A 129,110-nucleotide genomic window follows, 5' to 3' on the forward strand; every position below is an offset into this window, starting at 1 on the left:
TACAAGTCTCAGTTCTGGGGCATATGCAGCCCACCGTTGGAGGTTCAAGGCAACCCCAAAGTCACCACACCAGCATCTCAGGGCCGGTCAGGTGCAGAGGTCAAAGAGGTGCCCAAAACACATAGGCGCCTATGGAGAACAGGGTGCTCCGGTCCCAGTCTGCCAGCAGGAACGTACCTGCGTCCTCGGGGGCAGACCAGGGGGTTTTTGTAGAGCACTGGGGGGTGGGGGGGTGGGGCACGACACAAATAGGCACACAAAACACACCCTCAGCGGCACAGGGGCGGCCGGGTGCAGTGTGAAAAGCAGGTGTCGGGTTTTAGGTAGAAATCAATGGAGGGACCGGGGGTCACTCTAGCGGTGCAGGCAGGCACATGGGGGGCTTCTCGGGACAGCCACCACCTGGGCTAGGTAGAGGGTCGCCTGGGGGTCACTCCTGCGCTGAAGTTCGGTGCCCTCAGGTCCTGGGGGCTGCGGGTGCAGTTTTGGTTCTAGGCGTCGGGTCCCTTGTTACAGGCAGTCGCGGTCAGGGATAGCCACTGGATTCTCTCTGCAGGCATCGCTGTGCGGGCTCAGGGGGGTCGTCTCTGGTTACTCACAGGCTCGCAGTCACCGGGGAGTCCTCCCTGACGTGTTGGTTCTCTGAATCTCAAGCTGGGGGCGTCGGGTGCAGAGTAAGGAGTCTCACGCTTCCAGCGGGAAACGCGCCGTCTTTGGAAGTTGCTTCTTTGTTGCAAAGAAGTAGCTGGTGTTGAGCAGGGCCGCTGCTCATGGGAGTTTCTTGGTCCTTTAGTCCAGGGCAGTCCTCTGAGGCTTCAGAGGTCGCTGGTCCCTGTCGGATGCGTCACTGGTTGCAGTTGGAGACAGGCCGGTAGGGCTGGGGCCAAAGCAGTTGTCGTCTTCCTCCTTCTTTGCAGGCTTGTAGGTCAGCACTCCTTCTTGTTTCTTCAGGTTGCAGGAATCTAGTTTCCTAGGTTCTGGGGTGCCCCTAAATACTGAATTTAGGGGTGTGTTTAGGTCTGGGAGGGCAGTAGCCAATGGCTACTGTCCTTGAGGGTAGCTACACCCTCTGTGTGCCTTCTCCCTGTGGGGAGGGGGGCACATCCCTAATCCTATTGGGGGAATCCTCCAAACTCAAGATGGAGGATTTCTCAAGGCAGGGGTCACCTCAGGACACCTTAGGGGCTGTCCTGACTGGTGGGTGACTCCTCCTTGTTTTTCTCATTATCTCCTCCAGCCTTGCCGCCAAAAGTGGGGGCAGTGGCCGGAGGGGCGGGCATCTCCACTAGCTGGGATGCCCTTGGGCACTGTAACAAAAGGGGTGAGTCTTTGAGGCTCACCATCAGGTGTTACAGTTCCTGCAGGGGGAGGTGAGAAGCACCTTCACCCAGTACAGGCTTTATTCCTGGCCACAGAGTGACAAAGGCACTCTCCCCATGTGGACAGCAACATGTCTGGTGTGTGGCAGGCTGGCAGAAACTGGTCAGCATACACTAGAAGTCGGATTGGTATTCAGGGGGCATCTCTAAGATGCCCTCTGGGTGTATGTTACAATAAATTCCACACTGGCATCAGTGTGCATTTATTGTGCTGAGATGTTTGATACCAAACTTCCTAGATGTCAATGTAGCCATTATGGAACTGTGGAGTTTGTGGTTGACAAACTCCCATACCACATATTCTTATGGCTACTCTGCACTTACAATGTCCAAGGTTTTGCTTAGACACTGTAGGGGCATAGTGCTCATGCACATATGCCCTCACCTGTGGTATAGTGCACCCTGCCTTAGGGCTATAAGACCTGCTAGAGGGGTGACTTACCTATGCCACAGGCAGTGTGAGGTTGGCATGGCACTCTGAGGGGAGTGCCCTGTCGACTTAGTCTTTTTCTCCCCACCAGCACACACAAGCTATGAGGTAGTGTGCATGTGCTGTGTGAGGGGTCCCCAGGGTGGCATAAGACATGCTGCAGCCCTTAGAGACCTTCCCTGGCACCAGGGGTACCAGTTACAAGGAAGTTATCTAAGTGCCAGGGCTATGCCAATTGTGGAAGCAAAGGTACAGTTTAGGGAAAGAACACTGGTGCTGGGGCCTGGTTAGCAGGGTCCCAGCACACTTTCAATCAAATCTGATCATCAGCAAAGGCAAAAAGTTAGGGGGTAACCATGCCAAGGAGGCATTTCCTTACACCATGTGTTTTATGGTAACCAGCATGCCACATAGGTAAGTTACCAGACTCTTTTGGGCCAGTTGCACAAAGCTATTTTTCCGTTAGTAAACCGCCAATTCATAGAATCTGGTGGTTTTCGAATTAAAAAAGGCATTTTTCATTGTACAAAGGCCCACTTTGCGATTTGGTAACCTATTACTCAATCGCACATTGGGTTTGCGAATCAGTATTAGGAAGAGGCGTCCCTTCTTAATACCGAATCGCAGTGGTATGTGTGATCGTTTTGCGACCGAAATGTGGCTGCAAAACATTTGCATTTGACAAACAACTTGCTGGTAACTCATTCGCAAATGGGAAGAGATCTCCAAGGAACCACTTAACCTTTGAGAATGGTTGTAAAAATATTTTTAAAAGCAGGTAGTGCTCCCAAGGACCATCGCCTAATCTTTTAAAAAAAAACATTGCTTTATTTTAAAGCAGTCTCAGACATGGTGGTCTGCCGACCCCAGCTGCCCACCATCCCTGTGATTTCTTGTGAGGTAGGTCTGTTTGCTACCCACTGGGAATCCCAGAATGTGTAAAGCACACTTTCCTACATGTGTGTTTGCGATTACCAAATAGTGAATTGCAAAATTTGCTATTTGGTCATTGTAAACATGAACCTCCTTACATCTGACCCTTTGTTTTTTTACATGGGGCGCAGTGAGTAAAGTAGCATTAGTACATTTGTTTGGTACACTGAAAAGTCACTAGTGCTGGTAATTTCATACCTGATCATTGATTAACGCATTATAAGACCTGCTCACTTCCTAAGTGGACAGGGGCATAAGTGCTCAGGAGGTTAGAAGAAGGGGCGATGGAGGTGATGGCGAGCATAGCTATCACTTCTGTAGTATTTGAGAATTAAAAAAGTAGGAGCCCTGAGACGAGGGGGGTGAGAGGGTCGGGGGTTGTGCAATCAGCCATCCCTGGGCACTCACTTGGCTTTCAGAAAAGGTCATTGACACGTCGCTGGTGGCACTGTGGGGAAATAACTGACGCTTTAATTATAAAAAAGCTGCCATTATTGTAAACGATTCCCCCAAAGGCCCTGGCACACAGGATTTAAGAGCCTTACAGCGGCTCTCGAGGTTGCCACTTACTTCTCACGCCCACTGCCGCCAGCAGGAGAGAGACAACTAGGAGGGTACAAGAACCTGCGGCTGCGAGGCAACTAACAAATGACCAGTCGACCCAAACTTACCCCTGTCAACCACCATGAACGGTTCAGTGATGAAAAGAGCATTGCCCCCGGCAGCCAGGAGCATCTCATTAAAAAGGTGTGTCCAGCATCGGTGGCATGCGGGCTGGTACCTGCAAGCTTCCGGCCTGATGCTAGTGTGTGCAGGACAGTGGATGGCACCCAAATGCCGGCTTCACAGCCCAGAGACAACCGGATTTACAAGAGATGGGGATGTTTTGATTGGAGGAGTTGTTCAGCTCTATGTTGACACGGTCAGTTCTCAAACCTCTTTCCAAGAGATACCAGCACCAATAAACTGTCGAACGTAAGAAAAACTTCCGAACATTTTTGGTGGTATCTTTTCAACATGGTAGATAAACCAGTGGGTGTTTTTGTTCTTGTTAAAACTACGATTTACTCAAATATGTATACTCTAAAATGAAGCAAGTTGAAATTCCTTCATTTGTAGGCTTGCTGAAAGATATAAATATATAAACATATTTCCATTATAGTGTACTTGTGCATTTAGAAAACAGAGAAAAAAAACAAGGGGGTTCCACCACAAGAAAGCAACAGAAATACAGATACTGTAATCTGCAAATAAGGTTCATCGAGAACAGAGGACAAAAATCTATCTTTACAGGTCTAACACATATATACATATATATGAAAAATGCGCATACAATGCTTTGTACTGTGCCTGCCTAAGAATGCAGAAAGTCATTATTCTAGTGTAAATTTACTTAAAACCTATTAGGAAAGTTGTGCAGATAGTAATATTGTGAGTATAAGGCAGAGTGTTATGCAGAAATACTGCACCATGGCCCAAATTATTATTTGCATAGTACTAGGATTCATTGATCGTAGAACACGTTTGCATGCTAAACCCCCTGCTCCGAGCAGGTGGTAAATGTATGTAAGGACTACTGGATAGGGTGGAGAGAGGGAGGGGCGAGTAAGAGAGTGAAGGGGAAGGAGGTATCTGATAGGGGGAAGCACTGTATGCTCTCCGCGTCAGGGGAAAAAAAATGGGGAGTGAGCATTGGCTACAAAGCCTCATGTAGTTTCACGGTACGGAATTACAGCACAGCAACATTGGGTCTGCTTCTCCATTACAGGGAAAAGCCGGGTGTGGGAAAAGCGTCCCCTTGGAATCAGGCAGAGCATTAGGTAATGCTGTTCCAGCTGCCTGGCAATGACAGCCTAAGAGACACGGCTTCTGCGCCAGACCCTTAAGGAACATTAGCAGTTTATAGGGGAACCACTTCAGCCCCTATATCTACCTCATTGGAAGCATCGACCCCTCTATATAATATTAGGACATTTTACCTCCCTTTTATTCTACAGTTGGGGAGAGTTGTTTTTCATATTACAAAGCGCCACATTCACAAGAGACATAGGGGCATATTTACAAGCCCCTAGCGCCTTCCTGTGTCACATTAGCATCATTTCTCTTAGACTAAAGTGGCGTTAGAAAGGCTTTTTTGCTATGCGGTATTTACAAAGTGGCACAACGCTCATATTGCGCCACTTTGTGCCACTTTGCACCCCTTTGCCCCACATTATGCCTGCGCCAGGTATTATGTATGCAAGGGGCGTTCCGGCGCTAGGAGGCCTGCTTAAATGGAGCAGTGATATCTACAAGATTTCACTGCGCCATTTTTGGCATCATTTTTAACGTCTGCTCAAAGCAGGCATTAAAATGACACACTCGTAGAAACCTATAGGCCTCCTTGCACTTCGCTGCACTAGTGTCAATATTTTTTATGCTAGTGCAGCAAAGCGTCACAAAAGCATCAACAATTTTGACACTATTGGCCTAACAACCGCCATGGTGCGCCGTATTGTAAATCCGACGCACCCATGGTGTCATTAGGTGGGGCAGGGTGATGCAAGAAAACGGGCACATCAGCACTAATGCACCAGTTTTTTGGTGAATATGCCTCATGCTGTTGAGGGAGGGAGCTGGAGCTCTTGGATCCCTGGGGGATTCAAGCTATTAAAAAGTGAGAGAGCTTAAACATAAACTGGGAAATAATCCTTCCTTGCCTGGTGAGAATGCTACTAGTGAACTAAGAGGCAAGTGAGTTGTTATGCCCACACTAAATGTAACACCGATTCTTATATAATGATTGAAGAAGGTAAAGTATTTGTCTAGAAACACACAGTTTGACGAACAAGCAAGAAAGGTGGGATTGAGCCCATATTCTCTAGTCTGACACTGCAATTCAGCCACTACAGTGGTATTTCTGTGTCATATGAAACGATAATGCGTTGTCCTTAATGCTTAGATTGTGGCTGAATCCAAATGTTTTGGCTTCGTTATATAGCATGAACATTGCCTAGAGTCAAGAGTGCTCACAACAGACAGAGACTACATTACACATTTTTTTTTGGCAAATTAAATCAAACCAACAGACTTTGCCACTGTGCACATCCTAAAGTTATGCGTTTGAAAGTGCGCTCATATGTGATAATGAACACAAATGAGGTGCAGGCAAATAAAGTGTTTGTCTAGAATCCCACAATTTGGTCAAGCAGGGAAGCTAGGACTGATGCTATATTTTCCAGTTTCATTCTGTGCAATCGAGCCACTAAATTGGTATCGCTTTCACAAATGAAAGGTTAATGCTTTATCATTCAGTCTTGGGGGATGAGATTAGGGAGTGGGTTTCAGTTAGGATCCATTTTTGTCAGTTTTTACATGGTGCTTACACTGCCCAAGGACATAAAAGCCCCTCAAAACAGACACACCGTACATTTCATTTTTCCCCCTCATCCTAGTGCAGATTAATTTGTATTTGCGGTAGGCATAACTCCAGTATTATATGTAATTTAAAACTTTCACACTCAAACAGTATTGTTTTTAATATGTAGGTTCATCCACCAATTAAAACACACACATATACAACATATCTTTATTTAAATAATGAATAACAAATATGCTTTTCAAATTGTTAGGCAATGACGGATTACCCGAGAAATGCAAAAGTTCTTAAGTGTTGGTTAATACAGACCCCAAACCCGAGACGCCTGGTTAGGAATGCTTTAAATAGGGCAAAATATTATCACATGAATGTTCCATTCCAGAAACAAAGGAGGCAAAAAGAGTACACATTAGCTTGTCTTCTGACCTCAGTTCCAAAGTTGAAAAAGTATTTATTTCAACTGGCACATACTGCACACCAATGAATAAGATGTTTTTTTTAATAAACCAATGTTTGCATGCGGGAGTTATGTCTACCTCAAATAAAAGTTAATCTGCACTAGGATGAGACTCACCAATCAGAAAACTCAAAGATCACTGAGTTGTGAACTTCTAATTAAAGGGACTCGCCAATGTGGTACTTGCTGTGCATGTGACAAAGCTATCACCACCAAGAATTACCAATACAATGAGTACAATATAATCAAAATGGAGGCTGTACTCTCGGAGCACATACTCATCGCTAAGAGATGTATAGGACTTGTGATGGCCATTGAAGGTATTTATTACGAGATAAAAGATACATGTACCTAAATGTGAATGTTTAAATAACTACTGTTGGAGAAATCAGAGCATCATGGATGGCAATGTGCTAATCCTGTGCTTAAAAACTTTGCTAGAAAAACAGACATTTGAGGTGAGAACATTTAGAGTGTTAATGGTGTTGTAGGGTGGTCTATACTGGTGCTGCTCTCCACCTAAACCTAGAAACTACCCCAAGTTCTCTCTTCATTTCTGCATCTACATATTCTCCAAACCTGGTGAAACAAGAAGTTCCTTTCAGGGTGTCTCAAGTGCTGTGCATGGATGAGAAGTATTAGTGGCAGGTCTGCTTGAGTCATGGATGCAGGTTTGTAAACATGAATTGTTTTTAACATCTTTATTGGCTTACTTGTGAACATTGCAATACATATATATAGTTTCTACTATACATTAAAAAAATATTGGTTATATAATAGTTAAATAAGGAAATGGATGTTTAATAGGTGTGAGTTAATTTGGGTCATTTGTAGATGAACTTCCAGCTAGAAACACTACATATTGAACAGAAAAGTTTTGCTTTTAAATAGTTATTTTACCTTTTTCCTCGGACCTAAAAGTAGCTTATTGGGTTACATTCTGTGGCCATCTAGATTTGCTGAGATTTACAGGATGTTTAGCCTGGGATTTTAGCCTGTTTCCCAATGCTACATGATCAGCAGCTGTAGGCACACAGCCTCCTGTGCAAGCATGAGTCATTTGCAACTCACTTCAAAATCAGAGGGGCTTTCTCTGTCAAAGGCAGATGTAGATAACACCCGGGCATGCCCCATCCTTTCACCTCCAGGCAGCTCAGTCACCAGGCCAAGTAGGATAGACGCTACCCTCAGAACCTATTTTGAGTGACTACAGAGGAGGGATTGTCCATTTCCCTGGCCACACCTCTAAGGTGGACGAGCTCTGTGCAGGAGAAGAAAGGTTCTACCATGGTGGTTTTGGGCAGAGAGAGGAACTGGGTGATCATTTGCAGATAGGGTCACTGTGGAACTGTTTGCAATAAAACACACTATAAGTGCTGCAAACTTGGGTAGTCACCTCAGTAACCTTACCCCATTAGTTAGTGAGGGACAGGAGTTCCCACATCCACATGCTAGCACTGAGCAGGAAGGTGGCACCCACAGCACCCTCCTCAGATAATTTCCTGGAAAAACAAAGAGTACTGGACCTGCTGTCCTTGACCTGATAAGAGCCCCAAAGGCTGGACCTGCTCTCTGTCTTTCACCTAGAACAAAGAAATAGACTTCATGGATCACAAGGCTGTCCACAGAGTTCACAACTTGGATAAAGCAGACATAACGAGATTCATGAGGTCTTTTTCTGCATTGCCAGCTGACCAGTTTCAACTGGACCCGACCTGGACCCTGCTGCTTGCCTCTTCTGGTATGAGTCTTGACCTCCAAGTGTACTAGGCCCTTGGGTGGTGTTAATGTGTACTCTTGAAATCCTGAATCCTAGGACTTATAAATGTTTTGCCAATTCTTTGCTCTGAGAACCCACAGGAGATTGAGACAAATCTCCCACACTGATCTGATGAAGGTGCATGGCCTCTGGGCCAAAGATTCAGGTTGCTTCTTCTCCGTTCTTCTCCTCATGAAATAATCTGTTTCAGCTGAACCTCATGGAAAAGGTCTCCTGTCTCATGGAGCCCTCTATGGCGGGAAAATCTGGGTGGAAATCTTAAACTAGTGAAGGCAGAAAATGTATCCGGCTTCTATGATTGCAAAATTCAAATGGCTTCATTGAGACTTTGTCTAGTGGCTATCTGCCGATGTGGAGCCCTCTTCGGTAATAGCCTGTTGCCTTTTCCAGGTAACTGTTTTTGACTTCTGTTCCTGAGACTAGGTCCGAGGGTAAAACCTTTCACTAGAGCAATCTGGTAGCTGTATCTGACCTGCGCTCCATTGCAACCATCCTTACACCTTATCATAGTGCCGGTCGGGTACAACTAAATGTCTACTGTTGATGTGTTCCACTTTTTGGTGCTTTTTTGAACCTTGAACTTTAGAAATTCATCAATTTGGTTTAACTTAATGAGTATTGTTCTTTTGGTGTATTTTTATGTATGAAAATTCACTCTTTTTTCTAAATTGGTTTGGGATTTTTCTTGATTTGGGCATTGAATTTATTTCAATTAAAAAAAATAAATTTTTATTTTCATAGCAATGAAGTAATTTAGTAATACACCATTTGTGAAAGTGGTATTAAGTTACAATAAGTAAAAAGGTGTACCAGGAGTCTACCGAATGAGAAAACCTATAGGACCCTTATTAAAGATTTTCAAATCCTTTTAACTTGTCTCGAAACACACACAACAGAACTGCAACATACAAAACTGCTACTCCCTCCAATCCCAGGCATTAGTTCAACATAGTTCTCAGTGTTTCACTTCACCTCAAACAGGCAAGTGACCTCATTTTAACTTGCAAGTTATGTGTGTTATAATAGTGGGTAGTATCAAGTGGGCCTCAGTCGTGACACAAAGCCCACCATTTTATGCGACCAATATAGTAACACAAGTGTGTAGAACTCAAGTTTAAAATAAGCAAAAGTCGTATGACAGGTTAATTCAAGGCAGATGGACATTGTCTTTGGTGTATAATTTTAGTGCCTCTAACAACACATCCCAGCTGTAAGCGATAAAATACTTCCTATGATCAGCCCATTTTTCACTATGCAAGTGCTAGCTTTCAATTTCTAGCCACTGGATAATAGCGGAGTGTCATGTAGAAGTGGATGGAGGATGATCTTTCTTCCCGTTCACAGAAAGATTCTGACAAGCCAGCAATAAAGTCAATGCAAAGAACTTTCCTTTAGCTTTGTCTGGTTTGGCGGCCAAGAATACAAGCCTCCAATGTATTACGACCCACTCTGCCTGAGGCCTGAGTAATTCCCGTAGTTATGCCTTCACCATAAGAATGCAAGGTAGGACAGGACGTGTGGAATGTCAGCCTCACATGTGTTGCATCATGGGATGGATACTAAGGACCAGGGAAAGATCATATTAATTCTATTGGATTGCAGTAGGTTCTATTAATTATGCTAAGCTGAATTAATTCAAACCTCACCTTTAGTGACACCTTAAATGTGGTTGTCAAAACCCTTGTGTATCCTGAGTCGTTCAGGGGTCAGGCCAAATCAGATTCTCACTGTGTGCTAAGTTTTTTGTGTAACTCACCTAGGTGTTGAAAAAAAAGCTCTGTACGGCTATTTTATGGGACATTGAGGGCAGCAAGGTTGACAACAGGCTAACAGATTGTCTCTTGGAATGCATCAATCTCAACATGGTGCAGTACATTAATATTTACACTCTGCAAGACCATCTCCCTTAGGTAATGTCCAGCTAACCATCCACAATCATTTTCAGGTGGGCTGCCAGACAGGATTTTTCCAAATTGGGAAAGCCTGGGCTGCCTGCCTTGACTAGACATTGCAATGTCAATAGGGCTGTTCTTTTTTGGGTTCAGGGTTGGCTGGAGTTTAGAAGTGGTGAAGGTTATAAGTGTTCAGGGATAGGTGGGGTTTAGACACTGAAAGAAGTTTCTAGGGTTAAACAATTGCTGGAGGTTAGGGGTAGTGAGCGTTTTTTAGAGTTCAGAGATAGATGGAGTTTAGGAGTCAGGGATGGTTGTAGTTTAGGTATGGTAATGTTTTTTTAAAGGACAGGAATGGATTGTATTTAAGGGTTTAGAAGAGTCAATGAATTAAAAATATCCAATATAATTGTTTGACAATGTAAAAGATATAAACACACAGTAATATCACCTGAAATAAAGCACTAGAATAAATACCTCAGACAAAAACGTTTTTGAAAGTAAGACGTGCAACTATTGCATTTACACCTTCACAAATAAGCATGCAAAGCCAACGTCAAAAAATAAATTCTTTGAAATGATACATGTCATTCATCATGTAAATTGCTATTAAACAATTTAGGTGAAACGGTTTCTCAGTAATGGTATTCCATGAAATTGTTTCTCTATGAAATCACATACAACCATTTTTCAACACATCTTGAAACAGTGAAATGCTTATATTCTGTTGATAAATGTAAGATGACACCATGTGATAAAGGCAAATGGCCTGACGATCTCTATGTTCATATAAGGTAGGAGGTATTCAGTTCTTAATTTAAATTATTTGTAATTGCCAAACTTTTACCCAGGGCAAGAAAGAGAAGTACTGAAAAGAAAGATGAAAAAACAATGACAAAAGGGGAAGGTAGGGTTGAAAAAGAACCTGGATAGTGAGACAAATAGGCAGAAAGTTTATTATGATTGTGGAAAGTGGTAAGAGTTGGAATTAAGGTCAGACAACCTTGGCATTTGGCGACTCTGACATTCTGCAATGCCATCAGGGGACTTCTGAGAAAACGTTGGGTCCCAGCACTTATTCTTTTCGAAATGAAACACTGCTGCTGATAGTGCAGTGGTAGGGATTAGGGTCCGCAGAGAGGCAGTTATATGTGTCTCTGACCTACGAAGTCCGGTCTGCACTGAGTTCGCAGTTTGACGTCTGTTAGTTTTGATTCAGCGCACACCGCTCTAGTTTGCAGGGCCTTTTAAATGGTATTACTGTTGGTTTTTTTTTACCTTCTATATTATATGCATTTATAATTTTCTGAACAGTACTTAGTGTTGAGTGTAATAAAGTAATTTTGGTTTTACAGAATAAACACCGTCTGAATATTGATTTATTTAGTTTTATTTTTGGTGTTTTGAGTTTTAATTTTCTACACCATGGCACCTCCCTGAGCAAACCATGAATGAATGAATGCATGAATGAATGAATTATAATTTACAGGGTGCCCTTCTTCTCTATCAGGGCATCCTAGTAAAGAGACATTCAAGACAGGAAGGTAGGGCCACAGAATAATTTTTCAAATTAGTCAGGTCTTAATTGTTTCCCCAGAAAGAAAGATCTTATCTTACTGGTAAGGTAGCATATTACAACATTTGTCAGCCAAACAGGAGAGGGGGGAAACACCCCTGGGAATTCTTAAGATTGCTGTCATCTCCACGAGATTGGTTGAAAGGAAAGAAGGGGTACAGAAGGAGAGTAGGAGACCAGACCGTGCAGGATGAAGAATGTTCCAGCACTTAAAGACAAAACCAGAAAGCTTTACAGATAATTACCTACAGGTGGCCAGAGAAGATTTAGTGGAATGAGATCAAGGAACATGCCAGGAGACCCAGTGATATCCCTGCAGCCTAGTTTTGACTCTACTTATTGACTGCCTAGTAGTTGGTTATTCTCAATTTGCATGGTAATCTGTTGAAGTTTTTCTCAATGATTTTGGACGGAAAAGAGGGTATTGACATTGATCTGTAATTATTTAGAGTCGGGATCTCAGCTGGAAGTTTTTTAGGGTGGGGGGGGGGGGGGGGGCAATATGGCATGAATTACAAGCAGGTAGTACTTGGCCAGTAAAGATCCTCACTTGATGGGCCAGGCCAAAGCTAGCGTACCTGTAATAGTAAGAGGTGAAAAAAGAATCAAGGCAACCAGCGGTTTCATAGGTTAGATTGTGGGTAGAAGTGCTGCTAAATATTTTAAAATTTATTATGAAAAAAGAAACTGGCTAGGAAATTCACAACGCTTCAGAAGGTGGAATGGCCGAAATTGTGGTATGTGGCTTGAAGTGGGTTTTAACGATTTTAAGATCCTCCTAAGGAGAATTACTCACAGTGAGGATACATGTTGAATAAAAGGATGCTTTGGCCTCCTTAACTTGTATTTATAGGTTTTAATTGCCTCAGAGTAGTCAACATGAGCATGAGAGTTGTAGTGCTTGCGCTATTTGGGGTGCAATGCGCATGTGCGCCCAATCTGTGTGCTCCGGGACAATTTGTTATTACAAAAAGGGCTGCAGACGATTGTGTGGCCCTTTCTGTAATACAGATAGTGCTTGCCCACATACAGCGCTAGCACTATCACCCGAGAGTGTTCCCTCATTAGCATGGGGGCATGACCCATTGCAAATGAAGAATCCCCTTGCCTCTTCGCCCACACCATCTTTAAAATGCCGGCACAGAGGCAAAGAAACTGTCAGGAGGCACTCTAGGAGTGCGCTCCCTGGTGGAAGCCCTCTGGAGGGGGGAGTTGGGGTTCCACTGACCCCCCCCAGACATCCTTTGCAGGCTGGTGCAGTCACTCACTGCATCTGTCTGCAAGAGGATTTCTAAACCCCCCAAAAAGTGCAGGCGGGTTGCCACCTGCATAGTGAAACATGGAGCGGCTGCTTCAAAGTTGTTCTGTTATTCACTTGAATGCACTGCCCCTAGGGCAGTGTGAGTTTGCTGCTGCCGTGAGGGCAGTGCATTTAATGAATATGGTGCACTTTCTCTGGTTGCGCCCAGCGCACCCAGTTAATGATGCACAGTGGCACAAACAGAGAAAGTGCTCCTTATTACATTGCACTACATGTGTGAAGGAGTTAGTTTCCAGCTTGTAAAGTGTAACGTCTTTGACGACTATGGTGGGACAGTTCCAGGGTTATTGAGACAATCTCTGAGAAGTATTTTGTGTCTGTAGTATGACAATGGGCCAGTCAGGGCAGGATGAATCCTGTAACAATGTTTCTTATACAAACAGGACGTCAAGCTTGGTGGATCTGATAAGTAGTAATATCGCTGTTTAGTGCCAGATGAGGGAGCACGTATAGAGGAGAAGACAGTTTAATGAACTAGATGTGCAAAATTGAGTGTGGCGAAAGTTAATGAAAATTTGTTGTATAGTAGAAATACATTGTGAGGAGGTGATATAAAGGGCATGATAGGTGTGTTTACATTGGGTGCATATCATGGAAACAGAGGCTGGTCGCATACATTGTAGGGAGGTGGCTTTCTTCTAGCATGGTTACCCCCATTTTTGCTCTGTTTGTCAGTGTGTTTTTACTGTCTCACTGGGATCCTACTAGCCAGGACCCCAGTGCTCATAGTTTGTGGCCTACATGACAGTATGTTTTACTGTTCTGTCAGTATGCTTTACTGTGTTCACTGGAGTCCTGCTAACCAGAACTCGTTCCCTGGCACTGATAGGGGTCTCCCCCGACCCCCGACCCCCCTACCGCCCCCAAAAGGTGGTAGAACCCCCCTCCCTACACCCCCCAAACACTGACACACGCACAACCCCTACACGCACACTCACACAACTACTACACATACACACAGACATGCACACAGACATTTACAATACACACAACACCCCCGCATGCATACACTCACTCACCCACCCCCTCTACAAACTCATACACACACACACCCATGCACGCACACAATACACAACACCCCCCACCCCCTCACCTAACGGACGATCACCTTACCTGGTCCGGTGATCCTCCGGGAGGGAACAGGATCCATGGGGGCTGCTCCGCCGCCAGCTCCCCATCACCAGAACACCACCACTTCACCGCCGTCCCCCAGTATGGCTGCTGGCGGCTCTCCGTCCGGAAAAAGGCCAAGGGCTGCAAGCAGTCATAATACGGTGTGCTGAAAACCACCTGCACTGGCGGTCTTCAGCACGGCGGTACCTCGGGAGTCTTGTGAAAAGACTGCTGAGGTCCAATGAGGGCCACAGTAATGTGTTTTATATGCCCTGACAGTGAAATATTCCTAAGTTTGTTTTTCACTGTTGCAAGGCCTGTCCCTCTCATAGGTTAACATGGGGGCTACCTTTAAATCTGATTAAAGTGTAGATTCCCTTTTGGAGTGCATGGACATGTAGAGTTTGGGGTCTCTGAGCTCACAATTTAAAAATACTTCTTTTAGTAAAGTTAATTTTGAGATTGTGTGTTTGAAAATGCCACTTTTAGAAAGTGGGCATTTTCTTGCTTATTCCATTTCTGTGACTCTGCCGGTTTGTGGATTCCCTGTCTGGGTCAGTTTGACAGTTGGGCTGGTTGCACCTCACACTAGACAGTGACACAAAGGGAGCTGGGGTGTAGTCTGCATTTCCTGATGAGCCACCTGTGCTAGGAGGGAGGGGAGGAGTGGTCACTTACACCTGAAAGGGCTGTGCCTGTCCTCACACAATGCAGTGTCCCTCTGGTGAGTGTCTGGGGCCTGGCCTGGGCAAGGCAGGATTTCACATTCAAAAGAGACTTTACTTTGAAGTAGGCCTACTTCAAAGGAGAAATTTGGTATAAGAAGGGCACCCAAAACCACAGACTTTAGAAACACTTCTGGAAACAAGAAAAACCTCTGCCTGGAGAAGAGCTGAAGAGCTGAGGAAGAAGAGCTGCCCTGCCTGTGACTGTGCTTTGTGGAGCTATCCTGCAGTTGCAGCTTCTGCCAGAGTAAGAGGGCAAAGACTGGACTTTGTGTGCCTTCCATCTTGAGAAGAAATCTCCAAGGGCTTGATTTAGAGCTTGCCTCCTGTTGTTTGAAGTATCAGGGACAGCAAAGAATTCTCTCTGCCAGCACCTGGAGTCTCCGGAGAGACTCCTACTCTGCCCTGTGGTGCCCATACAGTTCCTGGGACCCTAAAAGGAGAAGTTGGCAGCCTAAAGACAAGGAAATCCACTCACAGAGTGCTGTGCGGGGAAAAGATTGACGCGACTCCGATCTGCAGCTGAAGAAACAACGCGCCGCCGGCTTTGATGCTGAGAAACGACGCTCGCAGGAAATGCGTCCGAAGAATCGACGCACGGAGCAGGAGAAACGACGCGCAGCATGGCTGACGGAGGCTGGGAGATCACAATCCGCGCTGCGGGGTTTTCACATCATCGTGCAGCTGGATTTCTGACTCAAGTACCGCTGTGCGTGGAAAAACAACGCAAGGCCTGCCCGGACCTGAGAGTGCTGACCGGATCGACGCATTGCTCTCCTGCGGAAAGAAGAAACAACGCGCCCGACCCGACAAAAGGAAAAACGACGCACGGTCCAGCTCGTGAGTGGAATAAACGCATCGCAAGCCCTTTTTGACGCACACTCGCCCGTGCAGGGTTATTTTTGACGCACACCAGGTACATTTTCACGCTACCAGTGCTAGCGGGTGTGCTTTAAACTACTTAAAGACTCTTTTTTGCATTTTTATTAATAACTTGACTTGTATATTGTGGATTTTTGTCGTTTCGGTCTTGCTTTGTTTAGATAAATATTTCCTATTTTTCTAAACTGGTGTTGTGTCATTTTGAGGGTGATTCTCCTTTACCCTGACTAGAGTGAGGGTCCTTGCTTGAACAGGGGGTAACCTGACTGTCAACCAAAGACCCCATTTCTAACAACTGTGTTTTCTCTCACTTAGTATCCGCATTCGTCTCCCTTAACAATGTACCCCTAGCCACTCCCATCAGCCTTGCTTGTCTTATAAAGTATTTAAACATTCCATGACTGTGTGATTGTTAGAAAATCTGAAGACCCCCACCATCGCCAACAATCTTACTGACTATGCTACGCCCCTGGGAAGACCATACTCTACACAATTTACCATGAAACAGACACATCACCACGTGTACTCCTCAGACTGTGAAAGCTGGTCCTCCAGTAAACACTCAAAGTGCTCACATGACTCTAAAAGCACCCAGCCATAATGAGACAGTGTAGGAAAGTACCATCTTTCTTGGCATGTTACTGCCATTTTTACCTGTATGTCAGAATGTTTTTGCCTGTCTCACTGGGATCCTGCTGGTCAGGGCCCCAGTGCTCATAGTTTATGGCCTAATGTGTGTGTTGTGTATAGTGCTTGACTGTGTCACTGAGGGTCTGCTAACCAGAACATCAGTGCTTATGCTCTCTCTGCTTTTAAAGTTGTCACTATAGGCTATTGACTTCATTTACCAATATCAATTGGCACACTGGACCCCCCTTATAAGTCCCTAGTATACGGTACCTAGGTACCCAGGGCATTGGGGTTCCATGAGATCCTTATTGGCTGCAGCATTTATTTTGCCACCCATAAGGAGCTCAGACAAATCCTTCCACAGGCCTGCCATTGCAGCCTGTGTGAAAAAGTGCACACACTATTTCACAACCATTTTCACTGCACTTAAGTAACTTATAAGTCACCTATATGTCCATCCTTCACTTGCTGAAGGTTAGGAGCAAAGTTACTAAGTGTGAGGGCACCCTTGCACTAGCAAAGGTGCCCCCACATAGTTCAGGGCCAATTCCCAGGACTTTGTGAGTGCGGGGACACTATTACACATGTGCACTACATATAGGTCAATACATATATGTAGCTTCACAATGGAAACTCTGAATATGGCCACGTAAGGTGTCTAAGATTATGAAATTGTCCCCCCATTCCAAATCTGGTATTGGGGAGCCAATTCCATGCATCCTGGGGGCTCCAATATGCACCCCCAGTACTGCCAAACCAGCTCTCTGAGGTCTGCAATGCAGCTACATCTGCTGCCACCTCACAGACTGGATTCTGCCCTCCTGGGGTCTGAGCAGCTCAGTCCCAGGAAGGCAGAACAAAGCATTTCCTTTGGGAGCAGGGTGATACACCCTCTCCCTTTGGAAATAGGTGTTACAGGCTGGGAGGGTTAGCCCCCCCCAGCCTCTGGAAATGCTTTGAAGGGCACATATGGTGCCCTTCTTGCATAAGCCAGTCTACACTGGTTCAGGGACCCCCCACTACCTGCTCTGGCGCGAAACTGGACAAAGGAAAGGGGAGTGACCAATCCCCCGTCCATCACCACCCTAGGGGTGGTGCAGAGAGCTCCTCTAGTGTGTCCCAGACTTCAGCCATCTTGCTTTGCAAGGTCTGGGGACACTCTGGAGGCCTCTGAGTGGTCAGTGCCAGCAGGTGACGTCAGAGACCCCTACCTGATATGCTAGCCAATCCCCCTCTCAGGGCTATATAGGGTCTCTCCTGTGGGTTTCTCTTCAGATTCTCCTTGCAAGTTTCCAGCAGGAATCCTCTGCAACTACTACTCCATCCTCTGACCTTGGATCGACCGCAGACTGCTCCAGAAACTGCTGTAACAGCAATGAAGTATCCAGAAGGGCTTGTTTTCCTCTGCAACTTCAGCTCCAGCCAGCAACTGCACCAGTTTCCACGGTGTGCACGCTCTGGGGACTCCTTGTCTTCACCCTGCACCAGAAAGACAGAAGAAATCTCCTGTGGAGTGACAGGGTAACTTCCCTGCTAAAGCAGGCACCTTCTAAGTCGATGACTGGTTCTCTTGGACTCCTCTCCTGGCGACAAGCGTGATCCTTGGAACACAGAGGGTGGACCCCATTGGCACAGACTGTCCTGAGGTCCTGCTGTCCCACTTTGGAGGCGGTAAGACCTTGCCTTCCCGAGAACAACAGTACCCCTGTGCACTGTGTCTTCTTCACCTCCTGAGGCCTTTGTGCCCTATTTGCAAAATTCATTCGTGCACAGCCTGGCCCAGGTCCCCAGCACTCTATCCTGCGATGCTCAACTCGCTGAGTTGACCTCCGGCGGCGTGGGACCCTCTTTTGTAGTGCTGCACCAACTGCATTTTGCACCTCCTTTGTCCCCGTGTCCTGGGACTCTCATGGGTGCTATCTGGTGTCCTGAGGGCTCTCTAAAGTGCTGAGAGCCCCCTCTTCCCCCTCACACAGAGTTGAGGCCTCCAAGTCCCTCCTGGGTCCAGATAGCGTCTCTTTGACGCAAAACACGACTCTGACGGAACCAAGGCTTATTGGAGAAATCCAGCGCCAAAACTCGCCTTCATCCAACTTCTCTTCATGGGACATCTAGTGCATCAAGCAGGATCCCGCTGACATCTTCCTTGGGTGCATTTCTGCAGTCTTCGTCCAACCGGGGACTCCTCTTATGCACCCTCTTCTGAGTTGGCAAGGGCTCCTGTCCTTCCTGGAACTTCTTTTGACTTCTGGACTTGGTCTCCTTCCTTTGCAGGGCTTTAGGTCCAGGAATCCACCATTTGTTGTTTGCAGTCTTGCTTGGTTCTTGCAATAACTCTAATCACGACTTGTAGTGTGTGCTAAGGAAACGTGCAGTACTTTACACCTGCTTTTTTGGGCTCTGGGGTGGGGTAATTTACGGACCTTTACTGTATTCTTACTCTCCCAGCGATTCTCTACACACTACGCTTATCTAGGGGGGAATCCGTGGTTCGCATTTCACTTTTCTAGTATATGGTTTGTGTTGCCCCTAGACCTATTTTATCTCATTGCATTCTATAGCATTTCCTATTGTTTGCACTATCCTATGTCTATTTACTTACCTTATTTTAGTGTCTAGTGTATATATTGTGTATAATACTTAACTCCAGAAGGAGTATTGCCTCTAAGATATTTTTGACCTTGTGTCACCCAAATAAATACCTTTATTTTTGGTAACACTGAGTATTGCCTTTACATGTGTATAAGTACTGTGTAACTATAAGTGGTATTGCAGGAGCTTTGCATGTCTCCTAGTTCAGCCTAAGCTGTTCTGCTATAGCTACCTCTATCAGCCTAAGCTGATAGAACACTACTACATTTCACTCATAAGGGATAACTGGACCTGGTGTAAGTACCCAAGGTACCCACTAGAAACCAGGCTAGCCGCCTACAGACAGTGATTGAGAAACAGAGACCCAGATGCAAGTTGAATATACCGAGCAGTACCACCAAATAAACTTCAAGCAACCTCATTACGAGTAGGGTTATTTCACCCCATTACGAGTCCGAGTCTGAAATTATCTGTTAGAAAACTTCAGACCAGATAATTCTAGACCCAGGAGGCACTGGTGTGGCCTGTAAAACCTGCTGCAGGGCAGGTGCTATGGCAGGCAGCATTGCTTGGACCCCGTCTGCCCCGTGCAGCAGGTCGAGGGAGCAGGTATTTCTCCACTTGGACAGACACAAGTATGCCTTTAACCGCTGCCCCTACGCCCTCCACCAGTAGTCCCTCCAAGTTTCCTAGGTCCATGTGTGATGTGATGCTCCCCTCCAGGGTTTTTCCTTAAATTTAAATTCTGGGACTTAGGGTCCTGTTTATTCCATTATAATAGAAGACCACAAGTCCCAGAATGCAAAGGAAAATACCTGGACTTGAGCTGCACATCACGCATGAACCTGGGAAACTTGGCAGCTATGCCGTAGAAACTTTACTTCTGCTTAACTGGTGGAAAATGCTTGGGTTTTTGCTGAAATGGTGAAAACCTGCCCAGTAAATCTGGGTCAGAGGACTTACTATACATCACGGGGAAAACAATTATAGCAGTAAGACTTTGCTGCGGATAGAGCACCATAGTCTGCTGCGAAGTGTGGCATTAACAAGGTTTCTTCCAAAGGAAAACTACTGTTTGAATAAAATATCTAGTATATTCCTTCTGTTTAAGGGGCGGTAACGTAGATATACATGTCTGGACTTGGCGGCCGAGACTCACTAAAGTTTTGTGCAAGTGATTGTAAAGCTGTGCTTGCTGTGTTGTGTGAAAAACTAGTAAATCTGGGACTACATTCCCTCTATTTTTCGTCTGGATGAAATGCAACTGGTGAATTCTTCTCCAGGAAGTAAACGTTTTGTCATTTTGCAGCCAATTCATAACTGGGTCCATGTGTCTCATATACGTGGTTAGCACAGTCTCATGTCTGTGTGTAGCACAGTGTGTAAGAGAGCAGTGGTGCATGTGTTTGAGTGCACTGTAAATGCACTGGTGCTCGTAACTTCATACATGATCATTAGTTACAGAATTTTAAGACCTGCCCACTTCCCATGAGGACAAGGTCAGGTATAGAAGTATTTGGGTGGTAGAAAGCAGGGAAGAGGGAGGGGATGGTGAGTCAGAGCAATGACTTCTGTGTACCTGAAAATGACAAGAGTAGCACATCTGAGATGCAGGGGGTATGCAATTGCCTATCCCTGGACACCTCGCTTTCAGAAAAGGTCACAGACACGTCGCTGGCAGCACTTCAAGCACATAACCTATGTTTTAAATTATGTAAAATGCTGCCATTATTGTGAATTGATATCCCCAAAGGCCCCGACAAACATGATTTAAGAGTCTTACAAGGGTACTGCAGCTTCTCAGTTCCTTCTCACACTCACTGCCTCCAACAGTGGTAACAGGAAACAGTGAGAGTTATGATGCCACCAGAATCTGCTGGTGAGGTACAACTAGACTGAATATCCCAGCACATGACCAGTCGATCCAAACCTACCCCTGTAAACCACAATGAACGGTTCAGTGATGAAAAGAGCATTACTGCTGGCAGCCAGGAGCATCTCATTAAGAAGATGTGTCCACCATCGGTGGCATGCGGGCTGGTACCTGCAGGCATTCAGCCTGGTGCTAGTGTGTGCAGGACAGTGGATGGAGCCTAGGTGCCAGCTTCAGAGCCCAGAGGTAGCCGGATTTACAAGAGATGGGGATGTTTTAATTGGAGGATTCTTTATTCTCTATGTCGATACATTCAGTTCTCAAACCTCCTTCGGGGAGAAACCCGCACCAACAACCTGTCAAACGTAAGGAAAACTTCCAAAAGCTTTTGTTTATGTCTTTTCTTTTTTCAACATGGTTGATCATTGTTTTAGAACGTAAAACCTGTGAATATCGTTTATGCTTGTTGGGACTATGGTCGACTAAAAATTGCGCAGGGCAAAATGAAACACTTTAAAATTCCTCCATGTTTCGGCTTACTAAATGAGATCTGTGCACTTGGAAAACGATCAATCGCATTTCACTACCAGAAAGCAAAGGAAATACAGACAGTCCCGTCTGGAAACTTGACTCATCGAGAACAGAGACATCATTTCAACTAGTTCTTCAGTTCTTTTTGTAAAAATAGTGTGCCATACACCTGTGCAAATTTTATTTCAGCATAGGCGATAGATATAATGGTGCAAGGAGGGGGAATCTGCACCTCCTGCTATAAAACACGGGCTGGAGTTTAGAAGATGAGAACGCAATGCAGATATCTTTACATTTAATTTGAATCTTGTCACATTTGCTGTGCTTACAAGATAGAGGTGAAATGTCATGCTTTGTCTTCTGACAAATTGCTGCTTATTACTGCAAAAGGAGGCTGGTGTTTACTTTTTTTCCCTCCGACTACACAGTGAAAGCATTTGTAAAGTGAAGGAGGTGAAGATCCCCGGGCTACAGGGAGTGTGAAAGGAAAGGCTGTATGATACCATTTTTCTTTCAACACCCAACAAAATATAAATAGCTACAAAGAAATTACACAAATATTTTAACAATATGTCAGCTGTCAGGAAAGCAGAAATACAATTTTTGGTATCTCGGAAGTGTGATGCAAACAAATATTTAAATAGCGAGTATTTTTCATTTGCCCATCATTAAGTAATCACCGAAACTCAATTTCCATACATTATTATTTGTGTGATTTAAGATTTGTATCAATATAATTGCATGTATGTGCAAACTTAGTGGGCATTTGAAAGGAAAATGTACTATTTATAAATGACAGTGTGCTACCACGAAATATTTTAGTAATGTATTTGCAACAGTGTGCTACAAAGTGGACCACCAGGCAGACACTACACTTTCACCACCTTTCTGTTTGGGTCAGCGGAACCACCACGTCTATGACTGACTTTGACTAAAGAAGTACAATTTTTAATGCAGCCCGTTTTCCCAAAAAGGAAAATGGTATGTATTTAAATAACAAAATGAAAACTTTTAAAAACATGTTTTTAGGAGCATGCAGAGGTCCAATGGATCTAAAATGTTTTTGTCACACTTACCAAACAGGAGGGAGCACCATCTCATTTGAGGTGGTTGTCGAAATAATAATGTTTTGAAACCCGATTTCAGTCGCAAAAAAAGATTACCTACTACCGTAAGGAAAAGCTATTTGGAATTTTGGAAGCCTTTAACGTGCCCCTTCCCAACACCGATTCCTTATGTTTTTCTGAACTCATTTAATGATTCAGAAAAGCTGCTGAAAGGGTTTGTGAACTCAAAATCTTGCCTAAAAAATAAGCGCACCCCACAACAGACACAGACTATGTTACATGTTTTTTTCAGCACAAAGAGATTTGCTGGGATTTACAGGATGCTGAGCAGAGGATTCAAACTTGGCTTTCCATTTTACATGATCATCAGCTGTGGCCACAAGGCCACGTTGCCCACCTTGAGCTGAGCCACAGACAGTCATCTGGCTCGAGCCTGACTGGAGCTTTCAGTGGCTCATCCACCTCTTTCTTTATCTCTCAGTTTAACAGTGTACTATCTTTTGTGTCAGTCTCCTGCATGTGCCCTCTTCTACCTGCACTAGGCCCATAGTGGTCTGGTCACAGAGGAGGACGGAGAAGAATAGCTGGCAGACGAAGAGAAAGACTGGCACCCCCAGAAAGCCTGCAGCAGCAGTGAGAGAACGCTGCTCCTGCAAGCTGCATGCAAGTGAGGGAAAGATCTGAGATTTGACTAGTCATCGTTTTGCCTCCTGATATATTTGCATGGAGGGTAAATGTTCCTCCTGCAAAGCAAACGTGTTATATGCAGATTTATGTTGATAGCTCAGTGGGTTATTGCTTATGTCACAGGGATCCCTGTGTTACTTGGCATTGACAAGTTACAATTGTTCTATTAAAGCACATTGAGCTATGGACTGAGATCAAAGTGCTGCACACATTTTGATGCAAACCTGGTAGAAAGGGTTGTTTTGAGGCTTACTTTCCAGCACCAATCCTCAATTGTTTTGTATAGTAGATGTAAATTAACAGAAAATAGCACTATGGCAAGGAGGCATATACCATGGGTTATACACACATGTTCCCATCCACTTACCCATTGATTTTTATGCTAACCCCTATCTAATAACTTTGGTAGAAAGGGAACGGCATAGAAGAATTATGCTGCCTCAAGCAGGTGCAAAGTAGCAGAAAAGATTTAGTTTCTCTGAAACATTCCAACTTTGCATGTGTTTTGCACCATACATCACCCATACCAAGTGTTAAACATTGTCAAAGCATATAATTTTGTGCTAGAAAGGTACCTTTCTATTATAAAACCTAAGCTTGACCTCATACACTCCCCCTTGCACTATTGTACAAGTTGGTGATCACTGGCACAGTCTAAGGTACGCCAGCACTAGAGGAGGGAACAACAGCAACATATCGTAAAAGATATGGTGCTCCTTCTTTTTCATGCAACGCTGCACAGCAAGTCTGGTTACTGCGCATAGTAAAAACTGTTATTCTGCCACTTAGTTTCTCCAGACCAAGCATTCTTAACATATAATAATGCCTACCAGAATGAAGGACATGTGACTCCTACACCTTGTCATCCTAATTATCTTAAGTAGCATTCCCTATACATTGACTTACACACTGTATGACTCATTGTCTCTGTATAATATGTTTTGTGAGGTAAAGTGCTTTGACAACCTACATTGGGATAAGTAGCGCTATCAAATAAATACATTTGAAAGAGGTACTAAGGAGAAAACAGAGGAACCACTGGAGGGTGATAGTGCGGGAATCTGTGAAGAAGGAGGTCATTTTTACCATCAAAGATTGTCACACCAGACGCCCCCAAAGCTAAGCCATCATGGCTGAGCTGTGAACTAGCTGAATATTGTTGGCCTAAATGTCGGCACCTGACTCTCTGTAACTGGCCTATGTACTTGCTGGTGACACAGAGAGAAGCAGCGAAGTTTAACTTTAGAGGCCCTTGAATATGCAAATCACATCTTGATTTCCCACGGTAGGTGGGTCTACCAATTTTATTAGTGGCACTGAGTGTGACTCACTTAAAATCAGTTTCATAGACGCTGCTGTCCGGAGTTTAGGAACAAACATCCATTGGACGGCTCCATTACACAGGTATTAATCACAGTGTCTAAAATACGAAAAATAGTAACAACAACCGATGTATGCATGTTGTTTAATATAGTGCAAACCTCACCGGAAGGCAGCATGGCACTGTGCAGGGTCAAAGACACAGTGAAAATATGACTGGAGTAGGCTCACTTCCAAGAGCAGAGGTGAGCTGTTACTGCAGCATGAGTTCTTTAAAGAGGTGCAGCATGAACTTTTTCTTGAAGTTGAGTCAGGGTAGGAGCACTATTGATCGACACAATTATGTGCTTTTAGATCCTGGGTGCATAGATGGAGAAGGCCTCTTTCCTGGATTTTTCTTATTTGTGCATCTTCATTTCCATTATGATGATGTCCTGGCCGCTGCTGTGCAGAGGGACACAAGACTGGTGAGCTTGTCAGAGAAGAAGACAAGCATGCCACTTATGGTGGTTTTGTAGATGATGCTGCTGGTTCTAATGATGATATGGGAAACCCGTCAAGTTTCATCAAGGGGATGGTTTGAACCTACAAATTTACAGATCACTCTAAGGTACGAAAAAGTGAAAATACATCTAAACACCAAAGAAGAGAAAACCTAGGGAAACTGCCCTCTGATATACACAAGCTCCCTTTTAGATTACTGTGCTAAATCCATTGGCTTTTCCTCGATTTGGCAGTAAACACCTCAACACGTGGAGATGCGCTGTATCCCTAGTTTACGACTTCTCCCTTTAAAACTCTTATCGTCAGTGCTGCGCCAAATGAAGTCAGTTATTTCCCAGGATAATATTGATACTGCACGGTTCAACTGTTTCATAGGGCAATATTTACCTTATCACGTATTTGTGGAATATCATGTCAAAAGCATTTTTTTTGCAAGATGCAGAGAATGTGTCTGTTTATCCCCAGAAAAACAATCACATGTTTTTCCTAGTAAAATTCATATGAGCAGGGGCATAGCTTCAGAGGGTGATGTCATATTCGTTTTTTATTCAGTTTGTATCTGTGTGTGGTTAGCACTGTCACTATCTGGTCCACCCTAGTCAGGTGTTGATTTAAGTTATGATCTGTAATGAGAATAAAATCAATATAGGATAGCACCTCGAGATCTTGCTGTAAGAGCTACATGATAATGCTATAAATAAGCCAGAACTATCCTTGTAACCAATAGGCAAGTGTTAAAAACAACACTGAAATCCATCGGATGAGAAAGAGTTTGAGTACTCACTATATTTTGATGGACAAAATGATTGGAAATGTCCAGGGTCATTTTGTATTTTTTCCGCACCAAGTAAGTCAGGAGCCCTGCACTACAAGCATTTTGTACAGCATAATAACAGGTGGGTAAGTTCAGATTTCAAAGTTCAAATTTCTATGGCCTGAAATTATCCAGTATAATGCATTAGGTTTTAAAACCAAGAAAGAGAGGTGTTCATTGATGAAGAGCAAGGCACTATAACACCTTGACATTGCAGGTGATCTAAGATAGCTTTACCACCATGTTTTACTTCTCGTTTTACAGGATACTGAGTCCGTATTTGGGGCTCACTACATAAAGGAATGACATTTGGAACAGAATTTTCATTCCACATTTCTTGCTTCCGGAGCAAGTTTCAAAGCCCACACATGAATATCTTTGCCCAAGGTATTCAGATACAAAGGAGGAAAGCATTATTACCTCCTCACCTCACCTTACCTCAAGGTGCATCTATTATAAACAGTAGAGGTCAGTCGTCCTCTGCATGGATATTTTCAAAGTTATCTGAGTAATACGGCCAGAAAATTGCTTTAATACTACGTTTTATATTCACCTCAGTCTGTATTTTTACATTATAGACCCTGTATCAAGTCTCAATCTGTATAAATTCATCGACTGGATTCACCACCAGAAGCTCCTAGCGAGTCTGGTGCACTAACATAATTTCTGCTGTGCTGTCCAAAAGTCCCACTGCCTAAAAACTGTTCCGCAAAAGTATCTGTAGTATTCAGAACATCCTTTTTGGTTGCAAAGTTTACTGATAGCTCAAAAATGAAGTTTCATAATAAAAAATTTACAAAACAGAAGAATAAATATATCATAAAACAAGAATAAATGTATTAATTAATAATAAAAGAGAATAAAACCTATTACATAAATAATTAGAAACTGATTTACACCACAAAATCAGTCTCTACAGCTCAATTTACTACAGTTGTGCTAATCATTTTTGCCTAATAGACGATGCCACATAATAACATTTAGAAACTGCCTCCACAACCACAGATGAGGGATCAGTTAGGCAAATTCTAAGGATGTTAACACAATTTGATAAACGTAAACACCTGCAGAGATGGGCAATCCAACTGTGCCTGGATGTTGCAGACTTGGGACAGAAGAGCATCAGGTGTTTCTCAGTTTCACCAAAGGAGGTACAAAAACTGCAATTTGACAACTTGACTTAGGGGAATTCTATTGCTTAGTATAAGCAGCAATTGGCAAGGTCCCATATCTAAATTTCAAGAACAATACACAGACACGCACTGGACAGATTTAATCAAGGAATTTGTTAGCTTTAGGTACAGATTTGTGCGTTAACAAACACTTTGTGAGTCTCTTCCAATGGCTAGACTGTTTATTTTGTGCAGCTATCTTCTCCCAATGCCTAGTTTTAACCATTTAGGCTGAGTTAACTGGGATGGAGGAGGAGTCTTTTAAAAAATTAGATAAATCGAACTCCTTCCAGGCTTTTTACATAGCTCAGCCACTTGATATTATTGGAGGATTGAAGTGTCATAATATCATTAACACCCACTCTATGGATCTCTAGTGGCCTAAATACGCACCCAATAGAGCAATGTTGTCACAGCCTTCAATTCAGTAACAAAATCAATGCCAAGATCAAGTGACAATGGCACAAAAGGAGTTACTATTCTTAGCTCTAAGAAAGTTATTGTTATTAGTGTCCAAAACACTCAGGTTGCAATAACACCAAAGTTCCACTTCATACAATGTCACTCCTTGTGCCTGCATCTTATACATTTTTGCTGTGGAGAGAATTGGAGACCACTCAGCCTTTTTGGTCAGCCTAAGAATAGCCTCCACCCTGTGGGTTTCAGAATGAGAGCTTTTAGCGATCTCTGGTGCCCAAGATCTGAAGTCTGCCAATCTGACCCCCGCTCCCCAGTAATCAACTACTGTAACCCTTTCCAATACTTAATTTCTAAATTTTACTCTGCTGTTCACCCTCTTCTTCCTGGTGTAGATCATAAATTTAGTTTTTGGCAACATTTACTTCTATACCATAGTCTGCACACAATGTGCATAAATTATTGCAAGGTTTTGAAGTTCTGCCCTAATTTTTGCTAGCAAGAGAATATCATCAGCGTAGAAGAGGCCTGGGATTTTCTGCCCTGCATGGGCAAGGGAATCATTGGTACAATTAATTGGGTATTTCACACAGTTGGTAATCTAAACCAGGAAAAGAGTGAGAGCCAGAGGATGCATTTAAATCCTCAACAGGACTATGGACACCAATCCTGATTTGGGTTTTTATTGCTGTAGGCCAATGGATCATTCCCCGTACCTGGACTGGCTTCTTTATTATCTCCTTATTCAAAAAAGGCGATGGGGGATCGTAAGAGTCACTGCCTAATATCCCCCCTCGGACGTCTCTGCAAAGTAATGGGGAGAGCTATTTTAGATTAGACACACATGTTCAATAGATTTGCTGCATATATGGAACAAAAGGATCTCAAATTAAAAATTTGGAAGACCTTTGCAATGGTGTGCGGGAGGTGCGTGCAAAGAAAAAAGCCCAATTTGTGATGGATTACAAACTGGAAGAAGTACAGCACTATTCCTATTTGGGTGCATTATTTTCACAATGTGGTTCCCGGGTACCCCATCTAGGTCTGGCAAAGTTAAAATTTACCAGGTCAATTGAGGCCCTGTTTGCATTTGCAAGTAAAATTGGTAATAAACCTATGCGAGAAATGTTACAGCTTTGAGGAGTAAATGTATCCCAACGGTAATATAGGGGGCATCACTCTGGGGTTCGACTGGGTCAAAAATTCCGCAATCTCTGGAAAATTATTTCCTGTGTAGGCTCCTTGCTGCTCCCTGCACTGTACCTACTTTTATCACCCATAGAGAAATTAACATAACTTACCTTGAGGACATAGTAGGAAAGGGTGCCATAATAGACAGGTTTCACATTTGGAGTGAAACGGGAATGAAATTCTCAAGAGATGTGATTCTCGACTGTCTTGCCCTTGAGCATTATGATAGAATTCCTTGGCTAGCACATGTGAGCAAGCCAATCAAGGAGTTTGATAGTAACATTTCCATAGAAAGTCCGGTCAGTATTCTACAGTATAGTAGAAAAGAACTTAAAGTAGCTCTTGCCAGCAAGAGGGCCATCGAGAGAGTGAAGCAGGAAAGAGAAAAAAAAACAACAGTGACTAGATATTTGGAAGGGCCTGTGCAGCAAGGGTTGCAGGGCTTTCTTGTGATGTTAGTAGATGCACCGAGAATATTCTACTTCACAAAAAATGCGCCTAGGCGCTGTAATTCATCTGTGGTGATTCCGAAAAGGGAAGTGCGATCTAAAAATCTCCCAAAATGTCAGTGCGAAGGAAAAACTACACAATCTACTATGCACTGTATTTTTTTTGTAAATTTTATAGTGCTGTTAGAAAGCATTTCCTACCCCCCCTTGTTTTTAACAAAGAGACTTTTTACATTCCAAGAAGCTTTTAATTTGTTATGCAAGCTTGAGACTGGTTTTATCTGCCACACTATTTCCGCATTCATTACAGTGTCCCATCATCCACATGAAAACACTAACATCATTCGACAGTCTGGTATATGAAAGAGATTAACAAGGCTGTAATAATATCTTTGCTTGTAATGAAATTGTCCTTAACTATCTTGTATGTACCTCGCTATATCTATTTATTATCAACTAGTTATTAAAAGCAAAGCTATATTAGAGCTTTTCTTATAAGATGTAATGATGGTACTAACTTCTACAGAGTTGAAATTATACGGAACTGAAGTTACTTCCCTTCTGTAACGCCTTATCTGGTAGAGACACAGACTAGCCGCAGATTCATTATCTTAGAATTCTCCGCTAGCCATCAGACCGGATACGGAAATTTTTCCTCAGCAGTACATCTGGACGTCATTAGAGGGCGTCGAGCGACTACACAGCGGCGTCGTCTCTAGACGAGACGGCAGCGGAGTCCATATACTCCCTCATCCGACAGGCTGACGTCAGTTTCTTCTGTGACTTGAAGCAGCAGAACAATGCGGGCAACAAAGAAACTGGCAGTGAAATAGTAAAACAGTGTAATAGTGTATATGCCAAACAGTAAAAAAAAACACGTTGTAAGACGTACAAGAACAAACGAACACCCAAATTCACCCTAAGCAAGACTGAAGAGTACAGAGTTTGCAAGCGGAGAGGATGGGTGAGTCGATAAGGATTCTGCGGCTAGCACGAATGAAAAGAGAACCATAAGACTGGTATGGTTGCATTAGAAGGAGCTGAGAAACCAGCCCTAGGCCGAAATGTAAAATTAAAGTGGAAAAGACAAGCAAGGACCTGCGTAAAGTGCAAAGTGTACAGCTATACATAGGGCAGGATATGGTAGAAAAGGAATAAGAAGGAAAACTGTAAAGCAAGCCGGGAACGACAAGGGAAAAGAAAATAACTTTCCCGTGTGAACCCAAGCAGAAAAATAACGTATGAAAAGGAATAAGGAAAACAAAAGAGTCCCTGACAATGAACGACAGGTGTGAAAAACAAGAAAACAGCCTGCCCTGGGAACCGCAGGCAGAAAAGTAGCCACACACAAGGAACCCACTGAACTGTGCATTAGAAAAGCAAATAACATATAGAAGGGAACATGACCGAAAAGCCTCCAAACACAGAATGACAAAGGAAGACAAGATCAGGAAAAAATAACCTGAAATTGGAGACATGTCAAAAGACAAGAGTCTAAAAAGACCCACTCCACGAAAAAGCAAAGGACCATGCCCCTGTTCTGAGGGACGTGGCTTAAGCATGGAGAGACAACTGTTGGCTGTGGCCAAGGACGAAAAAATGAGAAATATGAAAGGAAAAACACAGAACCATCCCTGCCAAAGGGATAGAACATAGGAAAATAAAGTGAAAGAATCAATGCTTATGAGCAAAGACAGTTAGACAAAAGACACTTGTGAAGGAACAAGTCCCGCAGGCATGCGCAGAGAGGGGCCAACAATCTGTCGTCAGCAAGCAACTAAGAAAATTGGAAGGAATACAGACAACTGGGAGAAAAAGATAGCACTCATCTCAATCCCATATAATGAACAAAGAAGGTGAGGAAAATGCCACTAAGCAAGCCGTAAAAAGCCTGCACAAGCCAGGGTTTCAAAGAGCGCCATACCCCTCATTTTGAAGTGGTGGGAAAAAAGAGAATATGGCGCTAAGCTGAAACGCAAAGAACCTGGGATATCCCTGTATGGCAGCAGGAGGAACGACATTGCTGCAAGAAGAGGGAGTACGAAAAACAAACCACATTATTAAGTGGGAAAGAAAACTCCACGTGAACACGGTCCGGGGAGAGCGCAAGCTCAAGAATGACTCTCAGCCAGCGGGCAAAAGATAAAAGAAATAGAGGCAGGAACCCTTCAGTGAGGAGTCCAACATCATTGAAGAGTCCAGCATCAGTATTGTACCTAGTATTGTTCCTTTTTTTTTTAAACGTAAATATTGTTGCATTGGCTAACCGGGAACCTATGGTATGGGGAAACCGGTGCCACTAGAAGGAGAAACCCAATCAATGAGCCAAAGCATCATGGTTGGGGTAGAATGTGAATGTCGCAGTAACGATAAATGCGACCCAGAATACTCTGAAAAACAAGGAAGGAAACAACAACAAGCACCAAAATGAGCCTGTAGCAGAGGAAAAAGGACAAAATAGTACCCATTGAAAAATGGGAAAAACTGTCCCAGAAGAAATAATAAGAGGAAGAGACACCAGAATAGGAGATACCCTACAAATATATAAATACCCTACAAAAAGTAGCAAGGAATGGCTCCCTCAAGAGTACAACACCACCTTCTCACGTGGAGGAAAAGTAAGGTCAATGCGTAAAGTAGTTTACTACCACAAGCTCATAAAGAGTGAATGTCAAACCCAGTCTCTGTACTAACAGAGACTAGAAGCAAAATGCCTAGGGTGAACTAAGGAGAGGCAATGTGTTCAGAACGCACAACAAAACGAGAACCACAATCCGTGGGATGAACAGACCAAAGTGAGTCGGAGGAATCCGCCAGTACAAAAGGACAAATAAAAAGAGGGCACCCACCGGCCTTTGAAGTAAAGCCACTACTTGACATGGCGTGAGTCCGACAAATGCAAACAAAACTGAGAGTTAGAACTCTCACAGAAAACATACCATGGAACCACCGCTCCCCTGAAGGAGCAGCAATCTTGAAATAAAGAAGAGCACCACCAAAGGAAGTGCAACAATATCCAACATGGGTCAACAAATCTCTGTGAATACAGTGAGAAGAGTCTGATGCGCACCCAGAAGATAAACAACCGCATAAAGATGCAAGAATATGTAACAGAAAAAAGGGTGAGTGCATAACAGGACCCATAATGGACAGGAACTTGTAGTTCAAATATAGTTGCAGCGGCGTAATGCAAGTGCATTTTGAAGAGGAAGGACATCAGTCCACACCATGGGAATCACGAAACCGGCGCAGAGCGGAATCTGCATGCAACCCACAAAGAGATTTGCCATCAAATGCCATGTCAAGAGTGTCCCGCACTGAAGATGAAAAAGTTGAAGCTGACAACTAAGCCCTGCGACGTATGGCAACAGAGGAGGCCATGATCTGACCCACTGAATCCATGCCTGAGCGGACCATAAGTCGAGCAGTCTGTTGACCATCTCTAATCAAAGGTGTTAGGGCTGTGCGAACATCCTCAGAGAGTGATGGTAATAAACATTCCACAGAGTCCCAAAGCGTAGGAAAAATAGTCTAACACACAGAAGGTGTTAATGGAACGAAGAGCGGCACTAGAAGAGGCAAAAATACACCTGCCAGCAGCATCCAGCTGACTATAATCTCTGTGAGGCGAAGTAGAAGGAATCTGCTCCAAAGCAGGAATGCCCAAAGCAGTCTGGACAACAAACCCTCTAGGAGTAGGGTGGTGGCAAAGTCACAAGGGATGTTCCTGTGCCAGCCAATGTCTGTGTGAAATAGAACTGTCCACTGAAGGACCAGAGACCGGTTGATTCCAGATACCCAGGAAGATTTCGTACAGAGCCTCGCAAAAAGGAAGAACCTGTTCAGTATCGGCTTGATGCGGATGAAAATTTAACAAGAGATCAGTAGATAATTGCACCATAGGTAGATTTAAGTTCAAAATATCTGCCACCCGCCTCAAGAGATCTGCGAAAGCAGTGGTGGCCTCCATTGCCAATCCAGGTGAAGAGAGTAGGCTAGACGCCAGCGAGAAATCAAGGCCACTAGCCATGGCCAAATCAAGCACCCAATCAGAGGATGAACCAGGAGGGGGCCCGTGAAGGGATCTTGAGAATGTGCAGAAGGCTCAGAAAATGGATCTAACACAGAGACAACCTCTAAATCAACCGGCGCAGCTTCCGGCGTCAGTTTCAATGTCAGCAGACGTCGAGTGGGGGATGCTGCTTTGGAAGCGGCGTTATTCGACTCTGGGGAAATGAGTGTGTGTTAAACGGAGTCGACTGATCTAACGGCGCCATGAGGGGTGTCGTAACAACAGGATCAGGCGGAGGAGACGGAGGTCACACAAGCCCGTGCACCAACGCCGATCCGACTAGTCAAGAGTCAAGAGTGTGAATGGTCACCGAGGTGGAAACCACCGGTGAAGATCCCATCACTGCACTCACCACCTGTAAGGCAATGCCTCCTTGGCATGGTCATCCCCTGACTTTTTGCTTTGCTGATGCTAAGTTTTGATTGAAAGTGTGCTGGGACCCTACTAACCAGGCCCCAGCACCAGTGTTCTTTCCTTAAGTTGCACCTTTGTCTCCACAGTTGGTACAGCCCTGGCACTTAGATAAGTCCCTTGTAACTGGTATCCCTCGTACCAAGGGCCCTGATGCAAGGGAAGGTCTCTAAGGGTTGCAGCTTGTCTTATGCCACCCTGGGGACCCCTCACTCAGCACATGCACACTGCCTCACAGCTTGTGTGTGCTGGTGGGGAGAAAAAGACTAAGTCGACATGGCATTCCCCTCAGAGTGCCATGCCAACCTCACACCTCACACTGCAAGTGGCATAGGTAAGTCACCCCTCTAGCAGTCCTTACAGCCCTAAGGCAGGGTGCACTATACCATAGGTGAGGGCATATGTACATGAGCACTATGCCCCTACAGTGTCGAAGCAAAACCTTAGACATTGTAAGTGCAGGGTAGCCATAAGAGTATATGGTCTGGGAGTTTGTCAAACACGAACTCCACAGTTCCATAATGGCTACACTGAAATCTGGGAAGTTTGGTATCAAACTTCTCAGCACAATAAATTCACACTGATGCCAGTGTGCAATTTATTGTAACATGCACCCACCCCTGAATACCAATCCGACTTCTAGTGTAGGCTGACCAGTTCCTGCGAGCCTGCCACAAACCAGACAAGTTGCTGGCCACATGGGGAGAGTGCCTTTGTCACCCTGTGGCCAGGAACAAAGCCTGTAATGGGTGGAGGTGCTTCACACCTAACACTGCAGGAACTGTAACACCTGGCGGTGAGCCTCAAAGGCTCACCCCTTTTGTTACAGCACCCCAGGGCATCCCAGCTAGTGGAGATGCCCGCCCCTCCGGCCACTGCCCCCACTTTTGGCGGCAAGGCTAGAGGAGATAATGAGAAAAACAAGGAGGAGTCACTCACCAGTCAGGACAGCCCCTAAGGTGTCCTGAGCTGAAGTGGCCCCTGCCTTTAGAAATCCTCCATCTTAGTTTTGGAGGATTCCCCCAATAGGATTAGGGATGTGCCCCCTCCCCACAAGGAGGAGGCAGAAATAGGGTGTAGCCACCCTCCAGAACAGTAGCCATTGGCTACTGCCCTCCCAGACCTAAACACACCCCTAAAACTAGTATTTAGGGGCACTCCAGAACCCAGGAAATCAGATTCCTGCAACCTGAACTACAAAGAAGGACTGCTGACCTACAAGCCTGCAGAGATGACAGATGACAACTGCTTTGGCCCCAGCCCTCCCGGCCTGTCTCCTGAGTCTAGGACCTGCAACCAGCGACGCATCCAACAGCGACCAGCGACCTCTGAAGCCTCAGAGGGCTGCCCTGACCCCCAGGACCAAGAAACTACTGTGAGCAGCAGCTCTGCGCAACAACAGCTACATCTTTGCAACAAAGAAGCAACTTTTAAAGAACTCACTCTTCCCGCCGGAAGCGTGAGGCTTCACACTCTGCACCCGACGCCCCCGGCTCGAGATCCAGAGAACAAACACCACAGGGTGGACTCCCCGGCGACTGCGACCCCGTGAGTAGCCCAAGACGACCCCCCCTGGACCCCCAAAGCGATGCATGCAGAGAGAATCCAGAGGCTCCCCCTGACCGTGACTGCCTGTAACAAGGGACCCGATGCCTGGAACCAGCACTGCACCTGCAGCCCCCAGGACCTGAAGGAACCAAACCTCAGTGCAGGAGTGACCCCCAGGTGACCCTCTGCCTAGCCCAGGTGGTGGCTGTGCCGAGAAGCCCCCCTGTGCCTGCCTGCACCGCTAGAGTGACCCTGAGTCCCTCCATTGAATCCTATCTAAAACCCGATGCCTGCTTTGCACACTGCACCCAGCCGCCCCTGTGCCACTGAGGGTGTGTTTTGTGTGCCTACTTGTGTCCCCCCCAGTGCTCTACAAAACCCCCCTGGTCTGCCCCCAGAGTACGCGGGTACTTACCTGCTGGCAGACTGGAACCGGAGCACCCCTGTTCTCCATAGGCGCCTATGTGTTTTGGGCACCTCTTTGACCTCTGCACCTGACCGGCCCTGAGCTGCTGGTGTGGTAACTTTGGGGTTGCCTTGAACCCCCAACGGTGGGCTGTCTATGCCCAGGAACTGAGACTTGTAAGTGTTTTACGTACCTGACAAACTAACCATTACTTACCTCCCCAGGAACTGTTGATTTTTGCACTGTGTCCACCTTTAAAATAGCGCATTGCCATTAAAACAGACTGTATATGATATTGCTTTTATTCAAAGTTTCTAACTTACTTGTGTGAAGTACCTTGCATTTTATGTGTTTACTTCAAATCTTGAACCTGTGGTTCTTAAAATAAACTAAGAAAGTTATTTTTCTATATAAAAACCTATTGGCCTGGAGTAAGGCTTTGAGTGTGTGTTCCTCATTTATTGCCTGTATGTGTACAACAAATGCTTAACACTACCCTCTGATAAGCCTACTGCTCGACCACACTACCACAAAATAGAGCATCAGAATTATCTAATTTTGCCACTAACCCTTGGACTCTGTGCACACTATTTCTTACTTTGAAATAGTATATACAGAGCCAACTTCGTACACCACCTCCCTAGGTCCCGAAGGCGCTCCAGAGGGAGGGGTAGGATCAAAGATGGAATGAAAGACACATAGTAATGTCGCATTTGGTCCATAGTCGCCACGGCGGCAGGATACAGTGGAAGGGAAGGGGTCAACTCGGTTGCGGACTCCAAAGGAGGAGAACGCGGGGTGGTGATGCCAAAGGACATGACGACGTCCGGGGGAACTTACTTGGAGATGCCGAAGGACCCCCTAAGGTCGACAGAGCGATCTGAGAATGACATCTGGAGTGCTCCCAGGACCGTGAGGTTGAAGAAGGACTCCGAAGTGAGCGAGAAGAGGACTTATCCGCTCATCCCACAAGGAGCTTCATCCAATGCTCCCTCAACGACTTCGGCTTCAGGTGATGGCAGGTGTCGGAGTCGTCGGCGTCATGATGAGATCCCAGACACCGCAAACATGCAGAATGGGGATCCGTGACCCACATCTGCCGGGAACAGGATCCGCAGGGTTTAAACCCAGAAGGCATATACACTATGTTTTAAAAGGTGGCAAAATTATAGCCGAAGTAGGGCAGAAAAGGCCAAAAGGGACGGACGTACTCGCTACACCGGTTCCATGTTGCTGCGCGGAAAAGAGGAAACTGACATCAGTGCGTCGGAGGAGGGAATATATGGACTCCGCTGACGTCATGTCCGGAGACGACGTCGCTGCAGAGTCCCTCAAAGCCCTCTACCGGTGCGCAGAGGTACTGCTGAGGAAAAAGTTCTGGATCCAGTCTGATGCCTGGGGGAGAATTGTAAGATAAGGAATATGCGGCTAGTTGTCTCTATCAGATATTTGCTATTTTGCACATTTGACTTTACAATGAAATATGTGCCTTCTTTTATGGATTTTAAAAACAATCAGAACAGAGATCTTTCATTTGATTTGCTCTGAGTGGGAGCTAGGACGCACTCCTAAAAGACTCCCTTATTAATACTAATTGGATCAGTCAATTCCCCCTTAGTGCCACATCGAATCCTGGCGTAGTATGATTGTTAACAAGTCACATTGGATTCCTATCTCCCGCAAGGTCTTCCATAGCTTTTTCCTTGGGACCAGGTCAAAGGTCAAAAAAAAGGTCAGCTCCACTTATATCAACTGTTTGCCACCTAACCTGAAGAAAGAGGAAAACCTGGACAATAGAGCTGGTCTCTGGTCTGAATACTGCTTGCAAGATGGAGAGAACATGACTGTCATTTATCCATTCCAATAACCAATTAAGAATTTGTTTTGAAAAACCTTAGGGTGGTTATCCAGGACTAATTTGGCCGTAAAACTGGACAGAACATCAGGACTCCCCTTCTTGAAAAGGACAATCTCAGCCACCCTCCATGTGGACAGTAATGGTACCCCTGCTGCAATTGCATTAGTAATTCTATTAATATATGAACACAGATGTCACTGTCTAATTTGTAGAGGTCACTTGGGAGTTTATCTAATCCAGGTGATCGCCCTTGCTTCAGTGATTTGATATCTAGAAAAGTCTCTTCTAAAAAGAACTCCACTGGAGCAGAAGGCAAATTGATGTCTGGGATACATGAATAAAGCCTGCTAAAGTGGGCAAACCACTCACATAGCAGTATAGATGACTCTGGATGAATCTGGGAATTCCCTGCACCAGCACCTACTAAAAGACAGAACTTTTTCTAGTTATGGATGTCGAGGTTTTGAGAGGTCTACCATTTCTTTGGACTACCAGGCAGCTTTCACTTTTATGCCTGTACTGGGCTCTACATACCCTGACTATTTCCACTTTTGATTGCTTTTAGTAGGCTGTTTTCAACCTCTCCACAGGTTTTGGTAAACCACCCATCTGGGGTACTCTCTCTCCCAACACTGCTTATCCGAGAGAGGAAAAAATACCTGAGGCTATCAAAAAAGTTTGTTATGTTCAGCAAAGACCATTTAGTTATTCCACCAATTATCGTGCATGACTTCCATCTGCACAGCAAGACTGAGATATGAGCCCGACATGGCATCTTAAGAGAAATTCATTATTTACCATTTCACATTCCTACAGTTGATTTTGACCTTCAACTGTTGGTCGAATATTGCAGTAGGGCTTCAAAAGACTGGTGGATATATAATACTAGGGGATCATGATTGCTATCATCTTGTGCTATAACTGCCATATCCTCAATTTGCCTCCATAGCCTAATATTTAAAAGAACACAGTTGATAAAGCTTACATAAGCCACATATCTAAATGTTGGAGCAGGTGTAGCATTCGAAAGTGAAGGGCCATTGCACGCTGGTAGCCCATGGGCTAAAGTGATGTCCAACAACTGAAGAGCAGCCCTAGATACATTCTTCATTTATGGAGTTGTTAGCTCCAGAATACCCCATAGTTGGTCCTCCTTGTGGAATAAGTCCAGTACTATGGTGTTTGGCTAATATGTAGGGTTACAATCACCCACTACAATTAAGTAGTGAGAGCCTGAGAGGCCCTCCAAAATCCTGTATATCACATGAAAAGTTTGACATTCACAGCACTTACCAAGAATTCAGTTATATATGTTGATCAACACAAGTAGCATACTCTTTGTAAAGGAAAAAAATAACTTGAATATCCTGGGAACCGGTGTGGAATTTGGCTACTGTGCAGCAAAGAGAAGAGCTTACCCAGGTGATTAGCCCAGCTGATGGACACCCCACTGTGGATCCACCAGCTTAAATCCAAAAGCTCTTGAAACCACTCCTGAAAATTTGATCTATAGGCCAGGTGTCCCGAAAAAGGAATATTTGATTATTATCAATAAACTGCCCCTATACTGGATTATCAAGCTTGGGCCTGATCCCTGCAATATTCAAACTAAGAATATCTGCTGAGTTAGCTAGTGGAATAATAGGGGAAGTACTAGTGGCCATAACAAACGATGGGCATTGTACGCTAGAGGGCTGTGCTGATGAGAGTGCTACAATGTGTGTTGGAGTAGAAATGTCTGGTGCACAATTGGTGGCTACTGTAAGCTAGCTGCGCCATTAGTAGGTGGCACTAGTGATAAGGGAAAGAGATATTTATCGGTAAGAGGGGCTTGATAGAAGCTATAGTTGTTGGACTTTGACTTTGGGTAATCAGACACAGAAACAGAAGGATCAGAGGGTTCAGGGAACCTACTACCAGTATAATGTCTATCAACCTCAGTCAGTGGGGGAATAAACCTCACTGTGGTCTGGCAGGACCTGGTGATGATTTACTTTGTTTCCGTTTCTAGAAGAGTCCTACGACCTAGACTGTTTTAGCATGGGCGCAGTTTGGGAGTGTGAATGATGGTAAAAGAATCTTAGGGGCCAGATGGACATACCTGAAAATGTGCTACTGCCTATGTGGCAATTGAACAGGAGTTTGTAAACAATAAAAGGAAACCTAAAGTTAACAATCACACAGTCAGCAGAGGAATGTTTGGGCAGCGAAACGACCAGTCCTACTCTTTGAACCATCAGTATGCCAGAGGCCATTGAGTAAGGTAAATTAGTGTGTAAGTGTGACCATCTCAGCAGGAGATGTGGAGGGTGGTGAGGAAAGGGACAAATGATGCTCCACGAGTTCAGTTTCTTTGCTGAACACCCCAATACCCTTCTGCAAAAAACCCATCTAAGGACGTTCTAGAGCGGGCCTGATTGTACTAGCACGTAGTTTGCATTTCCCCACTGCAAAAAAGCATAACTGTACAGTGTCTTCTGGCCTTGCAGAGGTGAGGAGGATGGCCCAGCCTAACCTCCTTTGTGTGATGATGGGGGCAAGACGGGCCTGCCCACGGCTTTGCCAGAGCACGGCCCACACGCATCCTGCGCCACAGGCGATGGCACAGCGCTATACAGCACAGCAGCAAAGGAAGTGCAGCTGGGAGCCGTTCCTCATCCAAGGGCACAGGATTCTGGGAATGTGAGTTACCCTGGCAGCAACAGCAATGACCACAGACTCCTGTGCCTCAGGAGATGGTGAAGTGCTATATAGCGCGGCATGGGAAATGCAGCTAGGAGCTCCTCCTCCTCCTGGGGCACAGTATTCTTGGGCTACAAGTCTCCCCAGCAGCAACAACAATGATGACAGACTCTTTTTTAGGTAGTTCAGCCACTTTTCTCTTTTAAATAGTTAAAGTTTTATAGTTAAGACGTTTCTCTTCTTTCTTTACTCTAACCTCAGGGTCTCATCTAGATTCACTTTTCTACTTGTTTTACTCGTCTTTTCTGCCCTTTTACAGTCAAAATCCTAAAAAGAAAGGGAAGAACAGATATCAATGACTGATTCTGATCCAGGTTTTTGATATTATCATGGTCCCTCAAAATAAATCCTCCCTAGCTGAACTCCTGAGTTGCCTAAGGAGTCCTTATTTCTGTTTTACTCACTGCATCTTGTTAGTTTCTGGCACAGCTTCTTCCTTGACAGAACCCTCAATGTCGCCTTCTATTTTGAGTTGTGGTTTGACAGCTCATCAAAGTATCAAGGCCCACAGATGCATTTGTGTCAGAAATTGTCTGATTCTGAAAACTGTTTCAAAATTCTCAATTAATTTCATCCCTAGGTCTAAAGCCAGTGCAACTCTGTGCTCATTTTGTACGTTTTAATATATTTGGTAGAGCCACTAATGAGACTGTGCCATGGGTAGTAGTATAGATACATGCAAATATGCTTCCTAAAGTGTTGCACTCTTCTAAGGGTGGAACCATTGCAAGGGGAAGACACATAGGGGGTCATTTTGACTTTGGCGGGCGGCGGAGGCCGCCCGCCAAAGTACCGCCGTCAGAATACCGCTGCGCGGTCAAAAGACCGCCGTGGTAATTCTGAGTCTCCCGCTGGGCGGGCGACCGCCAGAAGGCCTCACGCCCGCCCAGCGGGAAACCCCCTTCCACGAGGATGCCGGCTCCGAATGGAGCCGGCGGAGTGGAAAGGGTGCGACGGGTGCAGTTGCACCCGTCGCGATTTTCAGTGTCTGCTATGCAGACACTGAAAATCTTGGTGGGGCCCTGTTAGGGGCCCCCTGCAATGCCCATGCCATTGGCATGGGCACTGCAGGGGCCCCCAGGGGCCCCATGACACCCGTTACCGCCAGCCAGGTTCTGGCGGTCAAAACCGACAGAACCAGGCTGGTGGTAAGGGGGTCGGAATCCCCATGGCGGCGCTGCCTGCAGCGCCGCCATGGAGGATTCCTCAGGCTAGGGGAAAACCGTCGGGAAACCGCTGGTTTCCCTTTTCTGACCGCGGCTTTACCGCCGCGGTCAGAATTGGCCTGGATGCACCGCCAGCCTGTTGGCGGTGCATCCGCGGTATGACCCCCATAGTCAGAATTCTAACAGAATTCTATGCCTATCATCTGGCATTGTGTGAGGATAAACCACTTCCAACTGGCTGGCCTTGCTAGCAATCCAGAAGGAAATTATGACCACTTTATAGGCATTTTGCTAATAATAGCATTTATTTTGAAGTTCTGGGAGACACCATCCTGTGCAATAACTGAACTTTACTGGCCACCAACCTATCATAGTCTTTCCCGCAACTTCATTTCAATACTTACAAACTACTACTGGTCTTTCTTTACTTTGGCATGGACTACTTCATATGATACATATTGGCTACACGACAGCACAGTAATATCGATCCTTTAATTTAGAAACTGGTACGAATCTTATCACAAAAACACAGCACTTTCATTATTTACAGATTGATTGAACAGAATTACTGATCCATCATTTCGGAAACCAGTCCAGATTCTCCTTAATAAACACACCAGTTTGAACCTTAGGTTATCCACTACCTCCGCCTGATACTTTCCTGTAATTTTCAACTATTTTTCTGTGTGGTGCAACTTGCAGTGCTAAGAAACCCTTGATAAAGTTCATTGGATGCAGCGCGGCTGGCTTCTTTCTATATGGCTGTTCCACTGTAGTAAGGATATCTTTATCTATGGCTTTTCTACTGTACCAAAAACAAGTGCTGCATTAAACCACAAGGAAACACTGATCTCCATGAACTTGTCTGCTGAAAATATTTATATACTGCTTATATTCTTTTTTTTACGTGCTCCGTTATTAATAGAAATCCAATTGGACTGCAAGCTGGTTGGCAAATCTGTCTACAAAATGTTTCTGGTAACGATCAGCGCCAAAGATTAGTTTAGAGACACAGCGGGGCACCAAACCCTCTTTCCTTATTGAATAATATACTCAAAATGGCGCCACAGAAGAAGTACTATAATATGTTCATTTTTAAAAACCTAGTCTAGTGCATAAAATAAAAACAATAACCACAAATAATGCAAAACAAATGCATCAATGCACATCATGATCAGCGAAAACAGCATGAACATTTCTCACATTGTGAATTCTTAACATCATAACGTTCTAAAGCTATTTATAGGCAATTTGCTAAATTTTTTAGCAAAAGTAGTAAATAGAAATCCCTGTGTTTCAAGTGTCTTAAGATTGATTGCACAGCACACCTGTTTTCACTAGAAATATAGGAGCTCGGGCATTCGCTATTGCAGCATGGTCTGGGAAATGACAAACACTGCTAGGCTGAAGGCCAGTTGTCTGCACTTGCCCCTGCATGGCCCACGACTGGGGCTGACTGGCACTGCAAACTGGCATGACCTCTGGCTTGATATGTAGTCAGATACTTTGGGTTTTATACCATATCATTGCTGATCTCATCTTTATATTTATAAAGCAAATCTGCACTTGCAGACACAAAAATATCAAGACTAAACAACATGGCGACGTGTCATCTGAGTTCACATATTGATTATGGTCTCCTATTAGTAAAACCAATAGAAACATGTCAGCGACTAAAGTGGGCGTCCATGGTACTATGGCAGCGTGAATAACTAAAAGCAATAAAATATGTCACCCTAGATATCAAGCGGACATTGTCAACATTTCTACGTAGGTCTTATTACTTCACACTTTCTAAAAAGAGATAAAAGACTCTGAAAGTAGACATGGGTCAAAAAGAGAAGAGGCATAATCGAGAATTGTTACAATGTTCATGACAAGAATCAATTGACTACTAAAAAGGAATCTTGGGATGCACCCATAGTAGGACAACTCTAGCACATGCAGAGAAGGAGGTGTAAAACAATCGGCACTTTCACCAGCAAATCACTTGTGACCCCTGACATTGCCTTTGTGACCCCTGGCCTCAATGGTCAGAGGCAATGTCTGTAGGAAGTTGGCTCTGTATGTACTATTTCAAAGTAAGAAATAGTGTGCACAGAGTCCAAGGGTTCCCCTTAGAGGTAAGATAGTGGTAAAAAGAGATAATTCTAATGCTCTATTTTGTGGTAGTGTGGTCGAGCAATAGGCTTATCAGAGGGTAGTGTTAAGCACTGAGGAACACACACTCAAAGACAATTCCAGGCCAATAGGTTTTTATATAGAAAAATATATTTTCTTAGTTTATTTTAAGAACAATAGGTTCAAGATTTACAAACAATACTTTAAATGAAAGGTATTTCACTCAGGTATCTTAGGAACTTTGAATCATCACAATAGCATGTACAGTTTTGGCAAAAATGGCAATAAGCTATTTTAAAATTGGACAGTGCAAAATTCAAAAGTTCCTGGGGGAGGTAAGTATTTGTTAGTTTTTCAGGTAAGTAAAGCACTTACAGGGTTCAAAGTTGAGTCCAAGATAGCCCACCGTTGGGGGTTCAGGGCAATCCCAAAGTTACCACACCAGCAGCTCAGGGCAGGTCAGGTGCAGCGGTCAAAGTGGTGCCCAAAACGCGTAGGCTTCAATGAAGATAGGGGTGCCTTGGTTCTAGTCTGCCAGCAGGTAAGTACCCGTGACTTCGGAGGGCAGACCAGGGGGGTTTTGTAGGGCACCGGGGGGGACACAAGTCAGCACAGAAAGTACACCCTCAGCGGCGCGGGGGCGGCCGGGTGCAGTGTGCAAACAGGCGTCGGGTTCGCAATAGGTTTCAATGGGAGACCCAGGGGTCTCTTCAGCGATGCAGGCAGGCAAGGGGGGGGGTGGCTCCTCGGGGTAGCCACCACCTGGGCTAGAGAGAGGGCCTCCTGGGGGTCACTCATGCACTGGAGTTCGGTTCCTTCAGGTCCAGGGGGCTGCGGGTGCAGTGTCTTTACCAGGCGTCGGGTTCCTTGAAGCAGGAAGTCACGGTCAGGGGGAGCCTCTGGACTCCCTCTGCAGGCGTCGCTGTGGGGGATCACGGGGGTCAACTCTGGCTACTCACGGGCTCGTAGTCACCGGGGAGTCCTCCCTGTAGAGTTAGATTTCCGCAGGTCGAGCCGGGGGCGTCGGGTCAGATTGGAAAGTCTCATGCTTCCGGCGGGAAACGTGTGGTCTTTAAAAGTTGCTTCTTTGTTGCAAAGTTGCAGTTTCATTGGAACAGGGCCGCTGTCCTCGAGAGTTCTTGGTCCTTTTAGATGCAGGGTAGTCCTCTGAGGCTTCAGAGGTCGCTGGACCCCGGGGGATGCGTCGCTGTTGCAGTTTTTCTTGAAGTGGGGAGACAGGCCGGTAGGGCTGGGGCCAAAGCAGTTGGTGTCTCCGTTTTCTCTGCAGTACTTCAGGTCAGCAGTCTTTCTTCGTCTTCAGGATGCAGGAATCTATCTTGCTTGGTTCTGGGGGCCCCTAAAAACTCAATTTAGGGGGGTGTTTAGGTCTGGGAGGTTAGTAGCCAATGGCTACTAGCCCTGAGAGTGGCTACACCCTCTTTGTGCCTCCTCCCTGAGGGGAGGGGGGCACATCCCTAATCCTATTGGGGGAATCCTCCATCTGCAAGATGGAGGATTTCTAAAAGTCAGAGTCACCTCAGCTCAGAACACCTTTGTTCTGACTGGCCAGTGACTCCTCCTTGTTTTTCTCATTATCTCCTCCGGCCTTGCCGCCAAAAGTGGGGCCGTGTCTAGAGGGGGCGGGCATCTCCACTAGCTGGGATGCCCTGTGGCGCTGTAACAAAGGGGTTGAGCCTTTGAGGCTCACCGCCAGGTGTTTACAGTTCCTGCAGGGGGAGGTGAGAAACACCTCCACCCAGTACATGCTTTGTTACTAGCCACAGAGTGACAAAGGCACTCTCCCCATGTGGCCATCAACATGTCTGATGTGTGGCAGGCTGGCAAAACTAGTCAGCCCACACTGGAAGTCGGGTATGTTTTCAGGGGGCATCTCTAAGATGCCCTCTGGGTGTATTTCACAATAAAATGTACAATGGCATCAGTGTGCATTTATTGTGCTGAGAAGTTTGATACCAAACTTCCCAGTTTTCAGTGTATCCATTATGGTGCTGTGGAGTTCGTGTATGACAGACTCCCAGGCCATATACTCTTATGGCTACCCTGCATTTACAATGTCTAAGGTTTTGCTTAGACAATGTAGGGGCATAGTGCTCATGCACCTATGCCCTCACCTGTGGTATAGTGCACCCTGCCTCAGGGCTGTAAGGCCGGCTAGAGGGGTGACTTATCTATGCCATAGGCAGTGTGAGGTTGGCATGGCACTCTGAGGGGAGTGCCATGTCGACTTAGTCATTTTCTCCCCACCAGCACACACAAGCTGGCAAGCAGTGTGCATGTGCTGAGTGAGGGGTCCCCAGGGTGGCATAAGACATGCTGCAGCCCTTACAGACCTTCCCTGGCATCCGGGCCCTTGGTACCAGGGATACCAGTTACAAGGGACTTATCTGAGTGCCAGGGCTGTGCCAATTGTGAAGACAAAGGTACAGTTTTAGGGAAAGAACACTGGTGCTGGGGCCTGGCTAGCAGGCCTCAGCACACTTTCAAATCATAACTTGGCATCAGCAAAGGCAAACAGTCAGGGGATAACCATGCCAAGGAGGCATTTCCTTACAATGTCAAAAACAGAAAAGAAGGCAAATGGTGCTGTGATGTGTACAATTTACTTAGTGCAGCTCTGGCTGCAAACTGAGGCATTCAATACTTGGCTCGGTAACACAAACAAGTATACAACAGTGCAATGTATAATCTGCTGATTAATATGTAAAAAATACACATTTAAAAAAAAGATGTTGTAGATTTTTATTGTTGTCAACTATTGGAATATTAAGGGTCTGATTTAGAGTTTGGTGGACGGGTTACTCTGTCCCAAACATGACGGATATCCCGTCTACTGTATTACGATTTCCACAGGCTATAATGGGATTGCAATACATCGAATGGGATATCTGTGACATTTACCCCCTCCGCCAGACCCTCAATCAGGCCCTAGGTTTTGAATAAAAACCCCACCTATGTGCTGTAGTGAGTGATAACGTTTTTCAAGTTATGTTAATCAAAATGCATTAACTATGTTAAGGAATTAAATATGTCAATAACACTGTTCAAATGAATCCACATTAAAGAAATAAAGGTGGAAAAATCAATGATGTTTTTAAGTCATTTAAAGCTTAAGGCATATTTTAGGGAAGCTATTAAATTATGATTTTGAGGTAATAATAATTTGGCTTCCTAGAGGTATTTTGTGTTTTAGTGGCACTGTATTCTTCTCTTCCAACAAACAAATAATTTTTCATGCAATAATAACTAATAATCTGTAACGTTACTAGGATATTAGTACCCTATTTTACATGTCGGTGGTATATAAAATGGATATTCATTTATGTTAGTTCCTTGTGTTATTATATATTTGTGCAATGAAGAGCCTCTTAACAGAGTTATAAGTTATTGTGCTGTCATCGAGATTAAGGTCATGTGACATCATTTCTTGGGAGGATTCAGTGTCGGATCATATAATATCACCTCCATTATTTGATCAAAGGAAAGTTATGTGATGTCCTTCCTGCTACTCCTGGTGATTTGATGTGCATGGTTTATAGATCCTTTCAGAACATTTCTGTACTATAATTTCCATTGATAAACATCGGATTATAAAAACAAACTAACAGTGGTAGGTGCATCATTCCTCTAGGAATTATTATGCTGGCTATTGGAGCAAAACATTTTCACCTTGTCTGATTTAGAAATTTACATAAGCCATATTTTAGCAGTTTATCTTGAGCTGTGCTACTTTCAAACCAGGCTTTGGCCTGATGATAGTAACCAAACAGCTGTGCAGCCCTCAAGTGACACATGCATTGTGAGTAACATACCACGCTGTAACATCCACCCATATGCAAGCATTAGTGCCATATTGAGTGCTGCAGAAAAAAACTAGCCTCAATATTAAACCAATTAATATATTTCCATCCTGGCCAAGTTCCAACGACTGCACAAGGCAGAGTTCTTGCGCGCAGCTCACCAACAGTAAGTTGGTTGGTGAGAACTGGCATCCCATAGCACTATTTTTAGGCACTAACAGGACACCTGGCTAGATTGTTTCACCACAAACGCTCACGAGCAGTTGCAAATGTTTGCAATGAGAAATCTGCCACGCAAGTAGAAAATTTACATGAGTGGCAGCAAAATCAACTTGGACAGCAGTTTCTTCTAAGGCACCGAGTGGTGTGGTTCACATTGATTTTTCAGCATGGAGCAAGCTCCTGGCGCTAAAGATCAGCATAACAAATCAATTTCCACCCATTCATAGAATCTCACAGAGTTCAATTCAGCGGAATTCCGCAGAGTGAAACTCCACAAGTTCTGCCCACCCTTATTGATATGCAGAGGATAGCCTTGATAATCTAGCTTCTATTGTTGAGCTGTCTGGATGTTCTTGACAAGTGTCCCCAATACTGTAGATGTGTCTTTTGTGAGTGCTTGGCTCTAGGTGATGCTGAGTTTAGTGTGGTATAGATTTTTCGTATATCTATGCATATATGTATAGGCAACAAGTGTGAATGTGGTTTGGAAAGCCATACAAGAGGGAAATTGCTATAATATTTGTGAGAGAGGAGACACATTTAAGTGAGTAGTGGCACGACCGGCGTCGGGACGGATCCGCGATTGGATCCGTAGGGGCCCCTCCGGAGCAGGGGCTGAAGCAGATGGCTTTGAAACCGAGGGGACCCCAACCGACTCACCTCTGCCTGAAGGCTTCGAAGGTGGGTCTGACCACCCAAAAATTAGGCGCATGGCCTCGTAAAAAAGATTTTGGTCTAAACATTTGCTATGCATAAATAACACACACACTTGCAGTGTGGTTCAATGGGATGTGCGTGGCGCAAGGCAGCCTTAAGCACACCAGTGCAGCAACTGACAGCAGCTACTCCATATCTTAATAGTCTGAGTAGATATGGCAGTGTCCTGCTGTCTCCCTTTAATGCAAAACAGTGCAATATTTTTGTTTGTTGTATTATGTCATAATATTATGTAATGTGGGTTTTATGAAAATAAAAGGCTGGCAAGACAGCTAAAGCTGTTTCTATGGCAGACCTAAAAACTATACTGCAGATGTCAATGTTGCTCTGTGATCTGACAAAGTAACAATTATCTGCATTCTGCTTCTTTATCAGGACCACTGGAATTTTGCTCCAGAGGAGAACATTATTCCTAAAAGATGTGGCGAGAATAGGAAAATTATGTGGTATAGTGTGGCTCATTTTATGATAGTATTACATCATTTTGACATTTTACACATGGTAAAAATACTGTCTGAGCAAAGGTTTCACATCATTAGTATTAGTTTAACTGGTGACTAGTAATTGTGTCCTACATATAATTATAATAATTGTTTAAAACTGTTGTTAGGAATACACATGATTCAAAGATTATATTTGCTGACCTTTTTTGATCTTTCTTTACCATGCTTACCCTAGGTTTGTCTTTCAAAACTATCAATGGGTCCAAGCCATGGTATTTGCCATTGTGGAGATAAACAGAAACCCTGACCTCTTACCCAACATCACACTGGGGTTCCAGATATATGACTCATGCAACAATCCACTTTTTGCACTCCAGGGCACCCTGTGGATGCTGACAGGAAAAGGAAAGCACATTCTGAACTACCGCTGTCTAAGAGCTGGTCTTCTTGCTGGAATTGTTGGAGATGCGGGTTCTTTTTGTTCCATTCCCATGGCACGGGTACTGGGACTGTACAGACAGCCACAGGTAGGAATTGGGAAAAGATCCTGTGCTAGGAACATCTAAGGGCCTCATTACAAGTTTGGCGGTCCCCCTCTGCCATCTGGGTGGTGGCAGTCCAACTGCTGCAACACTGGCGGTCCGACTGGCATATTATGAGTTTGGCTATTGGACTGACAAAAGTCCTCCAGCGGTCCGCCAGCCCCGCCATACTGACTGTCAGTCAGTATGGCAGGGACCACAGAAGTCCTTCACTGTGGCCGTCAATGTTATAGATCCTGGCATTAGGACTGCCATGGCTATTACAACCTGATGGCCCTCCAAGTTTTCAAGGAAAATTCCACCACCATGGAAAACCTGATGGTCCGGCAGGTAAGGGGCCTAAAATGGGGGGCCTCAGGGAGCACAGCCAAATTGGGAGTTAGGGGCGAAGGGGGGGGGGCTATGTGAGCCCCCCACAAAAATTAGGGCTTGGGGGCACACTGCGTTCTGTGCACAGAATGGTGCATGGGAACAGGCTGCCCATCGTGCTGACAAGTAGGAGAGCGTAGCAAGCAGTAGCTCCATTGTACTGTCCCATGCCTCCGCCCGCCGTCACTCCAGCCCCATGTGGAACTCATGATAAGGCAGTCCTAGGATTGTCTGCCAGGTGCCATTTGAAGGACCGCCAAACTCGTAATGAGGTCCTAAATTGTTTTAGAATTGTACACGCAAACCATCTCTCTGTTGAAATTGTCTGTCTCTCTGTTGAATACGTTGTCGATTAAGGAGCTCATGAAATCTGGAACTGCGACTGCCACGACCTTGTATTTAATCTAATTGAGTTTATCGGAAATGTCTATATCTATCTACATGTACATATATCTGTATCAATCAATAAAAAAAAGTTAAACATTTGTTATAGTTAGAAAAACTTTATTCAGTCTTTCTATACAAATCAAAATTTAAACTGCACAGATATTACGTATTCTAAAGCTATGGTTATAACTTAAATTTACAATTTACGCATCACCTTTATAATACTACACCTTTACTTTTTGAGATACAAATAAAACTTAAATTCAAAAATTTTGAATTCTAAAGTTAAACATTGAATTTACGATTCATGCAAGATCTTCAAATTATTATAACTGACGCATCTCAATACACAGTATATAGAACTCATTAGCGACACTACATTAACTATAACTTACACCTACTCCATGCACTACTTATACTCTTTTATATTATATCACTTATACCGTTTGAAATATTAGAATTTACAAAAACACTTATTACATCACACATCACATGTGTGAGAAAACAATGCACTGTAGAGCGGCAAGTTATAGTTAATATAGTGTGGCTATCGTGTTCAATACCCTGTGTATGGAGGAGTGCTAGTTAAAATAATTTGAAAGTGTTGCATAAATTATAAATTAAAGTATACATATAGCTTTCAATTTCTAATTTTTGTATAGTTTAAGTTTTGTTTGTATCTAAGAATATATAAAGGTATGGTAATCTAAAAGTGGTGCATAAATGAAGTACGCAGTGGCAGGGCGCAGACTAGAAATTGCATAGAAATTAGTGGCGTAGAGTGGACTGTCATAGAATGGAGCGCAAACAGTGCAGCAGCATTGAGTGGAAAAGTGTAGAGTGGAATATTATTGAATGTAGTGGTGTACAATGGAGTGGACTGGAGTGGCATACAGTAGAATAGCATAGAGTGGAGTGGTGTAGAGTGGCACACAGTTGATTACCGTACACTGGAGTGGTGTAGAGAATAGGGGCATACATTCGGGTGGTGTTGACTGGAGTGGTGTGGAACTGAGTGGTGTACAATGTAATAGCATACAGTGGAGTGGTATATAGTGGAGTGGTGTAAAGTGGACTGGCACAGAGTGCAGTGGGGTACAGTAGAATAGCATACAGTGGAGTGGTGTGGACTGCAGTGGAATAGTTTGGACTGACAGAGTGGAATAGTGTAGTGGCACTGAGTGGAGTTGCGTATAGTGGCATAATGTGGAGGGGCATGGAGTGGAGTGTCATAGAACTGAGTGGAGTAGAGTGTAACAGCGCACAGTAGAGTGGAGTATCATAGAGTAGAGTGGTATAAAGTGGAGTGGCATATATTGGATTAGTGTAGAGGGCAGTGGTGTATACTGGAGCGACATAGAGGACATAGAGTGCAATGATATAGACTGGAATAGCATAGAGTGGAGTGGCATAGAGTGGAGTGAAACAGAGCAGAAAGTAGCTTTTTTGTATTTAAAGACTAAATAGAGTTATAGTAATATAACAGTAGTGCATAAATTATAAAGTTAAGGTATAACTAGAACTTTACAATAAGTTTCCTTTGTATATAAATAATTAATAACGTTTTCCTAACTGTAACAACAGTTTAACCTATTTTATTGAATTTTATTTATTTTTGTATTATTTATTAAAAATATGTTTCAAATAATAGAGTCTTGTGTCTTTGAGCAGAGTGTTGTTAGGTAGTGTTGTACAGTAGAGTGAAGGAGAGTGTCATACAGTGCAATGTTGTAGACTGCAGTGTTGTAGAGTGGAGTAGAATGGAGTGTGGTACAGTGTAGTGGCATACAGCGGAACAGCATACAGTGGAGTGGTGTAGAGTGGAGTGACAAAGGGCTTGATTGCGAGTTTGATGGTCCGACCGCCAGACCGCCATGGTGGCGGTCGTATGAATCTCAGAAGCCTGACGGTCCTTGGCCTGTCGTTTTACAAGTTCCCCACAGGGCTGGAGTGGCAGGAGGGTGGAGGCAGAGGGCTGTGCACTGGGGTCATTGCCGGCCATGCACTCCTGCCTGTCAGCCCGGTCGGCAACTTGGTCCCATGCGCTATGCCGTGCACAGGACACAGAGTGCCCCCGAAGCCCAAATGTTTGAGGGGAGGCCCTTGGGGACCCACCTTCCTCTACATGCCCCTGTTTTGGGACCCTTACCTGCTGGACTTGCAGGCTTTCTATGGCTGTGGAGAGACCACTGAAAACCTGGAGGACTGGCAGGCGGTAATACCCATAGCACTCCCGATCTCTAACATTGACCGCCGCGGTCAGGACCACCACGGTTCCTGCCATACTGAACTATGGCAGAACTGGCGGTCTGTTGGCGATCCGACCACCAATCTTGTAATACAGCAGTGCGAACGCCAGGCTGACGACGGTCAGAGTGCCACCATGGTGGTCTTGGGTCCGCCAAACTTGTCATTAGGCCCAGAGAGTGGATTGTGGTACAGTAGAGTGGGGTATAGTGGCATAGCATACAGTGAAGTGGGGTAGAATGAAAAAGCGTACAGTACACTGGTGTGGAGTGGCACAGAGTGGAGTGATGCATGTTGTATGACAGAGTGGAATATGCACAGCGTAGAGGTGTGCAGAGTAATGTTATACAGTGGATTGGCTTACAGTGGAATATCAGACAGTGGAGTGCCATACAGTGCAGTGGTGTAGGATGAAGTGACATAAAAAGGTGTAGCATAGGGTGGAGTAGAGTAGAGATGCATACAGTGAAAAAGAATAGAGTGGAGTAGCGTAGAGTGAAGTGGCATACAGTTGAGTGGCATAGACTGGAATAGTGTACAGTGGAGTGGCAGGGTACAGTTACATAAAGTGGAATAGCATTGAGTGTAGTGAGTAGAGTGGCACACAGTAAGAGGGTGTAGAGTGGACGTGTGAAGACTAGAGGTGCATAGAGTGCAGTGGTAGAGATTTGAATAGTGTAGAGTGTTGTATAGTGGAGTGGGGTCCAGCTGAGTGGTGTACAGTGGAGTGACATTCAGTGGAACAGCATACAGTTGAGGGGCATGCATTGGAGTGCGTAAAATGGAGTGACGTATAATGGAGTGGTATAAAGTATAATAGCACACACTGGAGTGACGTACAGTGGAGGGGCATATAACGGAGTAGCATACAGTGGATTGGTGTAGAGTGGAATAGCAAACAGTGGAATGGTGTAAATTAGAGTGTTGTAGTTTAGAGTGGCATAGAGTCATGGATTTCATGGAAATTCATTTTGCCGTATGGCCGCTAGGTGTGAGTACAAAGTCTATGGGAAATGCATTAGTGTCAAAATGTGTTTTGGGACCCCCTTTTGACTTTGCACCCCCTTGACGAATCACGGCAAACCTTTGCATTGTTCACCAATGTTGTAAAAGGAATAAGTCTGCAAAGTTACTAGAGAGCAAAAATCAGAGGAATTCCTATCTCTGGGAATCCTAGCTACTATCACTCTGTAAACTAAATCTATATGTATATCTATAACTATACCTGCATTTTACTTCAACAAAGGCACTCTAAACTATGGACATTGCTAGAGTTTTTATGATGACCTCAGCAAACACCGTGTCCTTGATGCTCCATTTTATGTTTTACTTGCAGACCTTATAAATGAAGAGAAAGGAAATAAGTAAGCTCTAATGTGTTTTGCTAATATTTTCTTCTATGGATTCCCTGCATTGTATGATATCTATCCTTAGGAATAGAAGGCATATAGTGCATTCCTCTTCATGTGCCACTATTAGATATATTGCAGTCACCAGAAAAGGGTTAAGTAATTGCCCTTCACTTACTGAATGGGTATCTGGGTAGTGCTCCAAGTGAATCAATTTTTGCAGGAGATTCACAAATGATGGTACCTTTCCTATCTTGCATTCACAGAAGTTGGTAACCCCAGGCCTAAGCGATTTCTATGATTTGCACTTCAAAACAATACACAAAAATACGTATACACCAAACGAAGGCTCAAATATTAAACTATTTGGTTTAATTCACAATCAAATATAGAAACAGTTTTAGCATTATCAATTTTCCATCTTTATTTGTATATTCTTTATAACATAATGTATTAATTGTAATATTATTTAAATTGGTGACACAATCTCCAACCTCGAGTAGGCCTTGTGGACCCCCAGGGGTCCGCAGACCACAGGTTAGGAACCACTGTTCTACAGCAGTAGCCATCATTTCTAGGAGCAAAAAAACTAATTTTGTTCCTTTCTAAAGGAAATGCTTTAGGTTTTACAGTTTTGATTCCATGTAGATGACTTGGGGTGTGACACTGTTTTGTCATTTACATAGAAAGGTGACCATCTGTGGGGTGAGAGGGCAGGGGCATACACTTGGACAACCAAGGGCAGGGCGAGGGAGCAGAGGAAGCAAGCTGACCACACAGGGCTGGCAAGAGGAGCAATGGAAAAACAAAGGATTATAGAGGGCAGGGGAGAGATAGACAAAGGCAGCAAGCCAACCATTAAGGACAAACAAGAGAAGTTGTGGTAGCACAACAAATGATGGAGTGCTTAGGGAGGGGCAGTGGAAGCACAAATGCCCATGGAGTGCAGGAGGAATGGCAAAGAGGTGCAGACTCAAACAATGGAGGGCGGAGGGATGCACCAGGGGCAGCAAGCCGACCACACAGTAGGGCAGGCAGCAGTGGTAGTGGCAGTACCACAGACTACAAAGGGCAGGTAGGGAGGCAGTAGCACCACGGTAGTCCATGGAGGGCAAAAAGACATTAGTTGCTAAGCCTGGGATGCAGATGTTTGATTTGTGATATCATAAGTAGGGTATGCTGGGGAAATAAGTTATAGTTAGCTCAGTAAACAATAACTGGAAAATGTCAGTGTTTTTTTTTGCTTTTAAAACAAGACGTTATGACTGATATTTTCACCCTACTCTCTCTCTAATGTACACTGAAAAAAACAAAGGCTACGGGGTGTTATACTTAGGTTCAAGTATTACCCACACAAAACAGTAGAAATTCAGCAGTTATAGTTATACTTCTAGTTACACTTATGTTGCGAAGCTGTAACTTGTAGTCTAAAGTTACTTTCAAACATGAGTTATAGTTTCTTCCTACTATAACATGCCTGTAACCTTTGTTTTTTTCTGAGAATGTGATTTTTTTAAAATGTAAAGTAATATATAATTACCAAACATTAATACAACCACCACCACTTGTGACCAAGCTCTTAGGCCAGGCCCTGCAGCCAAACTCCGCATGCACACAACTCTACACCTTCAGCAGTGTATCCCGATCCCTTATGTGTTTTCACACATAATTTTTTCTCACCCAGGCCAAGAAACAAACAAAATGGTGGCAACAGTTTCCTTTCAGGTTGTGGCCAGTCAATCAGGGCCTTGCTTTTCCCCTGGATTCCCCCAGATCCCCCGTGGATGGATGCATGGTGGATTGGCATCCCAGGATATCTATATTTTTTTCCCTTTAATAACTTCGAAACTGCTCAGCATATTTACAACAAATCATAAAAGCAGTATCTGCGGAATAAGATCTAGCTTTCTGCAACTTTTTTGTAATTCTGTTCAGAGGTTCAGGCTGAAGTGATGTCTAAAGATTACAAAATCCACACAGGCATAGAATTGTTAAAAAGTGTTTTGGGACAATGATCTCTGCATCTTAAAACAAATTGATCTGTGAGGGGACCCTCCAAATTTGCATGTTGCTGGCAATTTTCACAAGCTTGTATTATAATTGTCAACCGTCTCTTCAGTACCCTGTACTCTTAACCCAAAGTGATAGCTTTCCATTAATGGTACTTATTCTGGGAAGATAATGGCCAATCAGCTTCAATAAAAGTTTCAAATTCATTTAACCATTTTTGTTCTTCCACACTCAAGTCCGGTATATTTTCAAGAACTTGACCCTCGCCTCCTAATCAATGCATAGTTAAAGAATGTTTTCTTTTTGCACTTAAATTTGTGCCACACACACACTGCCATAATGGCCAATGTTTTCCAATGTGTTCCATTTAATTGCCGATTCTCCTGCGCTGCTTAATCAAAACGGTTTTGACTGTACATTTTGCATTTTCAAACTTACAAAATTAAAGGTGAAAAACAACTACTAAATTGCAGTTCTAACTACAAATGTATATATACTAGAAATTGTCACACTGTGGAATCATCTCCACTGTATATCATTTACACTCTGAGTGTAGATACCAAATAATGTGAGGTGTGCCTATCACCATGGCCAACAGAGACACAAAGCAGTCCTTTGGATTAATAAGGTGAGTTTATCACCATTATATGCATTTGCTCACTGTTGTTTTCAACCAGTCTGCAACACACTATAGATGTGTTCAGGATAAATACTGTAACTATAAGGTGTACCAATCACGAACAATGATGAGCACTTTATTAGTATGTGTGTAATCACCAAAGAATTGAAATCTAAGTGCCTCCTTAGGTGAAAGCAGATACGAGGTGTGCGAATCACTGTAAATAATAATAATCAACATTCCTAAACTGTGCACTTCGATTTCAAAATATCAGTCTTCTAAAATGACCACAATGCACCATAACACTGACAATGAGTCTATTTTCAATGTCCCTCAAGCAAACCGGCCAACTACTGAACACATGCGAGGCTCCATGTTTTCAGCATGATTTCAGGACTACTTATTTTTTTTCCTACGCAGCGCGATCTCGCTTGGCAGTAGTCAAGTGCTTTGCATGACATCGACCCTGTTACATGGATAATTGCACTTTTGCCAATACGTTTGACTGCAAGCGAACTTCTGTTTCCTTTTGTGTCTCTCCTTCACGCTCACTGTGGCCGTTAGCTCGCTTATGTAAAACTGTATTACTTTTCATTTTCATTTTATGTGGCAATAAAAGTCAGGTTAGGACTTTACAATGCTAATAGCTCTAAGTTGAGCAAATCCGAGACCCATTGCATTGCAAATGCTTTTTTCTATAGACAATGGAGCTTTTAATATTCCACCATCAGCAATGTACCGCAAATGAATTCCAGCCTACATTACTCACAACACATGACCAAAAGTCACAACCAATAGCCTCACCAGCACAGCAAATGTTCCCAGAATCTTCAACCCCGCTGCAGAATCTGTGTTCGTATGGTGTCTCCATCGTGGTAAGTAATGATAGTCCCTCGCTGATGTAGATTCTAAGTCGAAGACTACTGTAAATATCTCTGTTTGTTCTTGAGGTGCCCAATTTGTCTCCTGCTCATTGCCAATGTATTGAATTCAATACTCTCCACAACGTACTCCGTGAAAGAGGAGTAAACCCCAATTAAAGCACCTCTCCCACCGAGGAGCTGGCAACGACTAACTCATTACTTGAAACACATTCTAAGCTCACAATCAGGCTTCTGTGTCTGTATTAGACCTCTTACATAATTACTTCCATTGTCGGCCCACACCTTAATAACCTGAAGGTTCACTTCCCGGGGTCTGTTACTAGAACATCGAGTTTTTAATACTGTGCTATCATAATATTGTAACCAAAATATCGACAAGCAAACTGCTGACAAGGTAAAAATAGACATAAGTAAATAAAGGTTTACTATAAATAACTCCAAATATATGGATTCTAACAATATGTGTGTCTGTGTGTGTGTATTTGTTAGCAGCTTGCATAGCTATAAGTGTATTTCACCCATAATAGAATAGCATTGCCTGCCCTTATAGCTCAAATCACTTGGCAATCTGGTGGTCCTGATGAATTCGTATCACCAGATGTAAATCCTTACAATGGTTAACACCCGGGATCGTATTCTCATTCCAACTGTGAACCTGTCTAACCCTCACCCTGTCAGTCCATCCAAGCCAATGCACCATAATGTTTGTCCTGATGACGGAAACACGCCTCCCCTCTTAATTGCTCCCTGTACTGAGCTTTTCATGTCAAGAATACTGTATATGTATGTTTGTCTTCCCCGTCCTTCCATAATCCTTACTTAGGTGCATATATTTCAGATTGAAATTAATCGACGACCTGCTGGTCTCTCTCTCTGAAATGAAGCCTCTCCCAGTACAACTGAGAAGTGACACAGTGTAGCAAGTTTCCATCATTTCTTGACAGTGTTTTCAAGCAACAATGTTGCTAAAAATAGAACTGCCAACTACTTAGCATATTGATAAAATATTTCAAAGCGACTTAAAAGTGTCTACGTTTCTGTTTTTACAGATCAGCTATTTTTCAACCAGTCCAGTACTAAGCGACCGGAACCAGTTCCCTTCCTTCTTCAGGACCATCCCCAGCGATGACTTCCAGTCCCGCGGGCTGGCCCAGTTGGTAATTCACTTTGGTTGGACCTGGGTTGGTATTCTTGCAGAAGACAATGACTACGGCCATTATGGAGCTGAAATATTACAGAAAGAACTTCACGAATCTGGAGCCTGTGTGGCCTTCTCCGAACACATCATCCTCAGCCGGGCGGACAGGAACGCGCCCCATATTGTCCAGATAGTACACAGATCTGCAGCTAACGTCGTGGTTGTATTTGCCCTTGATTCCCATTTAGTGCCTCTGTTTGATGAAATGGTGAGACAGAATATGACAGGAAAAACTTTAATTGCAAGTGAAGCCTGGTCAACATCAGCTCTTTTATCTATAGACAAGTATTTGAAACTCCTCTCTGGCACGATCGGACTTGCGATTTACAGTGGAGAGATGCCAGGTTTCAAAGAATATATAAACAATGCCCGTCCTTCAAATTTTCCTGACGATAACTACATTAAAACTTTCTGGGCAACAGCCTTTGATTGTAGGTGGCAAGATTCAGAAGCGCTGCCGGGTTCATGGGATAACAAAACAAAGTTATGCACAGGGGCAGAGAGGATTGATAGTGTTAATGGCGTCTACAATGACGTCACCCGTCCAAGATTCACGTACAATGTATACAGGGCAGTTTATGCTATTTCAGTAGCTTTACATGATCTCAACATATGTCAGACACCGAGAGGACCATTCCATCATGGAACCTGCGCCAATGTCCTAGACTTCCAACCTTGGCAAGTAAGAAAACGAGTATTTTACCAGAAATAGTTTGAATATCCAATTCAAGCCACAATATCAACAAGAGACAAAAATGACTGGCTACTTATTGGGTTTAGGGAATCAGAATGCATATTGATGGCTGTACAATAGAGATTCATCAAATGAGTGTAAACTATAGCGTACATGATTTCCCACATTGCCTACTTTCACAGGCAATTTAGCGGTCAAACCTGGACTTTTAGTATGTGGCACGATACACTGTGCTTTGTGAACACTCGATTTGCTCAGACACATCATCTTGTGATCTCCAAATTCTATAGTTGCATAATATTAGGATAATGGACAGGCTACTGTGGGAGCCGTACACTCTTATTCATAAGGCACAGGAATACTAGTAATTCAGAGATGTGGGACACTGCATTATTTAAAATTGCATTCCGAGGATTACCATAAGAAATGGGGAATTACCACTTCATGAGTGGGAGTCACACATCTGAATATTGTGATAGTTCCGTTTCCGTCCTTTCCCACATATAGGTTCACCGTTTTTTAACTGGTGATATGTTGAAAATTGGTGGAATAAGAATTACTCTATGTCAGTGCTTCTATTTGGGTATAATAGATTGAAGACTTGTATACTATATTGCACAGCTGTTACTGTCTGGACCAGCAGAGTTGAGCACCACAGGAGCGTCTAGACTGGTAAAACTCTGCCCATAGTTGTTAAAATAAGGGCCGGTGGGACTGTTGCGCAGCTGTGGTGGTTCACTCGTGATTCTTTACTTCAGCAAGAACAGATTCCTGCTGCTGCAAAGACCTGTGGAAACTGCACTGCGCTTTGTTAATAAACAGCACAAAGTGCTTTAAACATGGCAAGCGCACAAGGACTGTGAAGGAAACTGAGAATGAGGACTCCTAATTTTTCATACCCTTTAATTCAATGCATGAACAAAATGTACATCTAATCAAGGGTTTAAGGATCCTCAAGCCCAGCTCTATTCTCATCACTTCCACAGGGCTGGAATAAGTTGTGCATTAACAGCACTTATCATAGCAGCAGTCATGCTATTGGGTCCAGGACCCATTCAATATGTGAAAACCATACTGGGGTCCCACAGTTCAACACAAACAAAACCTCACTCAGTATGCAATTTTAAGTTGCTTAAAACACATATCAACATACTTCCTGCCCGGCGACTCACTGTCATTTCATTGAAGCTCTTGGTAGATAATTATCACTATTACTCAAGTGGGCAGTTAGAGGAACGTATTAATTCTGATGCAAGTTTATATCCTCCTAATATTAATATGAATCGTAAACAGGATAATACATTCCTGCCAGGGCAGGAAGTGAATGCAAGGATTCGGCCTCTGAAGACTGTCTTCATTGTGTCCAATGGGATATATTTTAAGACTCGTAACTAGAGTGTAGTTATGTTCGCACAATGTCTCAATGTAATGTTAAACACTGGCAGGGAAACTATTTGAGGATAATCACCCTACCACCTAGTTGTGGATATTAGAGGAAAGTCTCAACAGGTATCTCAAACACACCTGACGCTTTTCATTGGCAACAACCTGTATTCTTGCCACACTCCACAAGATTAAAAATAACAGGTTTCTCTTTAACCCTATATTTGCGCCCACTACTTCTGCATAGCTTTAGATTTGAATGTAGTTTGGCCCCGGAAAAAAAGACTACAAGATCAACTTAAGTTCTTCAATAATGACATACCAGGGACATTGGTTGATTTGCTATAACATTTGTTAGGCATGATTCAGTACAAGTGATTTCTGACTACACTAATAATGAAGTGCCTACACTAGTGCTGGAACATGCTCCTTTCACGTTTCAGTTTAGAAAATGTTTTGTTTCTTTTAGTTCTTGTATTTATTTATCTATTTATTTATGTTTTATTTATTGAGACGATTTATAAAGTGTCCTCTGTATTCTTTTGATTAATGAACAGTGCTGAAAGTAGATGTGAAGTACAATTAAGAAACAAAAAGGGGGCAAGGTAAAGTCAAACTGGATAGGAGAGAGGCCTTTTCCAATTATGGTCAGTCAAATCTGCGGTCTGTTCTGAGTTGAGTTGTAAGCAAGTCTAAATACTTCAGTTTTCAGAGGTTTCCTGACTGCTTGTGAGTAGATGTGGCTCTGAGGTTAGGGTTAAGGGTGTTTTACATTTTATTGTCCTTAATTCCCAAGGAACTACCTCTATGCTTAATCATCCTGAGATACAAATAGGCTAACCAGGTGTGTGTGTGTGTGTGATGAACTGAGATCAGGCTGGTGTAAATGGAGTGGCAGTGGGTGCACTTGCTCTCCACCATTCCCACAGGAAGTGTTACAGACAACAAACAAATCAACTTCCACATCCCGACCCGCCAGCTCGGCTTCGCCGACCTCACCCTCGCAACAGTCCCCCGCATCTAACGCACCACCTCCGGCGGCAGATCCTTCTCCCACCTCACCGCCAAAACCTGGAACTCCCTCCCCACCAACCAACGCAAGACCCAGGACCTCCTAACTTTCAGAAAGGACCTCGAAACATGGCTCTTTGAGCAGTAACACCCCCCCAACCCCCAGTGCCTTGAGACCCTACCAGGTGAGTAGCGCGCTTCAGAAATTTGATTGATTGATTGACAGACAGTACAGAGGATCTACATTTAATTCTGACATCAACAGGGAGCCCATGGAATGCTTGCAGGGTGAGTTTAAGTTGTCACACTTGCACAGGCTTAAGACAATTCAGTCTGCCTAACGAGGGTTTGTATCCTTTAATGAGTTTCTTGAGGAGAACAGTTATGTATGTTTGTATAGTGCATAAAACACCCAGGAGGGTCTCCTTGCACTGGCAGTGCAAACAATATTCCGGCAGTCTATACCTGCAGTACCTAGAGGGTTTATTAGCTTAACTCAGTGAACAAACTGGAGTAGTAGCATTTATGAAAAACTGGAAGTTATTCCCAGCTGCAGTGACTTGGGGAGTTATCAGTAGGCTGGAATCAGAAAGTAATTCCAGTTCCTTATTTACAGGGAAGTTGCTAAAGCTATGCTTAGGCCTAGGGGCCATTTGGAGAGTAGGGAATCAGTAGGTCCAATTAAGCAAATCTTATTTTACTCTGGTCATGCACATACATGTTTCTTCATTCAGTGGTATAAGGGTGGTGTTAGTGGTAGAATTGTCCAGCCTATTACCTTGCTTTAATCAGATTTCCATTTCCTCTAGCTCTACCAAAATGGGCACATCATTGTTGAACAGCAAACAAGAAACAGCACATCAGTTGCACACCTTAAATCGGTAATAGGGTCTTTCATTCAAATTCAGTGCAGATAAAGGGCTTGATTTATATATTCGCGGATGGTTTACTCCAGTACAACAGTGATGGGTATCACATCTACCAAAGTCTAAACCCCATAGAATATCATGGGAGTTAGATTTCGGCAAGCGGGATATCTGTCACCGTTGTGTTGGTGTGATTCGTCCGCAAATATCTAAATCAGGCCCAAAGTTATAAACTCATGCCTGGTGTATTCTGCTTTTTCTGTTTTGACTTTCTCACTAAAATAATTAGGGATAAATCACATAATCGCGCTATATCTCCCTCCAACTTCCCAACAATAAAATATGCCACTGTAATCATGACCTCCTTTTTTATTCCCCAGCTTTACCATTACATCAAACGTGCCAGGTTCAAGGATGAATTTCAAACAAAGGCTTTCTTTGACAGTTCTGGGAACCCCCTGGCTCAGTATGATATTGTCCACTGGCAGCTGGGGACTGACGCCAAATTACATCACCAGACAGTTGGGCGCTATGATTCCAGTGCCCCTACAGGGAGGAGCCTGCATATCAATTCCAGTATCATTTTGTGGGCAGGATCTGCACAGGTAAGACCTTTTTACGAGTATGTAGATCTTCTACAGCTTCCATTGAATCCTTTCCTTCCAGTTGATAAACTACATGTCCTGTCCAGTTATAGTGCATGTTTAATGATGGGACCTGATCAATAAGATCCACAAATTTTCCCACCTTAAGAAGTATTAGAATTCACGCCTTAAAACAGGTTAATGAGGATGTGGCCAACCATCATGGCCAAGTGGACGTGATGCCCTGAGACTCCGCTGTATGCCTGTTAGAATATAACATTTTCCAGCGGACGCGTCAAGAATTTTCAATTCTATTAAGGACACGGAGGCGAGGATTATGCTTCTCTTTCTAAGCCTATATTTTTCTCAGCAGCCAATAAAAATACTTTATTCAAAAACCTACATTTGCCAGTAAAACATACTGATCACATGACCAACCATAGATGATCCCACCTATAAAACCTGGTGACATCAAATCTCATCCTCTTTCTTTGCAAACTGGATACTTAACAATGCCTTTGAACATGAGACAACCACAGCACGCAAAAATATCGCCCCCAAAGTCCTTAGCACACTAGCAACAATCGGAGGTCGGAACCAGGTCCTCCATGACCACTTCGAAAAGCCCATTTGATAATCCAACTCCAAAAGAGATGAAGGCAAGAAGATGAAGAGCTCCCCAAGAAGGATGATTTAGCAGAACTTCAAGTTTGCTTCTGTTCATTGCCTAGAGATAAAGAAGAAAAACCACAAAAACTATTACCCAAAAAATCCTATACAATGATGTCAAAACAGGAGGGAATTTAAGCTCAGTAAATTCCATGTATTTGAAATGATATATTTATACCTTTCAATGTACATTAAACATCTCCTCAGGGTGGGATAATCCTCGCCTTCGTGTCCTTAATAGAATTGAAAATTCTTAACACAACAGCTAGAAAGCTTTATATTCTATGTCAGGACCAGAGGCTCAGATTATGCTTGTTCCAAGCTGTGCGACCACCACTGACGCTATATCCACAATTGGTTTGTAAAAAAAGGACTTAAAAGTAGATTCAGAGGACCAATCTGCTGCTTTCATGATTTCATCCGATCTTGAACCTAGAGAAAAGGATTTTGACACCTTAGCACCTCTAGCAGAATGAGCGCCAAACACTGAAACATCAACGCCAGCTTCAGAGAGTCGTCAACGCATCCATCTAGCCAGAGTGGCAGAGGAAACTGGTTTGATTGGCCATTAGGATCCAAACGGAACTCACAGGTAGCTGCCTCATAAGGCTTAAGGCACTGTACCACACAGAGTTTATAATCCAGGGGAAAAAGAGAGATAAGAAATCAACCTAGTATCAGTCTTTCTTCTCCTAGAAACAGAAAAACATACTCTCTCTGGTGAAAATTGTCTACCCTTGAGGTCTAAGGCTTTCACATCTGAGACCCTTTTCCAGGAAACAGACACAATAACATAGTTAATTTGGCCGATAACTGTTTTCATGACAGACACTTATTATCAGGCCAAGACTTCAAAAATCTGAGCACTATATCCACATCCCATAAGGAAGTATATTTAGGTTGAGGAGGCATGGAAAAACTAATACCTCTCAATAATTTGCCCACCAATGGATCTTCTCCGAACGGTTTACCATTAACCTGGCTATGACCTGCAGAAATAGCGGATCTGTAGTTATTCATTGATCTATAGGCTAGCCCTGACTCAGCTAACGAAGACAAGAAATAGATTATGAAACACATGTACGCCTGACAGGGATCCAAATCCCTTTCGCTACACCAATTAGTCCATCTCTGCCATGCCGAAGCATATTGTTTGTGGGTATTAATGGACCATGATTGTTCGATGTAAGCAGAAGCTTGTGGTGGAATGCCTGGCAATTTCCAACTACCCCTGAAATCCTCCAGGCCACCAATCGCAATTGCTCCGAGAGAATCAGAGGATGTGGAAGGCCTACTAGGTCCAGCAACAGATTCTGACGATGATGAATGGGAAGGGGAGATTCAAAGGACATCTCCAGTACCAAAGGGAACCATGGCTGAGCCCTCCACAGACGCGTCACCAATACAAGGTCCGCTTTCTGATGATGTACCTGGGCAAGAACCCTTGAAATCATACTGAATGGAAGAAAGGCATGCCCCTTGTGGAATGACCAATCCTGCAAGAACGCATCGTCGCTCGGGCTTCCGGATCTGGACGCAAACTGAAAAAGACAGGAATTTGCAGGTTGAGCCGGGAGACAAACAGGTCTACTAAGCATGGACCTCAGAAGCTATTGAGGCGAGCAAAAAAACTGGGATGTAGCCTCCAATTGCTGAAATCCTGAAAATGACAGGAGTACCAATTCGCCACTGAATTCTTGGACCCCGGCAAGTATTCTGCAATGATTGAGATCCGGTGTTGCAGGCATTAATGTCATAGATCAATCTCTGCCAACATCCGAGATCTCGTTCCCCCCAGTCTGTTGACATACCGAACCGCTGAAACGTTGTCCATTCTCAACAGTAGGCAACAATCCGACTTGACAGGGGACAGCTCCCGATCGCAAAGGAACCCACCAGCACATCCAGGCAGTTTATGTGGAGTTGAAGCTCCGACCAATGACCTCCCTTGGAGAGGGGACCGCATCTGTCACCCCAACCCCATCTGCTGGCATCTGATTCTAGAAAGACATCAGGGACACTGGCAAAAATCGCCCTGCCATTCCCGGCGTCCATGTGGTTCATTCACCAATTCATCTCCATCTTGGCCTCCAGCGAGAGCTGAATCTGGTTTGCATATGCTAATCCCTTCTGGAGATGCTGTTTCTTGAGATGCTGAAGGGCCCTGTAATGAAGGGGACCCGGAAATATTGCCTGGATGGACAAGGCCAAAAAGGCCCACAAGCTGAGCATCTGATCTCAACGATATTGTCTGGATGTTCTGAATCTTTTGATGAGGGAGGATCAATTGGGACAACACTGAATCTATCTGGAATCCCAAGAATTGATCAGTTGGGAAGGAATCAGACAGGACTTCGGTTGATTGATGACAAACCCTAAATCCTGTAAAAGTTTAACTGTCCACAACAGGTGCTGAGTAACAGTCAGAGGATCATGAGCCATCAGAATTAAGTCATCGAGGTAGACTATTAACCTGACGCTTTTTGCACGAAGAGCCTCCACCACTGGTCTCATCAACTTGGTGAAGCACCATGGGGCCAACGAGAGGCCGAAAGGAAGAACCTTCTATTCGTAACATTGACCCTGCCAGAAAAACTGCAGAAAGCACCTGTAGGGGGTGAAAATGGGTACTGACAGATAAGTGTCCTTCGGATCCAACCGGCCCTCTTGATGCAGATCTCTCAGGAGATGGATTCCCTCCATCTTGAATTGCCTGTAAAATATCTAAGAAATTAAATTCTTGAGATTGAGCATCAAACGAGATCCTCCGCCCCGTTTGCTGACCACGAAAATGGAACTGACAAAGCCCTTTGGATGGGGACTGGACAGACAAATTGCATCTTTCTGGAGTAACTCTTGAATTTCCTCTGTAATGAGATTTTGATTGTATAGGGAAAAATATATCTCTTGTGGAGAAGTCGGAAATGGGAAACTGTAGAACTCCAGCTTGTACCCCCGAACAGACTCCAGAACCCAGGGAACCTGGGTCAGAAGCATCCAAACTACTGAATCCTTCCCCCCAATACCACCTCTGAAAGAGGTAAAATTCTCACCTGAATAGCCTGACTCTTGGGAACCTCTCTGTTGGCCTCTGCCACAGACCCTGCGGAATCGTTGATGCCCTCCGCGAGGGCGGAGGGGTAGAAGGTCTGCTCGGAGGACTGATCCTGACTGATCCTGCCAGTTACCGCGAGAGTGGTTAAAGTTCTCACGTGGGGGACCCTAGTAGTAACCTCGGCCTGACGAACGGGCCCTAAATTGTCCGGCCCTCCCAAAAGGGTGTTGCAAAATACCTTTTTTAGAGACAGGTGTGCCTTGTCTAAAGTATTATAGGTTGCAGCAAATTTCTCTAAATCTTTAACGAAAGGACCTCCAAAGAGGAGACCCTGCGCCGTAGGCCCAGACTCGGAGGCTCCTAAATCATTCAGTTTAGAGTCAATGCGCATTAGGATAGATCTCCATCTCTCTGTCGACATTGCCACGTTGGTGTTACCCAACTGACAGGCTGCACGTTGCGCTCAACCAATCAGGATGCCCGGGTCGACAGCAATACCTGATTCCTTGGCCTGAAAAACGAGTTCTAGAATCTTAGTAAGTGGTCCTGAAATGTCCAATAACTTGTCCTGACAAGAATGCCAGGCTCTATCCAGACCCTTATTGGGATCTCTGGCCCACTTCTTCATGAAGTTTACCATTGTCGGATCAACCTCGGGCGTATCAGAAACCTTTCCAACAAGGTCTGTTCTGGAACATTCAGACCAAAGCCTTGCCCTGACCTCTCAGTCGAAACTTTGCAGAAGGTGAGATTGAACATAATTAGCAACCTCCAGAAGAGGAGTCCAATTGGTGGACCGGGGATGCACAATCTCTGTAGGATCGAATGTGAGAACCTTAAGGGGGCTTGGACCGCGATCCGATCTGCAATCATGACACTTTTTCTTGCTGGGGCCCAGAACATCATCTAGATCGCAGTCCAATGAATCATAGGAGGATTCAGACCCAACTTGGTCGGGCAACTTGGGAGACTCACAGATGTTGAAGCTTGGGGATGGGAATGGCTGTACCTATGCTCCTCCATGACAGAAGCTGAAAACTGTTTGAAAACGAGAGAATGCCAATGCTTCCCCTTAGACTTCCCTTTTGCCTTGCCCTCGGATGGATTGGCAGGTTGAAATATGGGCTCAGTTGAGGCAGGGAAAGAGGGGAGCTAGCCCTGTTGGTGAGCAAATCCCTCAAGATGCGAGGTCAGGGGGCCTATGGCCTTAGCCAAGGCCTTGTTGTCTGACAGCTGCACATTATTATCTTGGGCTTCCATGAGGTTGTCCTCAAACAAAGGACCAAAATTCTGATATTCACCTCTATTCTCCTCATAGGGATCATATTGAGCCATGGCGTGAGGCCAGCAGTAAATACAACACCAAAAAAATGCACCAAAATAGCTGAAAGCTATAAGTATTGGGTAGGGTGGCCCCTACAGGCGACAGTTAGTTTAAGAAGTGGAGGTAGACGCCTGCTCAACACTTTAGGCAGAGCCTATGCCAAAATTCACAACCGTAGACACTCTCTGATGTCCCAGGGAGTTAGGAGCCAAAATATGCAGCGAGGAGGGAACAGACACACTTGGGGGTGAAAAGACTGGTTTTGAACAGTGAAGCGCACCGCCCGACGCTGCCCCAAGCCTCTACGCCACTGCAATATATTTACGGCGTTAGCGTGCATGTGCGTGTGTCAGTGAAGCCCCGAAGGACTAGCACACAGGATCGCGGCCAACCAAGATGGCAGCTGAGATCGGCTCCTTCTCCCACTCCACAACAAAGAGGTACGCTAGAAGCCTCACGACCACAGAGGCAGTAGCGCTCCAGAACCTGAAAGGGAAACACTGCAACTAGCACGAGCACAGCGCGGCAAGTCAATGCGACCTGAAGGGTCGAATAAATCAGTATACATATATATTAATATGATAAGTAAAGAGTTGTGACTTAACTGGCTACGGAGCACCAAAGAAAGAGGACAAGATTTGATGTCACCAGGTTTTATAAGTGGGATCCTCTATAGTTGGTCATGTGATCAGTATGTTTTACTGAAAAATTTAGTTTTTTGACTAAAGTCTTTTTATTGGCTGCTCAGAAAAATAAAGGCACAGAAAGAGAAGCATAATCGGAGCCTCTGGTCCTGACATAGAATTCAAGGTGACTGGCACCGATAGCCAGCAACTGGCCGCTCCCAGACATGTGTGAGCAGTGGGGATGACAAGGTTACTGCAAGGGCTGCCTCTTCATTGCAGCAAGGGTCGAACAACAAAGAGTGCCAGTGGCAGATGAAGGTGGTGGCAAGCTGCGTGGTGGCCTACAGCACTGAACTGCTGCCCTTCCTTGCTGAGACACATGCTCCTGCAGAACTTTGTGCCTGAGGCCGGGGCTTCAATAACCGGGCAACGGAAGAGATGGTGTGGAGCATTATGCCGAGCGTGGGTGCCCAGTGGCCCAGTGACAAACCCTTGCCTTACCCTAAGATGGCTGCTATCTTTTAAATCAGCCCATGAGGGAGGGTACGGAACCCTTCACAATGTGATACCAGTGGAGGAGAAACATGAGAGAAGGCAGAGGGGGGTAGATTGTTTGTCGCATGTCTTTGATAATCGGGGGAGAGCCTCGACCATGAAATTATTCACTTTCTGTCCTATGACCCATTGTGCCACACAATGCTTATGCTGGGAATGGTCCAGAATGTTGGGGGCCTCTGGCTTCTAAGCAGAGTGCTCTGCCATAAGTCGGAGCCTTAGAGCCAGGTCTGCTGTCCGGGCAGAAATGAGAGCGAGAGGTGCACCTCACTACATTACCACTCAGAAGCTACCTTATTGAATTTCATCTGCAGGGATCCCTGCCACTAAGAGACCATTGGTGGCAGAGGGGAAAGGCTGTTATGAAAGAGGGCCTGACTCTGTAAGGCTGAGACCTGTCATAGATGCCATATTCATCAACGATTCCTTCATAAGATAAACACTATTTAAATGTGGGGAGGAGTGGTGATCTATACACTCCTAAACAGCTCACTGAGGGAATGCCTTCGACTCTCAGCCTCTGGAGCTCCTTACCTATAGGCTACTATAGCATCTATGCCGCCTAAAAAGCACAAACCAACAGAGTTATTTCACTCTAACCCAAGGAAGGGTCTCATGCCCCAACAGCACCTCTCGCAAGACAATGGCTTTGAACAAGGAAGACCTCCTTTCCTCACTCCAGGACTTGTAGAGAGAGAGCTTAGAGAAGTACTGAAAGTTGATCTTGCCACCTCCTTTGAAGCTCTCAAGTCAGATATTAATTCCAAGATCAGTTCCCTTAAGCAAGATGATGACTTGGTGGGCACCCAAACCTTGGTCCTTGATTCAAAGCACCAAGCACTGGAACAGTGTGTCGGATGGATAGAGGGCTTCTCAAAACAAATACTGACTTAACTGCATATAACCCCTTTCAAAATGACCTAGAAAATCACTCAAGAAGAGATAATATCCAGAGTCATAATTTAGAGGAAGAAGTTGAGACCTGGAGGCCTTCATGGTGAGCATGTTTTCCGAGATCCTGAGAGAACCCCACTGAAGACTGTATTGGGTGCACACAGTTGGTCCAATGGCTCCAAGAGGGGTGGGGGAGGCAACCCGTGATGTACTAGCAAAACTCCACTCCTTCAAAGTGAAAGACTTAATTCTACAAGCTGCCCGGAAGATAGATGCAGCCTCATTTCAAGAAGCAATGTGCTCACTTTGTCAGGACACTGATCCCACCTCACTGGCACGCCGATTATAATTTAAGGCAGTCACAGATAAACTCTGCAGAGAACACATCAAATACAGATGTATGTACCCCTTTGGCTTTTCCTTTGATTAGCAAAACAAGTCTTACCACTTCGAAGACCAGAATTAAGCAGCAGCCTTGTTGGTGGTACCCGTTCCTGAGCACCAGGGGCCTGATGGGCATCTGGGGGAAATGTCTACAGGATTGGTGAGCAGTTCTGACAATGGCAATCACAGTGCCATATGAAATGTCAAGGGAAACCTTGGATCCAGAGCTGAGTTAATAATGTCAGATATATGCTCTGTGAATGGAGAATTATGCAAGGACAGACCCTCCTCAGACAAATTTTACAGTTCACATATCCCTGCTCCACCTGTATATGATACTTGAGAGAGATGCGGCTGCTATAAGTACGCCAATGGGCCTAGTTCGATTCCTGAGAGTAACCCTCTGAATTCTGTGATGATAGGTGCTCCTCTGCACAGATGACGTGATGCCATGCTACCACTCTACCCTAAACTTTGTGTAAAATGCCAGATGTGATTATAAGTCATTCTGGGGGAACTAGGTTTCCAGGTTTTATTGTTTCATTGTTTTTGTTTATGTTACATGAGCAGACACAATGTAGTACGATTGGGGTGGGACAGTGGGAAGGACAAGGATTGGTATCTAAGGCAGTTTCTCAGCTTTTATGCATAAGTAATGGGGCAAGATTATACTTCAATACATGTTAGTTCTGTGACTACAGAATACAATGTCAATGCACTGATTTGGTGGTATTAACGACCCTGTCATGGAATGTCAAAGGTGTATACTCTCTGACTAAACTGCACAAAAACTGGAAATACATACTTCACTTGAGATATGTTAGTGTAGCACTAGAGCAAACACACCTTAAAAGTAGTGAAGAACACAGACTGTAGAGATTACACTAGAGTGGGATACCCAGAAATCCAAATTTCACAGGTGGTTCTTCCCTATGCCCCTGACACGGTATCTTCTCTTCCGAGACTAGCTCTGTAAGGCCACCAATAACCCTTTTAAACTAAACGACCCTCAAGATACCAATCTCTCCACCACTTGGGATGCCTTTAAGATGGTAATAAGAGGGAAATGTATCTCCTTGATGTCTACTTTGTTACAACAGATGGCTCGGTATCGGTTAGCACTCAAGGCTAAGCTCCAGTGAGCATAGCGAGCTCACAAAGACTCCTCTACCCTGCCTCTGCAAAGAAAGGTTACTACATTACTGGAGGAATCTCAATGCCATTTACATGAATAAAGCAGAGTTGACACTATTGCAACATAAAAAAGCAACATTTGAACAAGGGAATTAGGTTGGCTCACACCTGGTGCAACAGCTGCGGACCAAACATGAGAAAGAAAACATTGGTCAACTACACCTAGACTCTGCGGAGGCTGCTACTGCGGAGTAGGACAAGGCTCAGCCTTTCAGATACTTTTATAAACAACTGCAGACTTCTGAACCCTAAGACGGGACTGCGCAGCTAAACTATCTAGAGGATGTGGAGCTGCCCCAGGTGACAGCCACCCAAAACGAGATCTTGGAGAGTCCCACTAGGGAAGATGAAGCCCAGACAGCCATTGACACTCTTAAACTTCATACATCATCAGGGCCCAATGGGTTCACAGCCCAACTTTGTAAGACTTTTAGCTTCGATCTGGTGTCTCATTTGACTTCCCTATTTAGCTACATAGCCAACACCGGCCGGGTGAGCCCACAATGGGCGAAGCCTTGATCTTTGTGTACCAAAGCTGGAGAAAGATCAACATTTTTATGCATTCTACCAACCCACTGCATTATAGAAGATAGATGACAAACTGTACACAAAGATATTGACAACTAGACTAGAGGAAATTATGCTGGATCTGATCAACGCAGGTCAGTCTGGTTTCATTAAAGAGTGCCAAACTCATGAAAACCTGTGCACGGTGGTCCATCTAGTCAAAAAAGCTCATAAAAAGCACATTCCAGCTGTTCCTTTGGCACTTGATGCCAAAAAGGCTTTTAACTGGGTGAACTGATCCTCCATCTTCCATACACCTTGATGGTTTGGCTTTGGTGAACAGTTTATAGCTATGATTAGGCCAGTAAAGCTCACCCACAATCATGAGTGATGGCAAATGGGGCTGGTTCGGACCTTTTTAGCCTACAGCGTGGTACGAGTCTGGGGTGTCCCTTATTCCTGCTGTTATTTGTCCTTAGCATTGAGCCACTGGCAACTGGGGGGGATTTTTGAATGGTTGTTACGAGTCAAACAAAAACTGGCTACACATGGATAGAGTGGTGGTGTGTAAATACATCTGGGAAGTCTTGTGAAAACCAAAACTGGACAGACCACTTAATGCTTACCTTAGTAAACCAACCAAGACCACCTGTGAAGTATGAAATGAAGTGAACCTGTAAGCTGGGTGGCCAACATTCCCCTCACCCCAAACCCCAATACAATTTGACTCGGCCTTCACAACTGCACTACTGCCTGGGCCTTTTGATCTCTGGTGGGAGCCTTAGTATATCTGACTTGTTCTACTGGTGGGACATCCTCACTTTTTCATTGGGTACTACAGCCAGAGATGTGGCTAGCAGCCACTAGAGAACTGTCGCTAATAGAAAAGTTTGTAAGGTGGGCCGCAAGGTTGTGTTACATTTTTATACTTGCAACGGATCTCCATCATCAACAGAACCACACCTTGTCATACAGTATAGCATTTTGGGAGCAGACTCTTTGAGAGACGATCACTAAAGGGCAATGGTGAAAGATTTGGAGAGATATCTGGAGATTCAACGCCTCAATTGGAATGAGAGATGCAAACTGCAAACTACAAAGTGCTTTTTGATTGGTATCTATACCTTACCAAACTTAAAAAGATCTACCCAACCACATCAGATTTGTGTTGGAGGGGTTGTCGGCTACTTGGGGATTTAAAACACATTTGGTGGGATTGCCCTTTTATTCATCACTTATGAACTGAAATATTGCCACATATTAAGGATATTCTGGGGTATCCACTTCCCAGTACCCCTGAGTTTGATCTCCTGTGGCTACTCGACGAGACTCTCCCAAAAAAAATATTCCAGAAACCATTCAAACCTGTAGTTGTGTTTGGGAGTGGCATAGACAGCTCTGTAGGCATCCTGGAAAAAAGACAGAAGCTCCCTTGATGTCCCACAGGCATACCTGTCTCTGACAAGCCAGAAGCATGGTGCGGATGGCCGATATACTTTTAGAGTACTACAAATATTTTAAGTATACTTGGGGCCCCTTGGTGTGATTCTTCTTGATTGGCCTTCCCTTTTTCACATGTCCCACATGCACTACAGTGCTCCACCTTTTCGAGATCTAAAAGTTAAAGTGGGACATTAACCACCCCGCTGGAAATACAGGCCCCTACTCTAGAGGCCCTCATAATGTTGATGATCTAGGTTCCTCCCACATCGTTCTCTGCATCAGCATATACAAACATGTCAGTTAGTTTCGGGGTTATTTTGGGGTGCGGGGCTTAAGTTGGGCAATAAATATATTGGATTCTATTGCGGAATTGCCAGTGATAGTACACCCAACTTGATTGTTTATAACTGAGCGACCAATGTCTGGCTGAAACTCTGTGTTACACTAGCAATCAATGAGGTCTCCTCCAATTACCTTACATCATTGTAGCAATGTATGCTTCATTAAACTCAATAAAGAAAGTTTGAGAAAAAAAGGTTTATTTTGGAATGCTCAAATCTTTTATTTTTTCTGGTATGTTTAGAACCTTACCTTACAGTTTTAGAGTTGAAGGTCGCCACCTCACTAAACTCATTGCAGAAGCTGCCTCCAATCCTGAACTTTTCATCAACATGTCATTGTTTTGTGAGTGCTAGTCTGGTTAGATGAATGGAAGTAAACAAAGACTACAACACCTTTAATGCTACAGTATATCACACACAATTCCAGGACTTGAAACAGTTTGTTAATGACCTGCAGGAGTCTTAATAGAGCTCAAAATTGTGCAAACAATACAAAAGTAAACACGCATGTTAACACACATCACTATTTGCACAAAAAGAATCACTGTTCAAGAATTTCTACCAATGGAAAATGTAAATGATATTCAAAGTATAGAAGGTGCATTGTTCCTGAAAAAGATTATTAAGAGGAAAATGTTCAGCATTTAGCACCACTGCAGCCTAGAAATACGAGCATCTTTCACTTTAAAAAATGAAGTGCACACTAATGTGCTGAAACATATGTTGGTTCACATAATTTAATTACACTAGGAGATGGCCCGATAAACTAATATCTCTCTGATATAATTTGGAAACATTTATGAACATTGAGAGAAATTGGGTTGCTGCGTGAGAGGAGTGTGAGCCCTTCTCAAGCAACAGCCACAATCTTTGTTAGGATGAACCACAAAAAGCCACTAACTTAACCTGTCTTTTACCCTCTAGTTGCCTGGAAGGCAGTCAGGCTCAACGTAGAGGCAGAGTGTAAAATATTATTGGAGCACTTGAACAGTAATAAAGTGAAAGAACAACAAAAAAAAACCACACTAATTTAGAGTAAATTATGTGACACCAAATGACAAAAAATTAAATCAGTAGAATCAGGGTTATGATTTTTCAATGTTTAAAGTTCAAGATGGTGCCTAAAAGTTGAAAGGGCCAACCATGGACATCTAGTCACATGAGCCACAGGCAAAGTCAAAGTCATTGCCGATGTGATGGAGCATGGTACAGATACAAAAATTGGATGGACTGGGCCTTGTCTCTGCTTACCTTTGGAAGATTTTTTGAGAAACAATATCAGAAAAGGTAAAGTTTAGACTTAGGACCTGATTATGATGTTGTCAGACAGGGTTACACAAATATAGCCTATGGATATTGCAATACAGTGGAACGTCTGTCACTTTGTCATGGAGTATTCCATCTGCCAAGACGTGAGTGAGGCTGAACCCAGCTCTTCCCTTCCATCCTGTCACTGACTACCCATCAAGGCTTGTCTATTCTCCCTATTATGTGTGGCTGTTTGGGTCTCGTCTGAAGGGTATAGAGAGGAAAAAAGGGGATTGAAAATTTTGCCATAAGGAGTTATTAACATGTTTTATCATTAGTTTAAGTACACTGATCAAACATTATTCCTTTTCTTAACAATCCACAAGTGGGCCACCTAAAAAGAAAATTCAGGAAGTTGTACAGGGTGTTGTGAAGGGGAAGAAAACCTAATGTTGATGGCCTTGCAAAGAAATTATATCTCTCTTTTAATAGTCATTTTCTCACTCAGTGTAAGAACAAATGGTTATAATTGTCTTGGATTTCAAATGAATTAATTTACTAGAACTCTTCTCACATTATATCAGATAAATAGTCTCAATCTTGTGTTACTTGTTCACACTTTGCATTAGGTAGGTAAGCCCCCTCTAGAGGGTATTGTTTCAAACATGAAATTCTCTTTTTCATGCACATCTCTTATCATACTGTCTGCAGAATGTGGCTTCAAAGTTGTAGACCCCCAGGTAGCTAATCTTGTGGCAGACAAACTGTGATCAAATATCCTCACAGGTGTTGATGGTCGAGGTTTCCTCAATGGAACAAAAATGGTTCTCCGCCTCTAGGTGGAGCAGGAGAACCACAAAATTTTGCAGGATGGAGCATGGCCAATTTACTGTGGTGTTTCCCCTCTGCCACACTCTACACAACCTCTTGAGACTCTCTACATTGTGTAATCTTTGCCGATGTTAGTGTGCCTCTTTGCTCTAAAATTGTACTCAAATTCAATGTGTGGAATTTGGCATTCTGCTCTAAATTTGTTTGTGGATTAAATAATATATTCTAATAAACTATGCAGGTAGAAAAATGATCTTTGTCCGTAATGTATTACAAATGTGATAATTAAACATAATCCTGTTCTTGCTCATTTTGAGCCACCCACATTGCGGATTGACCTGGGCTTGATGAACCCAACCTCCTGGCGTAAACATCTGGAATTTTTTCAAGCTGACAATACATAAAATAGAATATATAAACACTGTGTTGACCCTAAATAACATTCAGACTACCATCCCTACTTGGCCCGGTATGGGTTCTATGCTATCTTAAGACAGTTACATGCAAATTGTGATATGTTTGGAGAAGAGTCGTTCTCCATTAATTGAATGTAGACATTTTTTGATACTCTGTTCATAATATATGACCCCTTGACCAATTTCTATGATACTTTTTCAATAATCTTTTTTTGCCTTTTTATACTTAAACTTAGTGTGAAACTATGGGCCTGATTTGAATCTTGACGGAATTGGTACCACCGTCTGTTTCTCATCAGATAATTTGTCTGCCGACTAAGTGGTAGGCCCACTCTATTTAGATGCTGGTGAGACCATAGACGACAGACTGCCCAAATCACGCTGACTCCACCATAACTTTACATCTGTTTCAATGGCGCCATAGGAAATAGTGGCGAGGCCTCAGCCACTTTTACTGTTTAGCCAATTATGATGTGCCTTCCAGCCAAGGCAACTGTATGGGGGGGGGTCCTCTACACCTGAGTTGGCAGAGTGGAAGAGAAATGAGGTAAAAACCTACCTATCTTCCTCTTTTCACTTCCATTTCCGACTGGAACCAGATTGGACAACTCATGCCATTGCTGAAGCCACTTGACCACGAGGAAAAACGGCCCTGTCACCGCTGGACTCGAAAGTCAGCATTCCATATTAGTAGTGAACACTGAATTGTCACTTAACATTAGTTCAGGGCCCATGTGTTTACATGTCCTATAACTAATTTGAAGACACTTGTGTAATGCATATGTGTGTATACTATTTGTGTCAGAAATTAATGGAGACACACATGTATCAACATTTATTGATAACTTACACAATTTTTTATTTAGTGTAAGAATTCAGTACTAAACTGAGTGGTTGCACCAAAATCTCAAAATCCATCACAATTGAAAGCAATGTCAATGTCTGATCTTTGCAATGGGACATGTCTGTGACATGTTGTATTTCCAGTAGCGAATGTTAGCCAGAACATGTATCTCACTGTTACATCAATTCCAGCCCATTAATACAATGAACTGTGGAGCAATAATGGCTGTGGGACAAACGTTGTGAATGTTGAACACAAGTGATCATTCATATCATACTTCCCTCATTTACATTACTTTACCAAAGTATCGAACAAGTTACTTACCTTTGGTAATGCATTATCTGGTAGAGACTCTATCTAGCTGCAGACTCCTTACCTTTGAATTCCCTGGCGTCAGCTTCGAATCCGGAATCTTTTTGCTGAGCAATACCCTGCGCGCGCCGTTGGGTGGCATCGTCTGGTTCCGCATGCGTCGTCCGGCTCCGCGTGGCTTATATAGACACCACCTCGGCGCATGTACGTCAGTTCTTTTATCCACCAAAAACTTCCACGCCAGAAGCGCAGAGTCATGGATTGAAATAACATATGTCTGTGCAAAATTAGTGCTCTGAGAAGGGATAAACCCTATCCCTACTAGTCATATCCGCAGAGCGGGGAGGCATGGGTGGGGGTAAGGAATCTGCAGCTAGATAGAGGCTCTACCAGATCATGAGTTACCGAAGTAACTTGTTAATCTGATAGAGACTTCTAGCTACAGATTCCTTACCTTTGAACAGATATCCAAGCCATAACTTCCTGGCGGTGGGCTGTGGATACCACTCCTTACAACAGAAAGTCCTGCAGGACTGAACGGGCAAAGTACCCATCCCTTCGTACCTGACTGTCCAGGCAGGAATGTTTCGCAAACGTATACAAGCACGCCCACGTTGCCGCCTGACAGATTTCTAGGACTGGTACCGAGCCCCTCCCAAAGCCTCGAAAGGGGCGACAGACAGACTGCCGTGGAATTGGTGCTAAAAAACCCAAGGATCTGAGCGTAGCTCGAGAATCCTTAAATCTCTCAAGCGCAGAGTCTGCCTTCTCACCAAAAAGGCATGAGACATCAAAAGGCATGTCCATTAAGTTCGACTGGACATCCCACGAAAAGCCAGTGGTACACAGCCAGGCGTGGCGTCGGAGGGCCTGTGTCGAGGAAATCGCATTACCCAGTGAGTCAGTCGTGTCAAAACCACACCTGATGGTAAACTTGGCTGCATCTCTCCCATCCTTGACAGCCTGGTTGAGTGTCCCGTACGCCCTCGGCGACCTAGGGCAGCACTTGTGCCACTGTATCCCATAAAGTATGGGAAAAATGGCCCAATAGGCAAGAGGTGTTCACCGATCTCATTGCCAGGCTGGAGGAAGAAAACAATTTCTTCCCAAGTTGGTCCAGCCTCTTGGATTCCCAATACAGGGGAGCAAAAGGGAAGGGAAGGCACCACAGGAAGTGGAGGCTTGGATCACCAAGATCTCTGGGGTGGGGTGTTTGGTGAGGAAACTGGGATCATTTGGAGCTGGTCTATGGCGGCGGCTGGCTGCCCTATTCACAGGAGCCCCTGTTCTGGGTTTGGACTACGTCCCCAGAAGGACATCTGTGAGGGCTCCATTGAAGGGTAACATCGGCTCTGATGTAGTAATCCCTGGCTGAAGTACCTCCGTCAGGAGATTAGTCTTGACCGGCACTGTAGGCAAGTCTAGGTCCAAGACCTCAGCTACCCTATGCACCACCAAGGCATAAGATGCCCTCGCATCCGTAGCCACAGAGGGAGGAGAGAGCATGCCAGCATCTGAAGAAATATCCAGTACACTGGGTTCCCCTAGATCCTCATACCAGTCCTGTTAATGCTCCAATCCATATTCTAAAGGGTCCTCAGACTCCTCCCACCCCTCACCTTTGCCTGACTGTTCTAAATAAGCCTCAGGCACTGATCTGGAACTAATTGTCGTCATCGAAGTCGGAATAGGCATCGTACGATGTTGTTCCATCTCCGGATCATCCGGAATGAGGATAGAGCTACCACCACCAGTGTGCGCCGGTGGTGAAGGGAGAGTTGACATCAGGCCCAGCGTCGGAGGAGGCCGACTGTGAGAACCCGGTGAAGGCCACGATCTGCTATCGGATCCTGGGGTCCGCAATGGCACAGAGACCGAAGCTGCTGGCGTCAAATCCAATAGGGCCCCTGCTCACCACGCGGGGGCAGAAGACCCATCCGAATGGGCAGCTCGCTCAAAAACAAGGTGCATGGCCTCGTAAAAATCCTTTAATTGAGCGGGGCTCTGGCTCCCGGAAAGGGGAGGAGACGCAGTGTCAGCTCAGGCAATGGCTCTGCAGAACCGTGCTCAGAACGTCGACGTTCCCGAGACGCCTTGTCGGCAAACGGGCGTGGCGAAGTCGAAGTCCGCTAGGACTTCTTCTTTTTGTGCCTCTTCCCAGAGTGCCCTGAGGACTTCCAATGGGAGGAAGAGGACTTGGGGATCCTAAAGCGATCCTGCGTCCTCCTCCTTGAGCGGGACCGGGTGCCATGTGCTTCAGGGACTGCTCCCTCAAAGCTTTCAGGGCCATGGCCTGGCAGTCAGAGCACGACTTTGAGTCGTGGTTCCTGTTGAAGCACCAGAGACATACCTTGTGGGGGTCCGTAACCGACATCGCGTGATGACAGGTGCTGCACAGTTTGAACCCTGTCTTCCTAGAGGACATCCTTGCACAGACGACAAAAAATCTTCAATAAAATATCGAAAAAAGGCTTGCCAAAAAAAGGCAAAGGGTAGCTTGATCCCAGACCTGCGCTTAACCCGTGCCAAAGGAAAACAACTGACGTACATGTGCCGAGGTGGTGCCTATATATAGACGACCGTGACGTCACAGAGGGCTCCAATGATGCCGACGAAGCCAAGCGGAGCCGGATGATGCACGCAGAACCAGACGACGCAACCTGACGGCGCACACAGGGTATTGCTCGGCAAAAAGTTTCCAGATTCGAAGCTGATGGGGAATTCAAAGGTAAGGAATCTACAGCTAGAAGTATCTATCAGATAAAAATATGTGACAGTGTACAATGTGTGGACAATACAATTTCTCCTGGCTTTGTTGCCTCAACCTTTCTCTTGCCTGTAGTCCAGAGGTGACCTCCTCATTAAGGTGCATATATTGAGCACATATCAGGCACCTCAAGGCTTTTACTTTGGAGGGGTGGGCGAAGGTGTGGTATGGGTCAAGGCAAGATAGCTGAAGAATTGGGAGAGAGGAATAAGGGTAGGACGGGGGAGTGGATAAGTTGGACGAGGTACAGGGAGCTGGAGTGGGTGATGTGGTTGTATCTGTATATTTGGAAGTTGTGTGTGGGTCTTCTTTTTTTGTGTATGTTTGGTTGTGTGTTTTGCTGGTGTGTAACATTCAGGTGAGTGTGTTTTTTTGGTTCAGCTTTGTGTTGTGTGTAGGTGTGCTTTTGAGTGAGTGTGTTGGTTTAGATGATTGTGTGAGTGTATTGGTTGGTGTGGTTGTGGCATATGTGGGTGTAGTGTTACTACTGTGTGTATGTTGTGTGTTTGGATGCATTACACTTTGTGTTTCATGCAGTAAGTGTTGTTTTGTGATGGAATGAAAAAGGTTCATGGTGTGAATGAAGTGTGTCATATAGTGTGGTATGCAGGTGGACACATATATCCATGGTACAGCAGGTGTGTGCTGATAACATACATTCCATAGCAACAGGCATGTACAATGTTAAACATCTCCTGCAACAGACTCCCTCCATCAGGAAACCACAGCCATAATATTGTCAGCACAACTGTGAAACATAATATGGTTGGCAGTAACCTCCAGCCTGATGGTGCCAGATTAAGGCTAGCCAGAATAGGAGTCCGCCACCAATGCGGTTGGAGGTTCAGCCACCATACATTTAAATCTGGCAGTAGGTACTCCATCAGCTTCATGGAGTACTTACAACTGCTGCCACGGAGGGATGGTGGGCCAAGATCTAAATCAGGCCCTATTTTTCCTTATTTGTAACTGTTGATTATTTGTGCTGCTAGGCTAGAGCATTTTGCGTATTTTCTCATGAGACCACCTTACTGCATAGGCCAGCTTTCAAAGTAAGCCAAAACTTCCTTAATGAAACCAACTCACCTCAGTGGCCTTGTCAGCAGCCTTTAACACAGCCTCCCATCACACTCTGCTCAAAAGGATCCACCAGCTCATCATCAGAGGAAATGCCCTGAAATGGGTCATCTCTTTCTATCAGGCAGAACACAGAGAGTCCTTCTCCCTCCTTTCAACTCAAAGCCCAAGAACATCATCTGCTGCATCCCCCAGGGATCTTATCTCAGCCCTACCCTCTTCAACACGTACATGACCCCCCCCCAAGGCAACATTGTCAGAAACCATGGACTAAACATAATCTCCTATGCAGACGATACACAGCTCATCCTATCTTATTCCAAAGACCCCTCCACCGCAAAAGCCAACTTCCACAGCTGCATGAACATCATCGCCAACTGGATGAGGGACAGCTGCCTCAAACTTAACACCAACAAAATGGACGCCCTGCTGTTTGGAAATGACACCACACCTCGGGACGACTACTGGTGACCCACCAACCTAGGACCACCCCCTTGCTCCCAGGAGCCATGCCAGAAACCTAGTAATCATCGACATTAAACTCAGCATGAAGAAGCAGATAAATACAGTCTCTGCTGCCTGCTTCCTGCCCCTTGCACGCTCCACACGATTTTGAAGTGGCTCCTGGTCACCACCAAACATTTCGTTACACTGCCCCTCATCATCAATCATCTAGACTACGGCAACGCTCAATACGCGGGCCTCACTAGACTCCTCATGACAAGATGTCAAATCATCCAGAACTCAGCAGCCAGGATCATTATGGACCACCCAAGGTGAACCCAGACCTCCTTCCCTCTAAGGAATCTCCGCTGGCTCCCCGTACACAAACAATGCCAATTCAAGCTGCTGACATATACATATAAAACCCTGCACAACCAAGGACCTGCATACCTAAATCACCGACTGAACTTGCAATGCCCTCCAGACATCTGCGCTCTGCCACGCTCTATCTCGCACGCACACCCTGAATCTGCCTCAGGACCTCCGGTGGTTACGCCTTCTCCTACCTTGCAGCGAAGTACTGGAACAGCCACCCCGTCCGCCTCACAACTGCTTTCTCCATCCAGGAATTCAGAAGAAGTTTTAAGACCTGGCTGTTCAACTGAGGTCCCACGCAACAACGCCACCCCATCCCCCCCAAGCCTGGATGCCCTTACAAGTGATAAGTGCGCTGATTGAAGTCTTATCAGCATTGTGACCCTGTTTCAGATTTGGGTAATATTTGAAAATTCTCTGATTTCTACATAGAGTATAAAATTCAGAGGTGAATCCGCCAGCTTAAGTTCCTCTACCTTAATTTCATTATGCTGTGGACATTCCTCCAGTGCATTTGTATCCAGATGCAATATCAGGTAGCTCTAATTTATGCCTCACTTGTCCCATCCCTGCCATGAAATATTCCTACAATTTATCTATTTGATCATTGAGCAAAAACTGATTAACATTTAAGAGTTAAGTGTGCACTGATCTTGCCATACAGATTCATTGACAGTCCATGCAAAGCTCCATGCAAATTTTCCACTGCATAACAATATATGAAGGTTTTGTTATTGCACACACTCATTGGCCAAACATTATGTATATAGTATACTCTCGGACACAGCAATGCATTTCCTGCAGGTATTACTCTGTGCAGACACACATAAGACTATTGAGCTGAAATGTGGGTGCAGGGTCTGTGGTTTCAGAAACAAACCTGTTAAGGAAGCTATAGCAATGTGACACTAATCACCACTTTGCAATAAATATTCAAGCAACTCCAGCAATATCAAGCAAGATATAGAGAGGACTGTGAAAGGCAATCCATGCTATTGTAGTGGAAATGTAAAAATAAAGTCTAGTTAAACAACTTCATTCACTGTTCGGATACATTCGTCTTCTTTCAAGACCCCGGTTTCGGTTTGCACCCCCAGCTGCCACTCTGGGTTTCGGAAAGCTGCTAAAGAAGGACAGCCGACCTGCTGTTTCTCATGCATTCAGTGTTCTCCAGGGGAGATAACCAACCAAACAGGTGAATAGATAAACGTGCTTTTATGAATTCTACAAAAAAAAAAAATATTCACATATGACTGAAAAACTTTTCTTGATTTCAGACTCTGTGGAATGTTTCAAATGTCCCTGGAATCAGTGGCCAAATGGTAAACAAAACCGATGCATCTTGAAGCCAACTGAGTTTCTCTCCTATGAAGGGTCTTTGGGTACTAGCCTGACAGTAATCAGCCTTATTCTCTCAGCACTCCCTATTGTCATCCTGGTACTCTTCATCCACTACAGAAACACTCCCATTGTCAAAGCCAACAACCGCAACCTCAGCTATCTCCTTCTTCTGTCCCTCACTCTGTGCTTCCTCTGCTCATTGGCTTTCATTGGTTATCCCACACAAACTAAATGCCACATTCGTCAGGTTGCTTTTGGAATTTCTTTCGCTATGTGTATTTCCTGCATCTTAGCCAAAACCATAATGGTAGTCATTGCCTTTAATGCAACCAAACCCAACAGTGATTTAAGAAGATGGGTTGGTCCACAGCTGTCCTATTCAGTCATAGGTGGCTCTACTCTTATTCAGGTTCTCTTGTGTGCCTCATGGTTAATTGGCTCTCCTCCTTCGTCAGAAATCAACATTGAATCTCAACCTGGATACATCATACTTCAGTGCAATGAGGGTTCCCCCATGGCTTTCTGGTGCATGTTGGGGTATCTTGGACTTCTGGCTTCCATTAGTTTCATTGTAGCTTTTGTGGCCAGAAAATTACCTGACAGTTTTAACGAGGCTAAATTCATCACCTTCAGCATGCTCGCCTTCCTCAGCGTTTGGTTCTCTTTTATTCCAGCTTATCTCAGCACTAAGGGCAAGTACCTGGTGGCCTTGGAAAGTTTTGCAATTTTGTCTTCCAATTTCTCTCTTGTTTTTTGCATATTTTTCCCAAAATGCTACATTATTCTACTGAAGCCTGAGATGAACACAAAGGAATGCCTCATGGGCAGAGAAGCAAGCCACAGGAACAAAACTATAGAAACTTAGATATACAATAGTTCCTTTCGGAGGGGATAATCTCTATGCTATGAATTTCCTAGCTTTATAATTTGATATATTTCTGACACTGATTTAGTTTTTAAGCTTGAGATGTCCAATGTGAAAACTCTGAAAGGGCTGTGTTCTTTCAAGACAACCCTGATCAAGTTCATTGTGGAATAATGCCTAAAGGAAATTTACATTTCTAAAGTTCAGATGAAGAAAATAGCATTAACCCTTAGCATGGACATAGGAATTCAATATATTCAAGATTTGATCACACGCCTTAATACGTATTTTTCTGCTTTTGTAGTAATGGTGGCCGATACCACATAGTATAATGTTTGTTTTATATACTCTATTGTATTAATTTAGCTGGACCCTTATATTTGGTATTACAAAAAATGAGATTTGGTATTATATGTTAAGTATGGGTGTTATGTATGCATACATACACACACACACACTCACGCGCACACAGATTTTTAGCATTATGAGCCATTTGGACATTTTGTATTGCACCAAAACAACAAAGGAAGTAGTAGCAATAGAAGAAAATACTTCAAATAAATCCTGCCTCACATATATATCAAATGAGACGTATTGGAATGGCCAGATATAAGAATAAAACAAATATTAGATTTGAACGTCAAAAAGATAATGTGCAATATATTGTATAGTTGAACAATTTGTTATATATGCATTTACATTTCATTAGTTGACATCATCAGTAGCCTATCACTGACACCAAACTACATAACAATGTTATAATCCATCCCAAATGTGTTTACACACAAATGCATACTAAAGAGGATATAAAATTAATATTGTTAAGAATATCTTATACACACCAGCATAACATGATAAACAGTCCTCCCAAGAGCCCCCAAACAAATTCTGAGAAATAAAATTGTGATACCTAAGTGTGCTTTGAAATTACACATTAAAATGATAAAATCAAGACTAACAAAGTTAACAAAGAAAATGAAAAATAATTTCATAAACGTACAGACAATTCCTGGTTTATATTTAGCAGTTCGGTCTGCATGGATTTCAAGATGCTCTCTTATGCCAACACACTTCATTTCTGAATTCTAAAGTTTTGCTACACAATCAATCTAACAAAAACAAACAGACACAATCAATCTAACAAAAGATAAAATTGTTGGATCCTCACTGTGAAATTGAGATAAATTGAGTGCAATGGGGCAGCTTATGTCATTTGATCATATATTCTCTTAAATGTTTCCATATGCACTTCCATACTTGAAATATTGTGATTCCTATATTGATATTTATGCATGGACATTTTAGAACAAACACTGCAAAATCTGTTGCGCATGTCTAATCGTGATGTGTCATTTTCAGTGGAGGGATCACAATTTTCTGTATATCAGATCTAGTTTTGCATGTTGTACATTTGTTGCATCTCTTAAAACCTTTTGGTTTAAGCCTACTGTGTTTCAAAGGTTCCTCTAGATAACTGTGATCTACAAAATACCTAAATTATTTTGAAATGAAAAATCTTATGATTGGATGATTTACTAATTTATCATCAATTACTACATCATTTTGCTGTATGTCTCAGTGTTTGTACAATATTCCTTTTATGTTAGATGTGTTTCTATTGAAAGATGTACTAAAACACACCATTTCTTCATCTATGTCCTTCTTTGTTGTATTATTAAAGACAAGGGCCTCATTATGACCCTGGCAGTCAGGGCCACGGTCTGACTGCCACATTATGACCATGGCGAAAGCACCATGGTCGGACCGCCGGCACCACCAGTTTCCCTCCGTAGGAGGGACTGGTGGTGCCAGCGGTCCTAATCCACCAGGGCAGCACTACTTACGACACCCCCCCTCTCCGCCAGCTTTTCCATGGCTGTAGCACTGCCATGTAAAAGCTGGCGGAGACAGGGGCCCATGCACTTGGCACCCATGCATTGCAGACAGTGAAAAGCGCGATGGGTGCTGTTGCACTCTCCGCACCGCAACATTGCCGTCGGCTCCATTATTAGTCGGCGTCAATGTTGTGGGCTGTTCCCCGCTACTTGTAATGGGGCCCGCGGGAAGGCGGTCGCCATAGTGGCAACCCGGCCGCTGGAGTTTGGCCAGAAAAAAAAGAAAATCCCACAGACGAATTTTCATTTTGAAAATAAAACAAAACAAGACTCTCCTCGCCAATGAAGTTTCCTACAATGGCTAGGGAGTCATTGAGCTATTTTCAATGTCTCAAGGTTTTTCATGGCGGTGACACGCACTGAAAAATAGGTACACATACCCAGCTAAATTAGATGAGCGGACATATTGTCAAACCTCGTGGTAATTAGTTCTCCTCAAAGTAGTCTCCACCACTGTCAAACTATGGTCTGCCCGAATCAAAATCTTGTGGGTGTACCATAAAGTTGGAGGGAGATGGAATTCCTTTGCCGTTTTGATGGGGTTTTTTCTCCACCATTATTTCAATCAGGCCCTAAGTCTAAAGTGTAAATGCCTATTAGTGGACAGCTGCTATCTAAAAATCAGCTACACACAGTACTGTATTCTGTTCTGAATGTTAGTGAGGTACTACAATTAAGCCACACTTTAATTAGTGCTCCATAGGGGACAGACCACTTGAGATTAGTCGATTGATGGCTCCTTACCTGAAGGACACTAGAGGGAAGTTATCTTTTGCTGCCATCACTGTAAGATCTAAAGGCTTATTTCCTCTTTAGTCTTAAGGTAAATTCAAGTAATTGGAATTAATCACATTCACAAAATCAAGTACATCCTCTTGTTTCCCATGTCAAATTACAAACACATAATCTATATATCATAGCCTTACAACAATATGATTAGTCAAGTAACGTAAGTCCAGTGCTTAATTTGTAAATAAAAACGTGCCAGTGCCCAAAACCCTCCTCTTAAACACGTGGCTGCTGCATATAAATGTGGGAACACGGAATACTGAGGTACCGTAATCCTGAAGCCATCTCGGGCCACTTCAATCCATATAAAGCCACTCCCTGCCCCTTCAGCTCACTCTGGCAGCTTCCTGCTTTCTCCGATTGTGATGTTTTTTCATTTTTCCCTTCCTTCTTCCTTCCCATATGTGTCTTTTGCTCACAGCAAATGCTTGAGGCAGAAGAATAAGCTGCGGCCTTCACAAATAAGTGCTGGTGCTCAGCACCGGAAATAACACGTACAAATTAAGCACTGCTTAAGTCCTAAGACAATAGTACCTGCTCTGTCCTCTAGCTCTTCAAAAGATTGGCATAGCTGAGAACAAAGCACTGGTGACATGCCAGTACTGAGTAATGGGTACAGCATGTATCCATGCCCTGCAACCAGTACCTTTGTTCTCAGTACGTGCAGAGTTTGGCCACTAAGCATGCTCGGTGGGCAAAGTGTACAAGTGTACATGGCCCTGTTCCTTGTACCCAATACCAGCAGTATCAACTTGACAAGGTCATTACAGTGGTCATAAAATCATTAACTATGCTAACTTCCTTGGGTGACTGTTTTAAGGAAACTGCCCTCAAAAGCTGGTTGGGGTGGTGAGGGGGGGTGGAACAAAGCACCCTCAAAGCAGCATTGAGCAGCAGGAGAAATGGAGAAGCCCAAGGCCTCAGCTCCTGGGCAAGATTCATCATTGAGCGAGGTTTCCTTCATAAAGAGAGGATATCCAACAACATCCTTTTCAATGAAATTAAAAACGTCTTGAGAATGTTTAGAGAGCGAGAGAGAGAACATCGATTAGGGCTGCATTCAGACTTAAGGGTATGACTGACTTTCCTATTTCTTCCCTAATTACTGAGTTTACTAGAAGAAAATATTTGTTTGAACTAGAGGCAGGTGACAGGGCCCACACAGTCCACTACATCAGGGTCAATACACTTTATCCGCAGGAGCCTAACTCATGAAGTTCTTCAGCGGTGTACGTTATGAGGAGACTCATAACTGAAGTAAAACCGGCATTATGGCTGGTGCTGGTCATGGTCAGGATGCGGATGGGTGCAGATGGGATTGCCATAGGCGTGCCTTTGTTGTATCAGTGGCGTCCCCACTGCGCTGACGCTGCATGTCTGTGCTGCAGCCATGTATTTATAACAAAACACTAGAGTGCTGCCTATCACCGGGTACCTCCCGTGTTCAGAGGTCCCAACCCTCTCCAGCCACCACAATGGCGCTGCAGCAACGAAATAAGCCAGTGGAGCAGAAACAATAAAAGGCAAGTGAGTGCAATAACAAATGGTGCAAAGTTGTCAAAAAAAGTTTAACTCTGTTAAATATCATTTCCCACCTACCAACAATGCAATGCAATCATTTCAAATTCCGCAGTGAATATGTTCGATTTCACATTCAATTCCCCCTTAGTGCAGTATTTTTACGTGCAAATGGGTAAAAATAGTTCAATTTACTAGCAGCATTCAGATTTTCTAACTAAAGTAGTCAAATTCAGTTCACACAATAGAGGAGCTAGACTCATGATGTGTCTGAGTGCCTCCTCATCCACCTTAACGCTAAATAGATTATTGCTACATTACTAAAGCAGAACTGTCTCCATTTTCTTCCACTTTAGCATTTGAAAACAAACTAGAACTCAGGAATTTCAACGATACTTCTTGCCAGTTTGGGGAGGTTGTCCCGCAGTCTCTGTTACCACCTCTCTCATTTGTGTCCTCTGCCACTCCCACCACGGCTCCGTACTGCCAAAAGCATTGTCAAACTACCACTGACAAAGTCTCATTTTATGAGTAGCCCCTTTAAATTAAAAGGCCTCCATGCATTGCCACTCTACCTTCATGAAGAGCTATCTAGAGTTATGACTAGTAACTAATTTGTTTTGGACGCCCTGATGTCAGCCTTCCCAGATTCAGGTTCCTTGCCATAGAAGTGAAATTTTGCGAACTCTCGTAGGATGTCAACCATGTCACGTGACCAGCTGCCATCTTAACTGGGGTGGATATAAATACCACAAGGCCACACGGTGATGCTTGGCTTTGTTACTCTGATAAACAGAGCGCTTCTCGCCTGTTTGGAACCCGTGCCTTCTGTGAACCCCTTCTTATCCACACCGGTCCCCTCTGAATTCTCACGGTCTAAATTCCTCTAATTCGGCAATTAGAAAATGAAGAAAAAAGACACACATCAAAAGAGACTTGAGTCAACATGTTAGTGCACAAACGTAGATTAACTTCGGGCAACATGATTCTCAGCTAAACTATGTAGAAGACAACAGTGGTGAAAAGACTATAGAAAACTTTCTCAGTTGTGTTCTGCAACAAATCCTTCAAACTTACTCTGTTTCGCTATTCATTGTTTGGTAGCATTGGGTTTTTGGGTTGTGATCACTTTTGATTTGTTCGGCACTTCAATTTTTGGGGCCATTCTTGGAGTCTATGGGCTCCAAAAACACTAGCCTCCAAATACTGTCTATGTTCCTGTTAGCAATAGTTCCCCGGATTTTACCAACCCTTTGATTTGTGGTGGGCTAGTCAGAACAAGTATTCCCCAAGCAATGACTGCCATAAAGATCCAATCACAGGGTCCGACAATGCCTAGCACAGGGTATACACCCTGTCAGAACTGGAAGCAAAATACTGTTGTTAGTACCCGGATGACCTACTAGAAAATGGGTTTATTCATCACTCCACCTCACTCGTGGCTTCCCCACTGTCTTCATTTCCTAAAAGAACAGGTAACTTCAGCATTAATAAACCTATCATTAAGAACAAGAGTACGCTCCTGTTACTTCCTGTACTTTTAGATCATGTGTGGCATTCAAAGGTGTTTACGAATTTGGACTATTGGGGGCGTTTCTCATGACCAGAGTCCGAGAGCGCACTGAGTGGATGACCACTTTCTGGACCAAATTTGGTCCGAACATGCCCAACCTCTGTAAAGGTATTGCAAAGCTTCCTAGGCTTTGCAAGCTTCAACAGATGCTTCATTGTCCATTTCAGACATTGACGTCCTGTTATCCAGTTATTAATCAAGAATCTACCCTTCCAGTGCTATTAGCAAGCTCAAAAGGTTTGTATCACCCTCAAAGAGGGATTCACATCAGCCACAATACTGTGCTATGCAGATCCCACCCAACCATTCTTTGTAGAGGCCGACGCATCATAGGTAGCATTAGGAGGGGACCTATTCCAGCAGGATGATACTATAAGGCATCAAAAACCAATAGCATTTTTCTTAAAAAAAAAAAAAAAAAACTCTTCCCAGAAGAACAGAATCATGTTATTTGCTGAGCGAAAATTGTTAGTGATTAAAATGGAGACAATACCTTCTGGGAGCCGGCACAGAATCACCATTTACACATTCAATAAAAATTTACAATTTTTTTGTTCTGTAAAAGCAAAAACACCTAGGCATATGTGCTGACTCCTTCTTTTTAGTGAATTTGACTTGGTGATAACAAACAGGCCAGGCACAAAACAGAATAAAGAAGATTTGCTCTCCAACATGGATGGTTCGCCCATGTCCAAAACCCAGTAGCATTCTCCACAAATAATTCCTGAAAACTCATAAATGCCTGTTCTCTGGAGGAGTTAAAAGCAGCTTATAATGAAATAATTCCTTGGAGTGGTTAGAAAATGAAACTCACACTATCTCTGATAACATTTGTTATCCTGCCCAGAACATTGTGGTCCAAACCGCAGTGCTGATCCAGGAAGTTCTAAATTGAGGGGCATGAAAGCGCCCTAGTATATCATTGTGGGTAACAAAACCATAGAGAACTGTAAACACTGGATTTTGTGGTCCCCAATTCTAAAGATGCCAAGACCTGGGTGCAAAGGTACCCAAAATGTGCCCAAATAAAAGCCAAAAGGCATGCGTTTGCAAGGTTTTTGCAACCACTATCCATCCCGCCCAACCTTTGGCATACTTTAAGTAGGGATTTCATAACAAAAGTCCTGATTTACAGTTTGGCGGATGGGGTTACTCCATCACAAACATGATGGATATTACAATACCATTACATCCTATGGGAACCGTAATACGATGGATAGGGTATCTGTCACATTTGTGATGGAATAACCTGTCCTCCAAACTTTAACTTAGGCCCTTACTTACCAAACTATAATGCAAGAACGCATGAAGCATCAGGCTGATAAACACCAATCTTCAAACTGGAACTAAAAAGTGAGGGATTTGGTATGACTGTCACAAACAATCTGCTGGTAAAAGGCGTTGTAAATTCTAGCTTAGGTTCACTGATCGCTTCACCATTTCCAACTACTGAATCCAATACCAGTAAAATGGACCTTGCCTGATGATTAAAAAATTCACACAGCCTTCCATGTTCCTCGATGCACCCTCATCATCCACACAGAAGACCAGAGAAGCCTCAATCTCCTATGAAAATTCTAGGTCAAAGGGAGTATAAGATTTGTAAGATACTGCACAGCAAATGTGTAAGTGTTGTACTGTACAATGGAATGGCTACGGCATGGATAAACAATTGAGAGAATGGTATCCATGGTCCATGCCGCACAATTACTTAATCTGTTTCCATTGTGACACCTACCAAACCCCTCTCCCTGAGTCCAACTTTGGTAGGGGAATCCGTAACCACCTGTTTCATTTGTGCCCTCCGCTGCTCCCACCCCTGTTCCTCACTACCAAAAGCATTGTTAAAACACGTGCATATTCCTTTGTGTTCCCCTGTAGTTCCCCCACCATTCAACACTGTCCCAGCTTGTGCACATACTTCTTAAATTAAACAGCCTCCATTCATTGCCATTTTCGTCTCCCTTATTGAAGAGTTACCTTGAACTGTGTCTAGTAACTCTTCATTTTGGAACCTGTATGCCCCCAGACCATCAGCCTTCCCAGATTCAAGTTATTTACCATGCGAGTGAAATCTTGTGAACTCTCACAGCATTTTAACAGTATCATGTGACTGGAAGCCTTCATAACTTGGGCAGGTATAAATACCATGCCCACACACGAGTACGATGCTTGGCTTTGTTATTCCAATGAAAAGAAAGAGCCTCACTTGTTTGGAACCCTTACCTGCAGTGAAATCGCTGCTTCTCCAGACAGCACTCCACTTCCAGTCTGGGCCCCCCTATGGAGTCTCATCACCAAGTTTGCTCTCATTATGCACCTAAAAATCAAAAGAAAAAAAGACAGGCATCAAAAGAGACTCGACTCAACAAGTGCACTAACGCAGATTACATTCAAACAACTTCATTCTCAGCTAGACTGCAAAGAAGGCAACAGTGCTAAAAAGACTATGATGAACTTGCTCAGTTGTGGTGTGCAACAAACTCTTTGAACTTTTGCTTCACTGTTCATTGTTTAATAGCATTGGGTTTTGGAAGACAACTGGGTTCTTTAAACAATGCCTCTTATAACCCTCTCTATTCTGGTTTAACAGACAAGCATCCTACCATTGTAACTTTAGGCTCAGTTAGGTCAACTAACTCTTATATAGCATTTAAACATTTTATTTAAGGCTGACATCCACAACTCAATGGACCTACAAGTTTAAATACCTCCATCCAAGAAACAGAAAAATGTCTGTGTGAGAAACAGAACTAGTGGGAGCAAAAGGCGGCTGCATCCTGCAGAAAAATAAATCAATTCAATCCCCTTCCATCTTAATCTTTATGTAATAAAGTAGAGTTACATATTGTCAATCATCTGATAAAGTTTATAAAAGGCTATTAGCTTTGAAACTAATAACTTTCAGATTGTGGCAACTCTTGCTGCTTCTGGTAAAATAACTGTTAACCAAATTTTTCAGTTTGTTCACACAAGGGAACCTATGTCCCATTGCCATATCGCCAGAGTTTATTTCCAAGCATGATCGATTCCACATCTGAAATACTGTTAAATATATCACAGCATATTTCTAATCTACATAGCCCTGACATTTTGGCATCTTTGTAGACCATGTTAGGCCCTTCTTATGATGATTCTTCAAGTGTTTTGATAGGTGCTACAATTGTTTCCATATTTCAACTGCAGTTACAGCTTCTCCCCTCCACCTATTTCTGTCCCAAGTCAAGTATTTTGTTATGTTTTGGCACTCCAAGGAGGACCATATAAATGCAACCAATCTGTATAAAACTGCTAACAATAAAAATAGTACACATTTAAAAAATACTAAAAGAGGTATGCTTGCTGGTAACATGCTTTACAGTAAAAATCTGAATGCAAGTAAAGTGCAAGTGCAAAAGATTTCAATTAAATAAACAATACAAAACGTACATTAATGTTCATACACTGCCAAAATAGACAGTAAAAATGATTTAACATTATGAAGAAATACTAATACAATACTTCTCTCATACGTTATAGTCCAACTTGACACATAACATATGAAAATACTGTTTTGAGGAGCGAATTGCAAGAAGCCTATGCTACTCTCACCAGACAAACGCAAGCCCACAAAGCAATTTGTACAAAAACGTTATACTACGTGAGCCCATTTAGAAAATATTGTAAAAATATGAAATTTTTTGAGAAATCTGTTTCAGGATGAGGAGAAAATAAGCATTGATAAGCTTCTGCTACCATAGTTATGCCATACTTCATAAATAGTGGTCTTAACAATTGGCGAGGCAATGAGTGAAGAAAGGGACACTCAAATATCACGTGATTTAGATCTTGGACATAACTCAGGCAAAAATCCCAAAGCCTCTCATCCCTAGGTATATGCTCCCAAGGTCCAATGACAACTCGTAGCAGAAGCAAATTCATCCTTAACAATTAGATTATTCTGCGCACACCATGGGGACGTTTCCATACCACATAACATTGTTTATTTTTTTTACAAATACTGCTCTCCATAACGATTCCATTCCGTGCATGCTGAGCACAAAGCAAAATATCCCTAATTTTTTTGAAAGCCACTTGGAGAGAGTTGGCATTTCCTTATGACCAATATCAAACATATCGAAAGCTTTCAAATAATTTGAAAATAAAACACTTTTTTCCTTCAAGTTGTAAAATATTTTGTGCTTTAATGCCGCATGAATGGAACCCAAATCACTATTCAATAAGTTATTCCCCCACCTCAGAACAGCTGCCATAACAAACACAATTGTGGAAATAAGTTCAAACTCTAGCCTGTGGGTGAAAGGGGAAGCCCGGTGATTCAAATTACAAATTTGGTGCCAAATATGCCCCTCAACCTTCTCGAAAAAGGACTAATACTGCTCCTCCATTACTTCACAAGCATAGCCCCATCAGGGCGGTATTTTGATCTTATAGACTGCAAGAACACGGGTAAAGTGCCTTTGCCCACAGCACTTATAGAGTCTACAAATAGCTGAGGCCTAGGACAATGTCTAGCTTCTTTACTCTACCAAGGTATGGATAAAATGTCACCACTTCCAGCCTATCATTTCTCAAAAAACAATAATGACCTTTCTTTACTCTACAACCCACGGAACCTAAAAACAAAACTTTGCTATTTCTGTTCCTAATCTGTTACCCACAATTCACATTAGACCTGATACTACTCCCTCTGATTTGGCATTAGTCAATGATGTCACCATAAAGCTCCTAAAGTCATTCTTATTTAAGGGATAAGGGTGACCATTTGATAGACTGTCAGATGGGTGGAGGGGTCAATATACCATTATATCATCATGATAAGATGTATTTCTTGGATCGGGTCAGGGCCTAAACTTTTCTTATTGTGGTGAATTTCAACCTGTCCTGGCTGTCAGATAATATTCTGTTTAGCAAGTCAGACTCTGATTCAATTTTAGCAGAATCAAGATCTTTCCTTTGGGTTACTTTTGTAGACCAAGGTCAGTCATCCAGACTGGGCATTGGTCCCTTGATTTGGTCTGGGCATAATTTTTATGTTACCAACCAGAGCAGTATCTTCACTCACAACAGATTTGAACATTTATTGAACAAGAATGTCAATGATTAATTTAATCTGAGTTTTTTTTCTAAATGGAGCAATCATTGTGCTGAGAGAGGGATTCGGTCACACACAACTAGCTCTACAAGCATGTCAGTATGAAGATCCTATCCTTGAGTATTGTTGATAATGTCTAAACTAGACACTAAAAACTGGATTTCCTTTGTCATGTCTGTTGACATCATTTGTAACAAGAAACTTGGTCTCAGAAGTACTTTTTTTCTGATGGGTTATTCCTGCTACTTCCTGAAACTCAGGCAGTGTGAAACGGGATCTTCGAATGCTGATAGCTCTTTCTTTAACTTGTACAGCTACTGGTTTTTAATCAGGTCTCCTAACTTCTGTGCCCCCTTACTACACTCTAGGAAGCGCTGGAATATTACTATAGTGATAACTTCAATCAATATACCTCTGGCCTTGTTAATATGGTATACAGACTTTACTTTGGCCTGAGTTTCTTTTATGATAAATGTTTTGATGCCTGCACTGCAGTGGTTAATTAAACATCCCTGCAGTTGTAGGTGGTGAAATGCCTGTTGGGCATAGTGGGAGGGAAGTGAGAATATGTGTGTGGGGCACATTCATATTAAAAAAAAAAAAAAAGGCAATCACTGTGGTGCGAACTCTGGCATCCAGAATGCACTGGTGTTTGTCCTACGATGAAATGTCCACATATCTATTAATTCATTGGTAATCATGTTAGCAGCATTTAGGATTTAAGGTAACTTTTATTTTTCCATTGTAGCTTTGGGGGACCTCAATCTGCATTTATACTCTCTTTTGAATGTCACATTTATGACCACTTATCTGTAACTGTCGTAGTTTGGACCCTTGCTTTAGGCAAGACTGCTGGTTAAAGGATGACAGTACTTTTGCTTGTAGGCGACTATGCCTGTCCTACAACAAGTCGCAACTGCTGTCCCAACCTTACCGGCTCACTAGTAGCACCTCACCAGAAACACAATAGTAAAAGGTGATTTGTGGCAGCCTTTACGCATGGACTTGAGAATAAGACATCTCAGGGAGTGTCGTGGTTAAACGGAGATTACCCCTTTCTCAGAGATATATCATGTCTCATACAAACACAGGCAATGACAAAGATGCAGTAAAGTTTCAATAGTTTTTATTTAAAACAACTGCAGTTTGTGATATGTTGCATGGGCTGCAATGATTAGGATAATGAATAATACAAGAAACAGAATTGTGAAGACGAGAGTCATTATTACAAAGGCAAGTGATATTTGCAAATATATACAAAGAGTAACATGTGGCTGTCAATGTTTTACAGTGATTCCATACTATAACACCAGGAATCTGAAATGTCATAAATCCTCTACAGTGTTTTTAGTAACAGTCCACATTAAATTCAGTGTCAACGTTTCGACCCAATCAGTAGATAAGTTACCAGCGGGTCATCATCAGGACTGCAACTAGAATACGTCTCTACCAGATATATCGTTACCGAAGGGAAGTAACTTGTACATCTGATAGAGACTTCTAGTTGCAGATTCCTTACCTCAGAATAGATACCCAAGCAATGCCATCCTTGGAGGTGGGCTGCGAACCAAGACCATTCTAGGAAGTCCTGCAGGACCGAAAGACCAAAGTAGCTGCCCCGACTGACCTGACTGTCCAGGCAGTAATGGTAACCAAACGTGCGCAAGGATGCCCACTTAGCTGCCTGGCAGCTATCCAGGACAGGAACTCAGAGTGTTAACGCAGTGCAAGCAGCAGTTGCTCTGGTGGAATGAGTGCGCAAGCCCTCAGGGAGTTGCTTCCTGGCCAAAGCACAGCACATCTTGATGCTAAGAAGTAGCCATCGAGAGATGGTACGTTTTTGCACTGCCTTCCATTTCTTCGCACCCACATATCCAACAAAGAGTTGAGCGTCCACCTGGAAATCTTTGGTACGATTCAGATAGAACGCCAACGCTCTTTTTAGATCCAGACGGTGGAGTCTCTCCTCCTCATGAGAAGGATGTGGGGGGTAAAAAACTAGGCTAAGGGATGGACTGGCCTACATGAAAAGGCGTAACGACCTTGGGAAGGAAGGAAGCCTTAGTGCGCAACACCACTTTGTCAGGCTGCACAGACAAATATGGGGGCTTTGAAGAAAGAGCCTGAAGCTCAAGCTCACTCTACGAGCAGAAGTGATAGCAACAAGAAAAAAGTCTTGAAAGTAAGGAGTCGTAATGGACAATTGTGCATCGGCTCGAATGGAGTACACATTAAAAAAGTAAGAACAAGATTGAGGTCCCACTGAGGCATGATAAATGGAGTGGTTTGAAAGAAATGGGTGAGACCTTTAAGGAAGCGATTGACAATAGGAGACTCAAAGAGTGAAGGCCGATCAGGTAACCTAAGAAAGGCCAGAATAGCGGATAAATACCCTTTAAGGGTGCCCAAAGCAGAGCCCCGCTGGGCTAAAGAGATAATGAACAAAAGAACCTCAGAAAGAGGAGCAGAAAGGGGGTCATACAGATTTGTTGGTACACCATGACACAAAGTTATACCAACGACAGGCATATACCATTTTGGTGGAGGGACGCCTGGCTGCAAGTAAATGTTACAGACTTCGGGTAGAAGTTCAAAGGCCGTCAATTGCCACCGCTCAATCTCCACACATGAAGGCGGAGATTGGACAGGTTCGGGTGGAGAACCGCCCCCTGCTGCTGTGACAGGAGATCCTCCCGAAGAGGCAGTCTGAGTGGAGGATCCGTGGCCATTCTCAATAGCTCAGGATACAATACTCTCCATGCCCAGTCCAGAGCCACCAAGATAACTTGGGCCCAATCGTTCCTGATCTTCTTGAGAACTCTGGGCAGAAGTGGTATAGGCAGAAAGGCATAAAGGAGGCCGGAGTTCCACTCGAGACGAAAAGCGCCTCCAATTGAGTGCCGACTTGAAAACTCCAACATGCAAAACAGATGACATTGCGAGTTCTCTGCAGAGGCAAACAGATCTAACCAAGGCTCTCCCCACTGCAGAAAGAGACCTTGCGCCACTTCCGGATGAAGACACCTTTCGTGATCAGCTATGCATCGACGGCTAGGTTTGCCTGTTCTGGCATTCAGAGAGCCCGCCAGGTGTTCAATCACCAGGACAATGCCCTGATGTTCCAGCCATGTACAGAGGCGTAGTGTCCCCTGACAAAGGGTCCAGGACCCTACTCCACCCTGTTTGTTGGCGTACCACATGGTGGTAGTGTTGTCTGTGAAAACTTGCACTGTCTTCCCTTTGAGAGAGGGAAGAAATGCTTTAAACGCAAGCCTGATCACCCGGAGCTCCAGAAGATTGATATGGAGCACAGACTCCACTGGAGACCAGAGCCTCTGAACTTGGCCTCTCCCATGTGGTCGCCCCATCCCAGAAGTGACGCATCTGTCACTATGGAAAGATCTGGTTCAGGAAGGAGAGGGAATTGCTGTGTACCCTATGCAGATTTGTAAGCCACCACTGCAGGTCTTTTTCAGTCCCCTCCGAGATCTGGACCATGTCGGAGAGATTTCCCTGATGCTGCGCCCACTGGAACTTCAAGTCCCACTACAGAGCCTGCATATGCCACCTAGCATGTGTCACTAGCAGGATGCAGGAGGCCATGAGGCCCAGCAGCCTCAGAGTCAGTCTCACCGAAACCCAAGACAGAGGCTGAAAGATCAGAATCATAGCCTGATTATCTTGGACTCGCTTTTCGGAAGGATATGCCGGAAACCGCATTGTGTCAAGAACAACTCCGATGAAAGGGAGCGTCTGAGAGGGAGTCAGGTGTGACTTCGGCATGTTTATAGTGAACCCCAGCGTGTGCAGGAAGTTTGCTGTAGTCTGAAGGTGGGAGAAAACTTTCTGGGGCGAGTCCACCTTCAACAGCCAGTCGTCAAAGTAGGGAAAGACTGAAACCCCCAACATGCGCAACCACCGCCATCACTTTCGTGAACACCAAAGGGGCGCTGGTAAGGGCAAAGGGGAGCACGGTAAATTGAAAGTGCTCCTGACCTACCACGAATCGTAGGTAACGTCTGTGGGCAGGCAGGATGGGAATGTGGAAATAAGCGTCCAGAGCTACCATCCAGTCTCCTGAGTCCAAGTCAGACAAGACCTGAGCCACGGTGAGCATTTTGAATTTCTCCTTCTTGAGGAAGAGACTGAGCTCCCAAAAGTCTAGGATAGGGCACCAGAAAAGTAGCGGGAATAACAGCCACACCTGCTTCTGGCTCAGGGACCTTCTCTATGGCTCCCTTGGCCAAGAGAGCCGCAACTTCCTGGTGGAGAAATACCAATTGATCCTCCGGAATATGGCAGACTGATGGAGGCATGGCTGGTGGGGCAGATTCGAAGGGGAGGAAGTAGCCCCTTCGAACAATCTGCAAAACCCACCTGTCCATAGTGATGGATTACCAGTGTGGCAGGTGATGGATAAAATAGAAGACAATGCCAACTGGGCCAAAGTGAGGGGACGGACTAGTAAGGTTTGGAGGCTGTAGCGGGGGCAGGAGTAGACTAGGCAGACCTCTGGTTCCCTGTCCCACGCCCATGTGGGATTCCGCGTCCCCGGCCACGCAGCGGCTGAACAGCATGGGTGGCACTGTGGCTGGGATAGGGACGCAACATGGAGCCCCTTCCGTGGCCTCGAAAAGGGCGAAAGGTGGACTGTTAGGGGCGAGGGGCAGTGGAAAGGCCGAGGGACCATAGCCCAGGAGTCCCTGAACCTCTCCAAAGCTGAGTCCGCCTTGTCTCCACAGAGGCGGGAGCCATGAAAGGACATGTCCATAAGAGCCTGTTGGACCTCCAATGAGAAATCAGATGTACGCAACCAGGCGTGGCGCCTCAAGGCTACTGTCGTTGCAAACTATCTACCTAGAGAGAGTCGGTCGTGTCTAGCCCACATCTAATCATTAACTTTGCGGCATCTCTCCCATCGGTGACAGCTTGGGCGACGATAGCACAGGCCTCCTCCGGTATCTGCGGCAGAACCTGCGCGACCGTATCCCACAGAGAGTGGGTATAGCGGCCCAAAAGGCATGCGGTGTTCACGGACCGCAGCGCAAGACTGGAGGAAGAAAACATATTTTTCTTAAATTGTTCCAGCCTTTTTGATTCCCTATCCGGGGGTGCGTAAGGGAATGCGCCAGAGGATGAAGACTTTCAGGCGTGGGTTGTTGGGACAGGAATTGAGGGTCGTACAGGGTGGGTCGATGGCGGCCTGTGATAGTCCTATTCATAGGAGCCCCTGTGTTGGGTCTGGACCAAGTACCGAATAGGACATCAGTGAGGGCTTCATTAAATGGCAGAAGAGGCTCAGATGTGGAAGCCACTGGCTGAAGCACCTCCGTCAGGAGATTTGGCCAGACCTGAACAGTAGGCATCTCAAGGCCGAGGACCTCAGTCACCCCATTGACCACCATAGAATAAATTGCTCCCTCCACCGTAGCCAAGGTAGGAGGAGACAGCATGTCAGCGTCTGGAGAAGTGCCCATGCCACTGGCGTCGCCCAACTCCTGTGCCCAGTCCAAATTAGGGTCATCCTGGTACTCATAAGGGTCCAGGAACCCCTCCAATCCTTCCCCGGATTCGTACCCATAATAAAAGGGTCAGAATACGACCTGGGGAGTACAGGCCCCATCGAAGACAGAGGCGGCGTCAGCCTACGCCGGTCGTACTCCCAGTCGTTGGGGATGAGGATCGGGTTGTCGTCAATGGTGGGCACCACCGACGTTGGGAGTGTCGACAATCAAACTGGCGTCAGGGAAGGTCTCAATGGTACGACTGTCACTGGTGCTGATCCATGAGCGGATCTGGAGGGGACCTCGGTGGCCGGAGCCGCCGGCGCGGAACCGGAGCGCGGGCCCAAAGGCTCCATATTGGGCTTGGCCTGCCCAAAAATGAGGCGCGTGGCCTCATACAATTCCCTTAAGTGGTCAGGGGTCGCTATCAGTAACTCAGGGAGATGCGGAGCAGACCCAGAAGCAGGCTCCGAAGACAGAGACCTCGAGCATCGACACTCCTCCTGCATTGCATCAGCCGAGCGACGTGAAGTTGAAGGATGATGAGATCTCTTCTACTTCGTCTTCTTACTGTGTCCCGAAGACTTCGAAGAGGAAGAATGGTGGTGGCTCCGCGAGCGGGCTCGAGACCTACCCCAGGATGATGATTATGGTACGGCAGGCACCGGTTTAGTTTTGAGAGAACATCTTGGGATTTTGGCCAGGTCCAATGTGTTCTTTTCAAAACTGACCTGTAGTAGCCAGCATTTTTTAACACTTTTCCCGAAGCGGGAGGGGTTTTCTATAAATGTCCTCTCTGGCTTGTTTAAGGTATATGGGAGACCCAGGATTGATGGTGGGGAGATTCAGAGATTGAGACGTCAAATGCCTGACATCCCGTGAGGGTAGATCTCTATTTCTCTTCCACAGCCGATCTTGAAGTCTACGGCTTGAAGCTACTGAGAGAAGGATGAAGAAGCAACTGTGCCCCATGGTGATTAATTTTTACTAATTATTTGTTACCACCTGTCTCATTTGTGTCCTCCTCTGCTCCCACCACTGTTCCTCACTACCAAAAGCATTGTTAAAACACATGCACATTCCTTTGTGTTCCCCTGCATTTCCACCACCATTAAACACTGTCCCATCTTGTGCACATCCTCCTTAAATTAAACGGCCTCCATTCATTGCCATTTTATCTCCCTTCTTGAACCGTTACCTGGAACTGTGACTAGTAACTCTTCATTTTGGACCCTGTATGTCCCCAGACCATCAGCCTTCCCAGATTCAAGTTCCTTACCATGCGAGTGAAATCTTGTTAACTCTCACAGGATTTTAACTGTTTCAGGTGACTGCAAGCCTTCGTAACTGGGGTATAAAAAAAAGTGCAACTTTTCTCAGGCCCTGAAAGCGGGTTGGGCCCAAGCTAAGCTATTAGGAGGAGCTCACCTTGAGACTTTTGATTTGGGTTTGAAAAGGGCCATTGACGAGCTTGCTCCTCTGGCCAGGATAAATCCTAACGGCTGACAGGTACAGTCTGCACCGTGGTTTTCAGGAGTTGAAAGGTCTACAAAGAAATTATCGTAGGCAGGAGCGTAAACGGCTACTGAATAAATCCCATTTAGAAAGAGGAAATCTTAGGGAAGCCCTGAGGAAGTATTAAGCAGCCATTAAGCTAGCAAAAACTTCACATTTTTCTAAAGTAATTAGAGGGGCCTTGAACTCGTCTAAGGAACTGTTTAATACAGTTCGTTCCTTAACATCTTCTTCATCAGCAGTCTTGCCGTTAGAAAATTCCCCTCAATTCTGTCAGTCAGTGGCGGATTTTTTCAATAATAAAATTATTCAATTGCTGACGAATTTCAGTCTCCCTCTCCCTGATTCAGAGGACATAGATTCTTCGTGCTTGGCAGAACCATTGCAAGTACTGGGTAGCTTTCAGCCTCTTTCTGTTAATAACATCTGTTATCTTCTTATTGCTCTAAAATCAGGTGCACCCACAGATCTCTGTCCACCTCGTATTCTAAAGTTAGCCCCTCAGTTGGTGGCCGAGGCCCTGGAACCTGTGTTTGCGGAGATTTTTCAGGAAGGGATTTTCCCGGCAGCTTGGAAGCAGGCCACTGTGATCCCTCTCATTAAAAAACCGGGAAAAGAAGTGGCGGACCTTACTAACCTTCGCCCGATTTCTCTATTCCCGGGGTTGCCTAAAATATTAGAAAAACATCTTAACTATGAGTTATCAGCTTTCCTTCAGGAGAATGGTAAACTGGACCCTTCGCAGCATAGCTTTCAGTGTGCTCATAGTACGGAAACCGCACTCATCTCTACGTCTGACATTATACGTCGTAGAGGAGATTTGGGATAAGGTTCGATCTTGGTCCTGTTAGATTTATCAGCAGCTTTTGATACTATTTCTCCTACTATTTTATGTAACCGGTTGGCCCAAGCTGGAGTGAGAGGGAAGGCCTGGCAGCTGCTCAGCTCTTTCCTCACAGATATAAAAATCATGGTGGCATGTGGTGATCATCGGGCTTCCCCCTTCCATCTTTCATGTGGTGTTCCGCATGGATCTTCCCTCAGTCTGACACTTTTTAATTTATATATGGTGCCTTCGGTGAACCTGGTACGTGCCTTCGGGCCCAGATTGTCTCCTATGCAGACGATACGCAGATGGTTGTGCCCATTTCTCACAATTGGGAGGACACTAAGGAGAATTTCCAACGCTGAATGTTAGCAATTAACAATTGGATGACTTGCAATTGGCTTTAACTTAATGGGGACAAGACAGTGATTATGTGTTTTGGCTGTAACAACTCCCCTTGGGACAATGGTTGGGGGCCTCCAGCTTGTGGGGGCTGCCCGTCTCCCGTGCCTGCCGCAAAAAATTTAGGCATCATTTTTGATGACACACTTTCTTTCAAGTTACAGATTAATCATATGGTCAAGGTCTGTTTTTGGATATTAAAAATACTCAAGAAAATTTTACATCTTTTAGAGGATGACTTAAGACGGCCAGTGGTACTGGCATTAGTCACTTCTAGATTGGATTATTGCAATTCGCTGCTGCTCAATGCAAATAAATCCTCTTTAGATAAATTGCAGTCAATTTAGAATGCGGCAGCAAGTTTAACCTTGAATCTCCCTCAGTATATATCTGCCAATAGATGTGTTTCATCTTTACATTGGCTTCCGATTAGGAAGAGAATGATTTTTAAAACACTCTGTCTCACGCACAAAGCACTAAAGTCGGATGGATGCGATTATTTGAAGTCTGCTTTGTTTTTTTATCAACCGCCAAGACACCTGAGATCGTCCTCCAAATTTATGATCAAGGTGCCTCGCTGTAATAAGGCCAGATGGGGAGATCGGGCTTTTACGGTGGAAGCGGCCAGGCTATGGAATGGCCTGCCCCTCTCACTGCGTCAAATAACGACTCCTTTCTCCTTTAGGAAAAGTCTCAAAACCTGGCTCTTCGCTAATTAGATTCTTTTGGGTAGCTTGTGTTCTTTTCCCTGTATCTCTGGTCTGACTAGCGCTTCGATGCTTTTGCCGGAACGCGCTCTACAAATAACTCAATACAATACAATACAATACAATAAATACCATGCCCACACACGAGTACGATGCTTGGCTTTGTTACTCCAGTGAGCAGAAAGATCCTCACCTGTTTGGAACCCTTACCTGCAGTGAAGTCACTCCTTCTCCAGACAACACTCCACTTCCAGTCTGGTCCACCCTCTGGAGTCTCACCACCAAGTTTCCTATGATAATGCACCTAAAAAACAAAAGAACAAAATACATGCATCAAAAGAGACTTGACTCAAGTTAATGCACTAACGTAGATTACTTTTTGGCAACTTAATTATCAGCTAGACTGTAAAGAAGGCAACAGTGCTAAAAAGACTATAGTGAACTTTATCAGTTGTGGTGTGCACCAAACTCTTTGAACTTATGCTTCACTGTTCATTGTTTAACAGCATTGGGTTTTGGAAGACAATTGGGTTCTTTAAGCTATGCCTGAAAAGAGCCTCGCTATTCTAGTTTAACAGAAAAGCCTCCTACCAATGGAACCTTAGCCTCAGTTAGGTCAACAAACTCTTGTATAACATTTAATCATTTTATTTACGGCTGATATCCACAACTCAATGGATCTACACATTTAATTACCTCCAGCCAAGAAACAGAAAAATGACTGTGTGAGAAACAGAACTAGTGGGAACAAAAAGGTGGCTGCAGGCTACAGAAAATATTAAGGAGCCTCAGCCAATAAATGTCAGAAAGTCCCCTCTTTCTTGGGCTGGTTACCCCCTTTTTCTGCCTGATGTCAGTGTGTTTGACAATGCTCAATGGGATCCTACTAACCAGGACCCCAGTGATTATTGTCTCTCTCCTAAAACTCTGTATTTTATCCCACAATTGGCACACTGGTGCCCCACTGTAAGCCCCTAGTATATGGTACATAGGTACCCAGGGCATTAAGGGTTCCAGGGGATCGATATTGGCTGCAGCATATATTTAGCCACCCATAGGGAGCCCAAGCAAACGGTTCTGCAGGACTGCCATTGCAGTCTGCGTGAAAAGGTGCGAGCACCCTTACACTGCCACTTCTTACTGCACCAGGTCACTTATAAGTCACTCCTAAGGCAGGCCTTCCAGCCCAGAAGGCAGGGTGCAAAGTACCTGTGTGTGACGGCACCCCTGAACTAGCAGAAGTGCCCCCACAAACCCCAGGTCCAAATTCCCAGACTTTTTAAGTGCGGGGACACCATTGTACGCGTGTACTCAAAATAGGTCACTACCTATGTCCAGCTACATAATGGTAACTCCGAACATAGGCATGTTTGTTATAAAACATGTTGGAATCGTATCCCAATTCTTTTGCAAGCTTCTTAAAGGACCCCCAGTATTGCCATTACAGCCTTGTGAGGTTTTCCAGGCAGCCCAAACTGATGCCACCTCACAGACAGGTTTCTGCCTTACTGCCAGAAAGGCAGAAGAACAAGTTACTTACCTTCGGTAACAAAGTATCTGGTAGAGACTCTATCTAGCTGCAGATTCCTTACCTTAGGATTCCCTGGTGTCAGCTTCGAATCCGGAGTTTTTTGTGAGCAGTACCCTGCGCGCGCGCCGTCAGACGGCATCGTTCGGATCCGTGTGCGTCGACCAGCTCCGCGTGAGTCGTCAACGTCGTTGGAGACGTCTATGACGTCACGGTTGTCTATATAGACGCCGTCTCGGCGCGCGTACGTCAGTTCTTTTCCACAACTTCCCGCGCCAGAAGCACAGAGTCATGAAAGAACCAACCAATAGACTTTTAACCTCTTTGACTGTTTGGAGAAAAACACTATCATGCCTGAAAGAAAGGCAAAAAGTTGCCAAAATGAAACATATATATATATATATATATATATATATATATATATATATATATACACATATGTATATATGTACATGAGGAAAAATTTCCCCAGAGCAGGGAGGCTTGGGCGGGTGTAAGGAATCTGCAGCTAGATAGAGTCTCTATCAGATACTTCGTTACCGAAGGTAAGTAACTTCTTCATCTGATAGAGACTTCTAGCTGCAGCTTCCTTACCTTAGAATGGATACCCAAGCTATAACCCATGGTGATGGGTCTGAAGGAGATTTTTTTTTTTTCTTATACAAGGAAATCCTGCAAGACAGAACGGGCAAAATGCCCCTCTCTCCTCACCTGGCTATCCAGGCAGTAGTGCTTCGCAAACGTGTGTAAAGAAGCCCACGTTGCGGCCTGACATATGTCCACCACCAGTACGCCACGTGCCAACGCAGTGGTAGCAGCTTTCTCCCTAGTGGAATGAGCTCTCAAGCCCTCAGGAGGCTGCTTCTTCGCCAAAGCGTAGCATATTTTTATACAGAGAACGACCCAGTGCAAAATGGATCGCTTCTGTACTGCCCGACCCTTCTTTGCACCAACGTACCCCACAAAGAGTTGGTCGTCCACCTGGAACTCTTTAGTGCGGTCAAGGTAGAACGATAACGCTCTTTTTGGGTCCAGTCGATGGAGACGCTCCTCTTCCTTAGAGGGATGCAGTGGTGCAAAAAAGGTGTGCAGGGTGATATTTTGACCCAGATGGGGTAGGGGTCACCACCTTGGGGAGGAAAGAGGCACGAGTTCTTAACACCACCTTGTCAGGATATATCATGAGATAAGGAGGTTTAGAAGATAAAGCCTGCAGCTCACTCACTCTCCTGGCAGATGTAATTGCCACCAAAAAGGCTGTCTTAATAGTGAGCAGCCGGAGAGGACAGTTATGCAAGGGCTCGAAAGGAGCACACTTAAGGAAGGTAAGAACCAGATTAAGATCCCACTGGGGCATAACGAAAGGCACAGGCGGGAACAGATGTACAAGCCCTTTCAAAAACCTCTGTACTATAGGTGATTTAAAAAGAGATGGTTGATCAGGCAACTGAAGAAAAGCCGATAAGGCTGCAAGATAGCCCTTAAGAGTCCCCAAGAAGGAACCCTGCTGAGCGAGAGACAAAATAAACAAAAGGATGTTAGACAGAGAAGAAGAAAGAGGATCAATAGACCTCTCTGAACAATAAGAAACAAAACGTTTCCAACGGCAGGCGTAGATCGACTTAGTAGAGGGACGTCTGGCTGGCAGAATGACATCACAGACATCGGGAGGGAGGTCATAAACCATCAACTGTCGCCGCTCAATCTCCACGCATGAAGGCGCAGAGTTGACAGGTTCGGGTGGAGAACCTTCCCCTGCTGCTGCGACAGAGGATCCTCCCGAAGGGGCAGCCTGATTGGAGGACCGATGCTCATTTTGAGAAGCTCTGGATACCAAACTCTCCGTGCCCAATCCGGAGCCACAAGGATTACTTGGGCCTGGTCATTCTTGATTTTCTTGAGAACTCTGGTCAGAAGTGGTATAGGCGGAAAGGCGTACAGGAGGCCTAAACTCCACTTGCGACGAAAAGCGTCGCCTAGCGATAGCCCTCTTGGAAACTCCAACACGCAAAACTGCTGACATTGCGCGTTCTCCGCGGAGGCGAACAGATCTAACCAAGGCTCTCCCCACTGCTGAAAGAGTCCTTGTGCCACCTCCGGATGGAGACACCATTTGTGATCCTCTAAGCATTTTCGGCTGAGTTCGTCTTCTCTGGCGTTCAGAGAACCTGCCAGGTGTTGAACCACCAGGGTCATGCCCTGCTGTTCCAGCCATGTCCAGAGGCGTAAAGCCTCTTGACAAAGGGTCCACGACCCCACACCGCCCTGCTTGTTGCAGTACCACATTGCGGTAGTGTTGTCCGTGAACACCTGCACCACCTTCCCTTTCACAACAGGAAGAAATGCTTTTAATGCTAGCTGGATCGCCCGAAGCTCCAACAAGTTGATGTGGAGCCCGGATTCCGCCGGAGACCAGTGACCTCTGATCCCCACCTCCCCCAGATGGCCGCCCTATCCCAGAAGTGACGTATCTGTCACTACCGTTAGATCTGGTTGGGGAAGGGAGAGGGGTCTGCCCTTGACCCACTCGCAGTTCACTAGCCACCACTGCAGATCTTCCGCAGTCCTTTCCGAGATCTGAACTACGTCGGTAAGATTTCCCTGATGCTGTGCCCATTGGAACTTCAGGTCCCACTGCAGAGCCCTCATGCGCCATCTGGCATGCTTGACCAACAGGGTGCAGGAAGCCATGAGTCCCAGCAGCCTCAGAGTCTGTCTAACCGAGATCCAGGATAGAGGCCGAAACATCGGAATCATAACCTGAATATCCTGAACCCGCTGATCGGGAGGATAAGCCCGATACTGCACTGTGTCCAGAACAGCTCCGATGAAAGAGAGCTTCTGAGAGGGAGTCAGGTGTAACTTTGGCACATTTATAGTGAACCCCAGCGAATGCAGGAGCCTGGGGCGTAGGAGCCTTCAACAGCCAATCGTCTAGGTAGGGGAAGACTGAAATCCCTGACCTGCGCAAATGAGCTGCCACCACCGCTATCACCTTTGTGAACACCCGAGGGGCACTGGTGAGACTGAAAGGAAGCACAGTAAACTGAAACTGCTCGTGGCCCACCTTGAACCGCAGGTAACGTCTGTGGCTTGGCAGGATAGGAATATGGAAATACGCATCCTGAAAATCCAACGCTACCATCCAGTCTCCTTGGTCTAGGGAAGACAAAACCTGAGCAAGAGTGAGCATCTTTGTAGGAAGTTGGCTCTGTATGTGCTATTTCAAAGTAAGGAATAGCATGCACAGAGTCCAAGGGTTCCCCTTAGAGGTAAGATAGTGGCAAAAAGAGATAATACTAAAGCTCTATTTTGTGGTAGTGTGGTCGAGCAGTAGGCTTACCCAAGGAGTAGTGTTAAGCATTTGTTGTACATACACATAGACAATAAATGAGGTACACACACTCAGGGACAAATCCAGCCAATAGGTTTTTATATAGAAAAATATCTTTTCTTAGTTTATTTTAAGAACCACAGGTTCAAATTCTACATGTAATATCTCATTCGAAAGGTATTGCAGGTAAGTACTTTAGGAACTTCAAATCATCAAAATTGCATGTATACTTTTCAAGTTATTCACAAATAGCTGTTTTAAAAGTGGACACTTAGTGCAATTTTCACAGTTCCTAGGGGAGGTAAGTATTTGTTAGGTTAACCAGGTAAGTAAGACACTTACAGGGCTTAGTTCTTGGTCCAAGGTAGCCCACCGTTGGGGGTTCAGAGCAACCCCAAAGTCACCACACCAGCAGCTCAGGGCCGGTCAGGTGCAGAGTTCAAAGTGGTGCCCAAAACACATAGGCTAGAATGGAGAGAAGGGGGTGCCCCGGTTCCGGTCTGCTTGCAGGTAAGTACCCGCGTCTTCGGAGGGCAGACCAGGGGGGTTTTGTAGGGCACCGGGGGGGACACAAGCCCACACAGAAATTTCACCCTCAGCGGCGCGGGGGCGGCCGGGTGCAGTGTAGAAACAAGCGTCGGGTTCGCAATGTTAGTCTATGAGAGATCTCGGGATCTCTTCAGCGCTGCAGGCAGGCAAGGGGGGGGTTCCTCGGGGAAACCTCCACTTGGGCAAGGGAGAGGGACTCCTGGGGGTCACTTCTCCAGTGAAAGTCCGGTCCTTCGGGTCCTGGGGGCTGCGGGTGCAGGGTCTCTCCCAGGCGTTGGGACTTTAGGTTCAAAGAGTCGCGGTCAGGGGAAGCCTCGGGATTCCCTCTGCAGGCGGCGCTGTGGGGGCTCAGGGGGGACAGGTTTTGGTACTCACAGTATCAGAGTAGTCCTGGGGTCCCTCCTGAGGTGTCGGATCTCCACCCGCCGAGTCGGGGTTGCCGGGTGCAGTGTTGCAAGTCTCACGCTTCTTGCGGGGAGCTTGCAGGGTTCTTTCAAGGCTGCTGGAAACAAAGTTGCAGCCTTTCTTGGAGCAGGTCCGCTGTCCTCGGGAGTTTCTTGTCTTTTCGAAGCAGGGGCAGTCCTCAGAGGATGTCGAGGTCGCTGGTCCCTTTGGAAGGCGTCGCTGGAGCAGGATCTTTGGAAGGCAGGAGACAGGCCGGTGAGTTTCTGGAGCCAAGGCAGTTGTCGTCTTCTGGTCTTCCGCTGCAGGGGTTTTCAGCTAGGCAGTCCTTCTTCTTGTAGTTGCAGGAATCTAATTTTCTAGGGTTCAGGGTAGCCCTTAAATACTAAATTTAAGGGCGTGTTTAGGTCTGGGGGGTTAGTAGCCAATGGCTACTAGCCCTGAGGGTGGGTACACCCTCTTTGTGCCTCCTCCCAAGGGGAGGGGGTCACAATCCTAACCCTATTGGGGGAATCCTCCATCTGCAAGATGGAGGATTTCTAAAAGTTAGAGTCACTTCAGCTCAGGACACCTTAGGGGCTGTCCTGACTGGCCAGTGACTCCTCCTTGTTTTTCTCATTATTTTCTCCGGCCTTGCCGCCAAAAGTGGGGCCTGGCCGGAGGGGGCGGGCAACTCCACTAGCTGGAGTGTCCTGCTGGGTTGGCACAAAGGAGGTGAGCCTCTGAGGCTCACCGCCAGGTGTGACAATTCCTGCCTGGGGGAGGTGTTAGCATCTCCACCCAGTGCAGGCTTTGTTACTGGCCTCAGAGTGACAAAGGCACTCTCCCCATGGGGCCAGCAACATGTCTCGGTTTGTGGCAGGCTGCTAAAAATAGTCAGCCTACACAGATAGTCGGTTAAGTTTCAGGGGGCACCTCTAAGGTGCCCTCTGTGGTGTATTTTACAATAAAATGTACACTGGCATCAGTGTGCATTTATTGTGCTGAGAAGTTTGATACCAAACTTCCCAGTTTTCAGTGTAGCCATTATGGTGCTGTGGAGTTCGTGTTTGACAGACTCCCAGACCATATACTCTTATGGCTACCCTGCACTTACAATGTCTAAGGTTTTGTTTAGACACTGTAGGGGTACCATGCTCATGCACTGGTACCCTCACCTATGGTATAGTGCACCCTGCCTTAGGGCTGTAAGGCCTGCTAGAGGGGTGTCTTACCTATACTGCATAGGCAGTGAGAGGCTGGCATGGCACCCTGAGGGGAGTGCCATGTCGACTTACTCGTTTTGTCCTCACTAGCACACACAAGCTGGTAAGCAGTGTGTCTGTGCTGAGTGAGAGGTCTCCAGGGTGGCATAAGACATGCTGCAGCCCTTAGAGACCTTCCTTGGCATCAGGGCCCTTGGTACTAGAAGTACCAGTTACAAGGGACTTATCTGGATGCCAGGGTCTGCCAATTGTGGATACAAAAGTACAGGTTAGGGAAAGAACACTGGTGCTGGGGCCTGGTTAGCAGGCCTCAGCACACTTTCAATTGTAAACATAGCATCAGCAAAGGCAAAAAGTCAGGGGGCAACCATGCCAAGGAGGCATTTCCTTACACAACCCCCCCCCAAACGAAAGAGGATGAGACTAACCTTTCCCAAGAGAGTCTTCATTTTCTAAGTGGAAGAACCTGGAAAGGCCATCTGCATTGGCATGGGCAGTCCCAGGTCTGTGTTCCACTATAAAGTCCATTCCCTGTAGGGAGATGGACCACCTCAACAGTTTAGGATTTTCACCTTTCATTTGCATCAGCCACTTGAGAGGTCTGTGGTCAGTTTGAACTAGGAAGTGAGTCCCAAAGAGGTATGGTCTCAGCTTCTTCAGGGACCAAACCACAGCAAAGGCCTCCCTCTCAATGGCACTCCAACGCTGCTCCCTGGGGAGTAACCTCCTGCTAATGAAAGCAACAGGCTGGTCAAGGCCATCATCATTTGTTTGGGACAGAACTGCCCCTATCCCATGTTCAGAGGCATCAGTCTGCACAATGAACTGCTTAGAATAATCTGGAGCTTTTAGAACTGGTGCTGAGCACATTGCTTGTTTCAGGGTGTCAAAGGCCTGTTGGCATTCCACAGTCCAGTTTACTTTCTTGGGCATTTTCTTGGAGGTGAGTTCAGTGAGGGCTGTCACAATGGATCCATATCCCTTCACAAACCTCCTGTAATACCCAGTCAAGCCAAGGAATGCCCTGACTTGAGTCTGGGTTTTTGGAGCTACCCAGTCCAGAATAGTCTGGATCTTGGGTTGGAGTGGCTGAACTTGGCCTCCACCTACAAGGTGGCCCAAGTAAACCACAGTTCCCTGCCCTATCTGGCATTTGGATGCCTTGATAGAGAGGCCTGCAGATTGCAGAGCCTTCAAAACCTTCTTCAGGTGGACCAGGTGATCCTGCCAGGTGGAGCTAAAGACAGCAATATCATCAAGATAAGCTGTGCTAAAGGACTCCAAGCCAGCAAGGACTTGATTCACCAACCTTTGGAAGGTGGCAGGGGCATTCTTTAAACCAAAGGGCATAACAGTAAACTGATAATGCCCATCAGGTGTGGAGAATGCTGTTTTCTCTTTTGCTCCAGGTGCCATTTTTATTTGCCAGTACCCTGCTGTCAAGTCAAAGGTACTTAAGAATTTGGCAGCACCTAATTTGTCTATGAGCTCATCAGCTCTTGGAATTGGATGAGCATCTGTCTTGGTGACAGAATTGAGCCCTCTGTAGTCCACACAAAACCTCATCTCTTTCTTTCCATCTTTGGTGTGAGGTTTGGGGACTAAGACCACTGGGCTAGCCCAGGGGCTGTCAGAGCGCTCAATTACTCCCAATTCCAGCATCTTGTGGACTTCCACCTTGATGCTTTCCTTAACATGGTCAGATTGTCTAAAGATTTTGTTCTTGACAGGCATGCTGTCTCCTGTGTCCACATCATGGGTACACAGGTGTGTCTGACCAGGGGTTAAGGAGAAGAGTTCAGGAAACTGTTGTAGGACTCTCCTACAATCAGCTTGCTGTTGGCCAGAGAGGGTGTCTGAGTAGATCACTCCATCTACTGTACCATCTTTTGGGTCTGATGACAGAAGATCAGGGAGAGGTTCACTCTCTGCCTCCTGATCCTCATCTGTTACCATCAACAGATTGACATCAGCCCTGTCGTGGAAGAGCTTAAGGCGGTTTACATGGATCACCCTCTTGGGGCTCCTGCTTGTGCCCAGGTCCACCAAGTAGGTGACCTGACTCTTCCTCTCTAGTACTGGGTAAGGGCCACTCCATTTGTCCTGGAGTGCCCTGGGAGCCACAGGCTCCAGGACCCAGACTCTCTGCCCTGGTTGGAACTCAACCAGTGCAGCCTTTTGGTCATACCAAAACTTCTGGAGCTGTTGGCTGGCCTCAAGGTTTTTGGTTGCCTTTTCCATGTACTCTGCCATTCTAGAGCAAAGGCCAAGTACATAGTCCACTATGTCCTGTTTAGGCTCATGGAGAGGTCTCTCCCAGCCTTCTTTAACAAGGGCAAGTGGTCCCCTTACAGGATGACCAAACAGAAGTTCAAAGGGTGAGAATCCTACTCCCTTCTGTGGTACCTCTCTGTAAGCGAAAAGCAGGCATGGCAAGAGGACATCCCATCTCCTTTTGAGTTTTTCTGGGAGCCCCATGATCATGCCTTTTAATGTCTTGTTGAATCTCTCAACCAAGCCATTAGTTTGTGGATGGTATGGTGTAGTGAATTTATAAGTCACTCCACACTCATTCCACATGTGCTTTAGGTATGCTGACATGAAGTTGGTACCTCTGTCAGACACCACCTCCTTAGGGAAACCCACTCTGGTAAAGATACCAATGAGGGCCTTGGCTACTGCAGGGGCAGTAGTCGACCTAAGGGGAATAGCTTCAGGATACCTGGTAGCATGATACACTACTACCAGGATATACATATTTCCTGAGGCTGTGGGAGGTTCTAGTGGACCAACTATGTCCACACCCACTCTTTCAAAGGGAACCCCCACCACTGGAAGTGGAATGAGGGGGGCCTTTGGATGCCCACCTGTCTTACCACTGGCTTGACAGGTGGGGCAGGAGAGGCAAAACTCCTTAACCATGTTGGACATATTGGGCCAGTAGAAGTGGTTGACTAACCTCTCCCACGTCTTGGTTTGTCCCAAATGTCCAGCAAGGGGAATGTCATGGGCCAATGTTAGGATGAACTCTCTGAACAGCTGAGGCACTACCACTCTCCTAGTGGCACCAGGTTTGGGGTCTCTGGCCTCAGTGTACAGGAGTCCATCTTCCCAATAGACCCTATGCGTTCCATTTTTCTTGCCTTTGGACTCTTCAGCAGCTTGCTGCCTAAGGCCTTCAAGAGAGGGACAGGTTTCTTGTCCCTTACACAGCTCCTCCCTTGAGGGTCCCCCTGGGCCTAAGAGCTCAACCTGATAAGGTTCAAGCTCCAAAGGCTCAGTTCCCTCAGAGGGCAGAACTTCTTCCTGAGAAGAGAGGTTCCCTTTCTTTTGCTGTGTTGCAGTTGGTTTCCCAACTGACTTTCCTGTTCTCTTGGTAGGCTGGGCCATTCTTCCAGACTCCAGCTCTACTTGTTCACCCTGTGCCTTGCATTGTGCTCTTGTTTTCACACACACCAGTTCAGGGATGCCCAGCATTGCTGCATGGGTTTTTAGCTCTACCTCAGCCCATGCTGAGGACTCCAGGTCATTTCCAAGCAGACAGTCCACTGGGATATTTGAGGAGACCACCACCTGTTTCAGGCCATTGACCCCTCCCCATTCTAAAGTAACCATTGCCATGGGATGTACTTTTCTCTGATTGTCAGCGTTGGTGACTGTGTAAGTTTTTCCAGTCAGGTATTGGCCAGGGGAAACCAGTTTCTCTGTCACCATGGTGACACTGGCACCTGTATCCCTCAGGCCCTCTATTCTAGTCCCATTAATTAAGAGTTGCTGTCTGTATTTTTGCATGTTAGGCGGCCAGACAGCTAGTGTGGCTAAATCCACCCCACCCTCAGAAACTAGAATAGCTTCAGTGTGGACCCTGATTTGCTCTGGGCACACTGTTGATCCCACTTGGAGACTAGCCATACCAGTGTTACCTGGATGGGAGTTTGGAGTGGAACCTTTCTTGGGACAGGCCTTGTCTCCAGTTTGGTGTCCATGCTGTTTACAGCTATGACACCAGGCCTTTTTGGGATCAAAGTTTTTACCCTTGTACCCATTGTTTTGTGAAGAGGCTCTGGGCCCACCCTCCTGTGCAGGTTTTTGGGGGCCTGTAGAAGACTCTTTACTATTTTTAGTTTTGGTTGTCTCATCACCCTTCCCCTGGGGAGTCTTTGTGACCCCTTTCTTTTGGTCACCCCCTGTTGAAGTCTTGGACACCCTTGTCTTGACCCAATGGTCCGCCTTCTTTCCCAATTCTTGGGGAGAAATTGGTCCTAGGTCTACCAGATGCTGATGCAGTTTATCATTGAAACAATTACTTAACAGGTGTTCTTTCACAAATAAATTGTACAGCCCATCATAATTACTTACACCACTGCCTTGAATCCAACCATCTAGTGTTTTCACTGAGTAGTCAACAAAGTCAACCCAGGTCTGGCTCGAGGATTTTTGAGCCCCCCTGAACCTAATCCTGTACTCCTCAGTGGAGAATCCAAAGCCCTCAATCAGGGTACCCTTCATGAGGTCATAAGATTCTGCATCTTTTCCAGAGAGTGTGAGGAGTCTATCCCTACACTTTCCAGTGAACATTTCCCAAAGGAGAGCACCCCAGTGAGATCTGTTCACTTTTCTGGTTACACAAGCCCTCTCAAAAGCTGTGAACCACTTGGTGATGTCATCACCATCTTCAAATTTTGTCACAATCCCTTTTGGGATTTTTAACATGTCAGGAGAATCTCTGACCCTATTTATATTGCTGCCACCATTGATGGGTCCTAGGCCCATCTCTTGTCTTTCCCTTTCTATGGCTAGGAGCTGTCTCTCTAAAGCCAATCTTTTGGCCATCCTGGCTAACAGGAGGTCATCTTCACTGAGAGCATCCTCAGTGATTTCAGAAATGTGGGACCCTCCTGTGAGGGACTCACTATTTCTGACTAACACAGTTGGAGACAGGACTTGAGGGGTCCTGTTCTCCCTATTTAGGACTGGAGGAGGGACATTGGCCTCCAAGTCACTAATTTCTTCCTCTGTGAGGTCATCATCAGAGGGGTTGGCTTTTTCAAACTCTGCCAACAGCTCCTGGAGCTGAATTTTGGTAGGTCTGGAGCCAATGGTTATTTTTTTGATATTACAGAGAGACCTTAGCTCCCTCATCTTAAGATGGAGGTAAGGTGTGGTGTCGAGTTCCACCACATTCATCTCTGTATCAGACATTATTTTGCTAAGAGTTGGAAGACTTTTTAAAGAATCTAAAACTGTTTCTAGAATCTAATTTCAAACTTTTAACAAACTTTTAAACTCTAAAAGACAATGCTAAACAGGGACTTAACACACAAGGCCCTAGCAGGACTTTTAAGAATTTAGAAAAATTTCAAATTGCAAAAATGAATTTCTAATGACAATTTTGGAATTTGTCGTGTGATCAGGTATTGGCTGAGTAGTCCAGCAAATGCAAAGTCTTGTACCCCACCGCTGATCCACCAATGTAGGAAGTTGGCTCTGTATGTGCTATTTCAAAGTAAGGAATAGCATGCACAGAGTCCAAGGGTTCCCCTTAGAGGTAAGATAGTGGCAAAAAGAGATAATACTAATGCTCTATTTTGTGGTAGTGTGGTCGAGCAGTAGGCTTACCCAAGGAGTAGTGTTAAGCATTTGTTGTACATACACATAGACAATAAATGAGGTACACACACTCAGGGACAAATCCAGCCAATAGGTTTTTATATAGAAAAATATCTTTTCTTAGTTTATTTTAAGAACCACAGGTTCAAATTCTACATGTAATATCTCATTCGAAAGGTATTGCAGGTAAGTACTTTAGGAACTTCAAATCATCAAAATTGCATGTATACTTTTCAAGTTATTCACAAATAGCTGTTTTAAAAGTGGACACAGTGCAATTTTCACAGTTCCTAGGGGAGGTAAGTATTTGTTAGGTTAACCAGGTAAGTAAGACACTTACAGGGCTTAGTTCTTGGTCCAAGGTAGCCCACCGTTGGGGGTTCAGAGCAACCCCAAAGTCACCACACCAGCAGCTCAGGGCCGGTCAGGTGCAGAGTTCAAAGTGGTGCCCAAAACACATAGGCTAGAATGGAGAGAAGGGGGTGCCCCGGTTCCGGTCTGCTTGCAGGTAAGTACCCGCGTCTTCGGAGGGCAGACCAGGGGGGTTTTGTAGGGCACCGGGGGGGACACAAGCCCACACAGAAATTTCACCCTCAGCGGCGCGGGGGCGGCCGGGTGCAGTGTAGAAACAAGCGTCGGGTTCGCAATGTTAGTCTATGAGAGATCTCGGGATCTCTTCAGCGCTGCAGGCAGGCAAGGGGGGGGTTCCTCGGGGAAACCTCCACTTGGGCAAGGGAGAGGGACTCCTGGGGGTCACTTCTCCAGTGAAAGTCCGGTCCTTCGGGTCCTGGGGGCTGCGGGTGCAGGGTCTCTCCCAGGCGTCGGGACTTTAGGTTCAAAGAGTCGCGGTCAGGGGAAGCCTCGGGATTCCCTCTGCAGGCGGCGCTGTGGGGGCTCAGGGGGGACAGGTTTTGGTACTCACAGTATCAGAGTAGTCCTGGGGTCCCTCCTGAGGTGTCGGATCTCCACCCGCCGAGTCGGGGTCGCCGGGTGCAGTGTTGCAAGTCTCACGCTTCTTGCGGGGAGCTTGCAGGGTTCTTTCAAGGCTGCTGGAAACAAACTTGCAGCCTTTCTTGGAGCAGGTCCGCTGTCCTCGGGAGTTTCTTGTCTTTTCGAAGCAGGGGCAGTCCTCAGAGGATGTCGAGGTCGCTGGTCCCTTTGGAAGGCGTCGCTGGAGCAGGATCTTTGGAAGGCAGGAGACAGGCCGGTGAGTTTCTGGAGCCAAGGCAGTTGTCGTCTTCTGGTCTTCCGCTGCAGGGGTTTTCAGCTAGGCAGTCCTTCTTCTTGTAGTTGCAGGAATCTAATTTTCTAGGGTTCAGGGTAGCCCTTAAATACTAAATTTAAGGGCGTGTTTAGGTCTGGGGGGTTAGTAGCCAATGGCTACTAGCCCTGAGGGTGGGTACACCCTCTTTGTGCCTCCTCCCAAGGGGAGGGGGTCACAATCCTAACCCTATTGGGGGAATCCTCCATCTGCAAGATGGAGGATTTCTAAAAGTTAGAGTCACTTCAGCTCAGGACACCTTAGGGGCTGTCCTGACTGGCCAGTGACTCCTCCTTGTTTTTCTCATTATTTTCTCCGGCCTTGCCGCCAAAAGTGGGGCCTAGCCGGAGGGGGCGGGCAACTCCACTAGCTGGAGTGTCCTGCTGGGTTGGCACAAAGGAGGTGAGCCTCTGAGGCTCACCGCCAGGTGTGACAATTCCTGCCTGGGGGAGGTGTTAGCATCTCCACCCAGTGCAGGCTTTGTTACTGGCCTCAGAGTGACAAAGGCACTCTCCCCATGGGGCCAGCAACATGTCTCGGTTTGTGGCAGGCTGCTAAAACTAGTCAGCCTACACAGATAGTCGGTTAAGTTTCAGGGGGCACCTCTAAGGTGCCCTCTGTGGTGTATTTTACAATAAAATGTACACTGGCATCAGTGTGCATTTATTGTGCTGAGAAGTTTGATACCAAACTTCCCAGTTTTCAGTGTAGCCATTATGGTGCTGTGGAGTTCGTGTTTGACAGACTCCCAGACCATATACTCTTATGGCTACCCTGCACTTACAATGTCTAAGGTTTTGTTTAGACACTGTAGGGGTACCATGCTCATGCACTGGTACCCTCACCTATGGTATAGTGCACCCTGCCTTAGGGCTGTAAGGCCTGCTAGAGGGGTGTCTTACCTATACTGCATAGGCAGTGAGAGGCTGGCATGGCACCCTGAGGGGAGTGCCATGTCGACTTACTCGTTTTGTCCTCACTAGCACACACAAGCTGGTAAGCAGTGTGTCTGTGCTGAGTGAGAGGTCTCCAGGGTGGCATAAGACATGCTGCAGCCCTTAGAGACCTTCCTTGGCATCAGGGCCCTTGGTACTAGAAGTACCAGTTACAAGGGACTTATCTGGATGCCAGGGTCTGCCAATTGTGGATACAAAAGTACAGGTTAGGGAAAGAACACTGGTGCTGGGGCCTGGTTAGCAGGCCTCAGCACACTTTCAATTGTAAACATAGCATCAGCAAAGGCAAAAAGTCAGGGGGCAACCATGCCAAGGAGGCATTTCCTTACACAACCCCCCCCCAAACGAAAGAGGATGAGACTAACCTTTCCCAAGAGAGTCTTCATTTTCTAAGTGGAAGAACCTGGAAAGGCCATCTGCATTGGCATGGGCAGTCCCAGGTCTGTGTTCCACTATAAAGTCCATTCCCTGTAGGGAGATGGACCACCTCAACAGTTTAGGATTTTCACCTTTCATTTGCATCAGCCACTTGAGAGGTCTGTGGTCAGTTTGAACTAGGAAGTGAGTCCCAAAGAGGTATGGTCTCAGCTTCTTCAGGGACCAAACCACAGCAAAGGCCTCCCTCTCAATGGCACTCCAACGCTGCTCCCTGGGGAGTAACCTCCTGCTAATGAAAGCAACAGGCTGGTCAAGGCCATCATCATTTGTTTGGGACAGAACTGCCCCTATCCCATGTTCAGAGGCATCAGTCTGCACAATGAACTGCTTAGAATAATCTGGAGCTTTTAGAACTGGTGCTGAGCACATTGCTTGTTTCAGGGTGTCAAAGGCCTGTTGGCATTCCACAGTCCAGTTCACTTTCTTGGGCATTTTCTTGGAGGTGAGTTCAGTGAGGGCTGTCACAATGGATCCATATCCCTTCACAAACCTCCTGTAATACCCAGTCAAGCCAAGGAATGCCCTGACTTGAGTCTGGGTTTTTGGAGCTACCCAGTCCAGAATAGTCTGGATCTTGGGTTGGAGTGGCTGAACTTGGCCTCCACCTACAAGGTGGCCCAAGTAAACCACAGTTCCCTGCCCTATCTGGCATTTGGATGCCTTGATAGAGAGGCCTGCAGATTGCAGAGCCTTCAAAACCTTCTTCAGGTGGACCAGGTGATCCTGCCAGGTGGAGCTAAAGACAGCAATATCATCAAGATAAGCTGTGCTAAAGGACTCCAAGCCAGCAAGGACTTGATTCACCAACCTTTGGAAGGTGGCAGGGGCATTCTTTAAACCAAAGGGCATAACAGTAAACTGATAATGCCCATCAGGTGTGGAGAATGCTGTTTTCTCTTTTGCTCCAGGTGCCATTTTTATTTGCCAGTACCCTGCTGTCAAGTCAAAGGTACTTAAGAATTTGGCAGCACCTAATTTGTCTATGAGCTCATCAGCTCTTGGAATTGGATGAGCATCTGTCTTGGTGACAGAATTGAGCCCTCTGTAGTCCACACAAAACCTCATCTCTTTCTTTCCATCTTTGGTGTGAGGTTTGGGGACTAAGACCACTGGGCTAGCCCAGGGGCTGTCAGAGCGCTCAATTACTCCCAATTCCAGCATCTTGTGGACTTCCACCTTGATGCTTTCCTTAACATGGTCAGATTGTCTAAAGATTTTGTTCTTGACAGGCATGCTGTCTCCTGTGTCCACATCATGGGTACACAGGTGTGTCTGACCAGGGGTTAAGGAGAAGAGTTCAGGAAACTGTTGTAGGACTCTCCTACAATCAGCTTGCTGTTGGCCAGAGAGGGTGTCTGAGTAGATCACTCCATCTACTGTACCATCTTTTGGGTCTGATGACAGAAGATCAGGGAGAGGTTCACTCTCTGCCTCCTGATCCTCATCTGTTACCATCAACAGATTGACATCAGCCCTGTCGTGGAAGAGCTTAAGGCGGTTTACATGGATCACCCTCTTGGGGCTCCTGCTTGTGCCCAGGTCCACCAAGTAGGTGACCTGACTCTTCCTCTCTAGTACTGGGTAAGGGCCACTCCATTTGTCCTGGAGTGCCCTGGGAGCCACAGGCTCCAGGACCCAGACTCTCTGCCCTGGTTGGAACTCAACCAGTGCAGCCTTTTGGTCATACCAAAACTTCTGGAGCTGTTGGCTGGCCTCAAGGTTTTTGGTTGCCTTTTCCATGTACTCTGCCATTCTAGAGCGAAGGCCAAGTACATAGTCCACTATGTCCTGTTTAGGCTCATGGAGAGGTCTCTCCCAGCCTTCTTTAACAAGGGCAAGTGGTCCCCTTACAGGATGACCAAACAGAAGTTCAAAGGGTGAGAATCCTACTCCCTTCTGTGGTACCTCTCTGTAAGCGAAAAGCAGGCATGGCAAGAGGACATCCCATCTCCTTTTGAGTTTTTCTGGGAGCCCCATGATCATGCCTTTTAATGTCTTGTTGAATCTCTCAACCAAGCCATTAGTTTGTGGATGGTATGGTGTAGTGAATTTATAAGTCACTCCACACTCATTCCACATGTGCTTTAGGTATGCTGACATGAAGTTGGTACCTCTGTCAGACACCACCTCCTTAGGGAAACCCACTCTGGTAAAGATACCAATGAGGGCCTTGGCTACTGCAGGGGCAGTAGTCGACCTAAGGGGAATAGCTTCAGGATACCTGGTAGCATGATCCACTACTACCAGGATATACATATTTCCTGAGGCTGTGGGAGGTTCTAGTGGACCAACTATGTCCACACCCACTCTTTCAAAGGGAACCCCCACCACTGGAAGTGGAATGAGGGGGGCCTTTGGATGCCCACCTGTCTTACCACTGGCTTGACAGGTGGGGCAGGAGAGGCAAAACTCCTTAACCATGTTGGACATATTGGGCCAGTAGAAGTGGTTGACTAACCTCTCCCACGTCTTGGTTTGTCCCAAATGTCCAGCAAGGGGAATGTCATGGGCCAATGTTAGGATGAACTCTCTGAACAGCTGAGGCACTACCACTCTCCTAGTGGCACCAGGTTTGGGGTCTCTGGCCTCAGTGTACAGGAGTCCATCTTCCCAATAGACCCTATGCGTTCCATTTTTCTTGCCTTTGGACTCTTCAGCAGCTTGCTGCCTAAGGCCTTCAAGAGAGGGACAGGTTTCTTGTCCCTTACACAGCTCCTCCCTTGAGGGTCCCCCTGGGCCTAAGAGCTCAACCTGATAAGGTTCAAGCTCCAAAGGCTCAGTTCCCTCAGAGGGCAGAACTTCTTCCTGAGAAGAGAGGTTCCCTTTCTTTTGCTGTGTTGCAGTTGGTTTCCCAACTGACTTTCCTGTTCTCTTGGTAGGCTGGGCCATTCTTCCAGACTCCAGCTCTACTTGTTCACCCTGTGCCTTGCATTGTGCTCTTGTTTTCACACACACCAGTTCAGGGATGCCCAGCATTGCTGCATGGGTTTTTAGCTCTACCTCAGCCCATGCTGAGGACTCCAGGTCATTTCCAAGCAGACAGTCCACTGGGATATTTGAGGAGACCACCACCTGTTTCAGGCCATTGACCCCTCCCCATTCTAAAGTAACCATTGCCATGGGATGTACTTTTCTCTGATTGTCAGCGTTGGTGACTGTGTAAGTTTTTCCAGTCAGGTATTGGCCAGGGGAAACCAGTTTCTCTGTCACCATGGTGACACTGGCACCTGTATCCCTCAGGCCCTCTATTCTAGTCCCATTAATTAAGAGTTGCTGTCTGTATTTTTGCATGTTAGGCGGCCAGACAGCTAGTGTGGCTAAATCCACCCCACCCTCAGAAACTAGAATAGCTTCAGTGTGGACCCTGATTTGCTCTGGGCACACTGTTGATCCCACTTGGAGACTAGCCATACCAGTGTTACCTGGATGGGAGTTTGGAGTGGAACCTTTCTTGGGACAGGCCTTGTCTCCAGTTTGGTGTCCATGCTGTTTACAGCTATGACACCAGGCCTTTTTGGGATCAAAGTTTTTACCCTTGTACCCATTGTTTTGTGAAGAGGCTCTGGGCCCACCCTCCTGTGCAGGTTTTTGGGGGCCTGTAGAAGACTCTTTACTATTTTTAGTTTTGGTTGTCTCATCACCCTTCCCCTGGGGAGTCTTTGTGACCCCTTTCTTTTGGTCACCCCCTGTTGAAGTCTTGGACACCCTTGTCTTGACCCAATGGTCCGCCTTCTTTCCCAATTCTTGGGGAGAAATTGGTCCTAGGTCTACCAGATGCTGATGCAGTTTATCATTGAAACAATTACTTAACAGGTGTTCTTTCACAAATAAATTGTACAGCCCATCATAATTACTTACACCACTGCCTTGAATCCAACCATCTAGTGTTTTCACTGAGTAGTCAACAAAGTCAACCCAGGTCTGGCTCGAGGATTTTTGAGCCCCCCTGAACCTAATCCTGTACTCCTCAGTGGAGAATCCAAAGCCCTCAATCAGGGTACCCTTCATGAGGTCATAAGATTCTGCATCTTTTCCAGAGAGTGTGAGGAGTCTATCCCTACACTTTCCAGTGAACATTTCCCAAAGGAGAGCACCCCAGTGAGAGCTGTTCACTTTTCTGGTTACACAAGCCCTCTCAAAAGCTGTGAACCACTTGGTGATGTCATCACCATCTTCAAATTTTGTCACAATCCCTTTTGGGATTTTTAACATGTCAGGAGAATCTCTGACCCTATTTATATTGCTGCCACCATTGATGGGTCCTAGGCCCATCTCTTGTCTTTCCCTTTCTATGGCTAGGAGCTGTCTCTCTAAAGCCAATCTTTTGGCCATCCTGGCTAACAGGAGGTCATCTTCACTGAGAGCATCCTCAGTGATTTCAGAAATGTGGGACCCTCCTGTGAGGGACTCACTATTTCTGACTAACACAGTTGGAGACAGGACTTGAGGGGTCCTGTTCTCCCTATTTAGGACTGGAGGAGGGACATTGGCCTCCAAGTCACTAATTTCTTCCTCTGTGAGGTCATCATCAGAGGGGTTGGCTTTTTCAAACTCTGCCAACAGCTCCTGGAGCTGAATTTTGGTAGGTCTGGAGCCAATGGTTATTTTTTTGATATTACAGAGAGACCTTAGCTCCCTCATCTTAAGATGGAGGTAAGGTGTGGTGTCGAGTTCCACCACATTCATCTCTGTATCAGACATTATTTTGCTAAGAGTTGGAAGACTTTTTAAAGAATCTAAAACTGTTTCTAGAATCTAATTTCAAACTTTTAACAAACTTTTAAACTCTAAAAGACAATGCTAAACAGGGACTTAACACACAAGGCCCTAGCAGGACTTTTAAGAATTTAGAAAAATTTCAAATTGCAAAAATGAATTTCTAATGACAATTTTGGAATTTGTCGTGTGATCAGGTATTGGCTGAGTAGTCCAGCAAATGCAAAGTCTTGTACCCCACCGCTGATCGACCAATGTAGGAAGTTGGCTCTGTATGTGCTATTTCAAAGTAAGGAATAGCATGCACAGAGTCCAAGGGTTCCCCTTAGAGGTAAGATAGTGGCAAAAAGAGATAATACTAATGCTCTATTTTGTGGTAGTGTGGTCGAGCAGTAGGCTTACCCAAGGAGTAGTGTTAAGCATTTGTTGTACATACACATAGACAATAAATGAGGTACACACACTCAGGGACAAATCCAGCCAATAGGTTTTTATATAGAAAAATATCTTTTCTTAGTTTATTTTAAGAACCACAGGTTCAAATTCTACATGTAATATCTCATTCGAAAGGTATTGCAGGTAAGTACTTTAGGAACTTCAAATCATCAAAATTGCATGTATACTTTTCAAGTTATTCACAAATAGCTGTTTTAAAAGTGGACACAGTGCAATTTTCACAGTTCCTAGGGGAGGTAAGTATTTGTTAGGTTAACCAGGTAAGTAAGACACTTACAGGGCTTAGTTCTTGGTCCAAGGTAGCCCACCGTTGGGGGTTCAGAGCAACCCCAAAGTCACCACACCAGCAGCTCAGGGCCGGTCAGGTGCAGAGTTCAAAGTGGTGCCCAAAACACATAGGCTAGAATGGAGAGAAGGGGGTGCCCCGGTTCCGGTCTGCTTGCAGGTAAGTACCCGCGTCTTCGGAGGGCAGACCAGGGGGGTTTTGTAGGGCACCGGGGGGGACACAAGCCCACACAGAAATTTCACCCTCAGCGGCGCGGGGGCGGCCGGGTGCAGTGTAGAAACAAGCGTCGGGTTCGCAATGTTAGTCTATGAGAGATCTCGGGATCTCTTCAGCGCTGCAGGCAGGCAAGGGGGGGGTTCCTCGGGGAAACCTCCACTTGGGCAAGGGAGAGGGACTCCTGGGGGTCACTTCTCCAGTGAAAGTCCGGTCCTTCGGGTCCTGGGGGCTGCGGGTGCAGGGTCTCTCCCAGGCGTCGGGACTTTAGGTTCAAAGAGTCGCGGTCAGGGGAAGCCTCGGGATTCCCTCTGCAGGCGGCGCTGTGGGGGCTCAGGGGGGACAGGTTTTGGTACTCACAGTATCAGAGTAGTCCTGGGGTCCCTCCTGAGGTGTCGGATCTCCACCCGCCGAGTCGGGGTCGCCGGGTGCAGTGTTGCAAGTCTCACGCTTCTTGCGGGGAGCTTGCAGGGTTCTTTCAAGGCTGCTGGAAACAAACTTGCAGCCTTTCTTGGAGCAGGTCCGCTGTCCTCGGGAGTTTCTTGTCTTTTCGAAGCAGGGGCAGTCCTCAGAGGATGTCGAGGTCGCTGGTCCCTTTGGAAGGCGTCGCTGGAGCAGGATCTTTGGAAGGCAGGAGACAGGCCGGTGAGTTTCTGGAGCCAAGGCAGTTGTCGTCTTCTGGTCTTCCGCTGCAGGGGTTTTCAGCTAGGCAGTCCTTCTTCTTGTAGTTGCAGGAATCTAATTTTCTAGGGTTCAGGGTAGCCCTTAAATACTAAATTTAAGGGCGTGTTTAGGTCTGGGGGGTTAGTAGCCAATGGCTACTAGCCCTGAGGGTGGGTACACCCTCTTTGTGCCTCCTCCCAAGGGGAGGGGGTCACAATCCTAACCCTATTGGGGGAATCCTCCATCTGCAAGATGGAGGATTTCTAAAAGTTAGAGTCACTTCAGCTCAGGACACCTTAGGGGCTGTCCTGACTGGCCAGTGACTCCTCCTTGTTTTTCTCATTATTTTCTCCGGCCTTGCCGCCAAAAGTGGGGCCTGGCCGGAGGGGGCGGGCAACTCCACTAGCTGGAGTGTCCTGCTGGGTTGGCACAAAGGAGGTGAGCCTCTGAGGCTCACCGCCAGGTGTGACAATTCCTGCCTGGGGGAGGTGTTAGCATCTCCACCCAGTGCAGGCTTTGTTACTGGCCTCAGAGTGACAAAGGCACTCTCCCCATGGGGCCAGCAACATGTCTCGGTTTGTGGCAGGCTGCTAAAACTAGTCAGCCTACACAGATAGTCGGTTAAGTTTCAGGGGGCACCTCTAAGGTGCCCTCTGTGGTGTATTTTACAATAAAATGTACACTGGCATCAGTGTGCATTTATTGTGCTGAGAAGTTTGATACCAAACTTCCCAGTTTTCAGTGTAGCCATTATGGTGCTGTGGAGTTCGTGTTTGACAGACTCCCAGACCATATACTCTTATGGCTACCCTGCACTTACAATGTCTAAGGTTTTGTTTAGACACTGTAGGGGTACCATGCTCATGCACTGGTACCCTCACCTATGGTATAGTGCACCCTGCCTTAGGGCTGTAAGGCCTGCTAGAGGGGTGTCTTACCTATACTGCATAGGCAGTGAGAGGCTGGCATGGCACCCTGAGGGGAGTGCCATGTCGACTTACTCGTTTTGTCCTCACTAGCACACACAAGCTGGTAAGCAGTGTGTCTGTGCTGAGTGAGAGGTCTCCAGGGTGGCATAAGACATGCTGCAGCCCTTAGAGACCTTCCTTGGCATCAGGGCCCTTGGTACTAGAAGTACCAGTTACAAGGGACTTATCTGGATGCCAGGGTCTGCCAATTGTGGATACAAAAGTACAGGTTAGGGAAAGAACACTGGTGCTGGGGCCTGGTTAGCAGGCCTCAGCACACTTTCAATTGTAAACATAGCATCAGCAAAGGCAAAAAGTCAGGGGGCAACCATGCCAAGGAGGCATTTCCTTACAATCTTGAATTTCTCCTTCTTGAGGAAGAGATTGACGTCCCTTAAATCCAAAATAGGGCGAAGGCCTTTTTTCTTTTTGGGAATCAGAAAGTAGCGGGAATAACAACCACTGTCTACTTCTGATATCGGGACTTTTTCTATGGCTCCCTTTCCCAAAAGAGCCAAAACTTCCTCGCGGAGCAAAGCTAAATGGTCCTCCATCAGCCATTCCTTTGTCGGAGGGATAGAAGGAGGGAAAGACTGGAAGGGAAAGGAGTATCCCTTCCATATGACCTGCAGGACCCAGTTGTCTGTGGTGATGGAAAGCCAGTGAGGGAGATGAAAACTAATCCTCCCTCCAACTGGACGGACGTGATCCCGCAGAACCACACTAGGAGGGCTTGGGCGCAGTGGAGGGGGGCTGTGTGGCGGTCGACCTCTGGCCAGACCCTCTGGGTCTGATGGTACCACGACCACGTCCTCTTCCGGGATGCTGTGAAGCCTGAGGACGGTGGCTAAATTGAGGATGGCTTGGCACCACACCCCTCCCGAAGCCTCGGAAGGGGTGAAAAAAAGACTGCTGTCATGCCGGCGTTGAAAGGCCCAAGGATCTGGCCGTGGCTCGAGAATCCTTAAACCTCTCAAGCGCGGAGTCTGCCTTTTCGCCAAAAAGGCAAGAGCCATCAAGGGGCATGTCCATCAAGCTGGACTGGACATCCCCTGAAAAACCAGTAGAACGTAGCCAGATGTGGCGACGAAGGGCCACTGACGATGAAATCGCTCTGCCCAGCGAGTCGGTCATATCCAAGCCACACTGGATTGTAAACTTGGCTGCATCTCTCCCATCCTTTACAGCCTGGGTGAGAGTGTCCCGTACGCCCTCCGGGACCTGGGGTAGCACTTGCGCCACCGTATCCCATAAAGTATGGGAATAACGGCCCAATAGGCAAGAGGTGTTTACAGACCTCAATGCCATGCTGGAGGAAGAAAACATCTTCTTCCGAAGCTAATCCAGCCTCTTGGATTCCCTATCCGGGGGAGCGGAAGGGAAGCCACCACGTGAAGTAGAGGCTTGGACAACCAAGCTCTCAGGAGTGGGGTGTTGTGTTAGGAAACTAGGGTCGCTGGGAGCGGGTCTATGGCGGCGGCCGACCGTCCTATTCACAGGAGCCCCTGTGCTGGGTTTGGACCACGTACCCAGAAGGACGTCTGTAAGAGCCTCATTGAAGGGTAACAATGGTTCCAATGTTGACACCCCTGGCTGAAGCACTTCTGTCAGGATATTTGTCCTGACTGGCACCATAGGCAAATCTAGGTCCAAGACCTCAGCTGCCCTACGCACCACCATAGCGAAATAAGCCCCCTCCTCCGTAGCCACATTAGGAGGGGAGAGCATACCAGTATCTGGAGATGTGTCCAGTCCACTGGCCTCCCCTAGATCCACATACCAGTCCTGTTGCAATCCTGATTCTAAAGGGTCCTCAGACCCCTCCCATTCCTCTCCTGCGTCTGGCTGTTCCAAATAATGCTCAGACAATGATCGGTGCCGAATCGGCTCCGTCGAAGTCGGAGTCGACGTCGTCCGACGTCGCTCCGGCTCCGGATCATCCGGAATAAGGATGGGGCTGCCACCAGTGGGCGCCGGTGGCGGAATCATCGACGTCAGACCCGGCGCCAAAGGAGGTTGACTGTGAGAAACCGGCGCCGGTCCAGATCCGTTATCAGGCCGAAGCCGCCAGTGTCGAATCCGCAGGGGCCCCTGCTGACCCGCGGGCCCAAAGACACACCCGAGGGTACAGCCCGCTCAAAAACGAGACGCATGGCCTCGTAAAATTCTTTAATTTGAGCGGGGGTCGATCCGGTCCCCGGAAAGGGGGGAAGACGCGGAGTCGACCGTGGCGACGGCTCTGCAGAACCGCGCTCGGAACGTCGACGTTCCCTAGACGCCTCGTCGGTCGACGGGTGTGGTGAAGACAAAGTCCGCTTGGACTTCTTCTTCTTGTGCCTCTTACCTTCCGATGACCTCGAGTGCGAGGAAGAGGACTTGGGGCTCCGGGAGCGGTGCCGCGACCTCCTCCTACTGCGGGACCGTGACGT

At 45.3% G+C, this 129,110-nt stretch overlaps 1 protein-coding gene across 1 annotated transcript; it reads left to right on the forward strand.

Moving 5' to 3' along the window:
• The first annotated feature begins 48,886 nt into the window (after positions 1-48,886).
• On the forward strand, positions 48,887-84,272 carry LOC138267229 (extracellular calcium-sensing receptor-like). The gene is made up of 5 exons (XM_069216085.1): positions 48,887-49,144; positions 58,074-58,904; positions 62,557-62,781; positions 83,138-83,261; positions 83,344-84,272. Exons 1-5 carry the CDS (start codon positions 48,887-48,889, stop codon positions 84,270-84,272), a joined length of 2,367 nt encoding a protein of 788 aa, XP_069072186.1.
• Positions 84,273-129,110: the final 44,838 nt, after the last annotated feature.

The sequence above is a fragment of the Pleurodeles waltl genome, chromosome 12 (genome assembly GCF_031143425.1).
Source record: "Pleurodeles waltl isolate 20211129_DDA chromosome 12, aPleWal1.hap1.20221129, whole genome shotgun sequence".
Lineage (NCBI taxonomy): Eukaryota > Metazoa > Chordata > Amphibia > Caudata > Salamandridae > Pleurodeles > Pleurodeles waltl.

Bases quoted from the DNA above. Each gene is read 5' to 3' on its own strand.
- LOC138267229 (XM_069216085.1), top strand. From the start codon at position 48,887: ATGGTATTTGCCATTGTGGAGATAAACAGAAACCCTGACCTCTTACCC. The intron at 49,145-58,073 runs GTAGGAATTGGG...CTGTTTTTACAG, and splicing joins GACTGTACAGACAGCCACAG to ATCAGCTATTTTTCAACCAG. The intron at 62,782-83,137 runs GTAAGACCTTTT...TCTTCTTTCAAG, and splicing joins TGTGGGCAGGATCTGCACAG to ACCCCGGTTTCGGTTTGCAC.